At 40.0% G+C, this 144,179-nt stretch overlaps 9 protein-coding genes and 1 long non-coding RNA gene across 11 annotated transcripts in view; 5 read left to right on the top strand and 5 right to left on the bottom strand.

Annotated features, from left to right (window-relative positions):
- Positions 1–8,599: 8,599 nt before the first annotated feature.
- On the bottom strand, positions 8,600–10,658 carry LOC112178077. The gene is made up of 4 exons (XM_024316288.1): positions 10,432–10,658; positions 10,196–10,314; positions 9,579–10,130; positions 8,600–9,351 (listed from the first exon to the last, which is right to left on the bottom strand). Exons 1-4 carry the CDS (start codon positions 10,656–10,658, stop codon positions 8,600–8,602), a joined length of 1,650 nt encoding a protein of 549 aa, XP_024172056.1.
- Positions 10,659–26,474: 15,816 nt separating this feature from the next.
- On the bottom strand, positions 26,475–32,436 carry LOC112176481 (protein CROWDED NUCLEI 3). 2 transcript variants are annotated; one of them, XM_024314420.2, is made up of 8 exons: positions 31,981–32,436; positions 31,653–31,862; positions 31,316–31,569; positions 30,905–31,175; positions 30,738–30,821; positions 28,125–30,109; positions 27,106–27,250; positions 26,475–26,992 (listed from the first exon to the last, which is right to left on the bottom strand). In XM_024314420.2, the coding sequence occupies exons 1-8, from the start codon at positions 32,239–32,241 to the stop codon at positions 26,747–26,749; spliced, it is 3,456 nt and encodes a 1,151-aa protein (XP_024170188.1). In that variant the 5' UTR covers positions 32,242–32,436; the 3' UTR covers positions 26,475–26,746. The 2 variants fall into 2 exon arrangements, 1 of the variants encoding a protein (XP_024170188.1); XR_002926956.2 differs by having other exon boundaries at positions 26,851–26,992; positions 27,106–27,245.
- A 9,959-nt stretch (positions 32,437–42,395) lies between these two features.
- Positions 42,396–43,607, top strand: LOC112178076 (F-box/kelch-repeat protein At3g06240). Its single transcript, XM_024316287.1, has one exon. The coding sequence runs from the start codon at positions 42,396–42,398 to the stop codon at positions 43,605–43,607; it is 1,212 nt and encodes a 403-aa protein (XP_024172055.1).
- A 2,476-nt stretch (positions 43,608–46,083) lies between these two features.
- LOC121050816 lies at positions 46,084–47,553 on the top strand. Its single transcript, XR_005804055.1, has 2 exons — positions 46,084–46,116; positions 46,300–47,553. It is a non-coding gene; the product is annotated as an uncharacterized LOC121050816 (long non-coding RNA).
- Positions 47,554–60,132: 12,579 nt separating this feature from the next.
- Positions 60,133–62,864, top strand: LOC112177039 (F-box/kelch-repeat protein At1g22040). Its single transcript, XM_024315205.2, has 2 exons — positions 60,133–60,353; positions 60,884–62,864. The coding sequence occupies exon 2, from the start codon at positions 60,944–60,946 to the stop codon at positions 62,372–62,374; it is 1,431 nt and encodes a 476-aa protein (XP_024170973.1). The 5' UTR covers positions 60,133–60,353; positions 60,884–60,943; the 3' UTR covers positions 62,375–62,864.
- Positions 62,865–75,487: 12,623 nt separating this feature from the next.
- Positions 75,488–79,259, bottom strand: LOC112180129 (aminotransferase ALD1, chloroplastic). The gene is made up of 10 exons (XM_024318632.2): positions 79,121–79,259; positions 78,950–78,975; positions 78,736–78,803; positions 78,203–78,319; positions 77,716–77,778; positions 77,370–77,474; positions 77,159–77,209; positions 76,320–76,640; positions 76,010–76,216; positions 75,488–75,913 (listed from the first exon to the last, which is right to left on the bottom strand). Exons 1-10 carry the CDS (start codon positions 79,180–79,182, stop codon positions 75,620–75,622), a joined length of 1,314 nt encoding a protein of 437 aa, XP_024174400.1. The 5' UTR covers positions 79,183–79,259; the 3' UTR covers positions 75,488–75,619.
- Positions 79,260–85,859: 6,600 nt separating this feature from the next.
- On the bottom strand, positions 85,860–109,718 carry LOC112178075. Its single transcript, XM_024316286.1, has 7 exons — positions 109,400–109,718; positions 108,782–109,306; positions 107,991–108,274; positions 107,559–107,933; positions 106,122–107,405; positions 87,635–87,763; positions 85,860–86,105 (listed from the first exon to the last, which is right to left on the bottom strand). Exons 1-7 carry the CDS (start codon positions 109,716–109,718, stop codon positions 85,860–85,862), a joined length of 3,162 nt encoding a protein of 1,053 aa, XP_024172054.1.
- A 10,468-nt stretch (positions 109,719–120,186) lies between these two features.
- LOC121048912 lies at positions 120,187–121,236 on the top strand. The gene is made up of 5 exons (XM_040511479.1): positions 120,187–120,212; positions 120,425–120,430; positions 120,574–120,668; positions 120,747–120,840; positions 120,926–121,236. Exons 3-5 carry the CDS (start codon positions 120,612–120,614, stop codon positions 121,234–121,236), a joined length of 462 nt encoding a protein of 153 aa, XP_040367413.1. The 5' UTR covers positions 120,187–120,212; positions 120,425–120,430; positions 120,574–120,611.
- Positions 121,237–136,014: 14,778 nt separating this feature from the next.
- Positions 136,015–143,778, top strand: LOC112175409 (protein RAE1). The gene is made up of 11 exons (XM_024313082.2): positions 136,015–136,194; positions 136,285–136,371; positions 136,621–136,698; positions 137,116–137,312; positions 137,654–137,795; positions 138,062–138,142; positions 140,946–141,074; positions 141,933–142,010; positions 142,347–142,418; positions 143,296–143,376; positions 143,474–143,778. The coding sequence occupies exons 1-11, from the start codon at positions 136,144–136,146 to the stop codon at positions 143,522–143,524; spliced, it is 1,047 nt and encodes a 348-aa protein (XP_024168850.1). The 5' UTR covers positions 136,015–136,143; the 3' UTR covers positions 143,525–143,778.
- Positions 143,779–144,052: 274 nt separating this feature from the next.
- Positions 144,053–144,179, bottom strand: part of LOC112176566 (BRASSINOSTEROID INSENSITIVE 1-associated receptor kinase 1) — a 6,784-nt gene continuing 6,657 nt past the window's right edge. The window contains exon 11 of the mRNA XM_024314562.2: positions 144,053–144,179. This exon is cut by the window's right edge and continues 557 nt beyond it. The gene's annotated coding sequence lies outside the window, so the exon portion shown is untranslated.

The following is a 144,179-nucleotide window of genomic DNA, read 5'->3' as shown; positions in this document are numbered from 1 at the left end:
AGTTAATATCTGTTGAGATTGGATTATCAAATTGGTCTATAATCGTTCTATTGCCAGTACCAAATTGGTTACCTACATTGTGTTTATTGAATATAGAGGTTATATTGCAAAGCTCTTACCAAATGATGTCATATAGCTGACCCTAAATAATAACGGCTTTATTATTATTACGTATTATTTGTGAGGGAGCTGATAATGCCATGATTTGGTGGATAGAAAAGGTTTAGTTAGATGGCCTATTTGTCTTCTGGTGGAAGCCTATTCATTCTGAATTTGAGTGATTAAAAGCTGAAGATATTAGTATTAGGTTATATATATTTCCTGAAGGCATATAGGTATGCATGATCTGGAGGATGAGCTGAAACTTAGTTTTAAGTCTTACTATTTGTTTCTTTGTGAGAGCAGAGCATATTTTATTCCCCGTGGAGCTTATCCAATCCCAACAGTTGATTGGAGATAATCCATCACCTATGAAGTTGCTACCTCTAACATACTCCCAGTCCCATAGGCTTACCATCAACAAGTCTTTTGCTTTTGAAACCGCTGGGAAGCTTCCATGGGTAATACCCTTTCTTGTAAACTTAATATATAAACAAAATTGATCACATAGTGCAGTCAAGTAGTTGTTAGTTTCTAGATTGCTTCATGACCTTCTCTATTGTATTAGCATCCATTTTGACACATTACATATGATTCTCCTCATTGGACTGCCATTTTATGCAATGCTTTTTCCGTCTCCTACATTACGATGCTTATTTTCTATATTTGCGTTTCAGGATAGAAGATTGTATAGATTGAGACAGGTTGTTTTTGACATTTGAGTGTATGGGGCAATTACTAGAAAGATTCTTTTGGGTGATAACTTATATCTTTTCCTCATGTTTTTGATTTTGTCTTCAGAAGTTCCTCTGCCCAGCTTAAAGAAAAAGAAGCATTGGTGCATTGACCTAATGCATGTACGGAAATATAGAGTACGAAAATCCTTAATAGTTGTTATGCACTATTATATGAGCATAACAATGCACTATTTTAATATGCTTGTTTGACTGATAGCAGATAATTAACTTTATGTATCCGCCATATCCAATCTTTTATCAATGATTAGGATTCTTATATGAAGAGAAATAGAACTATTAATCCAATGGAGTATAAACTATGTTTGATATTGTATCTTCTTGGTATTGTATTGTTATTAATGAAGACCTACAATGTGACTTCTTGGAGGGTCTTGGTCTCTAGGCATCACTCAAAGGTCATAAATTGATAAGCTTTTGGTTGGGAGTTGGGACTTGTGAGTGATTAGGTTTCTTTTAATCTCTTATACATAAATTGTAGTCTAAGTAGTCATGGATAGGTGCCAACTTCTTTTGGAATTCCGCAGAAACTGCCCTACAACACAACTTTCTTTGGTATTTATTTTACCCTACTTACTGATCTTCAAATATACTAAAATTTTGACATGTTTCTGTTCTGTTAGTTAGCAAATGATCTGGAAAGTTTCATCTTATTCCAAAGCAAAGTGAATTTAATTTTGGTGATTCTTCCAAATTTGGTCTGCATTTGGGAAAGTTCCAGCATTTTGAATGTATCCTCTGATTTTCTGTTGAGATTTGAAATCTTATTTGAATCATTTAACTTCTGGTTTTTATGTATATTGAATTATGCAGTTCAGATGGTTGTTTCAAAACTAATTTCATGTCAATTGGACTTACAATGAATTTTTTGTGAATTTTCCAAGTTGACCATGCTGCTGAGATTTTTTTTTTTTTTTTTTTTATGACTCCTGCAGTTCAGTCAGATTGTGTTCATCTTTTTCCTTGCTTTCCTAAATCCGAATTCCATGAAAATTCAGTATGTTCTACCTTAACATGTTTACTATGAGTCTGCAAAAGTTCAAGTTCATGGCTATACAAATGAACTTAATAAATTCCCAAAGCTAAATTGTTCATGCCTTAACATTTCAGTTCACTTATGTCTCCCTTTTGATGTGTGATGCAGATTGCTTTGACTCTTTCGTGTTGATTTTACTAGGAGAGGAGAGCTTGCAGATCACCATGTCAATTCCATATATATATATATATATATATATATATATATATATATATGGTAGATTGCTTTGGAGTAATATTACTCTAATTATTTATTTTTGGGTTATTAATTAGTCTAGTTTTTCTTGGTGTTTTCTTAAATAATGTTCTGAATTGGCTTCAAGCCTTTTGACTTTGATGATGTAACAAGCCTATTGTATTGTTCCAAAATGAATGATGTCCGTATGGTTAACAACCAACACAAGATTACAACATATGTTGTCTCAACATGAAAATGAACAACTAAATCGTACCAAAATCTGTTGTTTCTTGTTATATCAACCAATAGAAGTAACAAGTTATCTATATTTCAAATGTGCTTCAAACAACAAGAGTGAGTTTTTGACCTCAATCAAATTACACAAGAACATGATTACATATAGTTATATTATCTATCAGACAACATAAATACTTAAAACAGTGGTTGAAATACAAGACAAAAGACATAAAAATAAAATTCTTAAAACTATTTAGACGACAGATGAGGCATAATTTACCCAGTTTTAAGTGAATTTCAAACAACAATCAAATGTCTTTAAAAATGCATTCAGACAACAGATTGTTAAACAAGCCTTTATTTTGGTAACTTCAGACAACATATGAATGTGTTCTTATTAAATTTCAGACAACAACAGTTTTATTAAAACTGTAGTTTGTAGTTTATTTAAACAACATTAATGTAACGCCCCAAGCTGCACCTCACCAGCTTAAGCACGTCACAGCGCCGCGAGTCTCTAAAACATGAACCGAACGCTCGATTAATGTCCTAGAGAACCGCTAGGCATTTTTGCTTGAAAACTTTTTGTAAAACACAGCTGAAGCTACAAATATTTTTGAGGTGAAAAACTTGAGTTGCTCAAATCTATTTAGTTCGTTCGGAACTTGGGTAAAAGCTAGCATGAGGTACGAACCCCGATGAAAAGAAATCAGCTAAGTTTGACTCGAGGCTAGGTATCAACAAGTTCTGAAATGCGAAGATTGTGAAGTAGAACTTAGAACGGAAACCAAGCAATGATTTACCGAACTTGTTCCGCACACCCAGCTCTGTCCGCTACTGTCCCGTCACTAGTGCACAGTACCTACATCCATACTGTAGTAGGGCTGAGCTTTCGTCCTCGCTGCTCAACAGGGACTCTAACTCGACTAGGTTTGAAAATCAACAAATAAGTATTTGAAGCGCTCCAGTATGAAAACTTGCTTAAACCAAATATTTAAAAGAACGACAAACTTTATAAGAATGTTTTTTGACTCGAAAATCGATGCATGATACCAAATTGAATACGCGCGCTAAATCTTACCAGATGGCCGATCTCATAGACCCACTACACGACCTTACCTCAATTTACTTTATCACCAGGTAAGCGTAGCGAGAGCGTCCGCTACCTAGCTATGCACACGTACCGGGCCCGTCCCTACGATCGGAATACCCGGACGACCGGCGTAACTAACCCTCCGGAGGTTTTAGGGATCGAACCCAAGGAAGTCAGAGCCACCCTTCGCTCTCAAGCCATCACATTTCTCACATGGTTTGGTTAGTATGCATTGCATTTGAACATAACCAAACCATACCAACTAAATAAAAATATATAAGAAAATCACCAACCGAGGAGAGTCATGAATCCCTACCTAGATTCCGATGTTTTCTCTCACGTACTCCGAAAGTTGCGAACCTTCTGTTCCTCGGGTAACTAGAGTCCTAGATTCCGACATTTCAATAGTTAATATCTTTTGAACAATTATACAAAATCTCGACGATTAATATATCGTCCAAACCAACTTTTCCTAGTTTGACCAGGAGTTGACCAATATTCTTAGCTTGACCAACCTTGACCAGTTTGACCACATTTGACCAATCGATAGAGGTTCGATAATTACCCAAATTGTCGAACATTCACTTGAAGTTACGATATCGACCAGACATACATTGAGTGCACCCGATTTACTAAGGCCACCCAATATATATTTGGGGATGTGACCAGTTACACATTTTTAGCCCAATATTTGCCCAACCACTCCACCTTCATCTGTTTGTGCCCACTTACCTAATTCGACAGTGTCAAGACTCATCTAGGCTCCGGAAAAAAATGTTAATACGGTAGTGCCACTACACTAAAACCGCACGACTCGTCAGTTACCCATCTCGATCAAACGTCAAACCGATTCAAATCTCTTCCTCCCTCCATACCTGATTCTCTCTCTCTCTGCCTCACTCCCTCTTTCTCTCTCTCTCTCTGTCACCTGGATTCTCACCGTTTTACGGTGACGACTCTCCAAGGTCCGGCAGTTGAGTTTCTAGTTTTTTCGGCTTGGAAGATATCGAAACAGGTAAAATGATCAATTTCGACTCCGTTTTCAGGTTTTTTCATGTTTTCTGAGGAAGCTATTACAAATTCTTCTGTTTAAAGTAGTTTGAAGTTTCATTTTGGTGACGACTTTGCATATATGTGAAATTTCTCGAACGACTTTGCATATATGTGAAATCGGTGAAATATAGGGTTTCTGGTTCATAATTGAGAAAATCTAATACGAACGTTGTTTGTCGATTCTAAACAGTTATTTTAGATAAAATGAGGTTTGATTGAAAGCCTATTGTGGAGTAGACCAAAAAGTTGTTACATTAGTGCCCCCCAATAGATTTCGTAATGGGGGCCGATGATCACTGCTTTATTCATTGGCGGAATGAAATCTGCTATTCCAAAGTAAATTTAGTGTCAAATTGTAGTAGTCGATTATTGAATCAAATTGTGTTGTTTATGTCAGTTTAGTGGGGGGCAGTAGACAGTTTATTGACCATCATAATGTGGGATTTTGAACATCAATTATTGTTTTGAATGTGAATAACTTCTATAAACTGTGAAACATAGGATGCAGTGTAATGTTTGGTGCAAAATGTGAGGTTTCTGGCAGTCTAGTGGGGGACAGTAAATATATTATTGACCCTCATACTGTGGGTTTTAGACATTAACTGTTATTTAGAGTGTGAATAACTTGTATAGTCCGTGAAACATAGGAAGCGGTGTAAAGATTGATAGTCTACTGGGGGGCAGTAGACACATTAGTGCCACCCAATAATGTCTTTCTTAGGAGACAGTCATCATCTCTTGTTGATTATAAAATGATCATTTTGGTTTTCTTTGTGATATAGTGCAATACACTGTGAATCCTTGAAACTGGTCCTAGTTTTGATGGTTTAGTGGGGGGCAGTAGATACATTACTACCCCTCAATAATGTCTTCATACGATCAGAACCCTTCTATTAGCTATTTTAGAATGATCATTGTGGTTTTGTTTTTGGTGTAGAATGGGTAGACAAAAATTCACCTTGATGAGTGACTCAGAAGAAGATGACCGGAGTTCACAGAGTTCAGATAACTGTACTGAGACCACGTTTAACCAACCACTGCAAAAAAAATTTGTCGAAATCAGAAAGAGGAAGCGACAACAGGCAGCACAAATTTCTGATGAAGAATCTACTGAAGAAGAAGTCAATGAAGATTCAGGATGATCGACTGAAGATGAATCAGAATCAGAAGGTGAACAGACAACGAAGAGGTTTGTAATCAAAACAAGACAACAACAAAAATGGAAACCACTTCAAGAGGAAGTGGATTCAGAAGAAGAAAAACCAAAGAGGAAGAAAGCCAAGAAGCAAAAGAAAAGGGCAGTGAAAAAAGAGCAGATAAAAGAGACCCAGATAGCAAAGATTGAGTGGAAGCAACAGAAGTGCACGCTCAGTGCATTCTGGAGGATGGTCAACGCACACAAAGATAGAATACCAGACAAAACAAAAGAGATTTTGATGGGTACCGACTTTGGTGAAATGATTGAACCGTTCTGGCAGGACAAGATAACTGAGATCCAGCTGCACAAACATGAAGCGGACCTGGAGATACTCATGAGGCACTTCGACCGCACTGACAACAAGTGGAAGTTTGGGGATGTTGTTATGGAAATAACGGAGGAGGATGTCACGGCTTTATTTCACCTCCCGGCTGAAGGAGAAGTGTTCAATGTGAACAGGAGGGTGGTAAGGGAAGAGATGGAAGACTCTCCAATATTTGGCAGCCCTTTAAAGATGCAGGCTATCCTCAGAACAAAGGTGGAATCGACACTGGTAACTGAGTTGACAAAGCCGGCAGAAGAGAAAGATGCCAGGAAGATAGCCGTGCTAATGATCACATATCTATTCAGCACATTCTTCTTCACCTGAAACCGGTGCTCAGATCACATGGGATATGGTCGCCGTATGTGAACAGATTGAGACCATAAACATGTACAACTGGCCAAGATTAATTCTGAACTTCTTGATGGAAGAGTTACAAAAGTATAGGAGGAACAGTCCATCTGTTTTGAATGGATGCCTTCTTCTCATCTATTACTGGTTCCTTGAGAAGACCAAGGCAAAGACCTAGATTCCTGGAAAGCAGAATGAGACTCCACGATTCATCCGATGGTCAATAAAGGAAATATTTAGCCTGGAGCAGATGTACATGAACGAGAACTTAGCCGTGGTAAGCAAATTACAAAAACATTATATATATCTTATTTTCAATGTTTACTACACAATACTTACTTGTTAAATGTAACAGGATCTGATAAAAGCTGGACCATGGCCTGCAAAAATTAGACTGGAAGACCTCGAGCTAGGTGATGAGGTGCAGGACACACCAAGCTTTGACAACTGGGTGAGTGGCACAACTGAGCTTGTCTGCTGCCAGTAATTGGGGGTAATAGATACATTATTGGGACCCAGTAATGTGTTGACCCAGTAATAGGCCAGTAATAGATACCTTAAACAAAGCCTATGAAGTGAATAACTGATGTTTGTTGGTTAAATTTTAAATCATTGACTTGTTTACATGTAGATATGTGCTTTTATGGTAGTCTACTGGGGGGCAATAATATTATTACTGGCCCCCAGTGAACACATTATTGGGGACCAATAACTTGATGTTTTTGGTTATATTTTTGGCAGGTACCCCTGGCAAGCCAAGCGGAAGAGCAACAAAATGAAAGGCTGACGGGGAATATCAAGGAACTAATTAGGGAGATGGAGGAAGCCATTGGTGAGACAAAGCCCACAAAAGAAATGGAGGTAAAGCTAGCAAGGCTTGCCAAAGCAAATGAGGACTTGACTGCACAGAACAAGGATCTATGGGGCAAGCTGAAGGTTGCCGACGAGAGAATTAGAGAGTTGGAAATTGAAAAGCGGGCAAAAAATAACCTCATCAGGGCGTTGTACATACGGCTTGAAAAGGAGAAAGGAGAGGTCCCCCCACCACAAACCCAACTTGAGATAGTTCCTTTCACGCCGAAAGTGGTCCCCCAAGATGAAGTTGAGGATGAAAATCCAAACTTTGGACCAAGCGTCGGAGAGGAAACCCATTATGCAGCCAGTGCGGGAAAGTCGACAGACACAGTGACGTCAGCGTTTCCTATTGCACAGCAAGTACCTGAAGAAGATAATGAAAGCCGTTTTCCACAGGGGCAACAAGAACATGGGAATGAAGAGGAAGATGAACAGCTCGATAACATCATAAGGAATATTGCTGAGAAAGAAGTGATGGAATTACTTGGAAAGGAAAAAAAGAAGGAAGGGACCCATGCCGAACAGGAACAACAGAAGAAAACTCCAGAGATACATTCTATAGTGAAGAACATAAAGACATACCGGAGGGCTGCCAAGAAGGCTAGAGAGGAGGAGTGGGAGTACGACACTCCGGAAGAGGCAAAAATGACAAAGTGAGCTGCACCTAAGAAAGCAGGAATCATGCCGCAAACCCATGGAAAATTTCACAACAAGATTAAGCTTAAGGGAGTCAAATGCGATAAGCAAACATGGAAAACACTGGACCTAGCAGTGGCAAGGCACTATCGAGACTTCTTAAACGTTGCTCAGAAAGACACGTAAGTACACAGCATGGTTTAAAATTGGTGTAACAATTTAATTTCCGTTTTTCATACTGATAAAATCTGCGTTGGATTCAAATGTTTCTGTTTGAATAGGACTGAGTACTGGATCAGCAGTGATCTTCTACGCCGGATCACCAAGCACGACCTAAGAGTAATAAACCAAGAAGGGGACATCAAAACTGACGTAAGTCTTTCAATGAGTGGCTCCATTCAATGATCTACTGCCCCCCAGTAAAATCATCAATTCATGCAATTTTCCTTTCTCTTGTTACTTATACAGTTTTGATGGAAAGTCCACGTACCCAATTTTGCAGGTGATCACCGTTTATATTGACTTGCTGAAGTCTGATGCAGAAAAGCAAAATGCGCAAGTGGGATTCCTCGCAGTAGACGCAGCGGTAAGTAGCCTAAACCAAATGTATTGAGTTATGTGTTTATTGGAAAGCAACATTAAGTAAAATGCTAAATTATGGAGTACTCTTTGTGTTTACTGGGGTGCAGCAAATATTCTACTGGACGAAGATTGTTTATGGAGTACTCTTTATGGAGTACTCTTTGTGTTTACTGGGGGCAGTAGATTGTTTATTGCCCAGTAAAAACTACATGTCTAAATAAACACCACCAACTGCAGAAAGAAAAGGGTCAATAATATCAGCACCACCAACTGCTCTAAGCAACCGCAAATTGAAACTGTATTCCTTCTGTGTAGATGAATATGCAACCTTAAAAAATTTCTGCTTTACATCTTCTATCAATTTCACGATCCATATTACTCCAGTAAACCTGCATAAACATTCTGCCTCTTCCCTCCTTTTACCCGCCATCTCCATTTGTTTAATTCTTGTCTGGTCCAGCATACAATAGACCGGCATCAAATGCTCAATTGCAATCCAAGAGTAAAATGATTCATCAATCCCATTAGCCATAATTCCATATCGGCAGCTAGTATAAAATGCACGGCACCAATTTTCCACAGGCAATTCAGAAAGAAAAGGGTCAATAATATCGGCACCACCAACTGCTCTAAGCAACCGCAAATTGAAACTGTATTCCTTCTGTGTAGATGAATATGCAACCTTAAAAAACTTCTGCTTTACATCTTCTATCAATTTTGAATTACCTTTACCCCTATATTTACTGGCAAGGTTCGCCACCAAGTGCTTGTAACAAAACAGATGAGGATTACCAGCAAATACCTTATCGAAAGCGCTCAACAATCCAACACCCCGATCACTAATAAATGTGATAACTCTTCCTTGAGGTTCAAGCAGACTCTTCAAATGCTTGAAAAATAATGTCCAGTTTGCATCTGTCTCAGAATCACAAAAACATATGGCTAGAGGGTAGAAACCTGCATAAACCAGATCACAGTAAAATCAGTCTACTGGGGGCCAATAATGTTGTTATTGAACGGCAGGAAACTATCATAACGTCACACAGCAATGTAAAAATGATTTCAATCACAATGAAAAAAACTAAACCAAGAAATATTAAGCACACAGATGAAACTATAACAAAAGCCAATATTACTGGGGGCCAAGAATAAATTTATGGGGGGGCAATAAACAATACAGTTACCTTGATTCCCATTCCTTCTAGTTGCAGACAAAATCTGCCCCTTGTAAATGCTTTTACCAAACGTTCCATCAACATACAATACAGGCAAACAGAATTTGAAGCCTTCTACACAACCTCCATAAGCTACGAAAAGCCTCTGAAAACGATTTGAAGATGGTTCAACCTCCAACACAAAAGAAGAGCTGGGGTTACTCTGCAAAACAGCTTCCTTATACCAAGATAACTTGCTGAACGTGTCTGCATCGGAACCATAAATCGCTTCCTTGGCCCGATGCTTTACTTTCAAGGCAACCTTGTAGGAATTATCAAACCCATATGTTGATTTGAACTTGCTCATAATCTCCCTTGGCTTCAATGAAAGATTAAAGCTAACTTCAGCAGCAATGCAAGTCTTGACAACCTTAGATCCCAAAAGCTTGTGTTTTTGAGTCCTAACTACACCCTTGCAAGTGTGAGTATTATTCAACTCTGTGATATAAAGGCAACCATTGGCAGATGATGAAAAAGCACGAAGATGCCAATCACAACCTTCAGTTCCAACATTTGCACAGACTGCATGAATACGGTCCAAATCATTTCTCAGGAATACAAACTCGAAACCAACTGCAATTGCATACTTCCTGAGCTTCTCACGGAGCTCAGTGTGAGAAGCTCAGTAGCACCATGAAACTTATCCCCGACATGATGAATATAAGAAATCCACTCATCAGACAAATACGTCTTGTGAACTTCAGTCCTAAATGCATCACCCAAATAATCATCTTCATCAATAACTTACGAACCACTATCCACCGAACAATTTCTCCTAAAACCTCCCCCAATCTTTACAACTGAAATATTGACACACTCTAACCTATGTATTCTAGCAGAACAAAACAGCATCTGGAAATCACGATCGTTACGAAGAAAACAAACTTCACAACCTGGAACTGAATACTGAAGCTCAATAATATCAGTTGGGGAAAACTGGAATGTACGGAAAATGTCTTCATACAACTCAGAGTAGCTCATGCATTGATTCAAAGGAATCATATAACCTTTGCTAGAGTAAAGGCACCTAGCAACTAGAGGATCAGCCATAGACCTGCGAAGAAAATACAGGTAAACGAATCTATTATTAAACCTAAAACACATATTACTGCCCCCCAATAAACTGAGTACTGCCCCCCCCCCCCCCCAATAATTTAATCAAACCTACCAAAACGAAATAGAAGCAGTACCAAATTACTTTTAAAATAATGAAAAGGATAACTAAACAACAATTACAACGACTTAATAACACATAAAAACATTACTGCCCCCCAATACACACACTACTAGTCCCCAATAATATAGTCAAAACAGCCAAAAAAAATTTGTAAGATGTAATAAATTGCAATGCATTCAAATAAAGCATCAGTAAGCAACAATTATAGATACTAAAATATCGTCGAACAACATTATTGGCCCCCACTAGAAATATTACTGCCTCCCAAGAATATAATCAGAACTACCGCAACACTTCGGAAACAGCTCAAACCCAAAATGCAAACATGAATTCACCAAAAGAAACACGAAAAAATTAATACAGAAACTCAAAACTAACACAATGCACTGAAAAACACCTGGAAGTTCAAATCAAAATTACAAAAACAATTCAAAACCAAAACAAACACCTGGAAGCTCTGATTCAGAAAAATCAGTTCGAAAATAAGACAACAATTTGTACAAAAAATTCCTAAAATCAAACATATTAAACAGAGCTAAAAGCCAAACGGATTAGATAGAGCTAAAGAAACAAAAGCAAACCGCAGTGGAGGAACACAAAGAGTATCTGGATCACGATCCATGTGAAAATCGCAGCAGAATTTCTCTCTCTATGAATCGCAAAACTTCTACCGCCAGCTATAAATACAAATCGCAAAAGCTTCACACACCGAAATCGCCGGAAAACTTCACAAACCGGAACCAGGGAGCTTCTCTCTCCTGTCTATATAAATCGCACAGCTCCTCTCTCTCTCTAAAATGAAAGAGCTCCACTCTCAAAAACTAGGGGGCTTCTCTCTCTACAAATACAGCCGAACCTCTCTCTCTAAAATCGGAGAGCTTCGCTCCCTAAATCACGTTTCTGTTATGATTTGAAAGCGTTTCAGTTATAGAGGGGAAAAAGCGTCAGGAAAATTGAATAAAACAGGCACGTGTTGAAAAGGTTGGGTAATTGGGGTTTAAAAATAAAAACTGATGACTAAGTCGGCAATCTCTTAGAGTGTTTGGGTAAATGGGGTTAAATGTCCCAGAAATTGGGGAAATGATCATTTCCCCATAAAATTTTCTTTTCTCTCTACTTATTATCACTTTAACACTCAACTTTATTTCTAACTCAAATTTCGTCGGATAACAATTCTAATAGAATTACGGTGTATTTCCAAATTTTCATACAAGATATACTCATAATTACGAAAGACACCCAAGCTTCATAACTTGACCATTTTTCGATTATTCCACAACCAATTTATAAGACGGCCACAATTCAAACATACAACACAATACCCATTCAACAAGGCAACCACTTTCAAGTCAAAATATATTCCAGCTTGCTAACTACAACGACTTAACAAACTAAACACACAACCCAGACAACCCGAGCTCCGCCACAACTCCACAATCCATTGCACACACAAACAATCGATTCCAAAGTTTCAATACCAGCAACAGATTCCAATTTACCCAACAAGGACCAAACTTCCACTCAAGAAGTCGAGTTATACCTTCGGAAGTCGACTGCAACCGAGCCCAACGCACTGCCGGGACCGGGAAAATGATGAGCTGATGATCCCTCATGCTACAACCCAGAAAGCTTCACAATATCTCGTCTAGAGCTGCAACCGAAGCCGAAACCCAGACCAGAAATGCTGGAAAAGTCGCCGATGCTGAAGAACACGGTAGAACCGAGATGAACCCAGAAACCAAAATTGTCAAAACATCATCCATTTTGAAAACTAATTACATAGGCATGTATACCATGACGAGGAGATGAAGTTTCATACCAATTACAGCCCAGATGGTGGCTGGAATCCCCAGAAATTGCAGAACTCGCCGGAGAAGTCTTGGAGCTTCCAATCGTCGATTCTCCGTTCACAGTCGATGCATGGATGATCAGAGGCTACAGGGAGGTAGGCGACGCATAGACGAAGACGTGGGTGGTAGCGCACCGACGTGGGGTGGCCAGACGTGGAAGTTCCGGTCGGTCTCTCTCTCGGGTCGTGCTGTGTCCGGGTCAGAGAGCACCGAGCTCTCTCTCTCTCAATCAATCTGGATCTTCCATCTGATCCAACACTATATATAGGATCGGTCCAACTAACAGTGAACGGCCATGATCAAGAGGTGGGTGGATGGATGGCCAAGATTGCACCGCGGAAATTTCTTTTCATTTAAATGAATTTCCATAATTTCCAAACTTCGGAAATTCATTATAAACACTTCGGGTGTCTGAAAAATCTCCCGAAAATTTCCACGAACTCGTCATGTCGTATACTTTATTATCCAACTCTTAAATCGCGGATTTCACTTTATGAAATTTTCTGAAAAATTTCTTGAACACCTTAACGTTTATCGAGATCGTTAAATAATTTACCGTACGATCCCCACTAGGCTGGACACATTTTTCCAGGGCTCACAATTAATGTGTCGCTTTATGTGATCAATAACAACAGAAAGTCTAAAATCCTTCAATGTTGGGTTGTTCAGACAACAGAGCCTTGCGAAACTTTTGTTGTGTGAATGAGGACAGACGACGGAGGATATCTGCCGTCTGATGCTGTAAGAGAAGGCAGCTGAATACACAACAGATAATTTGCATATCAGAAGACAGATATCATCTGTCGTCTGAAGCTATTATTGGCATAGTGTACTCTTAATCTAATTGAAATCAATTCCAACAAATCCAAGAAATCATCATCTGCTAAATCTCTATGATGAAAATTACAGATTCATTTGAGGCAATGAACCCTCCAATTATCTACAAAGAATTGAATATCAAACTAGAATTGAGACAATGAAATCAAACAACCCTAAATTGAAGATTTTCCCCAAATGTAACTGCAAAGCCATTATTAATTGGGGAAAAAATGCAAATAGGTCCTGATGTTAGTTTCATTAGTAACTTTGGTATCTCAAGTTTAAAAATATCACATTAGTACCTGATGTTCTTACCCACCATAAGTAAGTGGAATCCATTTGGCTGTTACGGAGTTATCCCAAATTCAAATTTGTAAGGATACTTTAGTCCATTCCTATGGTGTCTCTAACCCTATCCGTTTCCCTAATTTGGACAACCCTGACAGTCAATATCCCAAACTGAAGCCTCCAATTTTGCAGGTTCTCTAGCTTAATAACCAATGATCAAAACACATTCAGTGGTGTTACCTTATGGTCTAAAAATGGCCCAAAGAACACCAAACCGCCGCGGCACAACAATGAACAAACGGTGGCTGAGAAACCAAGAAAATCTTAAATCTTAAAACATGAACAAAAATTCAGAACCAAAAGCACAGACTTGTTGAACATGATGAGTTGATCAATTTCAATACCTTACTCGTCCCCATTGATGGCCGGAGCAGCTGGAAAAACCAGAAAACCACACTACGGAAGCTTCTCTCTTTTAATTCTCTCTCTTGCTTCGTTTTTGAAACAATCCGAGACCACAGGGAAGTCGAGGATATTGACTGTCAAAGTTCTCCAAATTGGGAAAACGGATAGGGTTAGAGACACCATAGGAATAGACCAAAGTATTCTTACAAATTTGAATTTGGGATAACGCCGTAACGACCAAATGGATTCCAAGTACTTATGTTGGGTCGGGGCAAGAACATCAGCTACTAATGTGATATTTTTTAAACTATTTGAGATACTAAAGTTACTAATGAAACAAACGTTAGGACCTATTTGCATTTTTTTCCCAATTTATGATTTTTTTTAGAATTAATTAATTAATTAATGGTGGCTTTGCGATTACATTTGTTGCAAATCTTTAATTTAGGGTTGTTTGATTTCATTGTCTGATTGTCTCAATTTTTATTTGAACGAGTGAACGAACAAATATTTGCAATTGAATGACTGAAAAAAAGTTACCCACCGAATAAATTAGGGTAATTTTTATCGTTCATTCAATTGCATTTTTTTTTTTAATCAAAGAAACAACTCAAATAGTACAACTAGTCTTTCGTGAGTCGAACTCACAACCTCTCACTTACGAAGGGGAGACTATGCAAATTTTTGTTTGTTCATTCGTATGCTCATTCAAATAAAAAAACAAATTCATTTACTACTTGTAAATTTTATTTTTTGTTTAATTAATTCACTCGAAAGTTCATTTGCTTGGAGGATGAGGGTGGGAAGTGAGAAGTTGAGGATGATGATTTTATCCATATCATATAGGGAGTATAAGAAAATGATCAAAAAAGAAAAATAACAACAAAAGCTTAAAGATAAGCTAGATGAAAGAAAAAAAGAAGATGAAGATGAGATGTTAAAAATAGAGTGATTACAAATTTATTAAGCGATGATTAAAACATTTTCACTCACCATATGGTTATTTTTTATGATTTTAGAAAATAATGTTAAAAACAAACTTAAAGACCTAATCTTGGTCATTTTTCAAAATTTCTCTATTTTTTAAACTTGAGATACCAAAGTTACGAATGAAACTCTTCTTTAAAAAAAAAATTATGAATGAAGCAAAAGTAAAGTACTATTTGCATTTTTCCCCTTAATCCAATAGGAAACTGACTAGATCTATAAGAAAAAACTAACAAGAACTAACGTAAATACTGATGAATCTTCGAAGCTCACCTTAGCGAATAATCTCTATTCCATGAAGAGTAGCCTCTTGAGTCACTCGAACTTGATCAGCTTATGAGATTTCATCGTCAAATCAAATGCCCAGATCTTTCCAGAGACTTCCATCCCTCCATTCGACCAGCAACTCATAATCACTGTAGTTTAATTTTTTCATCCGCCTCCGTTAAACTTTTGTGAACCCCTGTATAGACTTGGTGGCATTCACTGTCCCGCTGACCTTTTGATACTCAAATCCTTCTATTATCTCCAGCATCTCTCCCTCCGGCAAGTGTTTGATCCAAAGACAAATCTTGGCGGATTAAGATTGGCAGACAACTGGAAAGCTTCACGGTTCGCCAGCATAGACTGGAGGGGATCCGGATGATCCCGACATGTAGCCTTCACCGGCCTCTTCAACAAAGGCTGGCAAACTGTTCCTTCCTCGCTTCCTTCAACTGCTTCATTGAGGTTAGGAAACAGATGTTTTTTTATTGAAGAAAATGGAGAATTGGGGGAAATCGACCATCGCCTCCTGAGGTCGCAAAAATCATTCCGGATAAAAAAAAAATTTTAAAAAAAAAAACAGTCATGTTAAAGCTTTGATCTTGAAATTCAAATCTTAGATAAAATATCAGTTTGTGATCGTTGTAGAAGCATGCGAAACAGTTGGAACCACCCCGACGCACTTTTATATATTACTACTTAGGAGTGTAGTAACTCACTTCACTACGCTTGCATGCAACTCTCTCTCTCTCTCTCTCTCTCTCTCTCTCTCTCTCTCTCTCTCTCTCTCTCTCTCTCTCTCTCTCTCTCTCAATACTGCAATTCTTTCTCCATCTTCTTAATTCTTCAATTCTCTCCTCGTTCTCTCAATTTTCAATTTTCCAGTAACCCAAAAAACCCTAATTTTCTATTTGCTATTTGCTTGTTGATTGATCGATCTACAATTTTCTGGGTGAAATTACTTGTTCAATACCAAACTGAATTGGGAAAGAACCCAATTGTGAATTAAATCCATTGTTGATCTTGTGCCACGATGAAGATGTTCGGCAAAAGTAGCAGAGGTTTCGTCAGAATTGGCCCATCAAAATTAAAAATGAAACCCATTATTAAGGGGTTGTTGTTGAACAAAGCGGCTTAGATCCTTGTTCTTCAGAGAAAGCAAAAAGTAGTGGTGGGCAAATCAACAAGATGACAAGAAAAACAGAGAAACAAGCCCCTACGGTTGTCTGTGAATCCAAGCAAAATCAGTTGGTGGTTAAGAAGGCTTTTGTATGTTAGTATTTCTCATACATAAATTATTTTCACCACTTTAAGGACTCATTTTACCACTTGAAGACTCATGTGGCAACTAAGAAAATTTACCACTGAGGACTTATGTTACCAGTTTGAGGACTAATTTTACTATTTTGAGTACTTTAAGGTAGTTATATGCATATCATACGTTAACACATAGTACAATTTCCCGTAAGCGCTTCAAGGGAGTCTCCTCAGGTGACATTGAGGAAACCAAAAGGGTTGGACTTGGAGACCCTTCTACTTCTACATCTAGTATCAGTCATTGTGGTTGTGACAACAAAGCACTAATAGAAACTAAGTTTGGAGTACTTGATCCAGTAAAACAGGCTCTCACTAAGTACAGGAAAAGCCACTATCAAGAGTTTATGAGTAAATATCTCAACAACAAAAGCAGAAATAAGCCCAAATCAGTCTTCAACAACAAAAAGAAAAGGCTGATGAGGTTGAACAAGAGAAGCAAAAGAGGCAAGAAAGGGAAAGACAACGACAAGCTCAGCTTGCGCTTAATAGTATGAAACCAACTCTTGATTTGGAGCCAAGTTGGTGCACCATTCTTAGCCAACTTCAAACCTTACCTGGATTTGATGCTGCCTCCTGGGGTGGTGGTCTTCTCAACTACACCCCTTATTACCGTCACCATTGAACAACATAGAGGATCTTTTCCCAACTAACCAACAACATATATTGATGCCACTGAACATTTTTTGAACCAATTAATTGGTTAATCCAATACATTAGTTGTAAATCAATTTTTCCAAAAAAAAAAAAAAAAACTCTTTAATGAAATCATATCAACTTTGCATTGGTTTTTCTCTCCTCACTGGTTACACAAATCAAATTCTTCGAAGAAATAATCAATACATGAATGAAAACATTCAAAGGATGTGTGTAAGGGGAAAAAGAAGTTGTAGATCATAGTGGACAACTTTTCTTCTTTTCCCTTTTTCCTTACAGATTCATATGGTAAAAGATGCTACTAGCTTTGCAATCCTAACTCAATCCATACGTAGTAATGTAGCTATAAACTGCAAAAAAAAAAAAGGGGGCCGTGACCACTTACCCAATTTCAGCTTAAAAATTGTCCACTTACTCCACTAAGAGTTTTTTAACCCCATTTACCAACTCTAACATCTATTGACAGTTTTGCCCCTATTAATTAAATTGAAACTCATCTCTCAGACCCTCTCTCCTCCCAGACTCTCTCTCTCTCTCTCTCTCTCTCTCTCTCTCTCTCTCTCTCTCTCTCTCTCTCTCTCTCTCTCTCTCTCTCTCTCTCTCTCTCTCTCTCCGATCTCCGATCTCCGATCTCCGATCTCCACCTCCAGTTTCTCTCTATCTCTCTACCTCCGGCCGACTGCCAGACTCTCTCTCTCTCCTCTCAGAAAAGCCTCCTCCAGGTCGTCCGGCCACCTCCAGACGTCTCACAGGCGCAGTCAATCCGGACTAGTCCGAAATCCGTCGGGTAATCCTTGGCCAGATTGTTCTTGTCGATCCAGTCCCATCCCTCCGCCGACACACTTGATTTCAAACGGCATAGTTTTGGGGACGAGGATCTAGGGTCGTGTTGGGCTCTAGGGTTGGGGGATTCTGGTGGGGTTTGAAAATGGAAGAGAGAGAGATGGAGACGGAGATGTTGATGGAGATGATGATGAAGAAGAAGGAGAATGATGACGTGGCAGTCAAAGGAGTAGTCATAGTGGTTCTGTTTTTTTTTTTTATTGGTAAATTTGGCAGAAGGCTTATAAGGAAAGAAGAAAGAAAATGAAAAAAAGTTTTATTAAGTAGTTATACATGTCTATTGCGGGGCATTAATATGATTATTGAGAGGCAATAATATGAATATTGGAGGGCAATAATATGCATATAAATTGATCAATTGTGCCTGTGGTGTATTCATTTTGGTTTTGGGAGTTTATACAATTCACTGGACGGCAATAATATGATTATTGGAGGCAATAATATGAGTATTAGGGGGCAATAATATGAGTATTATGGGGCAATAATATGATTACTGGGGGGGGGGTAATAATATGGTTACTGGGTATTATTATGGGGCAATAAATTCAGACGCTGGAATCCGGTGACCAATCACCGGAGTCCGGTCACCGGTCGCCGGAGTCGGGTCACCGGAGTCAAGCAAGGTCTCCAATGACTTCTTTCTCTAAGTGACAAAGAAGGAGAGGGCAAAATTGTCCCAAAAATAAATCCAAATGAATTAAAAAATACTTAATTGGGTATTAGGGAAATAATCTCTTTAGAGTGTTTGGGTAAGTGGGCAATTTTTTAGCTAAAATTGGGTAAATGATCATTTCCCAAAAAAAAAAACAAAAAAACAAAATCTCCTATGAATTTTCAGCATTGACTCTCCGTTAACTTTGTCGCATCTTCTTAAGACATTGCTTACAAGATTCCAACTCAACTTCTTAAGGAAACCCTGCAAATTCCTAGCATCTGTAGTGGGCCAATGGCACTTACTTGGAGATGAAAAACTTGATGCATTTTTGTGCAGGAGAGATTCTGGTTCATCGATTTTGACAGGGGAAGAAAACCTGCTGCTCCCTATGCATATGCGATAGGAAACTCGGAACACGCAGTGGACTGGTCAGTGAGTGAACAATATTGAATTTAACATATGGAAAGTTATTAACAAAATTATGCACAAGTTGTTAGGTGTGGGATCAGAACTTGCTAATATGTTCAAAGATCATTGCTTGAAACAGCTTCTTTAAAAAGAAATAAGTAAAAGGTAAATGACAAATTAAATGCAGAAGCATTAGGCATGCCTAATAGCAAATGAAATCAATGCTACCCTATTCTCTTTTTTCTCTGTCTTTCTCCTTCTATTTTCCTCTAAAGAGAAGCTCCTACAAGGCATGGACATAATAAACTTTTTCAGAGCTTTTCACTTTGACATATATGGGTCAAGTCATCAATAACATAAAAATGAGATATACTTAGGCCTAAGAGCATCAATGCTTCTGACATATGTGTGCATATGGACTTAAAACACACTAAGAAATTGATAAATACACCCGTACAACTCTGCAGGAAGCATGAATCAGTAGAGAATAGTTATTCAGGATCATCTTAATTTTTAAATTCTGAAAGAAAAATTGCAAAATCTCAGATCCTGCTTAGTAATGATTCAGGAGCAGAAGTTCTGTCAGCTTCACATTGATTAGCAAGAAACCTAAAAACAAAAAGATTCTTTTGTGGCAAAATAAATTAAGAGGAGAACGAATATAAAGGCAAACCAATGCACAGAAATTGTACTTTAAAACAACTAAGATCAAGACAGTAGAACAAACGAAAAATAACAAAAGAACAGTGGATTGACTCGACATCAATGCAGGAATTGGTAAACTCCCTCGCAAAATCGTCACAATATGGTTTCATTCACTTAAGCTTTCTAACCTGATCAAATAATAGCCAAGACAACTGCAATCAACAGTGAACATGTGTATCAAAAATACCTTTCAATAAGTGATATATAGTTTCCCCAAGTTTCACAGGAACACTTACTTCCGTCCTCTATATGCTTTTTCAAAAGTGGCCAAGGGGGGAACTGGTCAGTCAACTTTAAGGTTCAGATAAATCTAACTGCCTCAATCTATTGGTTCGTTTCAACATACCGAATAAAATTTTCCATTTGCAAGACAAAATTGTAAGGTTCATTTATGCTGACAAATCAACTCAAGAAGCTCTTTCACAACATAATAAGCAAAGGTGAATTCATACACAGTTAGCAAATGTTCATTGTGAGACTGCAACAATCAATTCAACAATTACTTATTCTTCATTCACTTATGAAAGCCAACATCTTGGTCAACATCAGCAAAATGACACACTATCTGCTACCAATAGTGTCAACATCTTGATCAACATCAGCAAAATGACACTATCTGCTACCAATAGTGTCCCTCAGTCCCTCTGCCATCAATTAGCTACTGATCTAAATTCACCCTCAGACATATCATATATGAAGCCCTCCACCTTCAGTACTTTGGCTAATGCTCCATCTTCACCTATATCATAAAGTCAACGACATGGTCAACACCTGCAGACCAATGCATTAGCTAGCTTGTAACTGGCACATTCTCATGCCACTACTCAAATGCATACCTATCACACTCAGATAGACCTCACAATGATTTCTCTACATATCATACTCTCTGCTTCCACATCTATTTCCGAAAGTCAACTCCTCAGTCAACACCAGACTTGCATCAGCAATTCCTCTTTGATTAACTTCACACCATATCAGTCAAACTGCATTTTGGGTGAATCATTACAGTCCTTCTCTTTTAAGACCAGGTAAAATTTATATCTAATTATCTGAGGAGCCACTTCATTCAGTTGCTCCTGATTTTACTTCAATTGCTCTAATATGATGCATTGATGCTGTGATTTACAGAGAAATGATGTAGAAGATGAAGATGAAACAATACACCAAGAAGTACAAAACAATATTCAGGCTATAACTGAAGCAAATGAAATGACATTTAAAGGCATAGAGGAGCAACAAATTGCTATGAAGAAACCCAAAAGGAGTGCTTTCGAGGGCATGATAACCTGCTAAAAACATAAGCTACATGATCACTACTAGAAACTTTTGCATGGTATGATCTGGGTATGAGTTTCTCCACAATTTAAGTATTGTTTGTTTCAATTGTCACATTGTTGAAAGGAGAATACAAGATTGCCATGTAGTATATAATGGTTTACAGAAGGTGAGAAGGCATAATTGGGATAAAATCCTGGTGTCTACAGAATATAACTATGCAACAGGAAGAAAAATGTATATCTGACTTGGAGTTTAGGAGGCGGTTTCTCACCACTTTTAGTGTTAATCGAGGAAGACCGACATCCTTGTAAATGAGTTAAATGCAAATGGATTTTTGGTTTGTGTGAATTAGAATTTGCCTACAAAACACTGATCCTTTCTCAAAACACTCAGGAATATATTCGCAAAGAAAAGATCAGTTACTTCACAACCGAATCACCTATATCCTCTTACCTACAAAATCACTTGTCTGTAAATATATTAAGCAGAGAATCTCGCACACAACAATATATTAAGCAGAGACAGCTCTACTCATAGAGAGGGAATCTCAAACCAAACCGGTTAACAACCTATATAATCAGTAATCCAATCAAAACTATATCTTCCAAGCCAACACTACAATTTCTACACTCTAACATGACAAACATGTTAAAATGTCACCAGTCTTGGGTAATCTGATAAGAATTGTATCACATTGGATGCATGGCCAATCTGATGACACTAGGGAACCAAACAAGGTAATAAAGAAGCAACCAAGCTAATATCTAACACCTTCTCTCAGCTAAAAAATCAGAAGAAGATAAGATACCAAGCTAATATGTAACACCAACCAAGGTAACAAATCAGAAAAAGATAAGATACACAAATGCATATATGGACATTATATCTTCAGCATATATCAGAAAACACATTCAGAATTCATAAGACAATCTAATCCAGTTCTTCCCCAACTCTTATTTTAAATTTCATGGTTGCATAAGAATTGGGATCAATACACCAAAACTGGAGGAAGATCTAAAACTACTCAGTAATCCCAAATTCCCAATACTAATCATTAACAGCAGAAAGAAAATTGGCTCACTAAATACCTCCGTGTGTATTCCTTTGGTTGCATCTCAGCTGCCAGCTTCTATTTTGGACAAGGGGAGATGCACATTATAGGATTAATCAAGTCATAGTGTCTGCACAGAGATAAATTCCATAGTTTCGGTTCCAGAAACTTCATGAAAGTGTGAATACAACAGCCAACACTAGAATAACAGCACCCAACATATACACCTACTTAACTGTTTAAGCACCGGTGCTCATTAATTAGGTTCCCTAAGACGAGATAAACAAAAGGAATACTGACTCATACCCAATCCATCATAAAGTCACAATTTTTATCTGTGGTGGAGATGAATATCAATGTTGGTGCTCCAAAATTCCTTTATTTGCATATAGATATTGGTGCCTAACAGAATCCAAGAAATTTAGAGGTCAAACAAGCACCCAACAATACTTGCTATGATATTCTCAGACTCTCTCAAAAACAAAAACAAAGACAGCTCAAGTTGTAGCAGAATCCATTTAACAATGATTGAAAACAAATTTAGGATTCATTTTTTCAATAACATATGTCCTGGATCCCGATCAGACAGAGTCCATTTTTTTTTTCTTCACTATAAACTTCCTTTGATACTTTCCACAGTCAAAGAGTTTAGACACCATTCATTTAGTATTCCTTGACAACGAAGAAAAATCACCGACTTACATCTAGTGCAATAAGATGAGAAATCCAACCGAGGTCAACAAGCAAGCAGGGTAAGTAACAAATCAAAAATTACTCCTGAACATGGACATTGAGAAGAAAAGCTGTACTTGCTTGGTTTATGGTCAACAGCACGAAGATGGATGCACTTTACCATCCATGCCACATAATAAGGGCATGTAGATACCTAAAGGCGATCAACAACTCATTTTAGATAATCCTTGTGTTTCTAGACTCCTTTAAATTGACAAGATAGTCTATGTAGACATTAGTTTTTACAAAACAGGTGACTGAATCATTGTACAAGATCAGATCTGATCTGTTTCTATGGTCATGCCCTTGAAAACACAAATTTAATAAGTATAATGGTCTATAATGAAGAACCATTTCTTCAAGTTCCTACCGCAATCAGAATGCTTGTGGTACTCACTTTCTTTCTATTGCAAAACTGAATGACATTTCTCTGCATTCGACTATGCATGAAAACAACCTTCTATACATTGGGCACAGAACTTTGGTATTGTAAAATCAGGTTACTCACTATGAGCCCCATATCTGCGTGCAAATTCTTCCCCTCCTGTAAGCCTCTCCACAACATCGAAAGGAAGGCCAATCATCTCGAATGTTTTTTCCCACAATTGAAAGTGTCAACATCATGAGCTTCTTCGGAAGGATTTGTTGGATTGCAATCTTGAGAAACGAAAGCACAAACAGGACAGTCATATGGTTTCAACAATTGACAGAACTCTAGAACCTGAGGATCAGTGGCTGCAAAGAGAGCACTCCTTGAGCCTGCATTGCAATAAATCATCACAAGGCCGGTTTTCACAATCCCTCATCCCCTATTTTAGTACCTTGTTATCTAAACTCTCACCCAATAGGAGTTCTGTTCATAATTTTGGTGAGATGAGTTTATTCTTTGAGTCATGACATCATCACTCGTTACTGCTGTTGATTACCCTAGGCCAGTAGAAGACTGCTTGTTAACTTCGCAATAATTAAGATCAAAGAATGCTTGCATCTGGTGGTCTTCAGACTTACATATAATATATATATATATATATACAGATCCTATCCAGAGCGAGGCATCGCTTTGAAATTTCAGAGCGAGGTTAGGGTTTAGGGTCACTTTTCGGTCTCATATCCACATCTCAACCGTTCAGTTTTTAGGTACTACTGTATAGATCATCTCTGCAAAATTTCAACGAAATTGATGGTCTTTAAGGTATCTAACTCGCTTAAACCAATGGACAAACTGAATCTGTCCAACCTGAACCGTACTAGCTTTAAGGCAGTTATCAATGCCTTAACGACCATCAATTTCGTTGAAATTTTGCAGAGATAATCTATACAGTAGTACCTAAAAACTGAACGGTTGAGATGTGGATATGAGACCGAAAAGTGACCCTAAACCCTAACCTCGCTTTGAAATTTCAGAGCGAGGTTAGGGTTTAGGGTCACTTTTCGGTCTCATATCCACATCTCAACCGTTCAGTTTTTAGGTACTACTGTATAGATCATCTCTGCAAAATTTCAACGAAATTGATGGTGTTTCAGGTATCTAACTCGCTTAAACTAATGGACGAACTGAATCTGTCCAACCTGAACCGTACTAGCTTTAAGGCAGTTATCAATGCCTTAACGACCATCAATTTGACTGACAGATTCAGTTCGTCCATTGGTTTAAGCGAGTTAGATACCTTAAAGACCATCAATTTCGTTGAAATTTTGCAGAGATGATCTATACATTAGTACCTAAAAACTGAACGGTTGAGATGTGGATATGCGACCGAAAAGTGACCCTAAACCCTAACCTCGCTCTGAAATTATATCAGATCCTATCCAGAGCGAGGCATCGCTTTGAAATTTCAGAGCGAGGTTAGGGTTTAGGGTCACTTTTCGGTCGCATATCCACATCTCAACCGTTCAGTTTCTAGGTACTAATGCATAGATCATCTCTGCAAAATTTCAGCCAAATTGATGGTCTTTAAGGTATCTAACTCGCTTAATCCAATGGACGAACTGAATCTGTCCAACCTGAACCGTACTAGCTTTAAGGCAGTTATCAATGCCTTAAAGACCATCAATTTCGTTGAAATTTTGCAGAGATGATCTATACATTAGTACCTAAAAACTGAACGGTTGAGATGTGGATATGCGACCGAAAAGTGACCCTAAACCCTAACCTCGCTCTAAAATTTCAAAGCGATGCCTCGCTCTGGACAGGATCTGTATATATATATATATATATATATATATATATATATATATTATATGTCATATTTCTGTATACACATAGCAAAAAGAATCACCTTCATGTGGGGTATCAAACAATAGCCATCTTGAACGATTCTGGGAAGATCGTCAGCAATTTATTGGATATCAAACAACAGGAGACTCAATTGATAAAACTACAGAGCATCGCATTGGAATTGCAACAGGTCATATGTAGAGAAGTACATAAATCTTTTGATCTTGGTCTTGGACTTAGTTTAAAGGATACAGAATGTGATGTGTGAATTTCTGTGCGCGCGCGTGTAGCAGATTTGAAACTGAAATCTCTAAGGTAATTCTAACTAGACCGTCAATCAAAAAGCCTATAGTTACCAAGAATTAAATCCTACTTCAAAGTAACAAGATGGGGGAACACATCAAGATGCTACATTTGTCTGGACTACTCCAGGAGAAACACATGTTAGACAGATACCAGCTTCAATTCAGTAGGCAGAACAATTACGTGATTGATACCAAGGCAAGCCATTTAAGTTACTGATATAAGCGGCATAAGTGCAAGGGTGACGAGAATCCCACAAATGGACACCCTCATTATTGGCACCGAAATTGGCTAACTTGTCAGAGACCTAGTTTCCTTACCGAAAGATTTGGGAAACAAGGAGATGCATTTTGGCTAGGAGGACACGACAATTACCCCATTGAGTAGCCGAGAGCCAATGAACTGATGAAAAAGAGGACGAGAGATATTTAACCGCGCTCACTCGATAATAAACTTCTACTAATTAATACCTTCATGAACTCAATTGAAGTTTATAATTTTAATTTAAGGTTGCAAGTTGCAACTAGGTGTCTAGGTCTAGTTTGCATACACACAGATTACATTTCTTTGCATGGTAAAGTGACCACCAAAAGATCACTCTATCCAGAGACAGTTGAGTGCAGGTTATTGCAGTTTGTTGATACAACACAAATGGCTACAAACTATGAACAAACTAAATAACATTATCCATTCCTGAAGATCATGGAACTGACAAAGGAATTCACATTAAGAATTTGACTTGGAGGAGCCTCTACCAATACTGAAAATAGTTATGGAGCCAGATAATTCACTTGTGAGTGCTTTTCAATCAGCTTCTGCTTGATGCAGTAAACGATTTCAATGGACCCTGCCACCCTGCAATAGGTTTAACCAAAAACTGCAGACAAGATAACTTTCGACTGAAACAGATCATCTGAAAACTTGATTCTGTAACCTTACTTCATTAGGAAACAAGGAGCTGTTTTATACACTTCTACAATCGGACTGCTCAATTATCAATTTGCAGGAGCTACAGCTGGTAATGGGATTACAAGGCAAATAAGGAGAAAAGAAAAGGAAAAAAAAAAAAAAAACTAAGAGAGCCTACTAACTGAAGCTAACTCAATACAGGGCTAAAGATGCTGAAGCTAAGTCATTGCCATTACAAAGATGTGTTCAATAATTGTTCAAGTTAAATTGACTCATCATGTGCTGAAGAAGGTCCAGATCTTCTTCCCTATTGACGCTTGACCAGGATGATCCTCATCATCATAGTCATCGCCGCTCTCATCGCCTGTGCTGTTGTCACTCTCACCGCCTGTGCTGTTGCCACCACTAGATTCTGTGCCATTCACTTCCGTACTCAACTCTGTCTCTTCAACCAACTTCGTTGCATCAGCATCAGCATCAGCATTGCCATTAACAGTGTCTTGTGGTTCTGGTGTTGCAAACTGTACCACAACAAAGAGAAGTTACAACAACTTCATAAGAAAGGTTCAGAAATTTCAGCTACAAACCATCACAAATTTTAAGAAACAAAAACTAAAAAATTGGGGGACATTACCCTCACAACTCTCTCCTCTGTTGACTCCACAGTTTTTAATGTTGTGACCTGTATCAGGTCTACACCAACAGATTCAGGATTTGATTCTTCCTTCCTTGTACTTTTCAGGTGAGGCGCTGCTGATGTTCCTGCCAATGTGCCTGCACTGAACAACATTCATACAAAACTTTACAATACTTAAACATACATGGAAATCATATTATACTTTAATCTGTCGACCAGGTCACATGTAAAACACCAGAACGTGAATATAGTTCCATAGTTATCAACAACAAACATGGATCAACATATCATCTTGATGATGTCTGTGTTAAAATTGTATCAAATGATAGGAAAGAACAATCAATTTTTTCTGCATACCAATAACTCAGTGAAACCCAAGTGATTGATTGCTCTTGGACCATCATTTGAGAAAAGAAACAGTGAACAAGGCACTTCAAGGCTCACTGAAGTTAAGCCAGTATGACCAGTTATGCAACTGGTAGGAGCTTGGAATAAATTATTCTGGGTCGAAATGTTCATTTCATATGTCATCCATAACCAGAACAATTCCTTGTAAGGGTCAAACAACAGTTCTTTCAAAAGAAGAAAAGTATGTTGCAGAGCCAACTAAAATGCTATAGGACTAAGTACAGGTTTAACTTATCAAGTTTCAACTCAATTTGAGCATTTAAAAGGGGACCAACAATCTATATTAACATAATAGATATACAAAGAGTTCAGAATACGTTTAATTTATGGAATTGACAACGTTTTGGGAATCCCAATAGTACGAAAAACCTTAAGTAATTGGAAACAAACCCAAAAATGGATGTAGCATAGCAAAGACTCACAATACATCTACTTAGACACATAAAATGCTGGTCTTGGAACTTGACACCAGTTGAATTACCAAATCCTCAGTCCAAGTGGGTCAAAATATTATCATCACGCCAAACTGCAAACACTATTTTGAAATTTACTTCCATATTAGCTGCCATTGCGCCATATGATTTCATACAGAACATTAAGGAACTTACGTCTTGCGGTGTCTGAGATTATATCGCTGTTCTCCAGGGGTTTGCACTGCTGAAGCAACGGGTTGGCGCCTCTTCCTACGCCCACCAGCTGTGACACTACCAGAACGTCCTTCGCTATCACAATCATCTTGCTCGCTTTCTATCCTGGAGCTCTGAGGGCGGGCTCGTTTCCGACCAATGCTCGTAAAACTGGAATCACCTTCATTTATGTAACTACTCTCATTAAGCAAACTTGCATTTGATGCTTCTGGAGTTTCTCCTAAAAATTTCTTTGCGTCTTCAACAACTTCCTTCACTGAGTGTGTTCTAGACAATCTAGACTTGCGTCCCCTAGCTGGTTTTCTTCGGCCACTTTTCAGCTCTGATTGCTCAGAATCTTCTGGAATGTCTTGCTCCTGGCTGTCAACGAAACTGTGATCGTCAATTGATGGAGCATACCCATCATCCACCTTCTTAGAGTTGTTATCATTTACGACTGCTTGAGCATTGGCCGAGTCATTACATCTCCTAACAGATGGCTGTGGCTCTTCATGACTGCTAGCACCTCTTGCTTCCTCATCAGCAAGCAAGTTGGGTTCCTTTCCTTTCTGCATAGCCGATAGTGGTGGTAACTCGGTAGATACAACATGTATTTTATTTGATGTTACTTTGGAAACTACTAACTTGCATTTCTGTTGCAGTTTTTTCCCCCATCCTGACTCTTTATGTTCAGAATCAGGAACAGCGTCAGCATGGTACATCCCAGGTACTTGGAGATCAGAGAGAACAAATTCCCTTGTTATTTCTCCACAGTCCTTGCAACTCTTAACCTTCTCAACAAAGGCAAGAAAGCGACCTCTTTCCTCAATCAGCTGTTCCCTCTGGCACTTGATCTTCTTGCTAAGCATGTCAAGCTGATCTATGTCTTCTCGCATTTCAAGTTGGTTCGCTTCCAGCTCCTTTTTCTGCAGTGCAAGTGCTTCCCTTTCCTTTTCATTCGTATTCCTTTCAGATAATAGCTCTTCTCCTTGCTTATCAGCAACTCCCTTCAAGAAATTAATATTAGTATGTTCTCTATCCTTCTCCTCCTCAAATGCTCTCTCCCTTTCCTGCAGTTGTTTTACCATCTTATCCTGCCTATTCTGCATATCAATCTCAAGATCTCTTCTCCGTGACTCAAAATCTTGGACCATTTGAGCATGCTCAGATTGGGCCTTTTCAGATAAGGCTATCTGCTCATTACTCATCTTAGCTGCAAATGATTCTTTCTCCTGCTTGAGATTTTCCATCTCCCTCTGTCTGTAATCTTGCACTGCTTGTCTCTCTACTTTCAACCTCTCTGCTTCAATACATTGTAATCTTTCCAATTTTTCTTTCTCTTCAACAACTTTTCTAAGCTCTACATCAACTTTAGCTCTTCTTTCATCCAAATCTTCCCACTCTTTTTCAAACTTTTCCCTCTCCTGCTTCAGATCTTCAGCTTCCTTCAAAAGTAACTCATTCTGAAGTCTATAATTGTTTATCTCCTGTTGCAGTTCTGACTGCAAACGTACGTGGTCCGACCTCTCTTTCTCGGTAATTCCCTGCTTCTCTCTGCCTTCACGAATTTGCTGCTCCAGTTGAGCATTTTCGTCTTTTATTTTCTGAATTTCATCTTTAAGATTCTGAAGGTGCTCTATATCAGTAAGTATTTGCTGCCTTTCCAGCTCTAACTTTTTCTCATCAGCTTTGAAGGTCTTCTCTTTCTCCTTCAGATTTTTCAAATTTGTTTCAACTTCCTTATTTTTCTCCTTCAGCCTCTCTGATTTCTCATCCAACGCTTTCTCTTGCTTCTTCAACATTTCTTCCTTATGACTGATTTCAAGTTCCTTTTGTTCCACCGCTTCTATCTTGCTACTCTGTTCCTTCTCAAAAGAGTTCCTCCTTTCCTCAATTCCCAACTCAAAAGCCTGCATTTTTCTATCAAGAATGACCCTGTGCTGGTCAAGATGCTCTTGAATCTCCACCTGTAAAAAACCATAGATAAGCAACAATGTCAGACTTATGGTAAACCCAATTGGATGGCAGTGAAGATTCAAGCATTTTAAACTCCCTCACAATAACTCAATCATAGACACCCCAAACTCTTACATAGAGTCTTTCATAACTGTTAGCAAATGGATGATCATAATTCACAGGACATAGTAGCTACATATGTTAGAGATGTGCTATACATCCTAAATACAAAAAGCAAGTTCCAAATAAGATCTAACCAGCTTACAACTAAAGAAGGGATAAGTCCCGCATATGCCAGCAAATCTTTTCAACAAGACCATGCTGAGATGCTAAAAGGAAAGATAGCTTCAATTTGCATATATAAGCACAGATCCCAGAAGATAAATAAAAAAGGCACTACAGAATTTGGCAGGAGGTTGATTTGAATAAAAAGGCACTATAATTTAGATTGGATTGAATACAAAGGTTCCAAACAAATAGTCAAAGGTAAATATTGTTGTACCAAATTGCCAAATCACTAGCTCAGTTAGGCAACATATGAATTACAACCTAAGAATACCTTAACAAAATGTATCACTTTGGAAAACAGAGTACAGCTAGTCATCAATAACTATCCGGAATTTGGAAGTTGGGACTCACATTTTCCCTTGAATTTAGTTTTTCCTCCAATGCATTTAATTCTTTCTCCTTCGTCTCTAAGATGTATGAAGCTGAATCAACCTCCTGCAATAAAAACAGAAATGAGCAAAACTGCGATTGAACTTGCTAGAAAAATAAAATAGCTCTTGTAGACAAGAGACACACACCTTTTCCTTTGAGACTAGGTCAGCTTGGCGTTTATTCACATCATCTTCCTTCTCTTTCAAAAGAGAGTTTGAAGACTCAATCTTCCTTTCAGCCTCATAAAGGTCTTTCTCTTTTTGCTTAAGAATCATATCGTTTTCATTTGTTTTTTCCTCTTTCTCATTCAAAATTTTACGAAGATTGCTTAGCCTCTCTTCCCCTTCTTTTAACTTCTTCTCCCACTCGTTCAAGTCTTCTCTTTGTCTGTAAAAAGTTGTCTTGTGTGCCTCTCTCCTAATAATAACAACAACATCCACAAGTCAGATTTAACAAACTAGAAGACTATCTCACATTCATTGCGAAAATAGAACAGCTACATATGATAGTAATGTGCATATCCTAAATGTGAAGTATTCATGGGGTATAGAGCATACTCTGTACTTAATGACGCTTGCTCCCTCCGAAGCACACTCTCACGTGTCTCCACCTCTTGCAACCTCCTCTCCACCTCTAGACTCTTTTTGTTGGCCTCAGCAAGCTTGGTTTCAGCAGCAAGAAACTTCTCATCTGTCACTAGAGATTTATCTTCAACACTAACAATCAACGCATTCGCATCAGCCACCTTCGCCTCAGATGCATGCTTTATCCGGGTATACTCCTCATGCATTTGACGCAATGACTTTTCGAGCTGCAATGATCAAATGCATCAATATTCACACACATTTCCAGAATATTTAACTACCAATTAATAACAGAGACAGATAAGCATACCTCAGCTGCAGACCTCTTTTCCTCCACCAATATCTTCCTCAAATTCTCCTCTCGCCTTTCGACTTCCGAAATTGCAATCAGATGAGCCCTCTGCTCCCGGTGTAGAATCTCATGGGTTTCAGCCAATGCTTGGCTCAACTCCTCATGCTCCAATGCCCATTCTTTCTTCTCAATGAGGAGAAGCCCCATGCTATGTTGGTAATCATGAAGCTTCACAACAACAACAACAAACCCTTGATAAGATACCTCACAATGCAAATTAACCTACTCAAATTCTAGGGTTCTGCAGAAACCAGTAATCAAATTTTGAAAAAGGTGGTGGCTTTACCTCAGACTCAAGCCTAGCGACCTTATTGGCGAGTTCTTGGCGGTCCCGGCGCTCCATGGCCGCCTCATCGAGCAGCCCAACCTCCTTAAACCGCCTCCAATCGGCATTGTCCAAATCCGGCAACGTTTTGGCCCCACCGCCGCCGCTTCTGATTTCGCTCAGAGAACCAAGTGGCGGCGGAGGACCGTCGACGTACGCCACGGCCTTGCCCTTGTCGGTGGTCCTCGGCGTCGCCGGCGCCTTCCTCAGCGGCGTGAACATCTGGGAACCGCTAATGCCGAAACCCTAACTGCGTTCCCGAAAATGTCGAGGACTGGGTGTTCAATTTGAGGAGAAGTGAGAGTGGGAAATGGCAAAAGATTGAACTTTCTGATCGGAAACCCTAACTCCGATGAGTATTGCGAGTTTTCTCGGTGGTGTCTCTGAGACGGTTTTTTTTTGGGTTTTTTTTTTGGTTGGGGTTTATTTTCGGGTTTTGGGGGTTTATGTAGTTAATCGAGCGTGACGGTGACGCGAGGCAGTGAAACGGTGCGCTTTGAAACTACGCGACTATTGGAGGAGAGAGGAGTCAGAGGACGCTAAAATCTTCAGTAATTTAAAAAATAATAATAATTACTTTACATTTTAGATTTTATTGTCCCTTTTTATTGCAAAAGAAGATAAATAGAATAAAATTCAGTCCTCCCCCTCCTCCTCCAATAGAACCAACCCTCCCTATATCCACGTTTTGCCAATAGTATAATAGGAATAGCATGAACCTCAGAAGCTTAGGCAACGTTGCTTGGGAAGATTGATAATCATGCATCGAGTTTTTTTGTGTGCGAAATTATCTTAGTTTGAGTTATCTTTAAAATTATAATTGAATTGATGAAATCGATCCAAGTATGCTTAAACGACATGTTTAGATGGCACAGGTCTAAAGCACGCTCAAGAGCATTGATCGTGGCTTTTTCACTTACGTTTGAACTCCAACCCTCCTAATTTATAATATGGTTTCTAAGAATCAAAAACATAACCCAAAAAGGGAGACATTTAAGGGACAAATTGGTTGCCAGTTGGAAAAGGTGAAAGGCAATTTCTATAACATCTGCTCTGTAAGATCTTGAGAGCCAATATCCAATATGGAGGCAATTAGTTTGCTTTTCTCTATTGTTCGTCTTGTCGCAACCTTTACCCCGTCTACATCCTTTGGTTTTAATCTTAGTTCAAATAAATCATTTGTATCCTTATACCTCTAATTGCATCATACTAGAAATTGTGTCTACACTTTGCCGCGGGTTTTGGAGCTAACACAAAGTTATTTAAGGACTAAATTTAAAAGTCTAGAAAATATAGTTGACATGATCATTACATTAACAAAAGATAAGTCTATTTTATAACAACAGATGAAGTAGATCATGTCCTAGTAACATCACCACCAGTACAGATGTTGTGGTACAGTGTTCAAAAAAATAGGTTGTCATAGTTTAAGGCTAACTTAGTTACAAATTACTGCTCCAATAGTTGGAAAAAACATAGTTGATGATGTTCATTAGTTGGTGTATATCCTCAAAAAGTGTAAGCCCATTTATAGCTAGTCATGGAGGATGTCCAAAAAGTTGCTTCTTCCGGTCTTGTTTTTACAAAAAGTGGTTTGGCACTTCAGTCATTTTTCTCCTTGTTGATGATCTCCATTGATAATGTTGGTGGTTCAGTGTTAGTTTCCCTATCATTGTGAAAGAAGGGAAGCATAGTTAAATGTTTAAAATAGTGAATCTTATCAAACTTAAAGAACAAAACTGCAATTATGTCTGATTGGTTGCATAAGAGTGAAGTACTAAGGCATTTAGCACCAAAGTCATGAAGGATTTGCACAAAGTAACAAAAATGTACACAAACATTTGGTTAAATTGTAGGAAGAACCCCTAATGTTTTTTCATAATTCTACCTATGCACATTTAGATTACATCTTATCTATTTAGTTTAAAGTAGTTATGATGAATATTCAGCAATAAGTTCCGATAGAGTGTCATGCATAGGCAAACCACACACACACATGTTAACTCACTACCACAAATTGAGAAATAGAAGCATTCATCAAAACAATGATCCTAAAGTTTGAAGAAACAGATTGTGAATAGTCCTGACATATCAAACTGAATGAAACAGTTAACCCAAACTGGAGAAACCAACAATTCTTTCTTTCTAGAGCAAACATCAAAACAGATGATGATCATCACCAACCAATCCACTACAACTAAATATTGATACTTTAAACCAGATTCCTTTTAATTTTCTTTACCATTTTGGTAGTGATAGAATTCAGTACTCCTACTACTAAGTCAGCTGGTTGGTTAATTATTTTACAACTGCTTTCCTACTGTTCTTACAGTAAGGATAGTTCTCACTTCAAAGTTCAAATTGAATAGCTTTCAAAAAATAACTGCACTATGATGTTATAAATAATATAACCCATATATATATATATATATATATATATATATGTCAAAGGGTGTACCCAACTAAACCCAAAAATATGATGAGAAAAACACAAAAAGTTTAATCTGTAGAGGTTTACCTGAGAAGTTTTTTCTCTGAGTCGGTGTTGAACAATTCTCTTCTGCTTCTGTTAGGGACTCTTTTTTTTGTCAGGAAGTGGATGGGGGACTCTTTTGGAACTGTTTCTTGCGTTACATAGGGGTTCTTGTTTATCAGGTCCTTACAGCTTGTTCCAAATTAATAGTTGCTTGACTTGTTTTCCCATCAGTTTCAATGTGGCTTCATTGTTTGGTCCTAGATTACAAGATAGACTCTATAACTGCATATATAAATATAGTCAAAGAATTGAAAAGGATATAGCAGGAAGTTTAAAAGCTGAAGTGAGGCTGGAAATTTATTTTGAGATGTTGCTTCATTATTTAGTTCAGCAATGTGTAGTAATAGATCAGTAAATAAGTGCAGTAAAAATAGTTTCTTTTTAGAGGTAGTTTATATGATATTATGCAAAATTTGAATAGCATTGAAGAATGATGAGATTACCATGGAAGAGCAGGCACTTGCATGCCATGTTCCAGACAAATTCTTATATCGCTGTTTTCTTTGATTTTCAATGAAAAGTTTTCTTAGATCTATATGATTTCAGCCTCCTTAGGAACAACCATATTAAAACAAATTGTAACAACACTGGAGCAACTATGACCATAAACCCTAAATCTAAAATACTTGACTCAATTATACTCTCTGATTACTATGTATTTTGCAAAAACATGCAAAATATTGACAGACGCAATTTGAGAAACAGTAGCTCATCTTGAAGCAAAATGAAAGTATACCTAAAAATAAAGTGACTAATCTATTGCTTAGAGTCTTTGTTTGTACCTGCAAGATGAACATCATAAATAATTAATGAATGGATAACTATTAAAAAGTGTTAATATTCTCTTAAGCCGCTAGGTAAAGCAAAGATATCAGTACATACATGAGTATACTGGAGTAAATATTTTGCAGAAATAGAAATACTAATGCAAGCTAAGATAACAAACATGTACCGTGAAATTTCTGTCTTATGTCTTTCTCCTTAAGTTTGTAAGTCCAAATTATGGACATATATGTTTAGAAAACATTTTGTAAATTTTTAGCATTACATGAAGTAATTTACTTAGTAGTAATTAAGTTCAGTTATTCCCACTACCTCATTTTTACAGACCACAATTCATAAAGCTCACTGTCAAACAGATTTGGATCTCTTTACTATCGAATAAAAGATTCGTGGATTTGTTAATTGTAACATGCTCATAGGTTTGGAGAATAGAATCAAAAATTCAAAAGTAACTTTCTTTCTACTTTTCTAGTAATGAAGCTCAGTTGTTCCACTGGCTTTATCCCTACAGACCAAAACTCATCAACTTTAATATCAAAAACCTAGAATTTTTGTCATTGTAAAATATATACTCACCATTCTGAGCATGACAATAAAAGGGAACCTGGAATATCAAAAACCTGGATTATCCCTACAGACCAAAACTCATCAACTTCAATATCAAAAACCTAGAATTTTTGGCATTCTAAAATATATACTCACCATTCTGAGCATGACAATAAAAGGAAACCTTGCTTATCCCCACAGACCAAAACTCATCAACTTCAATATCAAAAACCTAGAATTTTGGTCTTGGAGTGAAACGAGCATTCTAAAATATATACTCACCATTTTGATCAGCTATTCTCATTATTAACGATATGGAATTTTCGTCATTATGCACTCCTTTTAAGAAGAAAAAGTTGCCTCTTTTTTACCTATGAACCACCATGTAAAAGGAATTGTTGATATCAAATGGCTGAAGCTTCTTATTGTGGTTTAAGAAGTAATTCCCCTTCTATCTTTGATATACTGAAGTTCCTTAACCTGTATCAGAAGACAGTAAATTGTATATTACCGGGGGAAGGGGGGGGGGGGTGTGTAAAAAAAAAAGTGCACTAAGCAGCACTACAAACTCAAGAACAGCAAATATCAGAAGAAAATTTACAAATGAGTTATAGACCTATTCTAATAGTACCATAAGCCAAAATGAAGAAAAAATGAAAATAATTTTCAAACCAAGACCATTTAATGAAAACCTATTAAAGTCGTATAATAAGGCAGTTAGGCTTAATCTTATGAAACTTCAGCCATGCTTATGCAATCTGTAATCATAAGAGTAATTAATAACACAATTTAATGAAAATCTGTGAAAGATAGAAAGGCAGTAGGGCTTAATCATATGAAATTTTAGCCATCCTTAAGCAATATGCTAAATAATTCTCTAGCCTTATAAACGTAGATAGCAGTAAGGCTTAATCCTATAAAATTTCAGCCAAGCAAGCCACTTTCAGTCGATAAGAAATGAAATAAGGGCAGATATTTTACACATATATAGATAGACATATATGATGAAAGATTACCTTGTTCCTGAGCTTGAAATCAAGAAACTCAGACACAGCTGTTGCTTTCTCTGCATCAGTGGCTTGCTCCATGACTACACAATTGAATTACCAAAAGAAAAATTAAGACAAAAAGATTTAAGGGGAATAGTTGAAGACACCAGTTTAACAAAACTACAACATATTGTTACTGCAAGTAAGGTAGTTCTTTTGTAATTACTACAACAGAGACTACATATTTAGAATGAACAATCTCTCTATCTACAATTACTGAAAAACATGAAGAGATTTCAATTTAAGGCTTCAAAGAGAGAGCAGGGAAGCAAAAACCGATCACCCATTGTACACAGAAATAGGTATTTAAAGATCCTGAATTTACAGCAGAATGATCCAATTCAGATTGAATTGATGCTTGGGTTTCGAAAAAGTTTTGCTTCTACCAAATGAATATCTTAAGCAGAATTCTCTTCGGCAGGGCATGCTGAATTGAATTCTTCTGATACAACAGCAAACAATTATGCTCCACAGATGATACTAGCAGTCAAAAATGTGAATTCCTATCAACATTCTGGGTCAGTAGGGCATCAACCAAAGATCTAAATACTAATGATTCTAATAGAAGGTTTTGAATAAAACAGTCATGTTTTCATGTCATGCTAGGAATGTCTTCAGGACTACTGTACTTGCTAGCTTTACAATTTTTCTCGTCTAGCAGTTGAGTTGGTAGCTCTTCCTCTTCTTGGACTTCATCAACGTCTTTGAGGTTCAAGAAGCTCGACTTGTTGGTTGAAGAAAGGAGTTGTGTCCAGATCCTATCAGTAATCACAACCTAGTTATGGCTCTTAGTAATATGATGTGTATCAAAAGTTAAAAAAGATCAATATGTGAGTCTTAACTTCAAACTCTGAGAGCGCACAACATTTCTAATGAGATACATACTAAGACGATGCAGTTAAAGTAGAAGCTTCCACCATTCAAGAGTGACAATAAACAAACTTGTAAGAGAAATGATAACTACCAAGCCTGTGAACCCTACCATTAATTGCTCCATAAACGGCACCTTGAGCAAGTAGTGTGCAGTATACATTTAACCTAGAAAATAATTGCATCTATTGACTAGCTTCTTAGGTGGAATAATACCTATTCTTAATTCTTTTCTTGTGTTATTTTACAAGTATTCCCATCCACCTAGCTAATGTGTACCTTAGAATGAAATTATGTAATGAAGAGAAAGCATGCATCAATGTTTCTAGCTGCATATCTAAATGGAGATGATCATCACTTTTCTAAGTGGCTCGAACAAAGAGGTGGTCTTTTCTAGTGTATTTTTTCTGCAGTAATCTGTTAAACTATTTAAAAGGTGGTCTCATCAAAATCGACATAGAAGTGCGCTGAACAGAAAGCAAAAAACTGAAAACAAACAAATGGTACCACAAACTTTTAGGAAATATTGCAATCCTAAGAGAATCCCTTTCCGTGACCTCATTAAGTAGATTAAGCAATAGAATGAGAGAGTAATATATGTGTACTGTGTACGCGCTACATACTCTGATATTATCCAACGAGTCAAAATGTAAACTTTTAAGAGCTCCTGTTGCAAAAGTTTCATTTTTCAATTTCATTTCATTAGCATCAACAGTATAGAGCTAACTCCAAATTGGTAAAACAGAAAGTAAAGAATCCAGAAGGCTACATGCAGAGCTTAATGATGAGATGATGCTGAATGCAAATATTGAATAGGAGATTTACTCACCCACTCAAGAAAAAGAGGGGAAAGTTACAATTACAGTATTTGAAAAGAAAAATTACAACACATTGTAAGAAGGATTAAACAAAGAAGCACCCACAAGGAAGTAAAGAACCAGATTAACCAGTCAACAAAATGAAGCCAAATATAGAGTGTAGCTTATACTTGTAGACATCTTGAATAGATGAAACCATTTGCATAACCTTTATAGATCCATTGTACTGCTGCTGTTGCTAAGAAAATGGCAAAATCACTGACCTAGAGAGGGAAATAAAGGAAAACATACACTAGATACAATTTTCCTTCAAGCCACATTTACAAGGAAAGGATCATGGCAAAATCAGGTTCATGATGCAGGGACAATTACCATAAGAATGAGACCGTAAACTATAGTCCAACATCAATAGAAACACAAACATTACTGTGCAAAGAATGAAACAAAACATATCAATAGAATTATTTTCATATTAAATTGTTTTATCCTTAGTGAATCAAGATCAAAAAAAGTTGACACAAACAATCAAAAGCTGGATAAAATTCAACCAGTAAGCATGATAAAGAAACAGAAATTGATAATTACCTCTGCTGCCACTTTCCTTGACTCTACCGGATCTGCTTTATTCCCAGCTAGAGCCATGAAGATACTTGATACTTGGATTGCCTTGTCATAAGAGAATGATATGAGTAGATAGAATTAGCCATATTGTAACACACAAATTAGCTTAAAGAAGTTAGAATACAGAGTGCAAGAAGAAAAGTTCCGGTTATTTCATTCAATATAGAGAAGAAAAGAACCAAGTGACAAGAATAGATCAGTTTATAGCTCTTTCCATAAGCAACTAGCAAGCTGATCATACTAACATGATGGTATTCTAGGTACTCAAGGGGGAAGCAATACCTTGTTATACTTAAATATCGTGTCAATTCCTCTGTTAGTAACCCCACAGATGCAGCAGAAAAAGAGATGCCTACACTGTGCTAAATCGATATTGGAAGGACATTAAGGACATTTGGAGGTTTTTGTGTCGTTCTTTGACGCCTTTGTAATAGACTGCTTGCAAAGCACATGTCCAGATGACATCAACATAGGTGGATTTTCTTCGGTTGCTTGTTCCTTAGAGGCTGGACAAATAAAAATAGAATGGAACCGAAACTCACGGTCTATCTCCACTGGCACAAGCAACTGCTTCATAGTCTGCCATTCATTTCTCTTCCCTACCATTACATTCATAAACTTGAGAAGAGGTGGCCAACAGCTATAGTCATGCTCAATGGGCTCTCGTAAGACTGGCCAAGAATATTGCTGAATTACCTGGTTAGCTCCCCAGTCACTTTATCCCAGATGGCCTTGGATAATAGGTGACAGTATGGTGACTTATCAAGCTTTCTAGTCCATAGAAGACATATCATGCGCTTCTTATTTCACTGATTAAGAAGCACATAAAGTTATTATCATTCCAAATTGAACTTGTTTATGAAATGGTTTCAAAGAAGGACTGCCAAGGAACTTGCTGAACTATCACTGCCATGTTTCTAGTGGTGGTGATCCTAGACGTAGCAGATAGCCAGCTCATGAAGGTGTCAAGGGATATGAATTCAATGGGGTGACCAAGTGCGGGATTGGTATCCCCTTCACATGCAACGATCCTGCCCTCAACCTTGATGGGTTGAACTTGGTTGATCAACTCCATTGGGGACTTCTTGCTTGTATCCTATTAACAAGGGAGACATAAAGAACTTCATTGCTGCATGCTTCATGCATGTGTTTTCAGTCTTCTACCACTGATAGGAGCATAAAATGCGATGAATTTATAGTTTAACCCTTTACACTTTTGCTTGGTTATTTCGTTAAAAAGATCAAACTGACTTTGTTATTTTCTTAGGAGGTATGTGGAGCAACCGTGGAGAAATAGGAGCTGAATTGAGGCAAGTTAAGGCTCGGATGTATAATAGTGATGCAAAAGATGAAAGACGACCATTTATGTGGTCAGAAACAAGAAGGAAAGCTTGTGGAAAAATTCATGCAAAACAGTTGCTGAGAAGCAAAATATGAAAACTGGAATCTACCTTTATTTTATTCAGTTTTTGGGCCCCATTTTGAAGACATTTCGAGTGTACTTTGGTAGAAAGTCTTGGCTACATTTGAAAACCAGATGTTTTACTACAATAGCCAAAGCAGTGGTCAGAAGAATGAAAGATGAAGTCAAAAACGTTGCACAAAGTAGGCATCTCGAGCAGTTCTCCTCCTTCAGTCTTATTTGCGAAGGAGTTGTAGGCCTGAGGCGTCTTTTGGAGACTCTATTGGGAAGTCTTTTGGAAGGTTATTGTTTGGACTTAAATAAATGATGTCATAGGGCATTGTAGGCCTGAGAACCGTTCAGAAAGATTACTACAAAGTAGTTCTACAAGCTCATAAATTTGACCAGAAAATAAGGAAAATCTGGAAATTTTTGAAAAACTTTATTTGGAAGACTTTTCAAGACTGTTTTTGGGCAACCAGTTGAGGGAATTTTTTAGAAGGTTTTTGCTTTTGAAGGTCAACATCAAGACTTTTACTTGCCTAAAAATCACGTTCAAAGCTGAGATGGAACCTATTTAAAAGAGGGGCAAAAAAGGCAATCCTAAAGTTACCCTTTGTATCTCTTGGCAGATTGTTTTGAAACTTCTTGGGGATTCTTTGCTAATTTGTACATATTTTCTATGAGCTGTGAAAGATCTAGAAGTCAAAGAATTCGGCCCAAGAAGAGGAATTCAAATTGGAGAACTAAAAACTTAACCTACCTTCAAGAGTACCCTTGAACTTGTAACTCCTATATAAAGGGCCTCCTTCCACGTTTTTCTTCACCATATACACACCATACACACACCATATGCTGCCCTAAATTAGAAACCACGCCTCCATACTCTCCCCTCGTCATAGCTCACGAAATCCCTACTCCAAGGAGAAGTCGTAGCCTCCATCTTCCATCATCCTGTTGTGCTCCTGCTTTTAAGACTCCTCAAGCTTTCTTGGAGAATATTCAAAGTAAGATCGTGATATCAACTACCCTCTACGGTTTATTCCTTATGTACTTTTCGATATCAATATGTATATGTCTTTGGATTTCCAAACTATGAGCGAGTAATTTTCTTTGTTGAGAACTAGAATGAAATCCAAGTTATGTGATTGATTTTAGCTTTTGAATATCTTTTTCAATTACAAGGTTTTGTGAATGCTTTGTTTGGTTTTGTTTTATAAAATATTTTATATTTTTATGTCTTAGATTGATCACCTAAAATATGAGCATGAAATTGGAGTAGTTTTAAGGTGCAGTGCGTTCACAATCTTAAAACACTGAAGTAGTAAAGCCTACATGTTAGGTGAAATTAAACAAATAGAATGTATGCTAGGATGGCAAAGTGCTTAATGTGTTTATGTGTACTTAATGAGTTAATTTGATAGGGTAGCATTCTACACCTTGATTGCATATAAGCAAGCTTGAGTTTCTATATTTTCACCCAAAAAAGAAAAAACAAGTTTGAGTTTCTTTACAGAAAAGAAAAGAAATGGTACCGAATGTTGAACCGGCCCAAAGAGAAACATATCAATATCCAAGCCCAAACCCGAATCATCATCTTGGTTCTTTAAACCTCGAATGCAGGACCTAAAACTCATTTCAACACTCTTTCGAGTCTTGGAGGTCTTTCCCACCACAGCCGTCTCCATCTCGCTAACTTTTATCATCAACAGTTGTTTCTCTGGGTGTTTCGATTGAAGGTCTACTTGGCAATGTTGACGAAGGAGGAGCAGCTTGATGTCGGCCTCCCCGAACATGTTGTGCTCAACATTCTCTGTCGGTTGCCATTCAAGTCCTTGATCCGCTTCACTTGTGTCTCTAAACGCTGGCGTTCTCTTATCATTTCTGACCCCCAATTTGCCAACTCCCATTTCCGACTAGCAGCATCTCAGCTCCGTCGAAATGTCCTCATTGCCATCCACCCTTACCCTATCTTGATTTCAGAAGGTACACTCGGAACAACCCCTACTATGTTACCCTCTCCATTTCAGTCCTTAGACGATAACTTTTCGGTCAAAAATCTCACCTTCCCATCCGAGCCGAATAGCGACATTGTATTTATGGGCTCCTGCAATGGTTTGGTAGTTTTAGGCAAGCTCTATCTCTATGATGAGGAACTTCTAGGCAAACTGTATTCTGATTTTTCTGACATGTTGGTAATCTGGAACGCATCCACTGGATTCGTCCGCAAAATACCTAGTCCAAATTGTCAGATTGGGATGATATCATTTTATGGTTTTGGTCAAGTGTTGCCCTCCGACGACTATAAACTTGTTCTGATACTCGATGCTGGTGGTCTTATGGAAGTACATGTGTTTTCAGTCGGAGCCAACTGTTGGAAAGTTGTTAAAGCTCCTGACTTGTTGCCATCCCCCATCTGGTCTACAGCATTGGGGACTTATTCAAATGGAGCAATTCATTGGGCCAGTTTTCGCAATCCTGAGACTTTCCAGCGACCTGTCTATGCTTTTGATTTGGCAAATGAGCAGTTTCGGGAAATGCCATTGCCTGTTCTTAGCCACAGCGAAGATGACATGGAGAGGATTCGAATAACAACTCCGGTTCTCGTAGGAGGATGTCTTTGTGTGATGTTTCAGGATATTGATGAGTATAGTGAATTTTGGGCGATGAAAGAGTATGGGGTGCCTGCATCTTGGGTTAAACTCTTTCGGTTAAATGTACGTGATTTACCAGATATGCTTGCTCCATTCTTTAGGCGCTATTACTGGAATCCTATTTTCATTGCAGAAGACGGTACATTTTTGTTCCAAATGAATAAGAAGGAGGAGTTGGTCAGGATTAAATGCTATAAAGAAGAGAAGCCAGTCTGCACCGGCCAGTACAGTCGTGAGGAGGTGCCGGGGTGCAGGTGTGCAATTGATGCCATTTTGTATGATGAAACTCTTGTTTGGATACCTGAATGATTATGGTGATGCATGTGGCTTGAGACCCAAAGGCCTGAAAAACTTAGAAGCAAGAACATAAATGAAGAGGGATTGCTACGTGCATTCTATTGCTGGTTTTATTTTGGGTTTTAACTATCGTAATTTGGGTTACATTCTATTGCTGGTTTCTGTTGTAAGTTTTGGAATATGAATTCTCCACCTTTGGTGTTTAATGAGTATGGATCCTTCTACTTTATTTCACCCAACGAGCTCTGTGTTTTGATGTATATAATTGAGGAGCCAGAAACTATGAAGTATGGACTACTGCTGCTATTGCTGCTGCATGATGGAACTTGTTTTTATGATTGTTTACCTCTACAGTCCAGAAATTCTTGCTTCCCCATGTGGGATATATAGCATAATGGATTATTTTATTTTTTTAATTTTTTTATGGGCATTGTTGTTTGAGAACATGAGTGTACTAGTCACAGTATTGCTGGCTGCAATGTTGGTGGAAATTATATTGTCACAAACTTGCAACAAAAACTTAAGTTTTAGCTGCTTTTGCAGCCAAGTTAAAGCCTCACATCTGAAAATAGAACAAAATTGGCAAGAGCCGGCAACAAAGTTTCACTAGCAGTAGATATGGCTTTTACTGAGGCTGGTCCTGAACTCTAGGAGTTTTGATGCAAAAATTTAATTAAAAAACAAGACACTTGGTTGCTCTAATAAAGAGAAAATGAAAAAGAAAAAGAAAATCGTAGGAACAGAAAAAATGGCGATTTCAGTTCGTCTATTGGTTTAAATGAGTTAGATATCTTAAAAATCATCAATTTGGCTGAAACTTTGCAGAGATAATCTATACATTAGTAACTAAGAACTGAACGGTCGAGATGTGGATATAAGACCGAAAAGTGACTCTAAACTCTAACTTCACACGTTAATTTCATAGCAAGAAAATGCAACAAAGATTTACAACTCTTGCAATCCTGAAGGCTAAAGTGGCAAATATCTGCTTTGAGATTTATTGTAATCATACGGAGCTTTAGGCAAGAGTAATGAGGACAAATAAGGTATTCTGAGATCGCATAGCAGTACAGTCACACTGTCTTCTGAGCCAAGAACCATTCCCAAAAGCATAAAAGAGAGAGACCATTAAGGAGTCTTTTTAAAAATGACAGAGATATACTTGCTGCCACCAAGACCAACCTTGCAGCCACTAGAGAGTGGATTAACATAAGCCAATTCAAACAAGCAGACTTGAATATGAGAATGAACTTGCTGTACTTTTTTTGTTGACCAATTAACATGAGAAGAGCAGTACCAGGCCCACAGAAAATCACATCATATATCAGAAGCAGATATTAGAAGCAAAGATTAGGCAAAATACCAAGTGTGACAATTCCTCTGAGGCATAGATTAAAGATATATATTAATTTATTTGCAAAAGCGCGGCAAGAAAGAACAATTACGTGAATTGATACTAAGGCAGGCCATTTAAGTTACTGATATAAGCAGCATAAGTGCAAAGGTGGCAAAAATTCCACCAATGGACACCCTCATTATCAGCACCGAAATTGGCCAACTTGTCAGAGACTTTGTTTCCTTACCGAAAGACTTGGGAAACAAGGAGATGGATTTTGGCTACGAGGACACGAAAATTACCCCATTGAGTAGCGAAGAGACCAAGAGAACAAGAAATATTTTACCTCACTCACTGGATCCTAAACTTGTACTTAATATATACCTTCATGAACTCGATTGAAGTTTATAATTTTAATTTAATGTTGCAAGCTAGTTGCAACTAGGTGTCTAGGTCTAGTTTGCATATACACAGACTACATTTCTTTGCATGGTAAAGTGAGCACCAAAAGATCAAACTATTCAGAGACAGTTGAGTGCAGGTTATTGCAGTTTAATTTGTTGAGATTGACATACCTATCATAAAGTATATAACCATATATATGTGTGTGTGTATGTGCGTATATGCAGCAGCTACAAACTATATAACATTATCCATGCATGAAGATCACGGAACTTACAAGGGAATTCACATTAACAATTCGACTTGGAGGAGCCAGATGATTCACTTGTAAGTGCTTTTCAATCAGCTTCTGCTTGATGCAACTGCAGTAAACGATTTCAATGAACCCTGGCACCCTGCAAATTAATAGGTTTAACCAAAAACTAAAAACAAGATCACACTTGTAACTTGTTACATTATAAATATATCCATGTGCAATATACAATGATCTTAAAAAAGTAGAACCTCTCAAATACTTAAATCAATTGATAAAGAGTAACTTAAGAATCGGAGATGAATTGTATCATTGTGTCAATTCATGATTACTATATATATATACCTCAGAAGCACCAAGTAGAAAAGAAAAGAAAATGTACCGAATGTTGGACCGGCCCAAGGAGAAAAATATCAATATCCAAGCCCAAACCCGAATCATCATCTTGGTTCTTTAAACCCGAATGCAGGACCTGAAATTCGCGTCTTCGAGTCTTTGAGCTCTTTCGCACCACAGCCGTCTCCATCTCGGTAAGCTTCCTTCGCTTTTCTTATTCAGCAGTAATTTTGATTCATTCATTGTTGAAGAAACCGTAAAAGAGAATTTCATCTTGTTTTTACCATGAACACACATCTCCATGTGACAGTGAAACCCAACTTTGTCTGTGTTAATTGTTTTTCAATTTCAATTGTTTTTCCATTTCCGACTAGCAGCATATCAGCTCCGTCGAAATGTCCTCTCGGCTATTTCAACACGTACACTCGGAACACCCCCTACTATGTTACCCTCTCGATTTCAGTCCTTAGGCAATAACTTTCCGGTCAAAAATCTCACCTTCCCATCCGAGCCGAATAGCGACATTAAATTAATGGGCTCCTGCAATGGTTTGGTAGTTTTAGGCAAGTTTGATCTCCATGAGGTTACCTCTAGGCAAACTGTATTCTGATTTTTTTAAAATGTTGGTAATCTGGAACCCATCCACTGGATTCGTCCGCAAAATACCTAGTCCAAGTTTTCAGATTGGGATGATAGAATTGACAGATGCAAGGAAAGAGACGCACATATACGAGGCATATTATGGTTTTGGTCAAGTGTTGCCCTCCGACGACTATAAACTTGTTGTGATGCCCAATGCTGGTTGTCTTATGCAAGTATACGTGTTCTCAGTCAGAGCCAACTGTTGGAAAGTTGTTAAAGCTCCTGACCTGTTGCGATCGCCCGTCTGGTCTACAGCATTGGGGACTTATTCAAATGGAGCAATTCATTGGGCCAGTTTTCGCAATCCTGAGACTTTCAAGTGACCTGTCTATGCTTTTGATTTGGCAAATGAGCAGTTTCGGGAAATGCCATTGCCTGTTCTTAGCCACAGCGAAGATGACATGAACAGGATTCGAATTACAACTCCGGTTCTAGTAGGAGGATGTCTTTGTGTGATGTTTCAGGATATTAATGAGTATAGTGAATTTTGGGCGATGAAAGAGTATGGGGTGCCTGCATCTTGGGTTAAACTCTTTCGTTTAAATGTACGTGATTTACCAGATATGCTTGCTCCATTCTTTAGGCGCTATTTCTGGAATCCTATTTTCGTTGCAGAAGACGGTACATTTTTGTTCCAAATGAATAAGGAGGAGTTGGTCAGGATTAAATGCTATAAAGAAGAGAAGCTAGTCTGCACCGGCCGGTACAGTCTTGAGGAGGTGCCGGGGTGTGGGTGTACAATTGATGCCATTTTGTATGATGAAACTCTTGTTTCGGTACCTGAATGATTATGGTGATTCATGTGGCTTGAGACCCAACGGCCTGAAAAACTTAGAAGCAAGAACATAAATGAAGAGGGATTGCTGGTTTTATTTTGGGTTTTAACTATCGTAATTTGGGTTGCATTGTATTGCTGGTTTTCTAAGTATTGTAATATGAATTCTCCACCTTTGGTGTTTAATGAGCATGGATCCTTCTACTTTATTTCACCCAATGAGCTCTGTGTTTTGATGTATATAATTGAGGAGCCAGAAACTATGAAGTATGGACTATTGCTGCTATTACTGCTGCATGATGGAATTTGTTTTATGATTGTTTACCTCTACAGTCTTGAAATTCTTGCTTATTGCCCCATGTGACATCAACTTGTTGGTTGATGTCTTCCTTCAAATTCAAATTGGGTTGATTGTGATGAAACTGTGGGAATTTAACTAAGAAATTACAGTGTTTTAAGGACTAATTTCTGTTTGGTGGCATAGGAAACAGAGAAATTTGTTGTCAATTTAGGTGTGTAGAGGAATTGGGCTTGTTATGAACTGTTAGTGTCTGATTTATCTTATTTGCATATAGATATTGGTGCCTAACAGAAATCCAAGAAATTTAGAGAGGTCAAACAAGCACTCAACAATACTTGCTATGATATTTTCAGACTCTTTCCAAGACAAAAACAGAGACAGCTCAAGTTATAGCAGATTCCATTTAACAACAATTGAAAATTTAGGATATATGTTTTTTTAATAACTAATGTCCTTGATCGCGATCAGACAGAGTCCACTATTCTTTTCTTCACTATAAACTTCCTTTTACACTTTCCTCAGTCAAAGAGTTTAGACATCAGTAATTTTTTATTCCTTGACAACTAAGAAAAAACAGACTTACAACTAGTGGAATAAAATGAGAAATCCAAACGAGATCAACAAGCGAGTAGGGTAAAATAAAATATTACTCCTGAACATGGACATTGAAAAGAAAAACTGTGCTTACTTGGTTTGTAGTCACCGGTACGGGATGCATGCACCTTACTATCCATGCCACATAATAGGGGAATGTAGATGCCTAAAGGCGATCAACAACATCACATTTTAGATAATCCTTCTGTTTCTAGACTTTTATAAATTGACAAGTCAGTCTCCGTAAATATTAGGTGAGTGAATCAATGTACTAGATCAGATCTCATCTGTTTCTCTGGTCATGCCCATAAAAACACAAATTTAATAAGAATAATGGTCTACAAAGAAGAACCATCTCTTCAAGTGCCTACTGTTGTGCGGAAGCGTAACAAACACAATATTAATATGAAACTAGATGAGTGGCCAAACAACAAAAAAGAAAACAAACACAAGAATTTATAGTGGTTCACTCAATCAATGTGATTGAGCTACGTCCACTTTCGGAGCCAGCACAAAATTCCACTATAATCAATTGGAGAGAATACAATTAGAGTTTTAGAATAAACTCTCTGCCCAAAACCCTAAATACAATTAGGTTAATTGTCTAATCTCTCACACCCAAAAAAAAAATCCCTGCGGCAGCAATACCTTGCTATATATTCCCTAATTAATAGGGATGCATGTATAACCTAATTAACCTAGGCAGCCCGTGGGCCCTTCACATTTGATTTTGTCAACCAATCAAATTAAAGCCAATATTCAATAATCTCCACCTTAGCTTTACTTGATGTAAATTCTCCAAAATAGAACTTCATAACCAATCACCGCTCCGACATCCCCGTAGGGAATTTCAAATTCTACAAATACCAATCAAGTTCAAGCAATGCTTGAACTTGCTCAATGGAACCGACTTTGTCAACATATCAGCAGGATTATCTGCAGTTCCAATTTTGAGGAGTTGAACATCACCGTCCTCCACCATCTGACGAATCTTGTGAAATTTGACATTGATATGTTTAGTACGAGCATGAGTAACTTGGTTCTCTGCTAAATGAATAGCACTTTGACTGTCACAAAAAATATCCACATATTCTTGAATAATTCCCAAGTCCTCAAGTAAACTACGAAGCCAAACTGCTTCTTTTGCACCCTCTGTTACTGCCATATATTCAGCTTCTGTAGTCGACAAAGCAATTGTAGATTGCAAATTCGACTTCCAACTCACCGGTCCACTAGCAAGAGTAAACACATAAGCTGTAGTAGATCGGCACTTATCCAAATCACCTGCGAAATCAGAGTTCACATATCCAACAACACATTGACTCGTCTTATCCTGCAACCAATCCAACATCCACAGTACCAAGAATATACCGTAGAATCCACTTCACTGCTTGCCAATGACCTTTACCTGGGTTATGCATATATCTGCTCACCACACTTAAGGCCTGTGAAATATCCGGTCTATTACACACCATACAATACATCAAGCTACCAACAGCACTAGCATAAGGAACTTTAGCCATATATTTCATATCATCATCTGTGCTAGGAGACATAGTAATTTTAAGCTTAAAGTGAGAGGCAAGAGGTGTACTTACAGGTTTAGATTTATCATTCATGCCAAACCGATGCAGTACCTTCTTCAAATATTGCTTCTATGACAAACAAACTTTGCCTCTTGATTTATCTCTTTCAATTTCCATGCCCAAAATCTTTTTAGCTTCTCCCAAGTCCTTCATCTCAAATTCACCACTCAATTGTGATTTTAATTTATTTATCTCCACCTTGCTCTTAGATGCAATTAACATATCATCAACATATAAGAGCAAATAAATGAAGGTCCCATCCTGTAGCTTGCGAAAATAAACACATGAATCATAAAGACTCCAAGTGTACTTTTGACCAAACATAAATTTATCAAACTGCTTGTACCACTGCCTTGGAGATTGTTTCAAACCATACAATGATTTATGCAGTTTGCAGACCCAATTTTCTTTACCAGCAATTTTAAATCCTTCTGGCTGAGTCATATATCTCTTCTTTTAATTCACCATGTAAGAAAGCAGTTTTTACATCAAGTTGTGCTAACTCAAGATCAAATTGTGCAACCAAGGCCAATAAAATACGAATAGAAGAATGCTTAACAACAGGAGAAAATACCTCATTGTAGTCAATTCCTTCTTTTTGTGCGTAGCCTTTAGATACCAATCTAGCCTTATACCGTGAACCTTCCTTTTTAGCAAACACCCACTTGCAACCAATTGCTCTCTTCCCATGCGGTAACTGAACCAACTCCCATGTTTTATTCTTGTGAAGAGACTTCATCTCCCCACCCATAGCTTTTTCCCATTCTACACAATCTGCATGTATGACAGCTTCTTCATAAGTAGTAAGAATTTCTTCTTCAGTAACTGGAAGTGCATAAGTCACCATATCATTAAGCCAAGCTGGCTTTTGGGCATTCCTTTTTCCCTTTGTAGTTGCAATTGGTCCATCTTGCTGTGTAGGCTCTTGGGTTGGAGTCTCTACTTCAATACTCATGTCCTCAATATTTAAATCATCTGAATCAACATTAGGACTCACTGGATCAATTGGAGTTTCAACAATTTTTTTCTTTAACTCCACCTGCTGCAAACTCTCTGCGGTCATTCTCTGCTCATCAGAATTTTTCTGCTTGTTCTGATCAATCATAATAGCCTCATCAAAAGTCACATCTCTGCATACAACAACTTTCTTCACATCTAAACACCAAAGCTTAAATCCCTTAACACCCTCATTAAATCCCAAGAATATAGCTTTCTTGGCCCTTGAATCTAGCTTGCTTTCCCTGACATGAAAATAAGCAGGACAACCAAAAATATGTAAATAATGATAATCAGTAGCAGGTTTACCAGACCATACCTCCATGGGAGTTTTTCCCTCAAGTGCAGCAGTAGGTAACCTATTAATGAGATGGCTTGCATACACAACTGCCTCAGCCCAAAATTCTTTGCCTAATCCAGAATTAGACAACATACACCGATTTTTCTCCAATAAAGTCCGATTCATGTGCACTGCCACCCCCTTCTGTTGTGGTGTCTCTCTAACTGTGAAGTGTTTCACAATGCCCTCATCTTGACATAGTTTCAAGAATGGATCAGATTTGTATTCACCACCATTATCTGACCTGAGCCTCTTAATTTTTCGACCGGTCTGAGTCTCAATCATCTTCTTCCACTTCACAAATATATCTAAGACTTCATCTTTATGCTTCATGGTGTACACCCATACTCTTCTAGAGAAGTCATCAACAAAAGAGACATAATAATGCTTACCTCCCAAAGATGCAGTTTTTGTAGGTCCCCATACATCAGTGTGAACATAATCTAGAGTACCTTTAGTCTGATGAACTACTGTGCCAAATTTAACTCTAGTCTGTTTTCCCAAGACACAATGTTCACAAAATTCTAATTTTCCTGTCTTTGCACCTTTCAATAGACCTTGCTTCACTAATCCCTGCATTGCTTTCTCATCAGCATGTCCAAGACGCATATGCCATAATTTTGTATTGTCTGCATCATCATCTATAGTCTTAGTTATTGCTGTTTCACCTGTCACTAATCTCCCTTGTAGAAAATATAAATTTCTGAACCTTTCACCTCTCATCATCACAAGTGAACCAGAGACAACTTTAGCAACTCCACTTTTCAATGTAATTGTGTGCCCTTTTGATTCTAAAGTTCCCAAAGAGATAAGATTTTTCTTCAAATTTGGAACATACCGGACATTTGTTAATTCTCTGACTACTCCATCATGCATCTTGAGGCGAATTGTACCAATTCCTCTTGTTCTGCAAGGACTGTTGTCTCCCATCAAAACTATTCCACCATTCAACTCCTTGAAAGTAGAGAACCACTCCCTATTTGGGCACATATAATGTGAACAACCTGAATCCATAATCCACTTGTCAGAATAACCAACTGCAGATGAACTAGCCAAAGCAAACTCAATCTCTTCTTCTTCAAAATCTTCAAAAGCTGATGAACAACTCAAAGCAAAATCAAAGTCATCATCTTCATCATCTCTTACAATATTCACTTCAGAATCCTTCTTGTCTCTATTCTTCAACTTAGGACAATCTTTCTTCCAATGACCTTTGTTGCGACAAAAAGCACACTCATCTTTTGCAAGAAATTTACTTCTTGACTTGAAACGAGATTTACCTCTTTTTCCAGTAGGTTTTCTCTCATCAGATCTGCCCCTTACTACAAGTGCTTCACCTGAAACATTCTGAAGTTGCTTCTCTTTCTTTCTGCACTCATTATTTATCAATGAATTACACACATCATTCTTTCCATGCAACAAAGTTGTAATCAAATGCTCATACTCGTCAGGAAGAGAATTTAGCAAACACAATGCTTTATCCTCATTACTAATTTTCACATCCAAATTAGCCAAATCTGCAAGTATCTTATTGAAATCACTGATGTGTTCAGACACAGAAACACCCTGTCGATAATTAAATCGAAAAAGCCGCCTCTTCAGGTGAAACTGATTTTCAGCACTCTTGATCATATATTGGTCTTCTAATTTCTTCCACAACGCTTTTGCAGAAGTTTCTTTCATGACAAAGAATTTCTGATCTTTAGCAAGGCACATTCTGATAGAACCACAAGCCTACTTGTTAATTCTCGCCCACTCTACATCATCTATGTCTGCAGGTTTATCTTCCAGAGCTATATCCAATTCTTGTTGACACAAGACATCCATCATCTCACACTGCCACATGCCAAAATTGTTGGTGCCATTAAACTTTTCAACTTCAAATTTGGCATTACCAATTGATAGCCTGGAAGTCGACCAACGCGAAGAACCTGAAGACTCAGTCCCTTTCTTTTTCTCGTCAACCATGATTTCTAATCAATGAATCAACTCCCAATTCAGAACCAGAGCTCTGATGCCAATTTGTTGTGCAGAAGCGTAACAAACACAATATTGATATGGAACTAGATGAGTGGCCAAACAACAAAAAAGAAAACAAACACAAGAATTTATAGTGGTTCACTCAATCAATGTGATTGAGCTACGTCCACTTTCGGAGCCGGCGAGAAATTCCACTATAATCAATTGGAGAGAATACAATTAGAGTTTTAGAATAAACTCTCTGCCCAAAACCCTAAATACAATTAGGTTAATTGTCTAATCTCTCACACCCAAAAAAAAAATCCCTGCGGCAGCAATACCTTGCTATATATTCCCTAATTAATAGGGATGCATGTATAACCTAATTAACCTAGGCAGCCCGTGGGCCCTTCACATTTGATTTTGTCAACCAATCAAATTAAAGCCAATATTCAATACCTACCGGAATCAGAATTCTTGTGGTACTCACCTTCTTTCCATTGAAAAACTGAATGACATTTCTCTGCATTCGACTCTGCATGAAAACAGTCTTCTATGCATTAGGCACAGACCTTTGGTATCATAAAATAAGGTTACTCACTATGAGCCCCATATCTACACGCAAATTCTTCCCCTTCCATAAGCCTCTCCAAAACATGGGAAGGAAGGCCAATCATCTCAAAAGTTTTTTCCCACACTTTGAATGTGTCAACATCATGAGCTTCTTCAGAAGGATTTGTTGGATTGCAATCTTGAGAAATGAAAGCACAAACAGGAAAGTCATATGGTTTCAACAATTGACAGTACTCTGGAACCTGAGCATCAGTGGCTGCAAAGAGTGCACTCCTTGAGCCTGCATTGCGATAAATCATCACAAGGCCGGTTTTCACAATCCCTCATACCCCGCTCTATTTTAGTACCTCATTATCTTAATTTTGGTGAGAAATAAACTCATGAGTCATGACATCATCACTCGTTACTGCTGTTGATTACTCTAGGCCAGTAGAAGGCCGCTTGTACCTTATACTCCGCAATAATTAAGATCAAAGAATGAAAGAATGCTTGCTTCTGGTGGTCTTCAGATTTACATATAATATATATGCCGTGACCACTTACCCAATTTCAGCATGAACATTGCCCACTTACTCCAAGAGTTTTTTAACCCCATTTACCCAATCTAACCTATAGTGACAGTTTTGCCCCCAATTAAACTCTTTCCTCTCAGACTCTCTCTCTCACTCTCTCTCTATCTCTCTGTGCCATGGCTGCTCCGGCGGCTTCGAGCCACCACCTCCATCAAGTCTCCACCGCCATCAGAGACGATCTCAACCGTCATGGGTCCCCCAAGCCAGCCCCAAGATTGGAGCACTGCATCCGGATTCGAACTCAACCTCCGAGCGCCCCCGTCACCTGAACCAGACTCTCTCTCTCTCTCTCTGCCATGGCTGCTCCGGCGCCCCACCTTTGGCTTCGGGCCAACAACTTGATCGATCCACCTCCGGCGTCGCTGTCACCCAAACCACAGATCCAATGATCCAAGGCCCATTGCAACAACTCAGCCCCACCGCCGATCCGACTCCGATCCCAGCCCGAGTCGACTCCTCTCTAACGTCACCGTCACCTTAAAACACGCCCCGACCACTCCTGCATCGGCCTCACACTCCGGTGGGTGCCCAGAGAAATTTTTTTTTTTTCGGTATCCTGAGATTTATTTTTATTTTTTTTGTATCTGTCATGTAGTCATTTTGGTTCACTTGAGGGTAATAATATGATTATTGAGGCAATAATATGATTATTAGGAGGCAATAATATGAGTATTAGGGGGCAATAATATGATTACTTGGGGGCAATAATATGATCAATTGTGCCTGTAGTGTATTCATTTTGGTTTTGGGAGTTTATACAATTCACTGGACGGGAATAATATGATTATTGGAGGCAATAATATGATTTTTGGGAGGCAATAATATGAGTATTGGGGGGCAATAATATAGTTATTGGGTATTATTAGGGGGAAATAAATTCAGACATTGGAATCCCGACACCAGTCCGGTAGCCGGATTCCCGATTTCGGTGACCGGTCGCCGGATTTCGGTCATCGGTTGCCAGATTCCTGTCACCGGTCGCCGGATTCCCATCACTGGAGTCGGCGGTCGGCCATTGGTCACCGAAGTCCGGCAAGGTGAAGGATGACTTCTCCCTCTAAGTGAGAAAGAAGGAGAGGGCAAAAAAGTCTAAAAAATAAATAAAAAAGAATTAATTGGGTATTAGGGATATAATCCCTTAGAGTGTTTTAGCGAAGCAAGTGGGCAATTTTAAAACTGAAATTGGGTAAATGATCATTTCTCCAAATATATATATATATATATATATATATATATATATGGGAGAATTCCACAAATGGTCACTCAACTATATATGACTCATTCGACACTTTGGTCACTGAAGTTTCAAATATATCACTTTGGTCACTCAACTATTACATTGTCAATCACTTAAGTCACCCAAAAAGTATTTTTTATAATTTTTTTTAATGAAAAAAATTAACAAAGTGACTTAAGTGATTGACGATGTAATAGTTGAGTGACCAAAGTGATATATTTGAAACTTCAGTGACTAAAGTGTCGAATGAGTCATAGTTGAGTGACCATTTGTGAAAATTTTCATATATATATATATATATATGTATGTATATTATATGCATAGCAAAAAGAATGACCTTCTTGAGCACTAGAGATAAAATAGGGTATCAAACGATAGCCGTCTTGAACGATTCTGGGACGATCGCTAGCAATTTATTGGATATCAAACAACAGGAGACTCAATTGATAAAACTACAGAGCATCACATTGGAATTGCAACAGGTCATATGTAGAGAAGTACATAAATCTTTTGATCTTAGTCTTGGACGCAGTTTAAAGGATACAGAATGTGATGTGTGAATTTCTGTGCGCGCGCGTGTAGAAGATTTGAAACTGAAATTTCTAAGGTAATTCTAACTAGATTGTCAATCAAAAAGCCTATAGTTACCAAGAAATTAAATCCTACTTCAAAGTAATAAGATGGGGGAACACATCAAGATGCTACATTTGTCTGGACAACTCCAGGAGAAACACATGTTAGACAGATACCAGCTTCAGCAGGCAGCCGCTTATGTAAGACACTACTAAATATAATGTGCAACCAACAATGCATCAAACAACATGTACAGCACCAAGTGACTAAATAAAACAGATATATAATAACACGGATTAATTAAATAATTTTCAGATCACAAGAACCTGCTTTATAGTTCTACAGACCCAGAAACAACGTTCATGTCGTCGATCTGTGTCAACGAACCCAACCTAATGCATCTAAACAATGGAAAGATCACTCTTAGATTTACATGATGACATTCTTATGAAGTAAACCTAGAAAATGTTATCTAATAATTTAACTTCTACTTTTTTCTTTATAAAAAGACGGAAAGCAAGACCTCTCCCAAGAGCAAAAGAAAATGCAACAAAGATTTACAACTCTTGCAATCCTGAAGGCTAAAGTGGCAAATATCTGCTTTGAGATTTATTGTGATCATACGGAGCTTTAGGCAAGAGTAATGAGGACAAATAAGGTATCCTGAGATCACAAGCATAGCAGTATAGTCACACTGTTCTGAGCAAAGAACCATTCTCAAAAGCATAAAAGAGAGAGACCATTAAGGAGTCTTTTTAAAAATGACAAAAATATACTTGCTGCCACCAAGACCAACCTTGCAGCCACTAGAGAGTGGATTAACATAAACCAATTCAAACAAGCAGACGTGAATATGAGAATGAACTCTCCGTACAATTTTTGTTCACTAATTAACATAAGAAGGAGGATGTCCATAATGATCAATAAACTGCAAATCAACATAAAGTTGAATAAAGGAAAGAGGAGTACCAGGCCCATAGAAAATCACATCATATATCAGAAGCAGATATTAGAAGCAAAGATTAAGCAAAATACCACGTGTGACAATTCCTCTGAGGCATAGATTAAAGATATATATTAATTCCTTTGCAAAAGCCCGGCAAGAAATAAGAACAATTACGTGAATTGATACTAAGGCAGGCCATTTAAGTTACTGATACAAGCAGCATAAGTGCAAAGGTAACAAAAATTCCACCAATGTCATTATCAGCACCGAAATTGGCTAACTTGTCACTTTGTCAGAGACTTTGTTTCCTTGCCGAAAGACTTGGGAAACAAGGAGATGCATTTTGACTACGAGGACACGAAAATTACCCCATTGAGTTGCCAAGAGACCAAGAAATATTTTACCTCACTCACTGGATCCTAAACTTGTACTTAATACCTTCATGAACTCAATTGAAGTTTATAATTTTAATTTAAGGTTGCAAGCTAGTTGCAACTAGGTGTCTAGGTCTAGTTTGCATATACACAGACTACATTTCTTTGCATGGTAAAGTGAGCACCAAAAGATCAAACTATTCAGAGACAGTTGAGTGCAGGTTATTGCAGTTTAATTTGTTGAGATTGACATACCTATCATAAAGTATATAACCATATATATGTGTGTATATATGTGCGTATATGCAGCAGCTACAAACTATATAACATTATCCATGCATGAAGATCATGGAACTTACAAGGGAATTCACATTAACAATTCGACTTGGAGGAGCCAGATGATTCGCTTGTAAGTGCTTTTCAATCAGCTTCTGCTTGATGCAACTGCAGTAAACGATTTCAATGAACCCTGGCACCCTGCAAATTAATAGGTTTAACCAAAAACTAAAAACAAGATCACACTTGTTACATTATATATAAATATATATATATATATATATATATATATGTATCCATGTGCAATATACAATGATCTTAAAAAAGTAGAACCTCTCAAATACATTTTATATCAATTGATAAAGAGTAACTTAAGAATTGGAGATGAATTGTATCATTGTATCAATTCGTGATTACCATATATATATATATACACCTCAGAAGCACCAAGTAGAAAAGAATATTGTTGGACCGGCCCAAAGAGAAAAATATCAATATCCAAGCCCAAACCGGAATCATTATCTTGGTTCTTTAAACCTCGAATGCAGGACCTAAAATTCATTTCAACACTATTCGAGTCTTTGAGGTCTTTCTCACCACAGCCGTCTCCATCTCGGTAAGCTTCCTTCGCTTATCATATTCTGCAGTAATTTTGATTCATTCATTGTTGAAGAAACCGTAAAAGAGAATTTCATCTTGTTTTTACCATGAACACACATCTCCATGTTACAGTGAAACCACCTGAGAGAACCAACTTTGTCTGGGTTAATTGTTTTTCAATTTCAGTAATTTAGAAGAAACCCTAAACTTTTTATCATCAACAGTTGTTTCTCTGGGTGTTTCGATTGAAGGTCTACTCGGCAATGTTGACGAAGGAGGAGCAGCTTGATAATGATGTCCACCTCCCTGAACATGTTGTGCTCAACATTCTCTGCCGGCTGCCATTCAAGTCCTTGATCCGCTTCACTTGTGTCTCCAAACGCTGGCGTTCTCTCATCATTTCTGACCCCCAATTTGGCAACTCCCATTTCCGACTAGCAGCATCTCAGCTCCGTTGAAATGTCCTCATCTCCATCCACCCTCACCCTATCTTGATATCAAAAGTTACACTCGGAACACCCCATACTAGGTCGCCCTCTCGATTTCACTCCTTAGACGATAACTTTTCGGTCAAAAATCTCACCTTCCCATCCGAGCCGAATAGCGACATTGTATTTATGGGCTCCTGCAATGGTTTGGTAGTTTTAGGCAAGTTCCATCTCCATGTTTTGGTACCTTCAGGCAAACTTTATTCTGATTATTTTGAAAGGTTGGTAATCTGGAACCCATCCACTGGATTCTTCCGCAACATACCTTGTCCAAGTTTTCAGATTAGGATGATAAAATTGACAGATGAAAAGAAAAAAGGGCACATGAACTGTGTTTATTATGGTTTTGGTCAAGTATCGGCCTCTGACGACTACAAATTTGTAGTGATACCAAACTTTGGTGTGTAGATGAGGAGCCACAAACTATGAAGTATGAACTATTACTGCTATTGCTGCTGTTGGAATGTAGCATAATGATTTTTTTTTTTTTTTTCTCTATGGGCATTGTTGTTTGAGAACATGAGTGTACTTGTCACAATATTGCTGGCTGCAATGTTGGTGGAAATTATTATTATTATTTTTTTTCGATACAGGTGGAAATTATTTTGGTACAAACTTGCAATAAAACTTCAGTTTTAGCTGCTGCTTTTGCAGCCAAGCTAAAGCCTCACATCTAAAGATAGAACAAAATTGGCAAGAGCCGGCAGCAAAGTTTCACTAGCAGTAGATGTGGCTTATACTCAAGGCAAGTCCTGAACTTTTAAGAGTTTTGGTGCGAAAATTTAATTAAAAAACAAGACACTTGGTTGCGCAAATAAAGAGAAAATGTAAAAGAAAAAGAAAATCGTAGAAACAGAAAACTGGCGATTTCAGACTACAATAGACCCAAGGTTTGGAAATTCAATTGCATTACCAAATAAATTGTCACACACTTTAGTTAATAATATTATTATTTTTTTGTTTTTTATATGTGTATCTATTGTACATTATGTAGTATTTGATGGGAGGACTCTTGGAATCAGAGGCTTGGTGCCGCTGCACCACTAAAGTTGCCTCAAGGCCGGCCCTTCTTTATATAGAGCAACACCAATCTTTATGAATTAGAACTCAAAGTTGGCAAGTGAATGCAGAGACAACAAGCATTGATTCAATAGATTAGCAACAGTGACCGAATCCAATTCTACTTTTACTTCTCAATAACCGCGATCATATGATAAACAAGAGTGTGAAACTTTTCGAGTCAAAACAATTAACGAGATTGATTTTCTTTTGGTCAGAGTATTAATAATTATCAAAAAAAAAAAAAAAAAAAAAAAAAAAAAAGGTTTTCGATAAATTGGAAAGATCCCACCGTGTCATAGTAGTCCTTTTGTGGGGGCGAGTTTAGTGGACTTTTCAAGTCTACCGAGTACCGACGGAGGAGGTCGGCATTGCGTTACAGGGAAGGGAATCGGATGCGGTAGGTAGCGCACGCGAACAAAAAAAACAAAAATCTTGAAATTAATGAAAATGAAGCAAGTTAAAGTGTGAGAGGAGACAAAAATTAAGGACGATTTGCCCGAAAAGTGAGCTGCTCTTCTTCCATTTCATCCATCGCAGGTGAACGAACCTTCTCGATCTGCCCTTCTTCCTTTTTGATGTCTTTTTACAAATTCAAATTGGGTTGATTGTGATGAAACTGTGGGAATTTAGCTAAGAAATTACAGTGTTTTGAGGACTAATTTTTGTGTTTGGTGGCATAACTAAGAAAACAATCAAGTATGTGAATTTGTTTGCCAATTTAGGTGTGCAGAGGAATTGGGTTTCTTGTATTTGGCTGTGGAAGCTCTGGATTCATTTCATTTTTAATCTCTATGATTGTTAGCTACTTGAGTTCGTAACCGTTTTTTTTTTTTGGATAACCCCGGTTTAGTTGATGTCTTATAATATGTTATGAACTGTTATTGTCTGATTTATCTTTATGCATTTGGGTACCCACCACAGCTGTGAATGTTTTGTGTGGTTCATAATTTTGGGTTTGGTCAAGTTCTTGAATTTTAGGGAGGAATTTTTGGTTTTTGTGGTCGATTTGGTTTACTGATGTTTGAAATCCGATAATCAATTTCTCATTTGCCTTCCTTGTTTCTCAGTCTGTTTGTTGATATGAGGGTACAACTGTGATTGAAGGGGATAGTTAGAGGAAGCTATCCATGGGGGCTATATTGAGTTTGAACAATTGTAGGACTAGGGAGAGTGGACCTCATGGGGTTTCACAGAGTGAAACACGCAAGAGGCAGAGGTTGTCTTCATGCCTTTATGAGGAAAACCCGAGATTGATTCCCAGTCTTCCTGACGAGATATCTATTCAGATTCTTGCCAGAATACCTAGGATCCACTATTTGAAATTGAAGATGGTGTCACGTACATGGAAAACCACCGTTATGACCGCCGAAATTTTCAATTTGAGAAAAGAACTAGGAACAACAGAGGAATGGCTCTATGTATTAACAAAGGTTGAAAGTGATAAGCTCATATGGTATGCTCTGGACCCTCTGGCAGCAAAATGGCAAAGGTTGCCACCAATGCCTAGTGTTTGTCCTGAAGATGAATCTAGGAGGGCTTTAACTGCTCGTAGAATGTGGAAAATGGTAGGTTCAAGTATCAGACTTGCGGATGTCATCATGGGCTGGCTTGGTCGGAAGGATGCACTGGATCGAATGCCTTTTTGTGGTTGTGCCGTTGGTGCTGTTGATGGCTGCCTCTATGTCCTAGGTGGATTTTCAAGGGCTACAGCCCTATCATGTGCCTGGCGGTATAATCCAGTTATAAACTCTTGGAGTGAATCAACTCCAATGTCAATGGGTAGAGCGTATTGTAAGACAGGCATTTTAAACAATAAACTTTATGTTGTTGGAGGGGTTACTAGAGGACGTGGTGGATTGGCCCCTCTTCAATCAGCTGAAGTATTTGATCCAAAAACAGGTATATGGTCCCAAATACCAAGCATGCCCTTTGCCAAAGCTCAGGTGTTACCAACTGCATTTTTGGCTGATCTGCTCAAGCCTATTGCTACCGGGATGACTTCATACAAGGGGAGATTGTTTGTTCCACAAAGTTTATACTGCTGGCCGTTTTTTGTTGATGTTGGAGGTGAGGTTTATGATCCAGAGGTGAATTCATGGGGTGATATGCCAACTGGCATGGGGGAGGGTTGGCCTGCAAGGCAAGCAGGGACGAAAATGAGTGTCACAGTCGATGGTGAATTGTATGCACTGGATCCATCTAGTTCTCTTGACAATGCCAAGATCAAGTTATATGATTACCAAGATGATGCTTGGAATGTTGTTGCAGAAGATGTTCCAATTCGGGACTTTACTGAATCAGAGTCTCCCTATTTACTTGCTGGTTTCCTTGGGAAGCTTCATGTGATCACGAAGGATGCCAATAACAATGTTGCAGTTCTGCAGGCTTATGTGCCGAACCGTCATGCTTCCACCTCAGCAGCTTCATCCTCATCACCAGATGATGCCTCTGAAATTTCTGAACCACAAGCAGAGTCAGAAGTAGATCTTTGGAAGGTAATTGCCACAAGGGGTGCACGGACTGCTGAACTGGTTAGCTGTCTCGTCCTTGATCTGTGAAGATTTTCACTTTACTTAAGCTATAGCGTACAGATCCTACAGTTAAAAAAGTGTTGGTTGGTGTGATTGCTTTTTGGTACCCTAAATTATTAGCTGTGCATTGTGATAGCCGTTTACTGTATGTAATTACTCACCTTTACTCACCTTTGTGATAGAGGAGAAGCAAAATCATAAGGTTCAGGATATATTATGAGACTAAGTTATTCTCCGTCTCCAAAATCATAACATTCAGGATATATTATGAGACCAAGGTTTCAGCTCAAGCTGCTAGCTGGGTGGTGTATCTTCCTTTTTCCACGTCTCCTTTTTATTATTTTGTATTTGATTTCCCCACATCTATAGTTAACTCGATTATGTATGGCTTGCATAAATACATGTTATTTCTTTTACGTTTGGTGGATCATCTATACATTTCTACTGAGATTGGATGCTGGTGAGGAGGTATCAGTTGAGTACAGTAAACATTATGAAGTTATGTCAGTTTCTTGTCTCTTAGAATTGTCTTTTATTTGAGCATCTACTGAGTTTTGAAGTAAATGGTTTGCATTCTCTTAGTATCCAAATCCCCAATAGGCTTTATATCATGAACGCACAACAATTCTAAAGGAAGCAAAGCAAGTTCCAGTTTTGTTAATCCCTATACATAATCAGTGATCTTATTTACTTTTTTAACTCTAGCATGCAAAATTGTTAAGACACTATTCTCGGTTCAAGAATTGCATCTGTCTTGAAGCTCGACCATCTCCTACTGCAGCGTTGTAACTCAACCTAGTTAGCAAAATATGTGCTACCTACATCATACATAGTTGACTACTCATAGGCATCCACAAAGATATATAGATACATACATTTGTACAAGTTATAATGTAATGCACTTCATGCATATACAGCTTAGGTACACTGTTTGACACAACTATTGCCCAGGTTTTGAACTTCAACCATTTGACGGAAAGTAATTATGACTTGTAATCCTTCAGGAAAATGAAATTGAACGGTTTAAATCACTAGACTACATCACAAAAGAGGCTCAACAATGAGCAAATTTGTTTATGACTACATCTTTACTAGAGAGCGATCGTCTATTTCATCCATATAAGCCAAATTTGTGTTTGGAAATGATGATCCATGAAGATATGGCCTCCGCATTGTTGGTAAGCAAATTTGGTGAGTTGGGTGTGTTTTTTTTTTTTTTTTTTTTTTTTCCTGCAAAAACAAATTTGTTGATTTTAGCATGGTCCTTTTTTGAACTTCTGCTCTGACTGCAATCTTGTTCACTAAACTGCAGCAACATTAGATCCTACTAAAATTAAAATTTGCATCGAAATCAATTGTATAAATGTAGACGAGCACATCAGTGTGAGGGATAGAGACCAAAACAAAGTTCGGTGTGTAGGAAGAAGAGAAATCTAAATCTCTATAAAGGGCAAAGCCTTCTGGTGTTGCTTATTCCTGATTTGTTTTCATAACAAGCACTGGGAACTCAAATTGTTTTTGCCAAAATTTGATTAGGGAACAGGCCCCGGCAGAATCCTACCACGAGACTCGGTACTCCCTAGGCGAGTGGACAATCACGGTTTCTTGCAAGAACCAATAGGCGTCTGTGGGTTGACCGGGTGGACCGGCATATAACCCTTCGATGCCTAAGTTTGTATCTAGTAAGATGCTGACAATTAGGGAGTGAGATAGTGGTGACTTACTTGATATGGTAGTAGGGGCGTCTTATGTAGCCTGTTTTAGGATTGGAGTCATGTTCTCTTTCGGTGTGGGAGAATGTGTGCTTTTGAAAGTGGCGAATGTGCTTTGTGTTCGGTGGTTGGTGCCATCAAAGAATGTATTAGGTCTTGCACCTCTACTGGGCGGTTTTTTTTTCCCTTTTTTTTTTTTTTTTTTTTTTTTTTTCCGGTTTGGAAGTTGTCTTGGTTTTGGTGTACGGGGGTGGAGGAAAAGTGGTGTTGATGTCCTGACTAATGTTCATGCACTTTTGGCAGTGCTATGGCACGAATAAAAAGTGTGAGGCCGGAGGCTGAATCCGGTGTGGGGCCGTCTGAAACTATCCAAGGCAGGGGTGGCCCTCGGGGCCATGGAGCCGAGGAGGAAGTTGGGCAAGAAGTTTCCCTAGAGTCTTCGGGGGTCGAGGGGTCTACCTCGTTAGGCTACCTGAGTGAGGAGTTGGTACTAGTGACTGATCAGCGAGGTAGGATTAAGCTGGGTTTTGGGGATGATGTTGTTGGCATAGATCAACCAGGCACGAGTAGATTAACGAGCTGAGGCGTAATTGACATATTTCTGATACTGTTTATTTGCGACCCATTGAAGATACTGAGTGCGCCAGTCATCCTCCCAGCGGTTAAACCTTGTTTTACCCGTATCAACTTAGTTGCGGTTTGTGTTTTCCTCTCTCCCAGCAGTTGCAATACCTGTTGTACTCGCTGAACATAGTCGTAGGGCAACTGATTCTCAACGCCTTTAGGATCTTGACCAGGGTAATCCTACTTTAGAAGATGTGTGGACTGAAATGTCCGACCTATAATGATTTCAATGCCATGTATAAGCTTTCATACTCGACGAAGTATGGAGGTTGTGTTACGCTGAGGCCTCAGAAGTATGACTCTATTATTGAAGGTCTCGTCACCAATATCAGCCCCTTGTGGGTGAAAAAGCCTTGCTTTGTGGGTGGTTTTTGGCAACTTCCCAACTAGGGATTTCAGCTGCCGCGCGCCTCCAATCCATTACTGAATTTTGCAATTGAAGTTCTTGCTTTGGAGATTTTTGTCGTGCCGAGTGTATTAATTCTTTCTTTGATATATAGGCGAGCAACCTTATGCCCTTAGTGACCTTGAGAGGAAGCGTATTCTTAGGGTGAAGTGTAAATTCCCTGCCCGTACGAGGGGGGTCTATAGGTTGTACTGATTACCGGTATACGTTAAATGGCGTTTAGCGAGGGTTCCTAGTGAGGATTGATCATCTTTTCAAATGTTTAGTGTTGTTGTGATTGACTGACGTATTTCTTTGCTGTAGATAACACGGTTGGCGAAGGTAGCAGTACTAGCACGACGCTATATGCCAAGGTCCCCACTGAGGTTATATTGGTCGAGTTGGAGCGTGAGGCAGAAGCGGCTTGCCGAGCTGACGTTGATCTAGAGACTCAGCAGGTTGTTGATGAGGATTTCCTATTGGATTTTTCCATGGAAATGCCGCTCTATACTGAGGTTCCCGAGGGGGTTGGTGAGCTGCTTGGACTCGACAATGCTGAAGGAGAGGGTGCCCAGGTGGTTGTGGGTAGTGGGGAGGAAGAAGTCCCCCTAGTGTCGGTTCCCGAACACCAACTTGTCATTAAGGAGAGAGAGGTCATTCTGAGAGCAGAAGTGCCAATGGTGGACTTGGATGGGTCGAGTGTTGGGGATGCAGGGGAGGTCGTGGCTCTTGATGTTGTGTCAGAGGAAGGGCCTCACCAGAATGTGCCGGTGTCTAATAGTTCAGGCAAGGCCGAGGTGGTGAGTCGGTCGGCTTCCATTGTGGGCATTGTTAGAGCTGCTGATTAGGGCTGTGTGGCGCCGTAGGATGGCCGAGTTGTCACCTCTAAATGTGTTGGTCCCCAAGCTGGGTCCCTAGCTCCCCAAGTGTGCACTACTCGTGCTCGAAGTGCCGAGCTTGTGCGAAGTATGAGGTAGGGTGTTCGCGGGTTGGTCACCCTACCATTGGCTTGTCTTTAAATTCGCGTCCCAAGAAGAAAACTCGAAAGTGGTGATGAGGGTAGGAAGTCTAAATCTCACTCTAGTGGGCCTCGACACTCCCGGGCTGAGGTGGCGAGTAATCTAACTCGTGCTCTGGGGAGATTGGGGTCAGTGAAAATTACATGCCCGCCATGGTGGCCAACCAGCGCTGTATTCACCATGATGGAGGTCGGATCCATCTAGGAGATCTTGTCACCAACATCGAGGGTGCTTGGGAGGGTTTAATGCGGGTTGGTATTTTATTGCTCATTTTGTGTCATAGTTCACGTTCTTACTATGACTCCCTTGCTTTGGTATGCAGGCTGTGCATCGGGTTTATGCCTCCTTAGATGGTTTGGTTTATCACCATGCTTTAGAGATTGCTCGCCTGGAGGCTACCTTAGAGGGCGAGAGAGTTCAGGTTGATAGGATGCAACAAACTTTAAATGCCTAGCCTGAGCGGTTAGGCGAACTGCAACGGGCTATTGATGAAGGTGTTGAGAGAAGGCTCCAATACGAGCGAGATTTGTATGCGACCCAGGAGTCCAGGCGTGAACTAGAGGACAACTTGGTTCAGGAGCAAGGTCTGAAAGAGGATGCCGAGGCCTTACTGGGGCTCGTCGGCTCAAAGATTATCGCACTTCAAGCTAAGGAATGAGGAGCTGGAATGTGCCGTGCGGCAGGTGGACGAGCTGAGACTGGAATTAGACTGCCTTGCGACTCGAAATGCGGAGTAGGAAGTTGTGGTCGAGCAGCGAGATGCAGATTTAGCTTCACTAGACCCTTTGGCAAATGAGTTGGAGGTCGAGGTGCGTCGGCTCCAGGTCTTTGACCAACAACATTTGAGAATGGTGCTGAGACTGATCGCTTCAGGGCTAAGTTGGAAGAAACAAAGTTGTGATTGGCTAACTCGGAAGGCAGGAGGGAGCACTTGGTGAATGAGTGTATTCAGTTGGACAAGGCGCACACCCTGACTAGAGACGCGTTGCAGAAAGCTAGGAGGGAAGGTGCGGATCGGTGCGCAAGTACATTTGAACGAGGTCCCGCCTTTGTTGCGAAGATAAAGCAAGCCTTCGATCAAGATTGTACTCATTGGACCAAAATGGCCATTGCTCGGGGTTGGGTGGACAAAGAGAGGATGACTCGGGATCCACTGGCCGATCGTGCTGTTGAGAACGAGGCGAAGACTCGTGAGGAGGCCACAGATCACCAAGCCATCCACGATGTGAATCCCTCTCCTCCTTGTGGGACTGCTCAGACCAGGATGGCTGAAGGTGATGGGAATAGGCGTGTCGAGACTGAGCCGAATGAAGGTGGTGAACCTGGTACCGAGCCATAAAGGGTTTTCTTTTGGAGCTGTTTTGATCCTTGTTTTGGATTCTTCTTATTTCTCTTGTAATGTAGAGGGTTCTCTCTCTCTCTCTCTCTCTATCTATCTCTCTCTCTCTCTCTCTCTCTCTCTCTCTCTCTCTATATCTCGTTTTTTATTTTTTATGATTATCTGAAACGATATTGCTTGACTTTAACTGGGAGATTTTGAGGCAATTGTGTTTTTCTTGTAACTGCTGCTCCGTTTAAGTCGCTTCTGGTGCACCTTGAATGTAATCAACTTTTTGGAAAACACATGCTGTTTTATGGAAATAAATGTCGTTCTTTTTAGCCAATAGGTGACGAACAGGTTGGTGAAATTTTCCCTTTAAATAAGGGGCTTGGAGTTGGAGGAGGGGCATGCCAGAGAGATGCCTCTGAATGTGTTTTTCTTCCTTATATTCCTTTTGCTTCTGAAATCTGAATTTTTGGTGATGGGCGATGATAGCAACATGTTGAGTTTGATGGCGAAATCTCAAGCCTAGATTGAGTCTGATGACGAAATCTCAGGCACGCTCATCTTTAGTATCCCACTGGAGTTGGGCTCATGTCGTTTTTGGGTTGAAGTTCTTGAGGCGCGCTGCAAAAGTTGGTGCCGAAGAGAGCCCAATTGCGAGCATGGTTCCCCAGCACCGCCGCGTTGACATGTAGGTGCCTGGTGATTACAGCGGAGGCGACACCGCACGTTATCTTCCTCGTAGGCAATGTGTGTGTCTTTGCCCTCTGTGGTGGTGTTAAGGCAAATTGGTACTAACCTTCCTGCCCCTCGATGCCTCGCAGGCGATGGTTGGGTCGAATCTTCTCCTAGTTGGTTTAGTGGCATACTACTTAATGCCTTGGCATATGCCTTGTGTGGTGACTATTCACGTCCTTTATCGTTTGTCCTTATGTAATAGGAGATTTATAAAATCGCTTGACAGTTTAAACGTTGTATTCACAATTTTGTGATAGGAGATTTAGCTGGTGATATGGAATGATGTACTATAATTCATAAAGATAATGAAATCAAAATTATGACTTTCATAAATTTTTGGCTGTTTGTACGTTTTCGTTTAGCCTGTGAATTTTTAAGCGCTGTGTGGGCAATGGCTCGTTGTTGAGCTTTGCTAAGATGTCGAGCTGGTATAGGGTAGCTATGTCAGCTGGATCGTCTAGAGTCCACTTATGTCCAATGATAGCTGTAAATAAACTACTTTTATTGCTAATCACGGTGTGGCTCGTTTGCTAGTTTGGCTTGATCAAGTTCGTTTTAGCATTAATGCATGTGTGTGTATGCGTCGCGTTACCGGGGTGGTGTGTGCCATATCAGTTTTAGCGAATTTTGATTATCATGAAGTCGAGGAAGGCTGTTGGCCAAGTGGATTTAATGGCAATTGGTATCCGTTGTTGGGGTTGCAATGCCGATAACGATCGAGGCTGTGTTAGGAGTAATAAATGTATTAAACGACAATTCATTAGTAGCTGCCGAGGGCAGGGAAATTACAAAAGAAAACATGAATGTGCTTATGCCTCAGTGGGAGGAATGTGGGGAGCGGCGAGGCCGAGGTCGGTAGTCCTAGGTGTTTACTTGGGGAAATATCGGAGGTGTTGTACATTACATGGGTGACCAAACCTGGCGGTGTCATCCCCACAGAGATAGAATGTGGCTGGACCAGTAGCTTCCACTATCTCGTACGGTCCTTCCCATGTGGGCTTCAATCTTGTTGGTGGTGGGTGGCATGACCTCTTTGGTGACCCAGTCGCCAACTTTCAGAGATCGTGGGATAACCCGTGCGTTATAGTGCTGAGCGATACACATTTTGTTGTTGATGTTGCGGAGATGGCTGCGCTCTCGGCTTTCTTCAAAGTGGTCACTGTTCAGTTTTAAGCCTTCAACATTTATGCTCGGGTCGAAACACGCAACTCGGTCACTGGGTACCTCCCTATCCACTAGGATCACCGCTTCAGTGCCGAAGGCCATGCAGTATGGGAATTTTCCGTTGGCATTTATGGGCGTCATCCTGATAACCCAGAGCACTTCTGTCAACCTGGAGGCCTACAAACCCTTGGTGTCATCAAGCATCTTCTTCAGTTTCTGTTTTATGATCTTGTTAACTGCCTTGACCTGACCGTTGGTTTGTGGGTGAGCCTGTGATGCGTAAAGTATCTTGGTGTCGTATTGGCCAACAAATGCCTTAAGCTGGTCGTTGTCAAGTTAGGCTTCATTATAGGTGATTATGGTTTTCGGGATGCCGAAGCTGGTGAAAATATTTTTCCACAAGAAACTGATGACCTTGCCCACCGTGATTGTTGCTAGTGCGTCTGCCTCGACCCACTTGGAATTAAAGTCCACTGCCACAATGGCGAATTTCAGTTGTCTTGGAGCTGTGGGGAATTTATTGATGAAGTCCAAACCTCATTGGCAATAGACCCATGGAGCTTTGATTATGGACACTGGCACCGAGGGTGCTAGAGGGAATTGGCTAACTGGTGGCACTTTAGGCAGGATTGTACTATTCTCTCAGCGTCCTTGTTGAGTATAGGCCAATAGTATCCCGTGCGCAAAGCCTTGTATGCCAGGTTCTTGGCGCCCGCGTGGTTTCCGCAAACGTCCCTATGGAGGGATTGAATTACCCTAGCGCCCTCCTCTTCGGTGATACATTTCAAGTTAGGAAAGGACTGCCCTCTCCTGTACAGTTTGCCCTCTCAGAGTGTGTAGACCGCTGCTCGCCTTTTGAGCTTTATGGTTGCTGTCTTGTCTGTGGGTAGTGTGCTGTTTGATAGGTACGTGATAAAGGGGTCCATTCATGATGGCGGCAGGCGCTGCTTTGTAACGAAATATCTCAGAGAAAGTCTTGTCAATGCTTGCCTTATTGAGTATTTCGATATGCAGGGATCCTGTACTTGTCCCATCGGGGGATGTGGCGAGTCGTGCAATGGTGTTTGCCTTGGCATTTGGTGCCCTTGGTATTTGACTAATTTTGTAGTGGGTGAAGCTATGTTGGTGGAGTGCTGAGACGAGGTTTTGGTAGTGAGTAAGGCATGGGTCCTTAGCTTGAAAACAACCGCCTACCTGATTGACGACCAGCTGTGAATCGCTGAAAATGTTCAAGCTCTTGGCGCCCAGCTCCCGGGCGAGCTGAAGGCCAGCTACGAGTGCCTCATACTCTGCCATGTTATTTGAGGCTTTGAATTTGAATCGCAGGGTGTACTCGTAGTCATGGCCCTCGGGATCTTTGAGCAGGATGCCGGCGCCACTTGTCTTGTTGTTGGTTGAATCGTCAACATATAGTTCCCATGCCCCTGTTGTGGCCATTGGTTGTACGGTAGGTTCCGTTTCCTCGGTGTCCTCTCTTGGAATGAACTCGACGATGAAATCCGCCGCTGTCTGGCCCTTGATAGCCATCCGAGGGATGAACTCGATGTCGAACTGCCCGAGCTCGATTGCCCACTTTGTCAACCTTCCTGAGGTTTCAGGCTTCTATAAGACTTGCTTGAGCAGTTGCTTCGTCAAGACATGTATGGTGTGTGCCTGAAAATATTGCCGTAGGCGTTTGATGGAAGTTAAGAGGGCTAAGGCTAACTTTACTATCTCTGGATATCGAGTCTCAGCATCGGTGAAGCCTTTGCCCGTGTAATACACCAGTGGCTCCTTACTGTTCTTGCGTCGTACCAACGCTGAGCTCACCGCCGAGTTGGATACGGCTAGGTATATGTATAATATTTCCCCCGGGATGGGCTTGGAAAGGATGGAGACAGAGGCAAAATACTCGCGTATACCGTTGAAAGCTCTCTCTTGCTCTTCCCCCCAAGTTATGTTGTCCGTGTGCTGGGATTTCAGGAGTTTGAAAAAAAGAGCGCATTTATCTGTCAAGTGTGAGACAAACCTAGCGAGTGCTGTGATTTTTCCTGTCAGAGATTGCACCTCGTTCCTCGTTTTGGGGGTGGTCATGTTGAGGATGGCCTGTACTTTTTCTGGGTTGGCCTCAATACCCCTCTCGCTGACTATGAATCCCAAGGATTTACCACCTGTTACAGCGAAAACACACTTGTATGGGTTGAGTCCCATCTCGTGGTAGAGCATGACATCGAAAATGTTATCCAGGTAATCGATGTGCTCCTCGATGGTACAGCTTTTAACCAACATGTCGTCTATATATACTTCTACTACCTTTCCAATGTGGGTGGCAAACATGGTGTTAACCATTCTCTGGTATGTGGCGCCAACGTTTTTCAAGCAGAATGGCATGACCTTGTAGCAGTACAATCCTTTATCTATAATGAATGATGTATGTTCCATGTCCTCGAGGTGCATTTGTATTTGGTTGTACCCGAAAAATGCGTCCATGAAGCTGAGTAATTTGTGCCCAGCTTTGGAGTCTACTAGTTGGTCGATCCGGGTAGGGGGAAGCTATCCTTTGGGCATGCCTTGTTGAGGTTTGTATAGTCGACGCACATATGCCATTTTCATTGGGTTTCTTCACCATCACCATGTTCGAAAGCCATGTCGGGTAAGAGACCTTGTGTATGAATTGTATGTCTCGGAGCTTCTGTACTTTCGCCTATATTACTTTGTACTTTTCTTCTGTAAATGCCCTACTCTTTTGTCTTACTAGCTTCGCAGTACTGGAGACGTTGAGCTGGTCGGTGATTACCGAGGGTGATATGCCATGCATGTTGGCGTACGGCCAAGCAAATACATGCTGTCCAGATTTCAGGAATTGGGTGAGCGCCACCTGGAACTTGGGGCTTGTGTTTTAACCAATTCGTACTGTTCTTTCGGGGTGGCTATCGGATATGGAAACACTCTGCTGAGTCTGGCATGGGTTGCCTTGCCTTGTGCTTTTCCTCTTTTTGCCTGCCCCTCGTGTCATTGTTAGGACAAGGTCCGATCAGGTCCTTCCAGGGTCGTCTGGTTTGTCAGAGGGTGAGGGCAAATCTTTGGTCGAGAGGACCTCGACGCCGATCCTACCCCGAGCAACCATGAATGAGTTGCATTGCTGTGTTATTTCCTTATCGCCTCATATAGTGAGTATTCACTCCCCCTCCCCCCCCGAGCGAGATTGGGATCTTCATCATCAACATATGAACTGCTACAAAGCATTAAAGTCCCCATATGGCATCCCGGTCGAGTATGACATTGTACTAGGAAGGATAGTCCACGATGATAAAGTGGGTTATCATGTTGGACACTATGATGCCTTCTCCCAAGGTTATTCTAAGGTAGTCAAAACCTAATGGTTGTGTAACATCTCCTGAGAAGCTAATCAGTAGTTCGTGGTTGGGATGGAGCTTCTTCGAGTCTCGCCTCAAGCTATTGTAGCAATTGGCAAAAACATTACATTGACGGCAAACCTTGAATCCACAAGGAATCTGTGACATCTATAGCGGTTAATGGTCATGGTGATTAAGAAAAGGTCATTGTGGTGTTAACGAATGGTGTCTTCTGTTATGTTAAAATTTACCGAGTCCCAGGTGACTTGGGAAGTGTTGCAATTGTGTTGGATGCCCATGAACTCGTGCGAGGTACATTGCTGTTTGGTCTGCCGAAGGCCCTTGGGCTAGGGTACCCCGCCCTGAATGGTCATGATTTGGCCATAATCCCATGGCTGGGGTTTGATACCGTGTGAGTTGCCCTTTTTGGATCAGGTGTTCTATGGTTTTTTTTTTAAGGTGTAACAGATGTCCACAGTATGCCCTGGTTCTTTGTGGTAGCCGTAATATCTTCCGTTATCCCGGCCTTAGGCTTCGGTGATTTGCACTTCGGAGGTGGTGGAATAATATCTTTGTGTTGACGTCAAATGTCCTCGTAAGAGGCTGTCAGGGTGGTAAAAACCTCGTATTTGGGAAGCTGTTCCTTGTGGTATGGAGTGTCATGGTGGCCTGAGCTTTCCGATGAGTGATGCCCCTGTTTATCTGGGCTTTTGCCAAATTGCTTCTCTCGCGAATCCCTGTAGGCCTTATCTTTCGGCCAGCTACTCCTTTGGCCCTGGGGTCTATCTCGAGCCCAATCCTTACCCAGGCGTTGCCCCTCAGTTCCTCGATGTGTTGTTGAATGTCGAGGTGTCATGGATTGATCTAGTCTGGCGCCGGAGCTGCTACTACCAAATGTTTTGTATTCCGCCTTTGCGTATACTGTGGCGTAGTCGTTCAAGTCTTCATAGGATTCTGGGGGTTGCTAGGTGATTTGGAATCAGAAGTGTCCTGGCCTCAATGCTTCCGGGAATGCTACCTCTACCATATTCCTGTATAGGTTGTGGCAGGAAGAGGTGGTCCACAGCCATCTCGTTACAAAATCCCTGAGACTCTTGTTTTCCCTCTGCTTTATTTTTAGCAGCTGACTTGTGAAGTGGTATGCACTAGTTTGTAATATGAATCTTTTGACGAACTTGTCCTGTAATTCCTTGAAGCTGTCCATCGAGTTTAGTGGAAGGTTGAGGAACCAGTGGAGGGCCTAATCGATTAATGTTTCCTCGAACGCGTGGCATGCCATGACGTCTGTGTAACTTGTCCCGTGCAAGATTGATTGGAAAATCTCAAGGTGATTGTAAGGATCCTTGGAGTCGTTGTATTTGTCTATTTTGAAGGGTTTGGATTCTGATGGCCTCTTCTCTGCTTGGATTCGTTGTGTGAATGGTCTAGGCTTCTGTTCGAATCTTGCCGTGATGGGCTGCCAATTTCGTATGCTCTTGGCCAACTCTACTCGGGCTTGTAAGGCAATGATTGTTTGGTTCATCTTTATGAGCAGGCGAGTGTTCAGGTCAGGAATTGAATTGGGGTTTGCCGAGGGTCCCTCGGTGAATGAAACAGTGTTGACGGGTGTCAGCGTCGGTGGGGCACCGCTCAGGGTGTTATTCTAGAGTGGTATGTTCAAATAGATGATGTTCAGAGTGCCGCTCGCCGAGGCGAAGGTTGTCGTGGTCCCAGCCACTGCAGTTGATATTGACGAAGTGTAGCCACCTTCGGGTGCTGGTGCACTTGCGGATGGATTGATGGGACCGGGGGAGATGAATGTGTGCGGCGTGCGCATCCCAACTATCGTCGCCTAAAGTGTCTCCCCTGCTGCCCTCTCCATTGCCTCGTTGCTTGCGATCAGTCTTTCCAATGTGTCCCGTAACATACGATTCTGGGTTTCCATTTCCCTTGCTTGTGTCTGAGGGGCCAGTGTTGCCGCATGCTCTCTTGCCAGCTGTGCTCAAGCCTCTAGGAGATCTTGTTTTGCCAATGGCAATACTGTCTCGGCATCAGTGGTAACACTGGATCTTCCTTCGTTAGTAATCGCAGGGGTCTCGAATTCGAGCACCCTGGCTTTCTCTCTGCTCTGATCCTAGGGATTCAGGGCGTTGGTGGTAGCCATGCTAGAGAGTTGTGTTATTTCCCGAGCAAGGGTTCGGAGCATCTCCTTGTAGCGCCAATTGTTTCTGCAAAAATTTGATCAAGGAACAGGCCCCCGCAGAATCCTACAATGAGACTCGATACTCCCTGGGCGAGTGGATGATCACGGTTTCCTGTAAGAACCAACGGGCCTTAGTGGGTAGATCGGGTGGACCGGCCTATAATCCTCTTATGCCTAAGTCAGTATCTAGTAAGATGTTGACAATTAGGGGAGTGAGATAGTAGTGACTTACTTGATATGGAGGTGGGGGGGTCTTATGTAGCCTGTTTTGGGATTGGAATTCTGTTCTCTTTCGGTGTGGGAGAATGTGTGCTTTCGAAAGTGGCGAATGTGTTTTGCGAATTTTGGGAAATGGGGACAGGAGTGGAGGAGTGGGCCTGTGCCCTGTGCGTTTGGCTTTTGGCGACATGCCGAGGCGGCTCGGCCTCCCATTTTGGGTGTTCGGATCCTCCCCTTTTGGGGGTTAGTGAGCCTTATCTCCCGGTATTTACAGTTGGGAGCAAGGTGGTATGAACACAAACAATTTTCAATCAAGGATAGAACCCAAGAAAATCCAAGCTTGGCAAAACGCAAGCACCCAAACACAAAATGAATCCCAGACAATACAAGGTGAAAATTTTAGCAGAGCCCTTCCAAGTGGTTTAGTGACTTAACACACAATAAATATATAAGTTTATGTTTATTACAAGATAATGATATTGGAATGGCAAACTGCTATCTTATTTAGCCATGTCAAATGTGGAAAGATATGATGGAAACAAGAAAAATGACACATCACCATCATGCTTCCTATTGAAATAGGGTTCTGAGCCTACGCGAGGCCTCTCGGATACACTCTCTGTGGCCAAAAGAACTAATTCTGAGACACCCTTCACCAGCTGGACCAAATCCAGAACCTGGAACTGTAAGGATGTGTGTTTTTTCAAGAATCTCAGTAAATACATCCCAAGAACTTGAGCCAGGAAAATGCACCCAAATGTAGGGAGCATTTGCACCACCATATACTTGATAACCAAGAGAAGCAAATGTCTCGACCAATATCTTTGCATTCTCCATGTAGTAGTCAACCATAGAATGCACAGCCTGAAGCAGAATTTTCAATGTCGTTAGAAAGCAGTTAAAAGTAGTAAGGCCATGACTTTCTCAAAGTTTATTTTTCCAGTGAAAATAGACCTTTACCTGGAAACCTACTGGAGAAAGACATGCCAATCCACCAGCTTGAGCAATATTAGATGCTCCATTAAAGCAAGTGCACACAATACGATTGAAGTCATATATAACAGGAAAACCATTGGAGTATAAGAGCTCCTCAGGGACAACCGTCCAACCTAGACGGATGCCAGTGAACCCAGCAAATTTGGAGAATGATGAAATTTCAATGGCAACCTGAAAAAAAAAAATATAATAATAATTATATAAAAGATTGAGCTGGGTCATTTCATCTGTGAAAATTAAAAAAGAAAAGAAAGAGGAAATTGCAATTGTTTACCTCTCTGGCACCAGGAATTTCGTATATTGACCGAGGACTATCGTCTCTGATATAAGATGAATAGGCAGAGTCATATATGATAATTGATCCATTCTGCCTTGCAAACTCTACAAGTTGCTCTAATTGCTTCCTTGTTGCTGCATAACCAGTTGGATTGTTTGGAGAGCAAAAGAATATAATATCTGCTCTTGAAGTAGTTGATAAGTTCGGAAAAAAATTATTGTGAGGACTGCAGTTCATGTATTCAATGCTCCTATACCTCCCAGCTTCATCTTTGATCTCACCTGCCTGACCTATTATGACACTTGAGTCTATATAAGCCTGCAGAATTGGGAAAACAAGAATCTAGTGAGGAATTGGATATGAAGCTAAGAGAATCTCTAATGAATTGGACAAAACATAACAGCTATGGTAATTTCTTTAACATCACTTTCCATACAATTCAGCAGTATTCTAATTTCTAAATAAGAAATGCACATGCTACCCTGCTTAATTAATTGGATTTCAACAAATCTATGAACCCTTCAAAATTTCCCAGAGAGTTATTGGTTGAGTTTCTAATTGGGAAACGTCATTTATCATATTTTGGCTTTGAAAGTTACACATGAAAGTTAGTTCTTTCAAAATATATAAGAAATACTCTATTTCAATTGTACTTATATGTCATGCGTAGTAATATATAACAGGGAAAGCCAAACCGAATATGAACCAGCAAAGTCCTATGTAGCATCCTAATCAGAATTGAAGAACATTGGATAGCACTTCTATACAACAGGTACTAGTAATAAACAGTAGAAACAAATAGAAAACATTGATAGTATCATAAGCATTAAAATTACTGGAAAGGATGGATCTTGCACAGCTATCGTCACATTTGAACCCAGAAGCAGCTGTAAAGATACAAAAGGAAATCATAAAGATGGATTACTGTTTTTAGCATTGTGTCATTTTCAGAAAAATAAAATCTAAAAAGATTTTAAAAGAATAAAAAAAATAGAACTTTAAGTTGACAATATATAAGCATCCACCAAAACTTTAGCAGTAAACTACCTGAAGGCGAGTAATATCACACTGAGCGCCATCTGATACAAAAATTTCCGTGTCTTTTACTGGTAGATCTTTATAGAATGCTTTTGCAATTGCCTTCCGCAATGCCTATGTTTTGACATAAAAATCATGTAATAAAGAATGCAAGTAATGGAGAAAATCACATAGTTCCTAGGTAAACCATCTCACTTACGATGACAATAGATGAATGGGCCAATAATTACTTAAGTAAGAGGTAGAGTATTTTGGACATGAAGAAACAAAAAGAAAAGTGAAGAACAAAGTTCACCATCGATATACAGGTGAAAATATTTATATTAAACACCAAATGATAAATACTAAAGGGTACCTTGTTGCCTTGCTCAGGTCCATACCCTGAATAACCATCAGCAGTTGAAAGAGCATGTGCATACTGGAAATAATACAAAATTAGACATTCAAGTCCTTTTATGGTTTACAGTAGAAAGAGATTAGTAATAGGCAGGAGAAATAAATAGACATTAATCATAGAGTCAGATATACAACAGTAGCTTGCTCCCACTTTTCTCAAAAGTTTAAGATTCTCGATCTGAGCTAATGATATTTTCTTCTCTATCAGATAGACATTAATGCAGATAGTAGTTGCAAGTGCAAAAGCCTTGGTTTTAGAAAGAGAAGTTTATCCGCTGTAAAATGGATCATGAACTAAGCCTCAGTGATCAGTTTCACATGGAACTAGTATTTCTTCTTAATTGTTGTAGCTAGGACTTGTTCGTAAACTTAAGACAACATCCAAACTAGAATACTAGAAATGTATGCTTTATGCCTTAATAGTAAATTCAGGCAGAATTACTCACATTAGCCATGGTTGAGGTTATGATTTCTGGTAGCGGTTCTGTTGTATCACCAATTCCAAGGCTTATCAATTTGGCATCTGGGTACTTCTCAATATGTTGGAGCTCAAGCTTTGAAATCTGATAAATGCCACAAGAATGATGAGCCTTGATGGTACTTAAATACCCAAATATTGCGGGTGATTAAGCGGGAATTCAAAATCATATCTAAGCCAAGTAAAGCAAATGTAGATGGCTTGAGGGTATAAACCAATACTAAAATTGAGCTGGAACTCTAGACAGTTTCATATTTCAAAGGTCTGATTTTCACTCACCAAAAAAAAAACATTTTAATGCTTTGATGAAGCACACATAATAAGATGAAACATAAAAGAAAGTTTAACATCAAACCGAGCTTAACAAAGTTAAAGATTTAGGGAATCTATCAGATAGTTATAGTCATGCAAAATAACAAAAACTGAAATTTAATACTAGCTAGCTGCACCCATAGAAAGATCAGAGCTAAAACAGGAATCAATGAATGAACATAGAGTCACCTCAGGAAACAAATAACCATTCCGCAATTTCTCCATGTTTACACTGCGAGGTACCTTTGTACGGAAACCTGATTATAAAATTGAAGATACTTATGATAAAAGCAAATATTAAAAGAAATTATATGTATGTGTGTGTATGGGGGATGGGTGTTTGTCTGTGTTTGTTGCTTATGTAGATGGTTACAGAAACATGAAAGGGCAGTACAAAGCATACCAAGTCGCTCCTTTTTGGCCCTCACGCTGTGGAAAAATCAAAACAAATATAGATTATATGACAAATGCCATGAACATGATTATATGTTGTGCAGATAAGTGACAAAACTCAAAAGAGGCTGATCGAGCTAGTACTGATTTTAGTTGATAGTTTTGAAAGCCATTGTAGTACCTGGCATGAATTACAGGCTGCCATATGGTTTCATGGGGCCGAAGAGTAGGAAGCTTAAACATTTTCGGTTTGGATTATTGAGATTCTTTCCCTAGAGATAAACTTGTCTAGATCTTCCTTTGATTTGAGATGATCGATAGTAACAATACTGGTTCACAACCACACACACACACACATATATATAGCATCCATAGTACGTACAATGCGCATTTAGTTATAAAATAGTCTATCAACAACTCAACCTTGATCAAATAAAGTATACGTCAAGCCCAACCTTGATCCATATTAAATGTCAAGGACCAATGCAGATTCATGCAGTAGTCAGTCCTGCTAAGCAATAGTATGTGAGATCAATTAATTGGTTCATACTACGTACATGTCAATATCCAACATTTATTTTCTTGATAGTACTTATTAGACTAGTACTATATCCTTTATTTATTTTTTTCAATTATTAAGCATCTCCAACATGACATTTCTATTTTCCACACCACCTAATTTTCCTTTTTCAACATTTTCTTTAGTGACCATATTGACTTTTGCAACTGTCCAATGCATGGAAAGTACGTACATTGAAGTTATTTTCCTTGATGATTTTTTAGTCAGTGTGTCTTTCACCCTTATCAATGTCATTGTGGAAATTCCGTTTTCCCTTCGATTAGTCTTCCCTTAGAGGAGAAAGAACTAGTAAAATCTTATGATTTACGATAACATGCAAGAGGGTAATTAATAAAAAAAATTCAGTCATAAATATTTTTATTGATATGAACATACATGTTTGTGTTGCTCGATAACAGCACACTCCCAACTCCAGACTCCATGCTCTTATTTGAATCTTCTAAAATCTGTGTTTGTGCAGAACGTTGATCAACGACATGGAAAAGGATATATTTGCAGTTAAGAGTTGAAAGCTAGGCTGTATATGTATACGGTCAGTCAAATACAGCTAAAGCCTGGCCTGCTGCCATCCACTCATTTATATATATATATATATATATATATATATATATATATCAAAGTACTGTTACTAAGAAAAACTCTCTCCGCTGTATATATTTTGCATTGGAAATTTGGGATAACTAGACAGCTTAATTGATAACTTGAGAATCATGATCATATGTTTATAACATTGCGGATACACTCAATATAAACTAGATAGACAATATATTAATCAATTTGGCCTGGGTACTCAAGGAAGACAATAAAGCATCTGTACGTTTTACTACCCCTAGCCTTTTGAATGAAGTCCCCCAATGAAAACTCAGTCATGATTTTCATCAAACATCTGGTCGATCAGTGGCCGGCCCAAAAGTATCACGCATGCCATAAATTAACAGTACGTAAACTTCTCATCAACTTCTTCAATCAGAGTCCAAAAAAGGATATAATAAATATATACATACCCAACACGTGTTTACTGATAATGCATGCATGTTCATACTCAATGCCATGCATGAACCTGCCTGAAGCATTCCAGGAAATTGTAAACCAACAACTAATCTACATGCCAGAAAATGTCCAATATTGACTAAAAGGAAAACGCTAAAGAATATTTGGTTGGTCTCTGCAGAAGCCCCCAACAATTTTTCTCTTTTCTATATTTAATATCTGGGAAGATGCAAGTGGAAACAGATTGAAAAAGACCTCGTATGAAAGGGTTGAACTGTTGATGTCAACGGACAATACGAATAAATATTGAGAGTAGACGCAACTGGTGTCAACGACTCAAAAACAAAAACGCACATAAAGAAATTTATTATGGTTTGACTAAAGCAAAAGTCTTGATTAAACCCTTTTTAATCTCACTTTGAGAAGATGGACTACTATTTTACTTGAGTGGTCTGAAGTATCGATACGTTAATATACCGAAAGAATACCTTGAGTTTTTACAGAATCTCAAGTTCAATCAAAGAGTCAAAATTCCACGGTTTGGACCATGATCTTCTAGTTCTAGGGACTTAAAAAATGCCGAGTGACACAGCATTTCAACAAGTCAAATGTTAACAATGGTGATGGTGCTGAAGACAAAAGCTAAACACCAAACAAGGAAACTTTGGGTAAGTTAATCAATGAATCTGTTCAAATTCACATCATTCATAGACAAGAATAGCGGTCAATATCACTATTGTAACAATTACAAATAGATCACACTAGTACGTCTCTTAAGAAATCAACATAGTTAATTATAGGTAAAGATTCGAATTAGAGATACCTAAGGAAGGTATTTATCCCATAATAAAGTACGGTTAGACATAAAGCATTCAACTCTATGAACAAGATCACCTACAAAAGTGTATAGATGTCTATTATATATTAAATAGCATCTATACAATTTCGTAGACATTTATATTTTATATTTTTTCCACAGAGATACCATCCTTTTTATAAATAGAAGTAATTGATATTACATCTCCTCATGACTAATTGGACATATTATTAGGTATGAAAAGATACATCAAGTTGTTCGAACGAGATTTTCAATACTATGTCATTTTGCAAAGTGTTCGATGATATCACTTGCCAAAAAGAAATTATATAAGTGAATTGACAATGTACTGAAAATTTGAATATATATTGCCATGTTATAAGAAATTACCGGCCTGCAAAGCTTGTGAAAAAGTTTTGCCATTCACATACTAAAAATCAAGTAACAACTTTTTACTTACCTTGATGAGATATTAGGCTTCTGGGTACCCACAAAACATACCCGTTACAAGTAATCAAGATTTCAATTTAACTTCTTTTTAAGCTTCAAATAATATTAAACTTTGTTTAAAAAAAATTTAAAAATTTAAAAAAAGAAAAAGGAGGGAGTATGGAGGAGTTGGTACAACTACAAAGTTTCAAATAGGATGGGGGAGGGTTTTGGGAAGAAAGGAGGAAATGAAGTAGAAACATTCACCTAATCGTTAAATCTCTTTCATCTTCCTTTATTCAAGCCTTCACATCCACCATATCAACCATCAATTGATCATCTACTTGTTGGGTGACATTTTCACTTTGTGCAATTTTTACTTAATCATGTTTTGTGCAATTTTTATTGAAAATTTGAACATTGCCATGTTATAAGAAACCGGCCTGCAAAGGTTGTGCAAAAGTTTTGCCATTCACATACTAAAATCAAGTGAACAACTTTTTACTTACCTTGATGAGATATTAGGCTTATGGGTATTGTATTAGAATTGTGAGTATCTAAACATACCCGTTACAAGTAATCAAGATTTAGATTTAACTTCTTTTTAAGCTTCAAATAATATTAAACTTTGTTAAAAAATTATAAAAATAAATAAAAAGGAAGGAGGAGGGAGTATGGAGTCTAGTGGATGAGTTGGTACAACTACAAAGTTTCAAATAGGATGGGGGAGGGTTTTGGGAAGAAATGAGGAAATGAAGTAGAAACATTCACCTAATTATTAAATCTCTTTCATCTTCCTTTATTCAAGCCTTCACATCCACCATATCAACCGTCAATTGATCATCTACTTGTTGGGCGAAATTTTCACTTTGTGCAATTTTTCAATTTTTACTCGATCATATTTGTACAATTTTTATTGAGTAAAAATTATACAAAGTGAAAATGTCGCCAACGCTACCTTAACATCATATCAATACTCACCAACCAAGAAGATTTAATCATCAATCCACCACTTAACCATCAAGGAGAAAATCAAGATAGCTGCCACCTTGTTGCCATCTTTGAGAGACCATCTCAAAGCTGAGCAAGCCTTATCTTATGCTTCCTTTTTATACTTTGTTCATTTGATATATTAAATAGAGATCATGCGTAGTTGTTTGATTATTTGATTACGAGTTAGTTTCACTGTCAAGGCTAATTCCTAGCCAAACTTGTTTGTAAAGATATAACTTGATGATTTTATGTTATGATCGATTTACTTAGCACGTATATATGTAAGGGCCATTCTTAGTAATGGATCCTTTTTTTTATTTATTTTGCCATTTTAATAGATCACTTATGGGACACACTTTCCTATCACATATCGACATCTCAATCGTTCAATTCTAGGTCTCTATGAGTAGATCACGTCGGTAAATTTTCATTCAAATTCATAATCTTTAATATACCGAACTAGTTGAAATCAATAGACGAACCAACTCTGTCCAACCGATACCGTTTATGTTCATAGTGGTAAATCACGATTATAAACGCCTTAATGATTTTCAATGTGGTTCTAAATTTGTAGGAGTACTCATATAGACCTAAAAATCTAACGATTGATTTATCAATATGTGATAAAAAAAAAAGTAGGTTCCACAGGTAATCTCTTAAAATGATTAAAAAAGAATTTCTTAGAAACATATATTAGTTTAATAGTAGAATATTCATGTTTTAAATTTAATTATCACTTTAAGTATGTTGGTGTTTTCTATAACATGGTGTTTAGAGCTTGATAATCTTCTTTAATATCTAAAGCATTTTTTTTTTTTTTTTTGAGAATTAATATCTAAAGCATGTTGCAATTGAAGTTGTTACTTACAATCACTATAGCTAGACTAATGCGTTAGCTAGCAGGGTATGATCATCTCCAAGTTTTATGCATCTCCAATATGTAATGAATACTCTAGTTGCATAAATTTAGATGGTTCGTTCTACATATATACCGTAGTCAGATTTGTTAATAACCTAAATGAACATGTCCTTTATCATACCCTAGCAGGACGCAAGAAGAAAACTAAAAATTGATTATGATTATCTTGAGCATCATGGAAGCTAAGGCTGAATACCCAGGCACCAATGCCTTTCACATTCATTAAATCATTTTATTTAGTGAACTTACATTTGTTGCCTAGATATATAGTTATCACATGAAAAACAATCAAACAATTGAACCACTACACATTGTGAATTTTATCGTTGTTATATGAGTTTTGTGAAAAAGATCAGTCCTTTAACGTACTCTAGTTGATCATTTATGTTTTGTATTGATTTTGGTTGTTTTGTGCTTACTAGGCTTGAAAAGCAAATTCTATTTTCATCATGAGTAAAACCCACCACTAGGGTCAAAACTTTCTTGCACCGGACAAAATGATACCTAACTTTCAAAACTGATCAAAATGATACCTAAATTTTTGAAAGTGATCAAAATGATACCTAAAATTTTAAAAACAAATCAATTTGATACTTCAGTTTAATTTTTTGTAACTTTTTGTTAAAATTGATCACGTGTGGTGCAGTATTTTGTGGGGTTATAATAATATTTTACACAAAAAACTATTTTTCAATTATTTTTTATTTTATTTTGTTAATTCTCTTCTTCTTCTTCTTCTATCGATCTCTGCCTCTCACTCTTCCCATTTTTCTTTGTTTCTTTAGAAGTTGAGAAACATCCGAACTTTATTTATTTCTACGATCGATGGTAGAATTGAAATTGAATGGAAGATTTTTTTTTTTTAAATTCTATAGAAGAAGAAGATTGGGTTATAGATGATTGATGGCCCTCTGACCACAAATCTCTTCAATTTTTGTGCTTGATTTTGCATTTGATTTAACAAAGAAGTTAAAAAAAAGGGCTAAATACTGACTACTACCATATAGTTTGGGTCTAAAATCAATTCAGTCCCTAAACTTCTAATTTCATCAAGAACACCTATGCACTTTCAATTTTGATTTAATAGGTCCAATTCGTTAGTCTTCGGTCAATTGAGTCATTTAACTTGTTGACGTGGCTCATGTATGGCCTATATTATATGATGTGGTGTTGAGGTGGCCTGCATAGTTAATTTTGGAGTTAGTCCCACTATTAGAAATCTATTAAATAAATAGTTTTTCAACAAATAATCCAATTATAACTTGAACTCATAACAGAATATTAATGAATTGGATCTATTAGTTCAAAATTGAAAGTACATGGGTGTTTTTGATGAAATTAGAAGTCCAGGGACTGAATTGATTTTGAACCTAAACCGCAAGATAGTAACCAGTATTTAGACCTAAAAAAAATAAACTGAGGTATCAAATTGATTTGTTTTTAAAACTTTAGGTATCATTTTGATCACTTTTGAAAGTTGGGTATCAAGTTGATTTGTTTTTAACAATTTAGGTATCATTTCGATCACTTTTAAAAATTTAGGTATCATTTTGATCACTTTTGAAAGTTATGTATCATTTTGTCCGATGCAAGAAAGTTTTGACCCTAGTGGTGGGTTTTACTCTTTCATCATTGTTGTCTACGTTTTATGGAAAAGATCAATTCTTCTATTCTAGTTTTTTTTTTTTAAAGCAAAGAAAGTCATGCCAATTTTATAATTTAACAAGCAGTACAAAAATAACAGGCCACTTTAGATCGTCAAAAATAACCGTTTTACAGAGTACCAAAACATTTAGTACCAAAGCATAATAAACCCCAACACCTCCTGTACACCCACATTTTAAACAATAAGCACTTTTATTAAAACAAAAAAACTAGTCCTCTGAAGTAGAGTAAATGAGTTAACAGAGTAACAAGTTTTCTTACGACCTAAAAAAAATAAAAATTAAGCAACACTAGGGGTCTTAGAGACCCAACTCTTCCCAGCCCACAACAAATGGGCAATCCGTCTCAAATGTAGCCCTAGCCCTTTGAGCCCAATGTAAGGAGCCCAAAGAGTAGGGTAGAAAATCCAACCAAATTTGGCTCAGAAGCAAAACGCCCAAAACATACTAGTTCCCATCTCTGTCGAGCACCATCTCACTTCTCCAGAAGCTGTCATCTCAGCCGCTGTAGCGCACACCTCCTCCACCTCAAGCAACTTCACCAGCACAGTTGTCGGCATAGTTATTCAAGTCATCATCGCCTGCAACTTGATCATCACACACCACTGTGCAAGAGTATCCAATCAATTCATCCCCAAGATCTAAAAATAAACCTAGTACAACAAATGATGCACAACCACCATCCCAATCTCCAATCCACTCCCATAACTGAGGCGATTTCAGGCCACCACCGCTATCATCAGAGGAACCAAGGTCATCCTCCCCCCGACTATCCTTCAACACAATCGAATCTAGTCAATACCCATCAATGCGCTGCACAACACCCTAGAGCCACCACCTCACCTCTACAAAATATCCTGATCTCGACACCAAGGCCAACTGACAGGATCCACCTAGGATTTCACTCTGAAATTCGAAGTGGGCCTATAAGAGATGTTCTACAGAAATTTGGCAGAATTTTCCCTAAAAGTACTTATATAATTTGTCACCCACAACTCCAAGTTCAATGAGTCTACATGCTCTCCTCAAAGATTCATCTCCCGCCAAGAACTATAAAAGAAATCTTAAACACAAATCTTCAATATCAACTTATTATTACAACTGAATTCGGCCATCAAAGCAATCTAAATAAAAAAAAGTAAAGTACAAGTAGGTTAAACATATAACCTACAACAATGATGGAAGTGGTAAACTCTATGCCTCAACTCCTACGCACCTTCAACCTCAACTACTCTACAGACTGGGCAACGTACCAAAAGGCCTAGGAAGAAATATTTAGAAAAACTGTAAAAGTGAGTGGACGGAAATATAAATGATTTCAATGAAATAAAATAAAACTTTATATTTCCCAATTTTATTTTCTTATAAAAGAAAAGCATGCAGTAATGTTTCATGAAAATACTTTTAACCATCCTCTGGTATCGATATCTCAAAAACATACTGTATGTAAATCATCTCATTTAAAATATGAGCATCTCAAAAACCGTTTTATATCCTCACGTGATAAAATGAGCGATGACTAGAGTGTATTGCCAACTAGTCATCTTAAGCCAATTGGAGGATACTATCGACCAGATGACGCATCGGAGAGTACTGCCGATCCGAATACTAGGAGAGGAGACGATAACTAGAGGGTACTGCCAATCAGATGACACATCGAAGGGTAATACTGAAGAGATATATATTTGGAGGGTACTGCTGGCCAGAATATTGTCTAAAGGTATCGCTGACCAGACTATTATCTGGAGGGTACTGCCGACCTGGTAATGCATGCATGCAATAACATAAGTACCCTCCTCTAATTCATAAATGCATCAATCTACACTAATGCAAAATATGCAGCAGATGAGCAATAGCCTCTCAAAACTAATGATTTCTTTCCATGAGTTCGACATTATAAGTTTGTTGGTAGTATGAAATTAGTGGGCCTCTCGAAATTTATATTTGTAGCTGAACAGTCTTGACATTAGCACTGAGCTTTACTAATATCAAGAATGCTTAGTTGCAAATATCAGCTAAAGCTTATCTCAGTAAGTTTTGGTCAAAGGGTTGACTTTTTATTTGTTGAGTTTCTCCTAAAATTTCATTGACTAAAATTGTAGAGCGAGTTGATACGAGTTTGTGGGCATGTGGAACGCGGAAATCGGAGTTCGTATGAGAAAGTTATGGTCGAAGGAAAAAATTCCCTTTTTCGGAAATTTTCCCATTTTTTTGGCATAATTTTTCATATTTCTAGTTTTGGTAATTTTCCCCCCTTTTTCTCTCTCGGCCGAAACCTTAACTCTCTCTATTTTTTGACTGACCTGAACCGAACCCGAACGACCTGACCTGGCCATATCTTCGCCGTTCGGCGACGCCACTTTCACAGACCTGTTTGTGTCCTCCTCGTAGTCCTCCCCACTGGCATCCTTTCCGTCAATTCTCGCTGGAAACTGGAGATCGAAGTCGACATTTTGGTAGCAGCAGACTCGGTCGGATTTTCCTATTCCGGCGGTGGGTGGGCTTGAAACTTACCACGTTTTGGAGCTCTCCTCCTCTAGATCACAACCATGTCAGCCTTAAAGCCCGATTCAAAGTGTGGTGGCCGGAATCACTAGTTCAACCTCAACGGTTGAGATTTTTCGAGCCTATTCTAGCTCTATCTAGGCCGAATCGGCCTTAACTCTAAGTATGAAAGTTGTTCCTTTCTTTATTATCTTCATTTTGACAGGTTGGATTGACCTAATTTGGAGATTGATCCGACGGCACATGGAGCCCAGGTGCAGCCACTGGCGGTGGCCCGTGGCAGTGCATTCGGCTATGTTTGGGGCAGTTTCTTACTTCATTATCATCTACTCGTCTATATGAGCATTTTGATATATGATTTGTAACTTTTGGAGACCGTTTGAATTGTTAGGTTTTTTAGTAATTTCAGTTTTCTCGGTTTGTGATCCGTGAGGATCCGACCGTTGGATCGTCATATAATTTTGGTAAATTGATCCTAGAAGGGTTCTGGAGACCTTGGAAGGTCTCTGAGGAAGTTTCGTCTTGTTGGACGTAGTCTTTGGTTTTTAGTTTGCGGGTTTCGAACTTTAAATGCTTGTGTACGTTGTATCATATTAAGTGTGACTTGTTGTGACTAGGTATGAACGGAGTTACTTTATTATTCAGAATTTGTTTGATAAATTGTGAAATCAGATTCAAAAATAAATATTTGTTTTAAATGAAGTTAAAAATGAAATTTTATTATAAAAATGATTTTTCACAGGTTTTACAAATGGTGAACTATAGTTGGTATTAGTAACATTCCTGAGTGGATGACTACGTGTATACATATTTACGTGAGATATATTGGTGCAGTTGTGTAGTGAGGTAGAATTAATATGTTTTGTGATATCGATCATGCTATTGTTGGAATTGATGTTCTAAAGAAATAAATGTGTGATGCCCTGGAAATTCGTATTTATTTTCCAAGGATTTTTCAGAATTTAATTTGTGGTTATTGGAGGTTTCGTGGCTCAGGGATGGAGCGGAAGTGTTTTGGACGAATTTCTATTCAAAAAGTGTGGATTTAGGGGGGGAGGGTTCAAGGTTGACTTTTGACACATTGAGATTCTCCAAGAACTTCCTTCACTAAAGTTGTAGAGCGCGTCGATACGAGTTCGTTTACATGTGGAACGCGTCAATCGGAGTTTGTATGAGGAAGTTATGGCTATCAGAAGAAGTTTCCATTTTAGTATAAATATGGAATTTCAAAAATTATTTTCATAATTCCATTTCCATTTCCGGAAATCACTTTTCTCTCTCGGTCGACACCTTCACTATCGAGATTTTCTGTCTGACCCGACTCGGAAACCAGCGAACCGACCCGGCTTTTCCTGCGATATCCGGCGGTCTCCGGCCGTGAAAACTTCCAGATCAGCTCGCCTCAGTCGTCTGCTCCTCCCTCTAGTGTCCTCTAGCAGCGATTCTCCTTCACGGCAGTGCTGCAAGGAGGCAAAGTTTGAGGATTTCAGACCCGACCGGAAATCCTTGTTCCGGTGTTGGCACAGCTTCAAGTTTCCTTCTATGGGTTCGTGGAAGCTTTCTAGATCGATCTATGGTGTTTGTTTGGATCAATTTACGTGGAAATCAGTTCAACTCGGATTGACAAAAAATTCAAAGCTTGTGAGGTAGTTTTCGACCATTTATGCTTGTTTTCTGACTTCGAGATAGTTATGAAAATTCACAAGCATGTTTAGATGAACATTTTTTATGTTGGGAGTTTCGGGAAATAATGTGTTTTGGCCGGCGGCGGTGCGCCACCGCCTGTGGGGGCGTTCCAGCGGTGTTCTGGCCATCTAGGGGATGTATATATGTTCTACTCATTGATACAAGCGTTTCGATATATAATATGCAAATTTTGGAGTTCGAATGGATTTGTTATGATTTTTACCGTTTCATATCGGTGAATTTATTCGATCCGTGAGGATCTGAGCGTTCGATTGACTTGTGGTTTGGACATATCGATCGTAGAAGTATTCCGAAGGCATTGGGTGGTCTCGGATGTGGTTTCGCCTCAATTGGCTTCACTTTGGGAATTTTGGTTCGATTTAGGGTTTCGAACGTTATTCATTGTGTTTCAGTGACTGAATCAAGGCTGTACTTCCTTAGGTGTTTGACAGAGGGCGTTCTGTAAGCAGTCTAGTAGTGTGAAGACGTAGCGGGAGTTTCGAGGTGAGAAATCTCACAAGGTTCATGAATACCCTTATTGCTTTGAGAGTTACTTAGTAACTGCAATTCTGCAAACTATAGTTGGTATTAGTAGGCATTCCTGAGCGGATGACTATGTATATATATATTTACGTGAAATATATATGTTTTGGTGGATTTGTAGATCTATGGAAACAATATGCATGAATGATGTGTTTTATTGTTTGTGATGTGACTTTTCGGAAAACAAATGGTGGGAAATGGTATTTCTATTGTTTTGAAAAGTGTTTGAGGATTTGAGAGTCACAGGTTGTGATTTCTTCGTTTGATTTGATTTAACGTTTTGATCCGACGACCGGTGGTCTGAGGATGTGAGAGTCACAGGTTGTGATTTCTCCTTTTGATTTGATTTAACGTTTTGATCCGACGACCGGTGGTCTGAGGATGTGAGAGTCACATGTTGTGATTTCTCCTTTTGATTTGATTTAACATTTGGGGTCCAGTGCGACTCGTTTAATGTTTTGATCTATCAGTCAGGTTAGCCTAAGGATCTGAGGTTGCAGGTTGCATCCTCATGGCAATGTTATATCGTAAGATTGAACCTTGGTTAGGTGACAGGTTACGATTCAGTTAGAACTCTAGTCTGTCTGTCATCGTACCTCATGGATCTAAGTAGGTTACTTACGACTCATGGGTACATATTTTGTCAAGGTTGGACTAAAGAATCATATTCGATTTGTTAGGTTAACAATTGAAACGATTTGTTGTTTTGTCCAGGTTGGACAGATTTGATTGTTTTGTCCAGGTTGGACGGATTTGTTGTTTTGTCCAAGTTGGACCGAATTGTTGTTTTATCTAGCTAGGTTGGATCGATTTATCATATTTGAATTGTTAGGTTAACCATTTATATGATTTTGTCACGGTGTAACTTGCGTTGTTTTCTTTTGGGAAAAGAGTATTGTTTTGGGAAACATGGTATGTTTTCCTTAGTTTCGAGTTGAAAGGTTTTCCTCGTTTTTGGCTTGCGTTGTGTGGTGGGTTGTTTTGAGTTACTCATACGGGCTTGCAAAAGTTTACCGGGTTTGTTGTGTGGCAACCCGGTACACTATTCAAACGATGTAGGGGTTAATCTTGCAGGTTAGGATAATCGGAGCTGAAGCTGAGGTAGCGCCTTTGCAACTTTCCGGTAGGAAGCCATTTTTGTAACTTTATCATTGATAAGGACTTCTTTTGTAATAAACTGTGAGGAGTATTTACGTTATATATTGTTGTTGACAATTTAATTCGTAAGCATTGTAATATAATTCGTATCATAGTACATGTAATTTTAGATATATCATATGCTATATGGATAATAATTGATTTATTAGACTTGAACTATTTAGATTGATTTTGGATTTGGGTCTGTATTTGGGACCCGGGTCGCATTCAAATTCTGATCTTAGATCCGAGACAGCTGCTCGTATTGATCTGGTATTGGTTCTGGTGATATTGGTTCTGGTTCTTAGGACTTTGTTTGCTAATTTTCGAGTTTCTGACACCCTCGGTTACTTTCGAACTCCTGGTAAGTGAATCACCTCTCCTAGGTGATCGTCTCATCGGTTACGGCTACGGTTACTATTATATTTCCACTGCTCTCGTGACATATGCAGTGCAACGATGTCGTCCGACATCAAGTCACATGGTTACTTTTCTTTTTAGATGCATCTATGCATTTTGCTATCTTTTATTGTTTTCCTACTTTATAGATGCGTTTGTGCATCTTGTTATGCTTTATTGTTTTTTCATTCGATACTTTTGCATCGCTCCATGTACGTACTTCTCAGTTTCATCTAATATAGTTTGTCATCTTGCCCTTAAAAAAAAAAAAAAAAAAAAAAACTAGATATATTGTACCCAATTAGTATCATATGCATAATCTATTATATGTTAATCTGGCCACTATATATATCTATAACATAGACACTATTGATTAAATATATCATACTTATTATATGCAATTGTATATAATAACTCAAATAGACACTAATAAGATATATCATATTGCTATCATCTTTTCAACTATTATACAATAGTTACCTAGCTATAATAGTTAGCACGTGATATTTTTGCTATATATGTTAGTGCTATATTTATGTGATTGGCATTTCCTAAGCGCAACAACCAAGAGTCATGTTTTCATGTAATAATTTTCTACTCTTGGATCCTTAGAAGAATGAAGTGCTTTCGGCTTCATGCACAATTCTCATCAATTAGGTATGTTTTGCATACATGTGCATGTCAGTCAAGTGTTTATGACTGAACTTGTCTTTAAATCCTATTGTAGGATGCGAACATCTTCTTAATACTACTATGCTAATTGTGCGAATTTTTAGAACTTTTTATCCAAAAAATAAATTGTTTCTTAAATTCATTTTTGGGCTTTTCTTTTCAAACGTCTGATTTTAGTCCATGGATATAAACTTGTTTTAAAAACCCTTTTTGTCACGCCCCGAATTTTAAATACAGAAATTCAAATCCGAAACACGAAACATAACAAGCAAAAGAAAACACAAAGAAAATTCTTCATTTAAATTAAGTGATAAAACAAATCGAGCTCACCAACATCAAATAAGGACTCGTTCTTTAGAGTCACATACTAATGTATAAAGAGTTTACAAATTAGACTGATCGACAATTCAATAAGTAAACACACTCACTACAAAGTGGAAGAATAAAACTAACGTACACTTCAACATCTAAGCTACAACAGCAACCAACCCTCAGCTTCGATGACTGTTACTCCGACCTACACAATAAACCCTACACTGTGGAATAGTGCACCGGGTTGAAACGACAAACCGGTAAGCTTTTGCAAGCTCGTGTGAGTAAACTTAAATAACCACAAAAATGTCTTTCCAGCTCAAGAACAATAAATCAACACAATGATTAATTCTAACAACAAATCCTTTTCTTTTTCTTTTTAAGGAACACACATGTCACACCCGTGACAAATCAAATCATACTAAGTGAAAACTGATAATCCCTGCATAGAATTTTAGTTCAGGAAATCAGCAAAAGTATACAACCAAAACCATAGTAATCCCTGCGTATAGTTTAGTTCAGGAGATTACACTTAAAATCGATAATTAGAATGAAAAGGACAATCAATAAAAAAGTCAAAACAACTCGCACTAAAGTCGATGATCACCCATCAACTCCAAATAAATCATCTCACAACATGACTCATTTTCAAAACTCGACATCCTTACCCCTTAAGGTAACATACAACACTAAAGTGATAAAAAATCATATTATCTTGACTCACCCATAATATGAAAATCAAGTCCCTCTTGGACAATAAAAGAAAGAACCCAACCGAACTCTCTTTTAAAAACACGTGTACTCATGGGCCTCAAGTAACCCAACACGTCACTCCCATGCAATACAATGGCAAACAGACTAGAGCTCTAACTAATCGTAACCACCAACCCGGCCAAAGGTGTGGTTCCTGATATAATTGCCTCAGTCACCACTGTGACACCAAATCCATAGATCTGAAAATATTTATAAAGTCCCACACAACTCAACACAACATACTCTTTAACACAATCACATCAATCAATCACATGATATATTGCATTCCTGAAAAGAGTAAATGCACAATTAATAATGCGAATAATTCTCAAATCATATGCATATCACAATGTCACGCCATAAACATATATATATATATATATATATATTCTCAAATTACATGATATATATATATATACACACACGTAGTCATTCACGCAAGAATGACCACTAATACGAACTATAGTTCATACGTATTAAAACCAAGGAATTTGTTTTATACTTAATTATTTTTTTTACCTGTGAGCCGTAGCCCTATATATGAATAGTAGTCGATCGAGTTCATATCATTTCAAACAAATCTTTATTTTCGAAAACGATTTACAATTATCAATCAATTTTGACTATTAAATAACTCGGTTCGTACATGAACTACGTGAGATTTACTCACCTCTAAATTCTGCTGCATCTTCTCTTACAGCAGATAATATATCGAATACGCTCCTTCAATCATCTAAGTACAATACGATCTTAACTTAGTACGCAAATCGAAAACAATTATATTTCGAACACCCATTTGCCCTAAAATCTCGAAAGTAATGCTAGTTGAGGAAAAACTTCACCCGAGACCACCCGAGGTCTCCGGAATACTTAAACGATCAATATAACAAAATTGCAAGTTGATCGGACAGCCAGATCCCCATGGATCGAAAACTGATCTAACCGAAAACACTAAAACGCTAAATTTCATAACTTAATCATGCGATCTCCAAAAATTATGCATTATATATTGATACGATCGTATCGATCTGTAGATTAAAAAGAGGAATAGAAACTGTTCTTGGCCTGCCTGGAACCTGCCAGAAAACACCACCATAGTGGCGGCGCCGCCGCAGGCCCAAAGTCAGAATTGGCCAAACTTCCTAAACAAAAGATCTTCATCTCTACTCGAAATTACAACTTTCCCAACTATATCAAAGTCAAATTATAAGCCAATTGATCAAATTTTACCTTAGAACAAATCGGGCCGATTGAAACCCTAGATCTTCAAATCTTCAATTTGTCCTCCACGCGTGAAATCGTTGCAAGCTATCGTGGGAGAATCCTTCCCCAACCTCTGGGCAACAAAACCCCTCAAGAGTCATCGGCTATGGTGGCTGGAGGAGGGAGAACTAAGGGAGGCGATCACGGCCCCGTCGCAGTGGTTTCCCGTCCTTGCAGCTCCTCTTACAGCTCGTCTCGTGCTCAAAGGCTACCACAGACCTCTAGAGGAGGATGAGGAAAAGAGAACCCACCTTGTCACACTGCCAACGGTAGCCGGACGGCGGAGAACAAAGCTGGCGAAGGGAGGAGGCCGACGCGGGCTAGGTGTGAGAGAGAGAGAGAGAGAGAGAGAGAGAGAGAGAGAGAGAGAGAGAGAGAGAGAGAGAGAGAGAGAGAGAGAGAGAGAGAGAATTCCAGTTTTGGAAACTTACAATTTTCTGATTTTTCTAGAAATTTTTCCTATTTAACCAATATGGAAACTTTTTCTGAAACTCATATCTTCTTCATATGAACTCGGATTCTCGCGTTCTATATTTGCACGAACTTGTATCGACGCGCTCTATGAATTTCGTGAAGGAAGTTTTCTCATAATCCAAACGTAAAAAAGTCAACTCTTGAGACGAAGCATTCCGAGCGAATAATTGTTCAAAATACTTTCTGCTCCACTCTTGAACCACGAAATCGTGTTATCGAACACTTTAATAGTTCCTGAAACATTTAGGACTTAATAACAAATTTTCTGGGTCTTACACTTTCCACAGCAGAAACCCTAGCATATCCTAGTTCAGTCATTCTCTTATAAATAAGGGTTTTTCACATTGTTACGGTTGCACACCATAATAGAGGATATATCAATGCTACATTTATAAATAGTTTTCTGATCTTTCATCCTCAGAAAGTATTGTGCCAAAATCATTATTGAGAATTCTTCATGAGCTATTCCTTGTTTCGCTCTTAAAGGATTATCAAATCTCAAACTTTTTTCTATCAAAATTTTTTTTGGTTCTATAATTCATGTGTGTTGGTAGTTCATGAATGATTTGTGCCTTAGAGAAAATGGCTATAAATTGAGGGCAATTGCTGATTTGCCTATCAAATTGATCACTGTCAATCCACTATTCATTCAAAATTAGCAATTGCCTCAAGTTATACAATGCACAAGGCAGTTAACATGCCAATCCAGTATTCACATTTAATAATTTAAAATATCATTAACTTAAATAAGATTGAATTTATTCATTGATTTACGAATGCAATTAATTGTAAAATATTAATATAACAATTTGGTAAGACAAACTATAAGTGCATATTTCTCAAAAAAATTGTCGCCAAATGAAAATAACTCTGGAAAAAAAAATTAAAAATTATGTTTCTGTTATTGGAAAAAGCTAATCAAATAATAAATTTTGTGTTTTAGGGAATCGAAATTTGGGAGAGAATTCTCTGTGCTTTCATTGATAATAGGGGCATATTTATATAGAGGATTACAAGCATAAAGATAGAGTTGTACATGGAAACATAATTGTATATTGATTGGATATCTACTAAGATTCTCCGAGATTATCTCTAATACAAACTCTATTACAACTAGAGCAAGTAACCTAGAGTTTGGGTCAGACACATATTCTGGATTTACTTTAACAATCCCCCTTGTGTCTCCCAAACATGGTGCTCCTCTCATTGCCTCATTAAAAACCTAGCTGAGTAACAAAAACCTTGTAGGACAAAAATAACCTCGGTCGAAAGGGAAAAAGATCACACACACCCTTCAAGTTTCGAGATCAACATGTAGACATCTTCCCCAGATGTCTGCATCTCCTCCTGATAACTACGATCATGGGAGTTTGGATAACTTTCGCAAACCAATGCCTGTAACATGTTTCTCGAACGTGGATTTGGGCAATGACTTAGTAAACAAGTCTACCACATTATCCTCAGATCGAACCTGGTTCACCTTGATCTTGAGGAGCTTCTGTTGTTGCTGATTATGCTTGGTGTTTTCGCTTTTGATGTAGCCTTGCTTCGTTTGTTCAAAAAAAAGCAACATTATCTTCATAAATACTCGTAGGCTCATCTATGGTAGATTTTAAACCAACATTGCTTTGAACATGCGTAATTATGGATCCAATCCATATTCATTCACGAACCACTTCGTGAAAAACAATAATCTCTGCATGGTTCGAGGATATAGTGACAATGGTATGTTCCGTAGACTTTCAAGATATCACAGTCTTGCCCATGGTGAACACATAACCAATTTGGGAATGACATTTGTGTAGGTCAGAGAGATACCCACCATGAGCAAAACCTTCCAAAACACTAATGTTGTTTTGGGCTGGGGTTAAAGGACGCAGGCCAGTGTTGGCGGCGTTCCTGGTGTGTGATGGGTCTGAATCCATCATCTCTTTATAGGGATAGAATAAGCTCATATCAGTCGTACATCTCAAGTATCGAAATATATTTTTTACACCAATCCAATGGCATCGTGTTGGCGTAGAACTATACCTAGCTAACAAGTTTACTGCAAATGTGTGATGCCTCAGAAATTCGTAATTATTTTCCGAGGAATTTCCGGAATCTAATTTATGGTTGTTGGACGGCTTAGTGGCTCGTGGATGGAGCGGAAGTGTTTCGGACGAATTTCTATTCGGAAAGTATGACTTTAGGGGGGTTGCAAAGGTTGACTTTTTATTCATTGGGATTCTCCCGAAACTTCCTTCACGAAAGTTGTAGAGCGCGTTGATACGAGTTCGTGGATATGTGGAACGCGAGAATCGGAGTTCATATGAGAAAGTTATGGCCATTGGAAGAAATTTCCATTTTGGTATAAATAGAAGTTTCCCGAAGGAGAAACTTACTATTTTCATTTGTTTCCTTTTTCGGAAACCAGCTCCTTCCTCTCTCTTCTCTCTCGGCTGCTACCTTCAGTATCGAAATTATCCGGCTGACCCGACCCGAACCCGGACGATCCGACCGGACTTTTCCGGCGAACTGCGGCGGTCTCCGGCTACGAAACTTTCCAGATAGGATCGTCTCCTCCGTCTGGTCGTCTATGTGGTGTCCTCTAGCACCGATTCTTGGTGGTGGCGGCGGTAGAAGGCGGTGCAGGTTGGCGTTTTCGGACCCGGTCAGAAATCCTTGTTCCGACGTCGGCGAGGCTTCAAGTCTTCTTGGTTGAGCTCAGAGCAGCCTCGTTGATCGATCCTTGGTGGTTGTTTGGATTGATTCACGTGAAACTTCGATCAACTCGGATTGGATTACTGTTCACGTCTTGTGAGGTAGTTTTCAACCCCTTATGCTTGTTTTCTGACTTCGAGCTAGTTATGAGAATTCACAAGCATGCTTAGATGAAGAACTTTGATGTTGGGAGTTTTGTGAAATAATGTGTTTTTGGCCGCCGGCGGTGCACCACCGTCTGTGGTGGCGTTCCGGCGGTGTTCCCGCCACTTAAAGAACTGTTTTTGTTATTATATATGTTCTACTCGTTGATACGAGCGTTTCGATATATAATATGCAAGTTTTGGAGTTCGTTTGAAATTGTTATGATTTTTGCAGTTTCATACCGATCGATTTACGCTATCCGTGAGGATTTGAGCGTCCGATCGACTTGTGGTTTGGTCACATCAATCGTGGACGTATTCCGGAGACTTTGGGAGGTCTCGGATGTGGTTTTGCCTCGATTGGCGCCACTTTGGGGATTTTAGTTCAAAACAAGGGTTTCGAACTTAAATCATTTGTGAATCGTTACTAATTTGAGATCATTGGTGATTAGGTGCTTCTAAAGGTGAATTGGACGAGTTGTTGGTGATAATGTTAGTTCGGTTCTGTATTGAAGACGCAGCGGGATTCTGAGGTGAGTAATCTCACGAAGTTCATTCACGAACGGGAATACCCTTATCGTTTTGAGAGTTAATTAGTTAACTGCAAACTATAGATGGTATTAGTGACATTTCTGAGTAGATGACTATGTGTGTATGTATATATATATATATATATATATATTATGGGATGTATATACATACGTATTCATGTATTAGTATATATATGTTTGGGTGGTTTGTGGATTTGTGAAACAATATGCATGAAATGATGCTTTTTATTATTTTGGGTTGTGGCTTTTGAAAAACAATTGGTGGGAAATGGTATTTCTATTGTTTTGAAATGGTCTGAGGATTTGAGAGTCACAGGTTGTGATTTCTCCTTTTGATTCGATTTAACGTTTTGATCTGAGGGTTAGGTTGGCCTAAGGATTCGGGGTTGCAGGTTGCATCCTCATGGCAATATTATATCGTAAGATTGAACCTTGGCCAGGTGACAGGTTACAATTCAGTTAGAGCTCTAGTCTGTTTGCCATCGTACTTTAGAGATCTGAGTAGGTTACTTAGGACTCCTGGGTACATACTTTGTCCAGGTTGGACCGATTTGTGTTTTGTCCAGGTTGGACCGATTTGTGTTTTGTCCAGGTTGGACCGATTTGTTGTTTTGTCCAGGTTGGACCGATTTGTTGTTTTGTCCAAGTTGGACCGATTTGTTGTTTTGTCCAGGTTGGACCGATTTGTTGTTTTGTCCAGATTGGACCGATTTGGTGTGTTTTGTCCAGGTTGGACCCAATTGTTATTTCATCCAGGTTGGATCGATTTATCATATTTGAATTGTTAGGTTAATGATTTATATGATTTTGTCACGGTGTGACTTTCGTTGTTCCTTTTGGGAAAAGAGTATTGTTTTAGGAAGCATGGTATGTTTTCTTTATTCGCGAGTTGAAAGGTTTTCCTCGTTTTTGGCGTGAGTTGTGCATGTGTGTTTTGAGTTACTCATACGGGCTTGCAAAAGCTTACCGGATTTGTTGTGTGACAACCCGGTACACTATTCAAATGGTGTAGGAGTTAATCCTGCAGGTTAGGATAATCGGGGCTGAAGCTGAGGTAGCGCCTTTGCAGCTTTACGGTAGGAAGCCATTTTTGTAACTTTACCTTTGATAAGGACTTCCGTTGTATAGTTACTCTAAGCAGCCTTTACGTTTTATTTTGTTGTTGACAATTTAATTCGTAAGCTTGTGTAATATATAACTCTATGGAGCGAGTGTATATTAACTTTGAGGGTTCAGGGCATCAATATCCTTGTAAGTTAAAGGGAAAAAGATTTCAGGTATTTTGTATTGATGACTGATCGTTCACGCATGTATAATTATGGGATTATATATATCGATTTTCATGTGTGTAAAATCAGGGGCGTGACAAAATGAGATGTCTAGTCTTGTGCATTGAGCTAAATACTATAATGCACATATTGTACTCAAGTAGGGAACTTTTGTCTCTAGTGCATTTTCATCATCATCCTTCGAACGAAGAGGATCCTTTTCAGGATCAAGACTACGGACGATCATGGGGGTGCTTGAAGGCTTGACTTTGTGAAAAATGCCTAAGCATATAGCAACACGATGCTCAAGTTCCAAGGTAAGACATAATCGTGTTCTCCCATGATCCTTCATCTCAAACTTGGATTTCAAGTGTTCAGCGGTTTCCTTTAACTCTTTAAGGGCTTCCAATGAAGATCATGTCTAACATGAACCGTGATAGAATCCAGAACTTGTCTTAGAAAAGCGTGGGCATATCTCTTCCCAATCAAGTAGTCATTTTAGTGAGCTTTTCGACCTCATTGTAAACGCGCTCCGTGGTCTTGAGCTACTTGACTTGGGTAAAGGAAGTTCACCATGAACCTTCATGTACATTCCGTATCTAGATCCCCATAGATATAAGTAGTGACCACATTTGCAAGCGGCATGTTCAGTTATTCGGAAATTACCAAACTGACAAGGTAATAAAGTGCAATGACATCCATTATGAGAGAATATGTCTCATCATAGTCGATTCCAGGGCATTTTGTGAGAAACCTTGTGCCATAAGGCGAGATTGCCATCTCCTTTTCTTATCACACTTTCTAACGAAGACCCATTAGTCCATAGGTTTTATGTTAGGAGGTGTTGGCATTATTGGCTCGAAAACCTTCCTCTTCGTTAGAGAATTCAACTTAACCTGGATCGCATCTTTCCATTTAGGCTAAATCTCTCTACGTTGGCATTCATTCATCAACGGAGCGTGGTTCAATATCATCTGACTCAACAAACTCATACGCTATGAAATGTGCGAATACATCATCAATCATGATGGAGTTTCTATTCCACATCTCATGTACACTAGCTAGTGTAATTTTCAAAGAGCTTTATATTCTCAAGAATAGGTTCTGACGTTGAGGCATTCCCCAACAATGACCATAATCCCAAAGATTCTCATGAGACAGATTTTGAGTGTCGATGATCAAAAGATTGAATTGTGCCAAAGTATCCTTCGAACCCAGGGGCCTCTCACACATCCTAGCTGGGGCTATGGTTTGTAACGCCAGAGTGTCACTCTCTACGGCATTGGCGCTATGCCTACCTCTATGTAGGGTGGAGCTAAGTCCTCTCGTAGGGACATCCATCCTTGCAGGCATATTTGCAGTAGATATGTACGATCTCGTCACTTTAGTGGGGTTCGAGATGAGACATAGTGGGGATAGACCACGACAATTCCTGTCGTTCCTACTAAACATCCATGTTCTTATCTCCCCCCAACGACTGGAAGACTGTCTTATCAAAGTGACAATCTGCAAAGCATACGATTAAGAGATCGTCTAGCAAGGGTATTAAGTGGCGGACGATTGTTGGAGTTTCAAATCCAACTTAGTTGCCCATTCATTTGTAAGAACCCATCATAGTGCGCTGTGGCGGCGCAATTGGCACATAAATAGCACACTCAAATATGCGTAAGTACCAAATACTGGTACCTAGTCACTAGTTGTAACGCAAAGATAGATTGAGTGGTGGTGGGTCGTAGACAAATTAGCATAGCTGCATGCGATATTGCATCACCCCAAGCAGATATAAGGAGATTGGTGCGCATTACCAAATTCTGAACTAGTATCGTAGTCATTTCCGTGAAATCATTTGGGTGTGTACATGGGAATATGATGTCCAACATCAGTCTCATTGCAATAACCATCAAAAGTCTTCGATATAAACTCTCTAACATTGTCAAATCCAATTGACTGGATAGGATGATCTGGGGAGTGAGCCCGTTGTCATATGATATGTGCTAGGAGTATAGTATAAGCAACATTACATGTGGACAATAGCACAACACGTGACCAGAGTGTTTGCGTGTCAACCAACATCATGAGATATTTAAATGTCCGCAAGTTGGCTGAACCAGTCTACATAATCCCCACAAACTCGATGTAAGAACGGAATGAGTATTTTTGTATCCTTTTCATAGGACAGTTTCGGTCCTAATTTCCCTAAGGAACAGGCTTTGTAAAACGAGCGAGAGGCCCTAGAAGCAACCAATGAGGATTTTGGTTGGGTCTGAGCATCCGAAACGTTATTGGAAGAAAAGTTGGTGATTGCAGCATCACCCAGGGTGCCATCACCATGATGGACGTCATCCATGGTATCATGGATATGGACTGTGCCATCCCTAGGCTGGTGTTGGATGGCGACAGTGGCGGTCACACTTAATCCAGGATTCAACTTTTGATTCTTGCTTCATTTCACTCGAAAGAATGGATGTCCGTGTGAAGTCATTAGTAGACGGATCATCATATCATGACTAGGATGACCTATCCTGTCGTGCCAAAGCCAATATGTGTCTAAATTCAAGAGATCTTATCGCATGACTTTATTGGATTCAATAGCTCGAATAGTGACATAGAGTTCACTAGGGAGACACATAAACTTCTCTAAGATTGTGCCTTTGTTCGCAATCGTTAGAGGTATTGCAAAAGAACTCATTTTTGTTCTCTACATGCGTTTCCGCATGGAATCCGTTGGCTTGAATAGTTCAATAGGGTTCGATTCGCCTTAGGAGCTTAGAGAATTTCTGTGACAGCAATCAAGGTGCCATTTGGCAAGTGGAATTTGGGTTATTTTATGTCCTTGAACAAAACCTGATGACCCAGCCATTGTAGTCACAAAGTAATATCCTCATAATCAAAATAGAGTCATAATGAAGAGAACTCGAAATTTTATTCATAATCCAATGAAGTACCTCATTGTTTCTTAACCATTAAGAGAATCGCTAATGCAAAACATAGGTAGTCATTTGACCAGGTGAGTAGAGAGATGTCGGTGGAGCAAAACTCGCTTAAGTACCACTTATCTCAATACCTTCCTAGACATCATACTCATTTTGGATAAGCCTATGTGAAGAAAAACTAAACCAATGACATTTACTACAAAATACATAGCAATTGTCTATTACATCTCTTGAAAAATAAAGACTTAAAAAAAATTGGCAATCTATTGATCCCAGCCAGATTTGAAGTCTTCAACCCTTCACTCTAGATCATCTTCTTGATCTTCTTATTCCACATAGTGAGCTTCTCATGCTTCACAATATGCTTTGTAGGTGGTGATAATATCTTCACGAACTTTACAAATGTGTGCCCAGTGACTAGATACTCCACATCGAGAACATACATCTCTGTGCTCAAACTCCATTGATTGAGGCGCTTTGAAAGCATCATTTGGATGGCTCTTAGTGTTGGTGGCTCTATCAACAGGGCCAGAGGCGTTGCCTCCCTCTCTCTTTCCACGTTGACCTCTTCGGTTCCGTGTTCGCCTATTTTGGCAGTTACCTTCCTCACTAAGGGGAGAATATGGACTAAAACGTCCAGAAATGTCCCTAGATTTAGGGTTTCGCTCTTGGTGCCTTCCCTTAGGGGGGCGACTATAATTGGACTTTGAAATATGCTCTGTTCTCACGGGTCTCGAATTATAGTTCTTCACAAGGATGTTGTCATGCTTTTCACTGACATTCATAGCTCCAATGAGCTCATGAAACCTTGTGATTCATCCTACAATAACATCAATTCAATAGTTCTTAGCAACCATCAATGCAGAGACGGGGAAGGTAGAAAGAGTTTTTTCAATCAACATCGCATCTGTGATCTATTTACCACATAATTCCATTAAGGATTTAATGCAAAGTTCTTCCGAGTTGTAGTCAAGAACTGACTTGAAATCACAGAAGCAGAGGCTATGCCATCTCACTTCTAGGTCCGGAAGTAGGGAGTCACAGATGTTGCCAAATCTTTCTTCGAGTGAGACCCATAGCCTTTTAAGGTCTTCTTCATTCATATACTCATACTGGAGCTAATCATCCATATGACGAGTCATTAGGATGATGGCTTTCGTCTTATTTGCCTCTAAGGCTGCTCTATTACTTCCAAAGCTTGAGCTTGCTCAACAGTTAGCACGTCCTGGCTAGGCTCGAGAATCATATCTAGGATTCCATCAGCCTTGAGATATTGGCGAACATCACGAACCCACTTGTGATATCCAGAGCTAGTTGTTCCCAATAGAGCGAAGTCCAGTTTGTTTAGGTTACTCATCCTGAAAGACAATAAGAAAAAAGGTTAGTTTCGGAGCGGAAAAAGTTACCATGAAAACAAAAGAAATTTTTGAGTGTAGTCGCTCCCAAGAAATTATAAATTTCTGAGCGTAATCGCTCCCAAGAAATTCGATTCCAAGAGGTATTGGATTAGATCGAAACAATGATGTGTTTGTGGTCGATCAAAACTTCTCAACAAACTCTAAGTTTGGAGGACTCTACAAGCTCCAAGCTTGGAGTGAGCACAAACCCCCATTGTTCGACTTTTGGTCTCCCCTATGAAGAAGAAAGAGGGGGGGGGGGGGGGGATAGAAGAAGGGAGGTTCCAAGTCCCCGAGAAAAATAAAATAAAATGAAATTACGAAAGCAAAAGGAATTGAATAAAAGAAAAATACCTTTTTTTTCTTTGACTTTGACCGTGTGCCTCTTCCTCATTTTTTTTCTTGTTCTTGTTCTTCTTGCCAACGTGGACTTCCTCTTTCTCTCATCTGCACGTGGGCCACTAGCCACCAACTTCCTCTTTGTTTTTTCTTGTTCTTCTTCTAGGCCCGCTCCCTCTCTTTCTTTTTTTGGGCCACTCACTTCTCCTCCCTTTTTTTTTTCTTTGCGCTGGGCTGGGCTGGAACTAAGGACTGGTGCAAGTGCACCAACTGGGAGGCTAACTGGTTCAGGAATTTGCAACACTTCTGCAGGCTAGTCCGACAACTTTCCGACTAGTTTTAGATGTTATTTTTCCGGTTCTCGGATTCTAAAGTCAGGGCATCAATGGTGACCAACTTTGATTGTGGCAGGCAGTCTGGAAGGTTGCGAACCGGGCAAGTATCTTTTCTTTTCTTCTGGAAGCCAGTTTGGTACTTTTCCGACCGGTTCCGATGACTCCGCCGCTAGTTCTGGGCTCCTGGGATTGGGGGCTTCAAGGTGTGCGGCGGTGGTTGCTCGGATTTAAGGGCTACGAAATTAGGGTTTCAGGATTAGTGCTTCGTGCTGATAACGTGTTTTAAGGAATTGATATTTGGAAGAGAATTTTCTGTGCTTTCATTAATAATAGGGGCATCTTAATATAGATAATTACAAGCATAGAGATAGAGTTGTACATGAAAACATAATCATACATTGATTGGATATCAAGCAAGATTCTCCGAGATTATCTCTAATACAAACCCTATTACAATTAGAGCAAGTAACCTAAAGTTTGGGTCAGACACATATTCTGGATTTACTTGAACATTTTGTAGAATTTAGCTAATTGTAAGTTGCACTGGCCCAACAAAAATCAATGGAGCCCATGAATTGGTTATGGTAATTGGGTGACCAAGAATTGGTCAGTTAATTGCCTGAGTTCATAGACTCCACCAATTGCCCAACTGATTTTGCACCGTTGCATTCCCTTTTTTCCCTCAACCAGCCAATGGGTCAGGCAATTACCCCATTGGTGTAATTGCCCTTAAGGTGATTGACAACCTAGGTGAGAGTTATGTTATCTCAAAATTGACACCGTTGCCACTAGATTGGTTCTAGTAGATGAGTTTTGTAAGATCTTTATGTATATTCATATTCATAGTCGATTGTTCACTGGCATAGTGCCCACAATTATTTACCTCTTTGAAGGATTTTACTGCATCAACAGATCTTGCGTTATGTGTGATGATTTTACTTTTGAATGGTTTGGAAAATTGAGTAAATCACAACATCTTCCAAGATATTGATATCCACAGTTTCGACTACGATTGAAATTATGCTTTTTTTTTTTTTTTTTATCTAAGTATTGAAATTATACTGCAATCCTATATTAGATTCAAACGAGCTTGCACTCCTAAAACCGATTCTTCAAGTTATTGGCACATTGACTCAATTTCATTAGTTTGAGAAATACATATGCATTTTGTAATTTCATGTGCATAACCAAATAGCTAATAATTAGATGGCTAATATAAAACAATTAGCAATTCAAAGATATATGCCTTATCAATCATATTTTTTTTTTTTTTTTTGAATCAAAGAGACTGATATTTCATTTAAATGGTCACAATAGAGGGTTACAATCCTTGGTAACTAAATCAAGAATACAACTTGGAGTAGTTCCCTGCCAAACCTTACGATGCCCATCCTCAAAGGCTAAGCTGGCAAGCCGGTGTGCGACTGCATTACAGACCCGGGGTGCAAAAGTGATTTGGACACCCTGCATGTCATTTACCTCCTGTTGAATGTCATGAACAAGGTTGCTCATATCAGATAGGTCTACCTCAGTACTAGCAATGTCTTGTACTGCCAATAAACAATCTGATTCCATGACTACTTGCTGGACCCCGAGTTGCTTCAGGAAGTGTAGACCTTCTCGAATAGCAAGGAGTTCAACTTGTTTAGCTGAATTCACATGCTGGACGTGCTGCATGAAGGCAGCGACAAAACTGCCATTAGAACTTCTTAAAACCCCACCAATTGCACCTTGTGAAGCTTGTGGTATAAAAGCACCGTCCACATTGAGCTTGAGGATGTTTGCAGGCTGCCATTTTGGCGCTGCATTCTGAACCCGTGGAGCAGGCAGTTTCCTAGCCTGCTGAAATTCTTCTAGCCAGGCGAAGCATTCAAGCATGATGTCATGTGAAGACTGAGCCCTGCCTTCCCACAATTTTTTGTTTCTATTTTTCCATAGACCCCAGATGATCATAAGAAGCTTTTCAAAAGCCTCAGATTTGAGGTTAAGAGCTTTCCCTAACATCCACTCTCTAAAATCCAAATTGGGCAGACTGGAGGCTGGCAGAAAGAAAGATGTACCTGACAGTATTTCAAGAGCAGCTGGACATCTGCAGAATAAATGAGCATTGCATTCCAACGTGTGGTTGCACAAAAGACATCGCATATCTCCATCATACCCTTTCTTCAAGAGTTGCTCCCTTGTAGGTAGAAGATTATTGCAAGCTCTCCACGCACATATTTGTACCTTCCCTGGAATTTTTGCTTTCCAAATACACTTCCAAAGCACTTGAAAAGGGTCACCAGTCGAAGATGATGCTAAAACATTGCCTAGGACCTGCTGCCTAGCTATCCAGTATGCACTCTTAACTGTGAAGATACCCCGTTTTTCAGGAGTCCAACACCACCTATCTGGGACATAATGGTGACTTAGTGGAATGGATAATATGCTTGCAGCCACAGGAGGACTAAACAAAGCATGAATTGCTGAATGGATCCAGGTTCTAGAGTATGGATCAATGAGATCTGCAACTGTTGCAAAGGCAGTGTTGACAGGTTGCTGAAGCAAGTATTTGGGGCAGTTTGGTATCCACTGATCAGTCCAAATGTTGACTTGAGTACCATCGCCAATTCTCCAAGAACTACCAGCTTTGAGCACAGGTCTACTTTCAAGTATACTTCTCTAGGAATACGATGGAGCATCCCCCAAATCAGCCTCCCAAAATGAGCAGTGTGGAAAGTACCGAGCTTTAAAGACTTGAGCTATAAGAGAGTTAGGTTTGGTGATAAGCCGCCATCCTTGTTTACCTAACATCGCCAAGTTATAGGCATATACATTCTTGAACCCCATTCCACCTTCATGCTTTGTTAAGCAAAGCTTTTCCCAACTCCTCCAATGAATTTTTCTCTTGCCCTCTCTGTCTCCCCAAAAGAAGGAAGCACATAACCTGTGGATGTCATCACACAAGCTCTTCGGCAGAAGATAACAATTCATGGCATATGAGGGCATAACTTGGGTGACTGCTTTGATAAGAATTTCCTTGCCGGCACTGCTAAGAATTTTAGACTTCCACTGAATAAGCTTTTTCGAAACTTTTTCCTTCAAGTATTTAAACCTTGCTATTTTAGACTTTCCTACTCTTAAAGGTAGCCCAAGATAGCGGTCATGCTCATCAACACACTTGACATTCAACACTGCAGCTAAATCTTTCTGCAATTGAGGGTGCAGATTATTACTAAAAACCACACTGCTTTTAGTAAAATTTACCTTTTGTCTAGAGGCTTGTTCATAAATATTAAGGATGCCCTTGACAGTTCTACATTCATGCAGAGTGGCCATTCCAAAGAGGAGGCTGTCATCTGCAAAGAAGAGATGATGTAACACAGGAGCCTGTGGACACATTTTCAGTCCTTGTATGGTACCACACTGAATTGCTTGAGAGATTAGAGCAAACAAGCCTTCAGCACATAGGATAAAGAGGTAGGGTGAGAGTGGATCCCCTTGCCTGATACCCCTTGTAGGATACACTCGTTTAGTAGCTTCACCATTGACTAAGATGGCATAACTCACAGAAGTCACACATCTCATAACCATTTTGATCCAACTAGAGGCAAACCCTAGCTTTGTGAGAATAGCTTGCAAATATGTCCATTCAAGGCGATCATAAGCCTTGCTTATGTCCAGTTTAAGAGAGAAGAAGCCAGCCTCTTGGGATTTAAGTTTATGCATGAAGTGAGCCACCTCAGCAGCCACTAAAGTGTTATCTGAAATAAGCCGACCAGGGACATATGCACTTTGGAGGGGAGAGATGATTTCAGGCAACCATCTTTTAAGTCTGTTCGCAACAACTTTGGAACAAATTCTGTAAATAACATTGCAGAGGGCAATAGACCTAAAATGAGCAGCTTCTGTAGGGTTTGTAATTTTTGGAATCAAACAAATGTGTGTAAAATTCGACTCCTCCCACAGTTCTCCCTGTTCCAAAAAATTCCTGATAGCAAGACAAACATCAAGGCCAACAATATGCCAATATTTCTAGTAGAAGAAAGGAGACATACCATCGGGTCCCGGACTTTTTGATGGATGCATTTGAAAGAGAGCAGTTTTAATTTCCTCATCGGAGTAGGGAAAGGTGAGCTCATCATTCATATATGGAGTAACTTTCATTGGTGTGGCTCGAAAAATTGTTGATATAGCATCGTCATTGACTGTCTCAGTGCGGAAAACTTGTTCATAGTACTCCAAAATCATATGTTGAATTGCAGCCGATTCTGTTTGCCATTCACCCGCTGCATTCATAAGGCCTTTGATCGTGTTTTTACTTGTTCTGTTAGAAGCTTTTCTATGAAAGTAAACAGAGTTTCTGTCGCCTTCTTTAAGCCATAAAGCCCTCGAACGCTGCCTCCAATATTTTTCTTGGAGGGAAAGCAATTGACTTTGTTTTATATGAAGTAGCCGCTGTTCTTCAAACTGGTCCGAGGAGAAAGGCTTTTTCATGATATCAAACAGTTTTTCTTGAACTGCTTTTAGTTCAGCTCTCTGTTCCTTTAATTCAACTTGGTGCCACTGCAGAAGTTGATTGCCTGCAGAAAGGATTTTTGTGAGGACATTTCCAGTTAAAGGCTGCGCCCAGTTCCTTTGGATGATGTCATGGCATTGCTCTTTGCCAAACTAGCCTTCTTCAAAACGAAACTTTCTAGGGCATCGCCTCAGTGGGCTGCTCTCCGCTTTGACTTCCACAAGAAGAGGATTATGATCAGAGTCTGATGGGGGCAATGTAATCACTCGACTTAGAGGGTAATGATCTCTCCACTGTGTTGATTGGAAGCCCCTATCCAATCTTTCTTTTGTGAACTTGTTGGACCATGTGAACCTGCAGCCTACAAATCCCATATCACTCAAACCTGCATCCTCCATTGTCATCTGGAACAGATCCATTGCAGCAGTTGATCTTGATATTCCACCAGATTTGTCAGCCCTACACCAATCCTCCATTGTCAGCCCTACACCAAACCTCATTAAAGTCCCCGGCCATCAGCCAAGGTAGAGAACAGTTTTCGCTAGCTAGGGTTTCAATGAGAGACCAAGTCTGGTTTCGATCTCTCCTAGATGCAAAACCATATATGCCAGTGAAACGCCACGAGACTTGTTCTCCTTCTTCAGATATATCCACATCAATATGATGGAATGAGGATGTTCGAATATCAGCTTTGAGATCGGAACTCCATAATAAGGCAAGGCCCTGACACTCTGCTTGCCTTGCAACGCAGATGTTGCCCGCAAATCCAAGTCGTGAAGTGAGTGTATCAATAAGTGGCTGCTGTGCTAGGGTTTCTGACAGAAAGATAAGAGAAGGTCTCTTTGCTTGTACCATATCTATCAAAGCTCTCTGAGTTTCATTATTCGTAATGCCACGACAGTTCCATACGAGAACGTTTCCTTGCCACATACTTCAGTGGCTTAGTGGCGGCGCACAGAGGTCGGCGGCGCTTAGGGTTGTTATGCAAAAAACAACTACCTTTAGATCTTGTTTTTGTTGTTCTTCTTCCTTGTCTACCCCTTATCAATCATATATAAGATATACAATAACGATATAGAGTATGTACATTAGTATGCATATATGTTCTGTATAAGAACGATATTAATATATAGTATGCTATATAGTTATTATAGTTATTATAGTAGGTAGCTATTGTGATATTCTATTGTCGTTATTATATGATACTATTATGTATCATATGCTATATAGTTATGCATATGTATAACATAATAGTTTAATAGCGATCACGTTGCTCTTAACATAGTATATCGTTATTATATACTATGTTGTTAACTTATAACATATATATTATAAGATATCCAATTATAATATCGTTAGGATGCAGCTATTGTCACCTTATTATTTTTTTTGTTTACTCTACTTGCTCATTCTAATCGGTTTAGTCTAAGCCCAAAGACTAGTACTGTCATGCCCCAAATTTCAATCACAAATAATAATACAATTAAATCAAATACAAATGTTACAGGCATGATGGTTCGGACATCAATACTAAAATTTTTCCTTTAATAAAGGCAACCAACGATGTCCTGAACCCACAATGTGAATACAGACTCATTCTTTAGAGTCACATATTACATTATACAAAGTTTACAAATTAAACTAAAACATCAATTAAGTAAGTGTTGCACACACTACACTCATTACACAGCGAAAGACTAACAAGTGTGTAACATAGCTAGGTAATAAACCTACCACTGCAACAACAAGGAAGTTCTACAGCTTCAACCACGCTCACCCTAACCTGCAGAATAAATTCCTACATCATGGAATAGTGCACCGGGTTGCAACAACAAACCCGGTAAGCTTTTGCAAGCTTATATGAGTATACTCGACAACCAAAAATAGAACACATGCGTAAGTTCTCTCAACCTAATAGTAAATAAGTGTATATCACAGCATCAACTATCAATTTCACATCATTCAATAGCATGCATCAACAAATCTAATCATGACAAAATCTATATGCTCAGACTTCAATTAAGCATTCAATTTCACAATCATAGTTCAAAACAAAACCACTTCAAGTAATGTTTGAAATCATATTAACGCTCAAAGGCAACTTACCAAATCATGCTATCCAAAATCATGGTAAGGCAACTCAAGGAACCAAGTCACTCAATAATAAGGAAAACAACTCACACTTTGATTCCTTCCAAAACGTAATAGAGAGAAGCAAGTCACACTTCGATTTCTTTCAAAAACGTGGTAAACAAAGACAACTTATACTTTGATTTCCTTTCAAAAACATAATAGAGAGAAGCAACTCACACTTTGATTTCTTTCAAAAAAAAGTGGTAAAAGAAGACAACCTACACTTTGATTTCCTTTCAAAAACGTAGTAAAGGAAGACAACTCACACTTTGATTCCTTTCAAAAATGTAGTAAAGGAAGACAACTCACACTTTGATTCCTTTCAAAATAGTACTTATGAGTTGAAAATAACCTCGCTTTGTTACCCCATGAGATATCCTGGCAGACAGACTAGAGCTCTAATTGAATCGTAATCATAACCCAGCCAAAGGCATGGTTACTTGATTTACTGCCCAAAGTCACTCTGCAGTGACCTTGAATCCTCAAGCCTCTGTCTCCCTCGGAATAAAACATTTAAAGAAGTCGCACAAGACTCAAAATATTACACAAATCTCAATACTTTTCAAAACAATAGAAAACATCATTTTCACAACATATTGTTTCCCGAAAAGTCATACCCCAAAATAATAATATGAACTCACAAACATTGTTTGCGTCACAACAAAACCACCAATACGTATATATTTCACGTAAATATATTTATATGTAGTCATTCACTCAGGAATGTCACTAATACCAACTATAGTTTGCAGTTAAATAAATAAATCCCAAAATGATATGGTAACTCTGTTCGTAAATGAACATTGTGTGTAGGGCTGCACACGGATTGGGTTGGATCGGTTTTTACTTTAGACCGTCTCTATATTAAAGTGAGCGGTTTAAGCATTTTGGACAACCGGTCATTAAAAAAAAAAAGCTTAACCCGATCCAATCCAATCCAATTACAGATGGTTTGGTTCGATCGGTTAGGCGGTTTTAACCTATATTATATTAACATGCTATTTATGAAAAAAAAAATTTCTAGTAAAATTCAATCTAAAGAATAAAAATTATATTAAATAAGAATAATCTAAATTTAAAATACAATAATCAAATCCAAAACTAATATTCAAAAACCAAAATCTAGAATAGATTCAAAATGATTGAATTATTTGATGGCTTAGGTATAAATACCAGCTTAATATGGTAGTATTAAAGGTTAGAGAATGAGAGATTGAGATATGTGATATGAGAGGATCAAATAAATCATTGCGATATGGTAGTATATATGGTAGTATATCATTTGAGAATAAAATTATAATTGAATATTTAGAATTTACTTACAACGACTAGACAAATATATATATATATATAACATTTTTTCTTATTATATTTCAAACATACCGGTCGGTTCGGGTTCCGTGGTTTAAGGAAAAGAGAAACCAAACCAACCCAATTCATAAATGGTTTGGTTTGGTATTGAACCGCCTTTCAATTTTTAAAGTTAAAAAACCTTAACCAAACCATATTTACCGGTCGGTTTTGATCGGTTTGGCTGGTTTGTACCGTGTTTTGCACACCCCTAATTGTGTGATTACTCACCTCTGAATCCCGCTCCGCATCACACACAAACCGAGATAAGCACTAATCGCAGCATTCCGCTCAACACACTTTTCAAGTACCTAATCACATCAAGGTCACATCTTAATACCACTTGTGGTCCGAAAACATCTAAGTACGAAACAAGCGATTAAAGTTCGAATCCCCCATTGGAACTAAAACCAAAAGTAACACCAATCGAGGCGAAACCTCATCTGAGACCACCCAAAGTCTCCGGCATACTTCTAGGATCAATATGTCCAAACGACAAGTCGATCCAACGGTTGGATCCTCACAGATCGAAAACCAAACGAATCGAAATTACAAAAAACCCTAGCATGATCAAACAATCTCCAAATGCTACAAATCATGTATCAAATTTATCATACCAGTAGGTGATAACAGAGCAAGGATCTGCTACAACACAAGCCAGACGCGCTGCCACTCCAACCTCCATTCCAGGCTAATCCAATCGTCCATAATGTAGAGTATAACACGAGAATCAACTTTAATACCTGAGACTTGAGCCAATTCTGCCAAGATCATTGCCGCAAGCTTCTCTGGTGCAAATCGAAGAACACCACCACTATGGATCGAAAGAGGACGAAGAGAGCTTCAAAACTTGACCAATTTCGTGCTCTTTACCTTCGCCGAAGGAGAGAGTTCCGACTGGGTCAGTCGCTGCTGATCTTTGCCACTTTGATTCGCTGCTGTGGATGAGAATTAGAGCAAGCCACCACCATAGGGAGGATGAAGAAGTGCTGGCAAGTTGATCTGGGTTGGGTTCACCGCCGGAGGTCGTTGGAAAAAAGAAAAGTCGGCCAGGTCAGTTTTCCAGATATGGGTCGGATCAGTTGGGTTTCTAGGATTCCAAGGGTATCGGCCTAGAGAGAAACACAAGGGAAAAGTTTCCCAATTTGGAAACTTTGTAATTATAAAAAAAGATTTGGAAAAACTCTATTTATACCAAAATTTCCAAAAATCGAAGTAACTTCCGTAGATCATAACTTCTTCACACAATCTCCGATTTACACATGTCGCATGTTTACGAACTCGTATCGACGGGATCTACAGCATTCGTGAAGGAAGTTTTTGAAGAAACTCAACGTATAAAAAGTCAACCCTTGAGCTCTCTAAAACGACTCGTTCTGATTAATTATTTGTCCAAAAATAATTCAACTCCACCCCCGAACCATGAAATCGTTCTAACAACCAACTTAATAATTTTTAAAAAATCTTCAAAAATTAATACAAATTTTCAGGGTATTACAGGTACCGACTCAGGGTTTAGGTCTACTTACGTTTACTTTGTTCACTCTACCATTTTCTTTGTTCACCTTATTTGCATCTCCACCGTTCAGTTTTTAGGTCTATATGAGTAGATCACTTCTCTACATTTTCAACCAAATTAATTGATAATCGTTAAGGCATTTATAACTGTGATTTAAAATTTTAAGCATAAAGAGTCAGGTTGGATAGATTTGGTTCATACATTGATTTAATCTAGTTCGATACCTTAACGGTTATCAATTTGGCTGAAAATTTACATAAGTGATCTATTCATGAAGCTTAAGAACTGAACGGTCGAGATGCCAATATGTGATTAAAAAGTTTGTCTCATAAGTGATCCGTTAAAATGGCAAAAAACAAGAGGTCCCAAACTAGAATTATTTGTGGTTTTTGAAGGGAGTGGAAAGGTTGACTGGGATTGGGATTATGGTGTTGATGACCATAGCATTCACTTTGGCCACTCCTTGGTTTAGAAGAAACAAGTTAAACTTGCCAAAGCTGCTAAAGAACCTCACAAGTTTCAAAGCCTTTTGGTATTCACACCATCTATTTGTGATTTTCTACACTTTCCTCATAATCCATGGCATTAAACTCTACCTCACTAAGAAATGGTACAACAAAGTTCCTCTCATTCATTTGCTCATCAATTCATGTTATTTTGAGTATGTACTTACTGTATATTATTTCACGTGAATGTGTGTGACTATATATAGGGTCCTTTTAGTGAGGGATTACCTTTTTTTGGCCATTTTAAGGGATCGCTTATGGGACACATTTTTCAGTCACATATCGAAATCTCTATCGTTCATTTTATAGGTCTATATGAGTAGATCACTTCTGAAAAATTTAAGTCAAATTAATGATTGTTAAGGCATTCATAATCATGGTTTACAATTCTAGATATGAACGGTTTATGTTAAAGTATCGAACTAGGTCAAATCACTGGACTAACCAAATATGTCCAACCTGAACCATTCATGTTTAGAATTGTAGTTAAATCACGATTATGAATGCCTTAACAATCATCAATTTAGCTAAAAATTTGCAGAAGTGATCTACATATTGGGATATAAAAACTGAATGGTCGAGATGCCGAAAAGTAATCAAAAAGTGATCCCTTATTAAAATGGCCAAGAAAATGAGATTCTAGTGTAAGGGCCATATATATAATTTTTTTTCTTTCTTTCTTTGCTTAAAATAAAGGGTTTTTGTCCATTTACCCCATTTCTAGAGATTTTTTTCCCCACTTGCCCTATTGAGTTTTTTTAATTCTCTCTTATCCAAAACACTCTAAGGAGGTCTTCCCTAATACCCCATTAAGATTTAATTTTTTTTTAATAGTATTTTACCCTCACCCCAGAGAGAGAGAGAATGGAGAAGAGAGAAACATAGGAGACTTCGCCGGAATCCGATCACCGACCCCCGCCCACAGGAATTTTCTGAAAACCTCTATTTCCCCTAATAAACGTCTATTGTCCCTAATAGTATATTACCTCCTAATAGACTTCTATTGTTCCCTAATAGAGGGGTAATAAACCTCTATTGCCCTCCAATAGACGTCTATTGCCCCTCAATAGAACTTTCGGTCGTTGGAATGAAAACTAATATTCTGAAAATTAGACAAATAAAACTTTGATTAAAGAAAAAAACCAAGAGATTATATCAATTCAAAACATCTATTGCCATTCAATATGCATTCAATTTTTTTTTCCTTTCCTTCTGTCTCATTACTTTTAAAAAAAAAATATGTGATTTCGCTAAAAATCATGTAGAAACATTCCCAATTAGGAATGAGCAAACGGGGGTGGGGGGCGGGGTACCCGCGGGTTTTCCCCGCATTTGTCAAGCGGGGGCGGGGGCGGGGGTGGGGGCACTTATTTCCCCCGCGGGGGTGCGGGGTTTCCCATTACCCATGCGGGGTCCCCGTTTATCTTTCTTTTTTTTTTTTTTTAATTGAGACCTATTATTTTTCAACTAACATATGGGGCATTTTTATAATTTTCTTATTCTAAAAAAAAAAACAGAAAACTTATACGGGGTATTTATCTTTCCCATCCAGAATACACCTTCAAAGCGATTCGGGAGGATCCGACCGTTGGATTATCGTATAATTTTGTGAGGATGATTCTAAAGGTGATCCGGAACGATCCAACCGTTGGATCTTTGTATAATTTTGTGAGGATGATCCTAAGGGCGATCCGTGAGGATCTGACCGTTGGATCATAGTATAATTGTGAAAAGACGATCCTCTAGGTGATCCTTGAGGATCCAACCGTTGGATGGTCGTATAATTTTGTAAGGATGATTCTAAGGGTGATCCGGGACGATCCAGCCGTTGGATCTTTGTATAATTTTGAGAGGATGATCCTAAGGGCGATCCATGAGGATCTGACCGTTGGATCATAGTATAATTGTGAAAAGACAATCCTCTAGGCGATCCTTGAGGATCCAACCGTTGGATCGTCGTATAATTTTGTGAGGATGATTCTAAGGGCGATCTGGGACCATCCAACCGTTGGATCTTCATATAGTTTTGAGAGGATGATCCGTGAGGATCTAACCGTTGGATCATCGTATAAATTGGTTAAGATGATCCTCTAAGCGATCCTTGAGGATCAAACCGTTGGATTGTCGTATAATTGTGATTTGTGATTTTGGCTGTTAGAGAAGACGCAGCCGGATTTTTGCCTAAAAAAAAAAAAGGAGAGAAGACGCAGCGGGATTTATAGAAATAACTCAAATAAGAGAGAAGACGCAGCGGGATTTTATTACTTTACATTTAATCGCCAGGTTGTGAAAATTGTTTTATAGAAATAAATATTTGTTTTAAACGTATTGCTTCCTCGTGACTAAACAAACCATTTCTTTCTTAAACACTGCCTCAAGCATTTGAAATACTCAACCGACCAAAACAATGATGAAAATAAAAAGAATAAAAAATTATTTTTTGTCAAAAAGAAAAGGAAAAAAAAACTGAAAAGATAGAAAATAGGAAAAAAAAAAAAAAGAAGACCAATGCGGGGGGCGGGGGCGGGGAATCCCCATCTAATAATATCCCCAGACGGGGAACGGGGGAGCGGGGGAATTTGGGCTTGGGGGCGGGGGCGGGAGCGGGGGGCGCGGGGGCGGGGGAATTCCCCGTTTGCTCATTCCTATTCCCAATGCAATAATCCAGTAATCCACTAACGCCTAGTCCACTACAAACAGCAATTCATTACAAATTAACCCAAAGTTCATCAGATGAAGAGCTCAATAACAAACCAAAATTCCTTACTGCTCAAATGAAACTCTGAAACTAGTAATCCACACACATTCCCAGATCATCATCAAAATTTCACAACTAAAACCCAAACAAAAGAAATTAAACATCTTCAACATTCAATCAAAGCTGGATTAAACCCAACTTGATTAAACCTCCGAGAAGCTCCTGCACTCGAAGCCGACGAGCCTGACTTGAAACCAGTGTTGGAGAAGGAAGGCTGGCTTCGACACCGGCAACGCCGGATCAGATCTCCCCTCAACACCCCACCGTTACTCCTGACCTCTTCCTCAGACGCCAACCTCTTATGCGGCAGGGCCACGACCTTCACGCTCGGCTTCACCGGAGATGGCTTCCTATACGACAACGGCAGGGAAGCTGATCGTAGAGGTCAGAGCTTGAATTTTTCTCGCCAGGTTCGGAATCCGGTAGGGAGAGAGAGAGAGAGAGAGAAGAGAATCGCATAGCAGTGTTGTAGTTTATTAATTAAGTTGAGGACATATTTGTCATTTCATTTTAAATAGTCTGGAATGAACCAAAAGTTTTGTAGACCAACAGATACCGTCTGCTTTTCTGTTAGATTGACTGCGTCAACCCACATAGGACAGGGAAGATGAAAGTGTAAAGTATGAAGTTACAACAGGGGCTTTTAGGGGAAAAGGGGAGAGGCAGCTGCATCGAGGAGGAGATAAGATTCCAAGACTAAATACCCTTCTCCGTCGTCCTTCATCTCTACAAAACACCAATCTGCAAAGGATATCTCATTTTATCGAGAAGATTGCGACCTGCAAAGAAAGCCAGTATTTTGAAAACCGAGTTTCAAATTATCGAAATAGGGCGAAATAAGGCAAATCCTTTTAAGTACTGGCTGCCGGAAGGAATGAGTAGACTCAGGTTTTGTGACTATCTCTGCTCCGATTTGTTGTTGTTAGTCGTTTTTTTTTTTTGTCGTTTAGTATATGGAGGAAATGTGAAATTGTAGGGAATAAGAAATTGCATCTGCCGATTTTGGGATTGAGCATGGAGTGGTTTGATTTCTGATATGGGAATCTGCATTCGATTAATTATGAAAATAGTATAGACATTATGCTTAATGATGAGATTCTGGGTTAGTCTCGATGTTAAGTGTTACATTACAAGTTCCTTGAATTGAGATTGTGGGTTATTTTGATATAACACCGTGTCGTATTAGATTCTACAATTTTCATATCAAATATAATAGTTTATGCCATGGATTTGATTCAAATTTGGTTGTGTTATGTTCAAATGCGTTTGTTTGATTTTGATGAAAGAATTTAGCTTTATGAAAACTTTGGTTATGTTAGTTGGCTTGGTGGTAGAATCAGTTTCATTGCATATGAGTGTGTTTTTGTATGATTCTGGTGGCTGTTTATCTGATGAACACTCTATTCTGGGTTTAATAGTGTTTTTGGTAGTCAGAAAAGTGTCAGTTTTATCTACAACTTATAATTATCTATGAGCTTTAAAAAAGTTTCAGAAGAAAAATTATCTTTCATACCAGTGTGTTTTGTTTAGTATGTTTCGTTTTAGTATATGTCTGTGTGTTGGTTTTGACCAGGCTGAATTTATAGGGCTGCTCCAACTGCGCTGTCGAAGAGACATGCTGATGGTTCATTGCCAATTGAAGATTTCAACATAGTACTTGAAAATCAGAGTGGGAAGAAAGTACAAATGGGATCGGAGACTGATCAGCGGTATGATTTAATCAGGGTTCAGTAATTTCTGTTCTCAAGTTAGATCCTTCTATGAGCAATTAAGGGGAAGCAATTCCATTTTGAGTTTGAAGTAAGATTTGAAATGTTGTTTGACAGGGCAATCATGATGAGCCTGATGTTAAATACCAATGCAAAGCAACTGATTAAAGCACAAAATTACAAAGATGCAATGGAAGTGCTCAGCATGGAGGAGGTTTGTTACTGGTGCCTTTTTTCAACTGATAGTTTCATTCATATGAAATTTGCAAGTTACTTGGCTTGTCCATGCTTGTTACAATAGCTTATGTCTCCTAAACTCTGTGGTTTGTATTTTCTTCCTTTTTTCCATTCTTGTAGGAGGCTTTCTCTCTACGATCCATCGGTTATTAAGGTGAGTGAGTTACTTTATTGAAGACATTGTATTACTATGAAGTACATGTGGCTGTGTAACTTTGACAGTTAAACTATATCAATCTGCCTTTCACTTTGTTAGATTGGTTTCAATATGAGTGTATAACATTCGCCATGTTTTGTTTGCTTTCAGCTGGTCGATAATCCTTCTATACTGCAAATCGATATGGTTTGGTGCTATTTCATGCTTAGAGACATCAACTGGCTCTCAGTGGCAAGAATTCGCCTTGAGAAAGCCAGAGAAGGTCTTGAACGAGCTCATGGAAAGGACTCTTCTTGTGTTAGACTCCTTCAGGCAGGTTGTTATCCAGAGCGTGCACTGTGACTACTTCTACTACATATCTGAATGTTTGTCTACACTACGCAGGTCTACTTACTTTGTTGATTCTCATTATAGATATTTGATACTGGAGCTGCTGGAAGGGGTGGCGGCGTATCACCGTGGTCAGGTTGATAAGTCAATGAAGGTGTGGACTTCTGTACAAGAGTTGTTCACCCAGGTAATTGGAAAGGAGAAGGGCCATGTCATGCACTGAATGGTTGCCTCTCGTAGATAGGATTATGGAGGTCCAAAATTATAAAATGTACTTAAATTTACAGTCAAGTCTTCTCTTCATACAAATGCAAAGTGCACGAATTTTGTTTAAAAAAAAAAGATGGATTTCCTTTTTCAAGTTTCCACAGAATTTATCAAGCACATTATGCTGGTATTCTATGTCTCCCACTTTTCTGAGTGAAACCATTAGTTTCAACAAAATCCAATTAACATGTATTTTTGGTTGTGGCCGGATTCCAGCTTCAGGTGCTGGATCAATCTCTTTCTCTTGTGATGATTATGGGCTTCAGAGAACGAGATACAAAAAGGGCACTGAGGATGAGCAATCAAGATGTTTCCATCAGCCCTGTATAGTCGTTAGTCATCCTAAGAGTTTCTTGACTTTGCAGGTTTGAAAAGGAGCTTGCTGCTGAAGCACTATGAGGAAATGACAGTGGAGAAGGCATTGGATTTGACAAATCCAGAGACCAATTCTTCCATACAGGTGACTTGAACATTTTTGTTTGAACACTATTTGAAGTTTATTTAGAGAATGAACACTATTAAATTTATTTACTTGCAGCAACATCTTGAATCGAGGAAAAGTAAACTACAGTGCCAAGCAGTAGATGCTTCAGTTGAAGCTTTTGTACGCATGGCCTTTGACAGATCATTAGGTACATAAAACAGATGTTATTATACTTGGTTTATGTTTGTGAGGCCAAATCGTGCTCACTCTGATGTTTACAACTTTGTGTTCAGCAGTCTTAGCTTTGCAGGGTGGAGGGACAATGGACCAAGCAATCTGTCCACTGCTCTCGGGACAGGCACCAAACCCCACAGATGCTGCTAACCAATCTGAGGCAATTCCTGCAGTCAATGCTAACAACAATAGTCAATCTGATGTTGCAATTGACGTTGCAAATTCTCTTGCATCAATGCTTGATAATCAAAATGGTCAAGTTGGAGGTCCTTCAACGTCTAGTATTGCATCAGAGCATGAACTTGCTGAAGAACTAGCACAAGGAGATGCTTTCACTGACTATGATATTGAAGTTAAGGTGAAGTCATAAGTGAGTACTTGGCTCTACTGAATTCAGCGAGAACAAAGTGAATATCACTCTGCCAATAAGAATTGCGACTTTAACAACCATGCATGTACATGTATAATAACAATAGGCCAAGGATCTAGTTATGGTGATGGTGTTCCAGATGATCAATGTCTTTGATGCGGCATTTTCCCGACTGTTCCATGACTAATATTGGTGCCATGTAGTTTATCTAACCCGCATTTCACCATTTCTAGAATTATAAAAAAGCATATTTGCTGCTTTTAAGTAAATGCGGTAGATGTGATATCCATCTCGAAATATAAGGGCAACAATGTTAGAGGACAATCAATGACTTGTGAAAGGTGCAAAAGAATACAAGATTACATAAGGTTGGCTATCATTAGCATTCACAAAATTTTCTGAATTTATAAAATGTTATTTTTCAGATTCATCATTGGAATGAGATTCACTGTCTATGACCATAACTATCTGCTTAATTTTAGATTCTTCATCCTCAACTTGGGTTTCCTTGTAATCCTTGAGAAGTACATTACAATTAATGGTCTGCCATACCGATCTCTCTGATTGGAATAATCTGTTGGTTGAAAGTAGCCATTAGATTTCACTAAATAGAGAGACAGAGGGGAAAGAGATAGAGGCTTACGGATGCTTGCAAAGTGTGGGGCATTTACTTGCAACTGCATACTTGCAGGTGGATCCGTGGATATCTCTGTAATTGAACTAATCATAGCTCTCAGCTCTAAGCATACAAATCTCACTTGCAAAATGCATATAGAGTAAGGAGAAGAGGGATGGGAACAGAAAAATGAAAACTAAATAAAGTTCATAGCTTCATATTTCAGTATCTCGAAGCTGTTTTGTAAGATCACAAGTGTACATACATGTGCATTTGCAAGCATAATTAGCTATAACGAGCCACGCTCAGGGTACCGCCAGGGGTACCAACGCCCACCTCATGAGTGACTGGCGTAAAGACAGCTAGCCAGGTTACCGCCTGAGCCCCGGATCAACCCCAAAGCACCGCCGACGCGCCGCCACGCGCCGTGTCAAGGTAGCATCAGAAGCTACTGAAACTGGGAACTAAAGCACATCAGTCCCACATCGAAAACAAGGAGAAGATCATCCTCTTCCTCACCTATAAAAGGTCCTCTCCTCTCTCCTCATTTAGGACGCATTCAATACTTACCTACTGTTACGTTGTCAACATAAATACATTGACTAACTTAGGCGTCGGAGAGTCGAAGACCGCCCAGCGCGGTCTCCCTCTGACGCCCATTGTATTTTACTTGACAGGTAACGGTAACCACCAACAGTAGAGGTATCGATCCGCCCGCCGGATCAGCGTTAACTAAAGTCCAGCTACCGCTAGACTTTTAGACATTAACATTGGCGCCGTCTGTGGGAATCCTTGAACAGAAGGTCATCCCATCACAATTACCATGACTAACGGTAGCGGGGGAAATATCGGGGAACAGGCAGACCAGTCCGCCGTTCCCCAACCAGCCCGCCCAGCGGTAAGCATCAACCGCGCACTATTCAACACCCCGGTCAACCCAGGCGGCGAAACAAATCCAAGCAGCAGCCGTCCCCCAGGTCAGGACCTCACCGCCTTGTATGAGCTGGCGCTGGCGGACCTCCACAAAGCAAACAGAGAGCGCGAGCAGGAACGCAAGGAGAAGGCGGAGGCCCAAAACCAAGTGGCCACGTTGATGACACGTTTTGACGAGCTAAGGCGAACACTGGACGCAAACGCCAACCCCGCACGAAGTGAGCAGTCACACGGCACCAGGCACAGCCGGCCTACCGCTGGTATGGGACCCATCGTGCAAATGCAAGTACCACTAAACCCACCTGAGCTGGCAGGAATGGGACCACCCCCTATCCCACAACTGCTGGAGCAGGAGGCGGAGTCATCGCTGCGCACCCACCACTCGAGGACAAGAACAAGGACTGAGGGTAATCTACCCATTCCCGGGCGGGGGTTCGCTCCGCGGAACGCCCAGGCGGGCCCCGCTGGCGACACAACCACCCAAATTTTGGAGAGGATGCAGCAGTTAGAACGGAGACTAATCCTGGCGGAGGCAGGCACCCCGGCGCCAGCCCCAAACCCACTCTTCGCATCCAGGCCAGGCCCGTTCACCGCTACAATTTTGCAAGCCGTCAGGCCAGCGTTTGCAAAGACCCCAAAAATGTCACATTATAGCGGTAAGACCGACCCCTTCGTCCACATGGACACGTTCAAGAAGGTCACCAACAACAAGGGATTTGATGACGCCACCCTGTGCCACTTGTTCAGCGAAACGCTGGATAGTGAGGCAATGAGTTGGTTTTTCGAGTGTCCGCCAGGGTCCATCGACTCATTCCACGCATTATCTCATGCCTTCCTCTCTCGATTCATCTTGTTGTCCGCCGGTCATCACAACACGAGCCAGTTGTTTGGCGTCAGGCAGGGAGGGGACGAATCATTGAAGGCATTCGTCACCAGATGGCGAGCGGCAGCATCTCAGTGCCGCGATCTCGACAAAACAATGGCTTCGGCGGCTTTCAAGCAGGGACTCCTCAAGGGACCATTCCTCTATCACCTCAACTACAATCATCCAAATGCGGCGTACGATCACCTTATGAGTGAGGCGGTCATTCATGCCCAGGCAGAGTTTATCACATACGGAGAAACCCCACCGCCACCAGCAGCACCAACAAAGTCATCTCAACCCTCCTCCAGCCATCAGGAGACCGCCAGCAAAGCCCCCACTGCACCGCCAGCCGACAAGAAGAGGGAGTGGCAGCAGGGCAGTTATCAAAGCAAGAGGCAGAAAGACAACCACTACAAGGGCAACCGCCCATCCCATGGGGACAATCGCAACAAGCAGACGGAGTCCTCTCAGCGGTATGCAGTATTCACCGTCCTCACAGCCTCGTACGAGGAAATTTACAATCAGTGTAAGGATCAGATACCACCGCCACCCTCGCCGAAATTCCCCAAAAGGGGTAAGCCAAGAAACACCGGCATGTGGTGCAAATACCACGAGGACAGCGGTCACAATACCAACAGTTGCAACGCTCTCAAAACAACCATTGAGACCCTATACCGTGACGGCAAGATGGATCAGTTCAAGGTGCGCCAATCGCCACCTGTGATTGCCAACATTGAGCCACTGGGCCGCATCAACACCATCGACGGCGGGGCTCCAATCACCAACATGTCTCACAGGGCAAGAAAGCGTTACGCACCCGCCAATCACCCAAAGGAAGTCTGTAACATCCGCTACGAGAGATCCACCAAACTCCCAAAGTCTGGTTGGAAGCCCATCACCTTCTCAGAGGAGGAGGAGCGCGGAGTACATCTACCCCATGACGACCCATTCCTGATCGATGCCATTCTCGACAGATGGTCAGTAGGAAGAATCTTGGTGGATAGCGGATCTGCTGTCAATGTCATATTCAGCGGTTGTTACAACAACCTTAAGCGGAACAAGAAACTACTACAAGACCATGAGCCATTGCTTAGCTTCTCCGGCGATATCACTCATCCGCTGGGTTCTGACTACATGCGGTTAACCATCGGCTCCAGTCCATGTATGGCGGAGGTACATACCGAATTTATAATTGTGGACTGTTTCAGTTCGTATAACGCCATCATAGGACGGCCGGCACTCAACAAGCTCAAATGCATCATCGCCGGATACATGCTTCTCATGAAGTTCCCCACACCCAACGGCACGGGCTGTGTCAGGGGAAGTCAGCAACTGGCACGAGAATGCTACTCTACCACCATTGCGCGGTCAACCCGCCGCCACGAAATCCTAACGGTAGGAAATCAGGCACCGCCACCAGATATCTTCGAGGATCCTAGGGATGAGGAGGAGAAATACGTGAGGAAGGAACCGGTCAATCCGGAAACATCGTTGAAGGTCATCAGCATCTCTGACGAGCACCCAGAGCGGACAGTCCGCATAGGAGCTCAGCTAGACCCAGAAGTGGCCGCAGAACTCACTCAATTCCTGCGGGACAACGCCGCCGTTTTCGCATGGTCATATGCGGACATGCCAGGTATCTCTCCCGAAATCATCACACACAAACTAACCATTAAGCCATCCTTCCATCCCATCAAGCAGAGGCGAAGGGCCTTCGACGAGGAGAAATACCGCGCCATAGGAGAAGAGGTCGCCAAACTCCAGGGCATTGGATTCATCCGCCAGGTAATCTATCCCCAATGGATCTCCAACCTGGTCATGGTCAAGAAGCCTAGCGGCAAGTGGCGGATGTGTGTCGACTTCAAAAATCTCAACAAGGCATGCCCAAAGGACAGTTTCCCTCTGCCACGCATTGACCAGCTGGTCGACGCGACCGCCGGGCATGAACTCCTCAGCATGATGGACGCCTTCTCCGGCTACAATCAGATCAAGATGCATCCCAGCGATCAGGAGTGTACCACCTTCACCACCGACAAAGGGCTGTACTGCTACAATGTCATGCCTTTCGGTCTGAAGAACGCCGGTGCAACTTATCAGCGGCTGATGAATGCTATGTTCGCTGAACATTTGGGCAAGATAATCGAGGTCTACGTGGACGACATGTTAGTCAAAAGTATAAAGGCCAGCGGACATGTGGCAAATCTCAAGATCATAGTTACCATCCTCCTGGCCTATGGCATGCGCCTCAACCCAGAAAAATGCTTCTTCGGCGTCACCGCCAGCAAATTTCTGGGTTATATTGTCAGTGAACGAGGAATCGAGGCTAACCCGGACAAGGTACAGGCCATACTCGACCTGGCGGACCCTGAATATAAGATACACGTCCAGTGCCTCCAGGGCAAGTTAACCGCCCTCTCTCGATTCATCTCCAGGCTCTCTGACAGGTGTGCCCCATTTTTCAAGCTCCTCAAAACGACTCACAAGAAAGTTATCAACTGGAACCCAGAGTGTCAGACGGCGTTTCAGGGCTTGAAGGATTACCTAGCGGCAGTCCCACTACTCTCTATCCCTGTGCAAGGAGAGACACTGTTCATATACCTAGCGGTATCGGTATCGGCGGTGAGTTGCGCCATCGTCCGGCGGGAGGGACAGGACGAGCTCCCAGTTTTCTACGCCGGCAGAGGCATGAACGGGGCAGAAACAAGGTATCCACCCTTAGAACAGCTAGCTCTTGCACTCATCGTTGCCGCCAGACGCCTCCGCCAGTATTTTCAAGCGCACACAATCCATGTGCTGACCAATCAACCACTGAGACAGGTGATGCAGAACCCTGAACATTCAGGGCGCCTCAGCAAGTGGGCCATCGAGCTCAGTGAATTTGACATAGACTACAAGCCAAGAACCGCCATGAGGGGTCAGGCGGTAGCGGACTTCATCGCCGAGCTCACTGAGCGTCAGCCCAGTCCCAGCACGGACAATGAGCCCGGGACGGAAATGGTCACCGCTAAGGAGCCAGCTCCCCTACAATCAGATTGGAACCTGCATGTGGACGGCTCCGCCAGCGCCAAGGCCAGCGGCGCCGGAGTCATCCTCACAGGCCCTGGGGGCTGAATGTGGAATACGCACTAAAATTCAACTTCAAAGCCTCCAACAATATGGCGGAATACGAAGCACTCATTGCCGGCCTACTCCTCGCCATCGATTCAGGGCTGACAGCGTCAACATCTTCAGTGATTCCCAGTTGGTCGTTAACCAGGTCAATGACAGCTTCCAGGCCAAGGACCAACAGTTAGCGGCATACTTGGGGTACGTTAAGACACTCCTCAAGAAATTCAAATTTCATAACATCACACAAATCCCCAGGGAAAGAACGCCAAGGCTGATTCACTGGCAAGGCTGGCAACCGCCCAGCCACATCAGAGTCCAGCGGACACAAGAGTGGAATGTCTTGACAAGCCAAGTATCACAAAAACCCTGGCGGAGATCTTCAACATTGAGGTCAATACCAGCTGGATGGACGAAGTCATTGAGTACAAGCGCAACGGCACATTGCCGGACGACAAAGTTAAGGCGCGACAACTCCAGCGGAGGGCAACCCGCTACAACATCCAGAACGGCAAGCTGTACCGCCAGGGATTCACCCATCCCAACCTCCGCTGCCTAACCCCAGAGGAGGGAAAGGTCGTTCTGGCAGCAATTCATAGCGGAGAATGCGGAAACCATTCAGGCGCCAGATCCTTAGCCAATCGCACAATGCGACAAGGCTATTTTTGGCCTACTCTCGGCGACGATGCCCGCCTGGTATCAAGATCATGCCACAAGTGCCAACAATTTGCTGACATCCCGCATGCACCGGCGGAACCACTATCGGTCATCGTCGCTCCATGGATCCACTCAACTTGGGGCCTGGATCTGATGGGAAAATTTCAAACCGCCAAGGGCCAGTTCAAGTACATCATAGTGGCTATCGACTACGACAGCAAGTGGATAGAGGCGGAACCACTAACAGCAATAACTACCGCCAAGGTAATTCACTTCCTCTGGAAGAACATCTACTGCCGTTACGGTGTCCCACACACGATAATCACCGACAATGGCACACAATTCAACAACAAGGAGCTCATCTCTTTCACCGCCAACTTGGGTACTAAGATGAGTTTTGCATCTGTCGCCCACCCCCAGACCAACGGTCAGGTCGAAGCAGCAAACAAGATAATCAAAAAGCTGCTGAAGAAAAAACTCGACAAAGCAAAGGGTCTATGGGCGGCGAAACTCCCGGAAGTTCTATGGGCCATCAGAACAACCCCAACTTCCGCAACTGGTGAAACTCCTTTTTGCATGATGTTCGGAACGGAGGCTGTCTTGCCTATTGAGGTCTCTCAACCTACCGCCAGAGTCGAGGGCTACCGCCCAGAGACCAACACTGACGGCATCAACCTGGACAAGGACCTCTTGGAGGAAAAGCGACACAAGGCCCACCTATGCAACCTGCAAAACAAGCAGCGGGTATCGCGTTTCTACAACGCCAGAGTCAAGGCCCGGAACCTCCAACTGGGGGACTGGGTAATGAAGGAAGTCATTCCACCACCAACAAGGCTTCGCCCAACTTGGGAAGGTCCATACAAAATTGTGGAAGTCGTTAGCCCAGGCACCTTCTACTTAATGGACAAGGATGGCGTCACAACGACCCACCCTTGGAATACCGAACACCTTCGGTATTATTACAAATAGTCATGCCGCTACCCAAGAGCATCTTGACTTAGCTAAATTTTTGTTCAATATTTAGCTAAGGGAAGCTACCCAACGGGTACTACCCCTCTTTGTAAACGCTGATCAGTCAGCTATCAATGAAACGAGGAATTATTCAAACCATTGTTACCAAGTCTAGCACTGAGGGCAACTGGCAACGCCAGGAATCGTCAGCGGACCACGTCCGCTACGTGGTGCACTTGGACCAATTTTAATTCCTTTAATGTTTCATTGCTTGGCAAAAGAAAAATCTCTACGTCAAAACTCTAGCGGTACAAACACATCATGACAAACGTCAAACTCTGAAATTTCATTTCAGGGCTGGGACTCCCCACCCAAAATAGTTCATTATTACAGTGTCAAAAAAAAAAAAAAAAAAAAAAAAAAAAAAAAAAAAACCTATGGAAGTCTCAGCTAGCTTCGGCGGTTGTCTTCGGCTTCTCCGGCTTCAACTGGCGGCGGCACGACCGACCGGCTCGCCTGATCGGACCCTCGAGCTGTCGGACTGGGAGTCTCCATTGTACCATCCGCCCGGGTGTGTGCCTCCAGAAATCCGGCACGTGACACCTCCGACGGGGTCTGCTGGGGAGTCTGCTGGGACCTTTCCGGCGGATGGGAGCCACTTTCCCCGCTGCCCGAATGAGTACCCGCCGCAGGGGCAGGCACGACTTCTGTCTCCGGCGGGACACCCTCGACCACCGGCACGTCGGGCTGTGACGCCTTTGCAAAGTCAATGGCGCCCTTCCGCGTCAACATGTCTATATTGGCCCGGGCCCCAGACTTCGCCGCTTCGGTCAATGTCTTTTTATACTCCGCCGACATCTTGAACGCTTCAACGGCGGCGGCCGCAGAAGAACTCTGTTCATTTTTCAGGCGGTTGACCTCCCCGTCCAGCCGCTGCATCTCACCCAGTCTGGCGGCAGACTCCCGCTGCACAATAATGAGCTTCTTATCTTTAGCGGCTATCCGCTCCTGCAGCAATGCGATCTCCTGCTCCAACTGGGAGACGCGTTCATTCCTCTCCAGGTCCCGCCTTATGGCCGCATTAAGCTTGCCGCGGGCGTCCGCATAGTCACACTCCGCCTTGACCAGCCCCCGCTCGGCCTCCGCCAATCTCTCCTTGGCCTCCGCCAACTCCCTCTGGAGACCCCCGATCTCTCCCCTGAGCTCTTCCTCAATCCGGGGCTGCTTAGACGCCGCCTCGAACATATCATGTAACCCCGCAGATATTTGACCAAACGCCGAGCTGAAGGGCGATTGGTCAATTGCCGTCGGGCGCGATATGCCCGCCAGACCCCCGAACCCCAGCCGCTCGCACAGATGGAAAGGAATGCCCGCTCCCCTTCTGTCATGAATGGCGCATACTCGGCAAAGGAGTCCAGATCACTGACGGCTGCTGCCTCTCCCTCCGCCACTGCAACCTTCGACGCAGCTTGTCGAGCCTTCTTTTGTTGGCGGACTCCGATCACCACCTCTTCTTCCTCTTCCTCGACGGGGGAGTCAGGCTGCCGGCGTTTTTTCTCCAGCGCCCGTTGTGTCCCAGCAGCGGTCCTCGTCACCCGCACCGGCGGCTCACCCCGGGACTCGGTGGCAGTCTCCGTCGGCTGCACCGTCTTCTTTTGAGGACCGCGCCGGGTGGTAGGCATCCGCTCCCGCGGCCTTGTACCAACAATCCCCCTCTCCCCGCCGCCCGCTTGGGTGTCCGCCTGCACTACCGGCAGGCCATCCTCGCCCAGATGGGAGTGGTGCGGCATCGGCAGCTCCACCGCAACCTCGGACTGGCTCAGCACCAGCGTCTCCGGGTTCACCACCGTCTGCTGGGCCGCCAGCCCTCGGCATACATAGCCTCAAGAAAATTCTCTATCTCGGCGCGATCCATTGCTTTTTCGAAAGCGTCGCGACTAGATTTGTTACCGGGCGGGGTTTCTGAAAAGAAAAACACAAACACCCGTCAGTCCGGATCACTTACAAAAAAAGAGGTGTGGCGGAAATGCTCTCACCAATAGAGCGAGTTAGCCCCAGGTCGACCAGCAATTCCCAACCGGTCAGAAGACGGAAGTCAAGCAAATTGCGGTTCCGCCAGCAGCCACGGATCCTCGCCACGCGACACTCCTCTTCGCGCGTCAAAATGTACCTTAGTCCCGCTGCACAAACACAATAATCATTAGCAAAAACCGCAGGTTTGCAAAAGTTTGAACCCGCCAGTTATTTTTAGCGGAAACCAGTTGCCAACCTCGGATGGGCTGGAATTCCGACTTAGTCTTAAACGTCGGCCCCTCCACATTCGACCTGGTGTGGTACTCCCAGCCATCTGTGGCGACGCAGAAGGTCCCCCGCCAGTAGGACATTGAGTCCCTTAGATTCTCAATCAACTTGGGCGCTCCCTGGCGGCGGCTCAGGTTCACGCACCCTCTGCAACCTCGGCGCTTCACATACACTAGCTCGTAGAAGTGAAGCACTTCCGCCACGGTAGGCCCCTCGCACCCCGACAAGCGCCACAAGGAGTTCATCGCCAACATCAACCGCCACATGTTGGGACAGATCTGCCCAAAGGCAAGGCCAAACTCGCACACAAGAATTTGGAGATTGGGCACTAGCGGGAATGTCACTCCTTGGCGGAATATGGCCTCGTGCACGGCAGCACATCCCGCTGGGAGCATCGAGGCCTTCTCATCCGCTGTCGGGGGGCGCAGCTTCACCGAGCCCGGCAACCGGAACGTCCGCTTCATCCGGTTAACAACGGCGGCATCCATCCGCCCACCTGCCTCGTCGACGGCGGTGCCATCTGAGAGGTACCACGCCGACTCGACATTTTGGCCCGGCGCTTCCCCTTCGCCAGCGGAGCCGCTAGCAGCACTATTGCTCGCCAAGCGCTCGTCGCGCCTAGCAACCTCACCCGCCCTAGAGCTCTCTGGACGCGAACCACGATCCATAGCTATTTCCCAGGGGATGGTCCGAAGTGGCTCAACTTCAAGCGGTTCTGGCAGTGAGGTTCCTGCATGGGCAGACGGACGCAACGAGTCAATAAAGGTCATATCCGCCACGCTGAACGACACGTCAGACCCAGAATCCTCACTGCTCGAAATATCTATGACGTTGGCCATCCCAAACCCTAAAACCCACATCAGTTAGCACAAATACAGATCTAACCTACTCTCACATCAGATATAGCCAAAGATGCCAAGAACAACTACCCACAAAAATACCAAAACAAAAACAACCGCACGCTCAACCCAGATTGGACCGTCTAGCAAAACCCAAAACCCCAACTTTCTATCAGACACCGTAACCTCCCTCAAATCTCTCCCTACACCCTCCGAGAATAACACAGAGGCAATATCATACCATTAACATAAATACCAAAACCCAGAAACCACCATTGCAGATTCAATGAAACAGGAAAAGGATCCGAAATACCAACCTCACGTCGAAGACTTTGGAGTGCAGCTCGTCTTCACTGACAGATTTCGTCCTCTCCAGTCCGACTACTCCACGCAAACCCGGGGATCTCCTTCGCAATTCGCAGACGAACAAGGCTCGAAGGAGGCAACTCAGATTTGAAGATTTTCCAGAAGTGTCGAAACTCGCTCAGTTCCCCCTTTTTATGTCAACATCAGGTAATCCTGAGCCGTCCGCTACAAAACGACATCACGTAACAACCGTACACGTGTCCCACGTCTCCACTAACTCCCTGGATTAGCCGAGGCGTCGCCTCGGTTACGAAATCCATCATTACTCACATTAATGACGAGAAGACGGCTAGGCTTAGCAGACAAACCTCCACACGCTAACCCTCTAGGAGTTGGCCACGTGTCAACCGTCGTCTTCTTCAGCTCCCAAGGGAAATCACCACTTAAGAAGAAACCCCAAGTGACGGAGTCTCCGCTGAGCGAAACCCCGCCAGCGGACCTTCACTTGCCATTCTCCAAGTGACGGAGTCTCCGCTGAGCGAAACCCCCAGCGACCTCACTGCCATCCAGGACGGAGTCGCGAGCGACCCCGCCAGCGGACCTTCACTTGCCATTCTCCAAGTGACGGAGTCTCCGCTGAGCGAAACCCTGCCATCGGACCTTCACTTGCCATTCTCCAAGTGACGGAGTCTCCGCTGAGCGAAACCCCGCCAGCGGACCTTCACTTGCTATTCTCCAAGTGACGGAGTCTCCGCTGAGCGAAACCCCGCCAGCGGACCTTCACTTGCTATTCTCCAAGTGACGGAGTCTCCGCTGAGCGAAACCCCGCCAGAGGATTTTCTCACTTGTCGTCTCAGGTGACAGTCCACTGAGCGACACCCCGCCAGCGGAACTTTTCTTGTCACCATCGAAGTCTCCACCGGAACTTCCTTCGTCATTCGGTAAACGGGGCGTCCTCCGCTACACAGCACACCGCTAGCGGACCCCCTTTCTCATCTGACAAGCTGCGTACTTTATTCAGCGCAACACCGCTCAATAAAATACCACCAAGCACGTCTACTTGACGCTGCTTCCTGCTACATCTAGCAGGGGGACTTCCGCCAGCGGCGGATCCCGAGGCCACGCCTCTCTGACAACGCCGCCACGCGGAGTTACGGTCAGAATGTCCCTACGGGACACGGGGACTAGTCAACAGTCTACGACAACCCTGATCAGGTACGTTGACCCCCGTCACCTGGGTGCTAAGATTGGGCTCGCAACCCAACACCCTCTGCTCCGTGCAGCGCTGCTCCGTGCAGCTCCCCCTCAACAAACAATAACAGCGACCATCCGGAGGTCCATCTTAGCCGGGGAGTGGGGACTCCCTGGGGGGCCTAGCAGGGGCCCACCCGAAAGGGCACAAAGCGTTTGCTCAGTAAATCCATGGCTGACAACGCACTGACGCTAATTATGCTTCTGCAAAGTCTAGCGGGAGAAACGCTTCAAACCGCCGATCAACTCCCCAACCAAGATTGCCCTCCTTGACTGGGGATTTGGGGGACTTGTACATACATGTGCATTTGCAAGCATAATTAGCTATAACGAGCCACGCTCAGGGTACCGCCAGGGTACCAACGCCCACCTCATGAGTGACTGGCGTAAAGACAGCTAGCCAGGTTACCGCCTGAGCCCCGGATCAACCCCAAAGCACCGCCGACGCGCCGCCACGCGCCGTGTCAAGGTAGCATCAGAAGCTACTGAAACTGGGAACTAAAGCACATCAGTCCCACATCGAAAACAAGGAGAAGATCATCCTCTTCCTCACCTATAAAAGGTCCTCTCCTCTCTCCTCATTTAGGACGCATTCAATACTTACCTACTGTTACTTTGTCAACATAAATACATTGACTAACTTAGGCATCGGAGAGTCGAAGACCGCCCAGCGCGGTCTCCCTCTGACGCCCATTGTATTTTACTTGACAGGTAACGGTAACCACCAACAGTAGAGGTATCGATCTGCCCGCCGGATCAGCGTTAACTAAAGTCCAGCTACCGCTAGACTTTTAGACATTAACAACAAGTGGTTCCGTTCGTATATTAATGAGCATGATACCTATATGAACAGAGCATGTTGATAATGAGAATGTGTCCATCTATATCAACGATAACAAGAAAATGCACATATATCAATCAATTCAGTTTTATTTCAATTATTCTGCATAAATCAGTTATCAAAGACAGTTTTTACAACTAAAGCAATTAGACCATGATCACAATGCGCTATCGGTTAATATTGACAGTCAAAACAATATTCAAAGTGGAAATACTATACAAACTAATTCCAAAGTCAAAAACTAAACATGGGTTTGTAACTTTCTGCAAGAAATTACAAACCTTAACATCAATAGCCACAACCACTTTCAGACATAATAAGCAAATTTGGGCAAAAAGGAATACCGATCAAAACACCAAGAAAGATTAACACTCCAAAGCAACCTTAGAGATCAAAACACCAAGAAAGACATCCTCTTCACCTAATCTTAATCCCACGGCACAGCCCCATCACCAAGATTAAATTCTCACTTGTTCAATTGCAGTATTCCAAGATCAACTTCTTCCAACGAAGAAGTTCACCCAAAACGTGCAAGCCCTCAAATACCAAACTTTGTCCCTCCCTCCCTCCTTCTCCTCACTCTGTTTCTTCTCAACAACTCTCTATTACTTCCCTCTCTTCTTCGTTCTCCCCCTCTCTCCCCTTTTATTTTTCTTCCTTTCCTCTAACCCCCGTCAACAACAAAACCAAATCGCTTGTTATCTCTTAACATAAAAACAATAAAAGCACAAATAAACATCATCCAATTAACCATAAGGGTAAAAAATACAAACAGTACCCAAACTATGGTCGACTCCGAATTTCTGTACCCAAGTTTCCAAAACTATCACTTTGGTACCTGACGTTCGGACCCCGACCCAACTTTAGTACCTAAAACACTATTGGCCGTTACGGAGTTAGTCAACTGTCAAACTTTGAGGGGTATTCTCGTCCTTTCACCAGATTTCTTCTTCTTCCTCAAACTCTCTTCATTTTCTTCTTCCTCCCAACTCTCCCATCATCTTAGGCACGGGTGGGCTGCGCAGGCGCGGGGCGCTGGGTGGGCTGTGCAAGCATGGGACGCGGGTACATATGTTGGGTCGGGCTAGATAACCTGGGTACCATTGTGATAGTTTTTGAAAATTTAGGTACAGAAATTCAGAGTCGGTCATAGGTTGGGTCCTATTTGTATTTGTTTCCCTGGAGGTAAAGACAGAGGGTCGGTTCTAGCCCTAAGAAAATGCCATGTGGCATGATAGTTAACGCCGTCCATGACGGCAGGTATGAGTGTTAGGTCGGGTGGGATATTTGGGGTACCATTATGATAGTTTCGGAAGCTTGGGTATAGAAATTCGGAGTGGCCCATAAGTTGGATACTGTTTGTAATTTTTTCTCTAACCATAATCCAACCATCTAAACTACATAAACTGGAAGTAATAACTATGAGTATCTCCACTTTTTGTTGGGAAGTTAGAGCCCACAAGTGATAAGAACCAAGAAGCTTCAATTTGCACAAAATCAAGAAGCTCATAAGTTAAAGCTAAACTTTATTCCCACTATCTCCAAAAGTGATCAAAGGAAAATATATTTGAATCCAATTGGGAAAAGATATCATTTTTAATTCAGTTCAAACCATCAAATATTCAAATAAAGAGGTGAACATCCGATGAATATAAACCGAACCGAAAAGATTAACGCTCCTCCTAGAAACTAATTAAGATAAATTTGAAACTGCTTCAACTGCAATTTGGGTTATAAACTGCTTCAAATGTACACATCAAGTAACGGCAAAGTGAAGGAAACGAAAGACCAGAAGAAGCAGAAAGAAATCACAGCAGGGCCGTAATGGGTTGATGCGGCGGAGCTCCGGGATCATCCAAGTCCTCGCTTCTCTGTGGCTTTGATGAATAAGCTGCGAAACCAGATAAATGTCGAGCCAAGGCTGTAACCCTCACATCCCAGATGCCAATATACCAGAAACCCCTTATCCTTTTACCATGACAGCACGGAATTTACAGTTAACAGTCAACAAAATTTTGCCAGTTTCTGTGGAGGAGAAGAGGCCACGTCAGTGGGGCCCCTTTGGTCTACAAATGTGTTGGTTCATTGCAGCCTCCTCCAGTTGTAAGGGTCTTAGGGAGCCACCTCCAAGCATTTGGCGTAAAGCTTGTATTTGAGTTGGTTGAAAAAACTCAAAAAGGTAGCTTCTAGACAGAACCAGAATCATCAACCGATTCACTGCAGACGTCCCAGTGCAGCTTCAATGTCGACGTTCATGGCCGCTTCCAATCCAAATCCAAACAAATCCTTCGAGGTCCGTTTCAATTCCCACTCCCGCCTTTTCCTTTTTCTCAACCCATTTCTCTCTAACCAAATCCTCCCTTCAATTTCATCTGATTAACAGGTCGCTCAGCCCCCAACCGACTCCGTTTCGAGTCTCAGCTTCAGCCCTAAGGCTAACTTTCTGGTCGCAACCTCCTGGGACAACCAGGTTCGTCTTCTCCTTCTTCTTTTCCTTTTCCCTCAAATGCTTAGCCTTGGATTCTGTTTTGGTTCAGAAATTTAATTGTTGAGACTCGATCGTCTATAGGAGTTGCGGTGGTTGTGTTTGTGTAATTCATGGAAACTGGAATGAGATGAGCGTACTGCATTTCGATTTGGTTTTTGTGTTTTCGATTTTGGTTGGCAGATAGAGTAATTTGGATTTTAGGAAATGACTGCTGATATGCCTTTGGTTTAGGTGCGATGTTGGGAGATACAACAGAGTGGAGGAAATGTTGCCAGTATGCCCAAGGCAGCTATATCGCACGATAATCCGGTAATATTTAGGATTCCATTTCGTTTGAGCCGACTTCTCGAGTCTGTTTGTTTGAGTTTTCTTGGTTTTTTTTATGATCAGTGGTAATTATTTTTTTTCTGTAGACATTAATGCCTGTGTCTCGATATTAAAAGAGTGTTATGTGTAACACATATAAAGAAAAAGGGAAGCAATTGTTATTATTGAAGGTGTGAGAAATGTGTACAAAATCTTAGGTTATAAGCAAGAAAGTGGAGTACTGCTATTATTTAGGAGATAGAATCCTAAGAAATTTATACATACAGTCACACGAGTGCGCATGTGGCTGTGAATGAGAACTCAAGATCAGGTCGGTTTGCACAATTATTCATTTGTGGAAAGGCTACCACGAGTATTTCTTACCTTTTTACCTTCTCTAATACATATCTGCAAATATAGGTTTTGTGCTCAACTTGGAAAGATGATGGGACAACTGTGTTCTCTGGAGGTTGTGATAAGCAAGTTAAGATGTGGCCTCTGATGTCTGGTGGCAACCAAACAATGACTGTTGCGATGCATGATGCGCCCATCAAGGAAATAGCTTGGATCCCTGAGATGAGCCTCTTGGTGACAGGAAGCTGGGACAAGACTTTGAAGTAAGTCAATCATAGTATTCATTCCCCATATTTTTTGAACATCAGAATATGCACTAGAACCCAGAACCTTATGTTATATTCTTGTGAAATTAGTTTGTGATAGGTTATGTGCAGTAGTGCAGTTAAGAATGTTGTGCACTGCCCTTGCCAGTCTATATCCCTTTTACTCCTAACTGTTCTTTTGTGTTGATTTATTTTCCTTTACAGTCTGACAGCTATGATTCTTGTAGCTGTTGATATGTTTTATTTCCACTTTCACTTTATTCATCATGTTAACAAAGGTTTTTACATGACATAAAGTTTTCCGTTTCTTATGTATGATAGTTACTGCCTTTCTTCAGGTATTGGGATACAAGGCAGCCAAATCCAGTGCATACCCAACTACTCCCAGAGAGGTGCTATGCATTATCAGTGAGACACCCTCTGATGGTGGTTGGAACTGCTGATCGAAATCTTATTGTTTATAACTTGCAGAGTCCACAGGTATCATTTTATTTTCAGTTTGTTTTAAGATAAATAATGTGACAAAAGTAAACTTCCAAAATTTCCAGAATTACCATTTATTTAGGCTATTAATTATTATTTATCTTGTGTAGTGGCGTAGTGCTTGAGGAATAAACCTTTAGTTTCCAATTGCAGTCAACCACTTTATTTAATAATAAATTGCAGTTTTGTTAGGTTTTCTTCTTTAGGATTCTCATATGTATTTAAGTTGTGGTTACCTTATAATTATTTCCAATTACTGACAGACTGAGTTCAAGAGAATCATTTCACCCCTAAAGTATCAGACAAGGTGTGTTGCGGCATTTCCTGATCAGCAAGGATTCTTGGTAAGTATCCTTGCAATTCTTTTTTTCTTTTTTTATCCTTCCCTTTTTGTTATGGCCTTTTAGTTTTCTATCTAGTTCTGTAGTTTCTCTGTCTGAGATTCTCCTTTTTAATGGCATTTTAGAACAACAAACTGAAATATGCTTTTCTTGCATGAATCCTTGTTTTGAACAGAAAACTTAATTTATTGTTATACTTATATTATATATAAATAGATTTATTCATGTGGTGCTTGCTAGAGGGAGGCATATGTCAACAGTCTTATTGAGGTGATTGGATACATATCTTTTGTATAGCCTTCAAAATTGGTACATTATTGGACAGCAGGAGCTTTTTAAATTTTGTGTGTGTGTAAATCTTGGTGCTCAGGCGGGTTGAGGGGATGGTTACAAACCCCCTTCTCTTCTTCTTTATTCATTTTCTTCTGTGTTATTCATTAGTCATAAATGTGAGGAAGTGATGTAAATATCTCTTCCTGCTCTGCTTCTTCTTGGCATTATTTGACATTGGGTACTTGCCGCTTAGATTTCAAGCAGTGTGCCAATTCAGAACCTTATCTTTTATACCACCTCTTTTTGGTAGTATTCCATAGCCATAATGCAGATAAGTGATCCAAATGTCTATTCCTCTGCTTTTACTTAGAATTATTTGACATTGGGTGCTGTTGAAAATATATACATCCCACATGGGAAAAATGGGACCTTGCCTATGGGTTTATAAGGGTTTGGGCCACTCCATCCATTGCCAATTGGTTTTGGATGTGAACCCCAGATTACTTTATCAGGTGCTTACTAACTTGGAATTATTTGACATTGGGTGCTTACTAATTAGATTTTGGACCAGTGGTCCAATTTTAAAACCTTGCCCTGAGACACAGACCAAAGCCAAAGAAACTTTTAATGTGTACATCATGTAATATTTGGAAAACCGGTTGGCATGGGCCAGCTTTTGTCCTTGAAATGCATATTTAAGTGAAGTTGGTATCATAATAAAGTTTATATGTGAAGCACATCATGTTTATGGGAACTGGGTTGCTTAGTAGAGATGCGTTAATGACTGACATGAAACTTCTGGGTTATTAAGTTTTGTTTTCCACTATGAGTGGAGAATAAGTACTACAATACCTTTACTTGTCATAAAGGTCTATCTCACGCCATTGCAATGATGGTTTTATGCTTCTATAGCCATCGAGTCTTGGGGACATAACAGGAACCTCCCATTAGAGATTACTCTAATCTTTGTTGTCGGTAGGTTTCAAATGACTTTCTGCTGGACGAGATGAGTTTTCATAAGAGAGGGGCAGTGAAAGAAGAAATAATATCTTTTCTCTTTGCCAAAAAAGAAGAAATTTTACCTTGCCAATGAGTTTCAAAACAATATTTGTCTCATTTTTTAGACTCATAATGCATATGATAATCTTTTGAATTATAATATGCTTATTTCATAGAAATAATATCCTTACAGATTTTCTTGCAAAGTATTATAGTAGTTTGTTTTACGTTTGGCATTGATTAGTCTGTAACATGAAGTAACTTTGAACAATCCATTTTAATGGTAAAGTACATAAATAAGCGTACAATTCTGTGATGGGTGCTGGATAATAACCATTGCTTCTTGAGGCGCTAGGTTCTTAGCATTGCTGTTTTCTGGATAGCATTGCTGTGCTCTGGATCCTGTCAGCACTCAGAGGTTTGGTGCCCTGCTGCTACTGGTCATTCCTGCAGTCCATGGATGCTATCCAATTTTTGTATTTACTAATCTGTTTTCTTTAGATGTTGCCACTCTTTTAAAAGAAGTCAACAGCCATTATAAAAGGCTTCGAGCCTTTGTGTTTTTTTTTTTTTTTTGGTGAGTTGAGGAAGCACAGATTTATGTTCAACAGTCACCTGGGGACTTTGATTTTGAGGGTTTGCGTTTTTACTGTTTTCCAGTGAAGCAAGCAAAAGTATATTTAGGAATCTTTTCTTTAGTAGAGTTCCTCAATTGAGATGGGGTTTCTGTAGTTCCACTGAATTTCAAGGATGGCTGTATAGTTTACTCCGCTATGTTATGAACCAGTTTTGAGTAATTTATTGGTTTCCCCTGCCTACTAAGATAATGAAAATAAATTATTCAACCATGATTATCAAGATAGTTCTTAGACCTCAATATAAACACATGTTCATACATACGGCACTATATATTTGTTTTTGAATCATATCTGTTGAGCTTGATAGTTTACTCTGCTATGTTGTCAACCAGTTAATGTAATTTGTTTCCCCTGCCTAGTTTTTAGGTAATGAAACCATGATTAGTCAAGATCGCTCTTAGACCTCAATATTAAGTATTAACACATTCATACAATGCCACTACATATTTGTTTTTGAATCATATCTATTGAGCTTGATAGTTTACACCACCTCAATATTAAGTATTAACACATATTCATACAATGCCACTACATATTTGTTTTTGAATCATATCTTTTGAGCTTGATAGTTTACACCACTATGTTGTGATTGTTGTCAACCAGTTTGAGTAATTTATTTGTTTCCCCTGCCTGTGTCTTAGATGATAAAAATAAATTATTCAACCATGATTAGTCAAGGTAGTTCTTAGATCTCAATATAAACACATGTTCATACATATGCCACTATATATATATATATATATATATATATATATATATATATATTTCTTGAATTATATCATTATTGAGCTTGATATGTAAAATTGGATACTGGCTCCTCGCTTTTTGCGTGATAAGTATCATCTTCCACAGTTATTAGTAAACTAATCATTATTCTAATGTTATTCTCTCACCAGGTTGGCTCTATTGAAGGGCGGGTTGGTGTACATCATCTGGATGAGGCACAACAAAGTAAAAACTTTACCTTCAAATGCCACAGAGAGGGCAACGAGATATACTCAGTCAATTCTCTGAACTTCCATCCTGTAAGATTGTCCATTTCCTTCCTTTTTCATTCTCCAGACTTTGGTGGGTGATTACTGAGGTCATTTTTTTTTTTGTCCTTTCTTTCTCTCTAATGTTATACAATAAAGACAAAAGGAAAAAGGGAGGCATAGAGAGAGGGCAGATGATGGAGGTGAAGGCGAGGAGAGAAATCCATTAGAATAGCTCATAAAAAAAAAAAAAATTATAAGTTTTTTATTATCTACAGGTTATCGTATGTATTCCTCTTGACCTAAAATAAGTCAAACAGAACAACGGAAAATTTGTGAAAAGTAGGACAGGAAAGCATCCACTGTGCTATTAAAATGGTAAATATTATAATCAAGGACACTCCAGGCACATGTGATGCAGTAGTCACAATTTGGTTAGAAAAATACCCTCTTTGCATGCTCAAGAAGAAGACCAGTCCTTTTTGTTCCAAAATGAAGTCTCCATGGTAGTCTAAGAGTCCATTTGTGTAAGTGATAATAATTACATATACCAAGAGTCATTCTAGTAATTGATGTTCAGTTTTATTAGGATGATAAGTAGAATTTCTTTTCAGTAGGGTCTCATGAAACATAACTCATAATGGCAACTATCAAATGCTTTAACGGACTTATGCCATCAAATAATTTGCGGACATAGTTGGTATTCAATGTTCAACCCACTTGAAAAATGTAATATTCATACAAATTATTCAATCAGGTGGTTGCTTCTACTAAATCTCCTGACACTATTTATGTCATTTAACATAATAGTTGCCTTTTTCTGTAAGACATCATTCTCTAGTGGATGGTTTTATTTTCTGTTCACTGTTATTCGTCATTTGAGAGCTTATTTTGTGTTCCTGATCGCAGGTGTATCACACATTTGCTACTGCTGGTTCTGATGGTTCTTTCAACTTTTGGGATAAGGACAGCAAACAGAGACTAAAGGTTTTATTCACATCTATTTACTGTTTAGTTGTTTTTGAATATATATATATATATATATATATATATATATATATATATCTCCATTTTAACACACGCCACTATTCTGAATTATCTCCTCCCACTCTCTTATATATGTATATATGTACACCCGACATGCACCACCATTCCTTCAGATTCTCTATAAGTTACTTAAGTTGCTGTTAAACTGGCACCCTATTGATCAGTTTGTCAATTCCTTGACTCTCTCCATCTTTGTTAAATTTGGTGTTTGACCGAACCTTCTATAATTTCTAGTTATATGCATATAGGTGTCTAACAAACTTTTTGGATTTTCAGGCCATGGCAAGGTGCAGTCAACCAATACCTTGCAGCACTTTCAACAACGATGGTTCCATATTTGCATACTCGGTAATTTTCTCCGCTTCTTGATACTGATACCAGGATCAACTATGTGTGTGTACACTTACATGCTCAATTAAAATAACAGAACTGGCACACCCCAAGGTATTGTGGTCCGTAGTGGTGTATTGTTTGTCACACTGCTGTTCAGTTAATAATAGATGAAGCATCGCACATTGGCTTTAATGAAAACGTATTATTTTTTTTTTTTTTATGAAGCCAAACTATATCATTTTGCCTTGGTTTTTGAAATAGAATGAAAAAGTCCAAGATCCCTCAACTATGAGAAAAGCATGGCTGCCCTCCTTTCCCCTCCCTACCAGCTCCACAGTCCAACTACATCATCTGTATCAGTAGCAGTTCTATGCTTCTAATTCTCCCACTGTCCAATAATTGCGATTTTTATTTTTATTTATTTTAGTTTTTATCTGTTGTCTGTATTTTCTGGAATCCCCCCCCGCCCCGCGCCCGGTCTCTGCTCAGTAAAGGATTTGTTTTTGTATTATTTATTAGGCTGATAAGGCCTGTACAGCTATGCCTTGATAGATCTGTAGACTTGACTTTCATGGGGTTTAGAAAAAGTAAGTCCATCCAGTTCCACTGATATTTCCCTCTGAGGTCTAGATATTAAAATGACTGTATACATGTTATTCAACTGGTCTAAAGTGGTAGATGAATTTTATTAAATTACATTTTCGGAACAGAGTATTTCCATTTAAACCTTAATATTTGAGAGCTATCAATTTCCTCGCTTTACGGCTTTGCCGGTTTTGTTTGTTTGTGCATGAAAATCTATAAACCACTCGTAAAACTTGGTAGCCCAATGCTTAAATAATAGTGTCCCCTAAATATGACATTCAAGCTATTTATCGCATGTGTTTATTAGGTTTGCTATGATTGGAGTAAGGGCGCAGAAAATCACAATCCGGCCACAGCAAAGAACTACATTTACCTCCATGTTCCACAGGTATTTTAAAAAAAAAAAAAAATTATGCTTGAACAGCTTTCTTAATGAAGACCTAAAGAAGTTGAAATGTTAAAAACTTTTATGCACTTGATTGCAGGAATCTGAGGTGAAAAGCAAGCCACGAATCTCAACTGGTGGAAGAAAGTGAAGCTGGTCCTGATTGTCTTGATCAGACATGCTATTGTATAAGCTAGTTTTGTATATAGGACATGATTTTGCGGCTATGCCTCAGATGGTAGATGTTTAGGTAGGAAGGTTTCTCTGGTCTTGTTTTGAAGTTTCATCTCCCTTCAGATTGTTTGCTACATACTAGATTGGCATGTTACTATAGCAAATAGCATTGAATAATGAATGCCCTGTAAAGTTGGGTCAATTTCTCTAATGCCATGTTTGGTCAATTTCTAATTCCATTTTAGAGCGTCTCATTCAATGTTTATACTGCAAAGAATGATACTGATTGAGAAGCACCATTCTGGAACACGTCCATTGATGTGAAACTCTGACGTTTCAACTTGTTAGGGCCGATAGTCACTGTCATGTAGCTATCCGCCAAATGACCTCCCATGAAATGCTAAACATTAACCCTAACAAATACATCGTAAGTTGCATGTCACGAACAAAAAACAACGAAATAATGATGGCAGTATACATACAATTGGGAATGGCGCGCCTCAAATTTACTTGCAACACAATTGTGCTGCGACCACGGAAATAATAATTTATTTATAGAGACAATCTCGACTAATTTTCAGGATACATAAATATGACAACAATGGTGCTTTTTTCATGGCCTTTCCTAGATC

This window comes from Rosa chinensis, chromosome 7 (genome assembly GCF_002994745.2).
Source record: "Rosa chinensis cultivar Old Blush chromosome 7, RchiOBHm-V2, whole genome shotgun sequence".
NCBI classification, from domain to species: domain Eukaryota; kingdom Viridiplantae; phylum Streptophyta; class Magnoliopsida; order Rosales; family Rosaceae; genus Rosa; species Rosa chinensis.
Note: the sequence above shows the minus strand (reverse complement) of the source record. Positions and strands in the feature narration are given on the sequence as shown.

Coding starts and splice junctions, on each gene's coding strand:
- LOC112180129 (XM_024318632.2), bottom strand. CDS start 79,182: ATGTTTAAGCTTCCTACTCTTCGGCCCCATGAAACCATATGGCAGCCT. Junction 77,475..77,715: donor GACCTGAGCAAGGCAACAAG/GTACCCTTTAGT, acceptor GTCAAAACATAG/GCATTGCGGAAGGCAATTGC. Junction 76,641..77,158: donor TGCAAGATCCATCCTTTCCA/GTAATTTTAATG, acceptor CCAATTCTGCAG/GCTTATATAGACTCAAGTGT.
- LOC112175409 (XM_024313082.2), top strand. CDS start 136,144: ATGTCGACGTTCATGGCCGCTTCCAATCCAAATCCAAACAAATCCTTC. Junction 136,372..136,620: donor CAACCTCCTGGGACAACCAG/GTTCGTCTTCTC, acceptor CCTTTGGTTTAG/GTGCGATGTTGGGAGATACA. Junction 142,419..143,295: donor GTTCCATATTTGCATACTCG/GTAATTTTCTCC, acceptor TGTGTTTATTAG/GTTTGCTATGATTGGAGTAA.
- LOC112178076 (XM_024316287.1), top strand. CDS start 42,396: ATGTTGACGAAGGAGGAGCAGCTTGATGTCGGCCTCCCCGAACATGTT.
- LOC112177039 (XM_024315205.2), top strand. CDS start 60,944: ATGGGGGCTATATTGAGTTTGAACAATTGTAGGACTAGGGAGAGTGGA.
- LOC112176481 (XM_024314420.2), bottom strand. CDS start 32,241: ATGTTCACGCCGCTGAGGAAGGCGCCGGCGACGCCGAGGACCACCGAC. Junction 30,822..30,904: donor ACCTAGTCTCAAAGGAAAAG/GTGTGTGTCTCT, acceptor TTTTTATTGCAG/GAGGTTGATTCAGCTTCATA. Junction 30,110..30,737: donor AACTAAATTCAAGGGAAAAT/GTGAGTCCCAAC, acceptor GGTTTTTTACAG/GTGGAGATTCAAGAGCATCT.
- LOC112178075 (XM_024316286.1), bottom strand. CDS start 109,718: ATGGAGGATTGGTGTAGGGCTGACAAATCTGGTGGAATATCAAGATCA. Junction 109,307..109,399: donor AAAGTTTCGTTTTGAAGAAG/GCTAGTTTGGCA, acceptor TCCTTTCTGCAG/GCAATCAACTTCTGCAGTGG. Junction 87,764..106,121: donor TTGAGGATGGGCATCGTAAG/GTTTGGCAGGGA, acceptor TTCGATCTCCAG/TTTCCAGCGAGAATTGACGG.
- LOC121048912 (XM_040511479.1), top strand. CDS start 120,612: ATGACAGTGGAGAAGGCATTGGATTTGACAAATCCAGAGACCAATTCT. Junction 120,669..120,746: donor AGACCAATTCTTCCATACAG/GTGACTTGAACA, acceptor ATTTACTTGCAG/CAACATCTTGAATCGAGGAA. Junction 120,841..120,925: donor GGCCTTTGACAGATCATTAG/GTACATAAAACA, acceptor CTTTGTGTTCAG/CAGTCTTAGCTTTGCAGGGT.
- LOC112178077 (XM_024316288.1), bottom strand. CDS start 10,658: ATGGCTGATCCTCTAGTTGCTAGGTGCCTTTACTCTAGCAAAGGTTAT. Junction 10,131..10,195: donor CTCCGTGAGAAGCTCAGGAA/GTATGCAATTGC, acceptor GTATTCATGCAG/TCTGTGCAAATGTTGGAACT. Junction 9,352..9,578: donor TAGAAGGAATGGGAATCAAG/GTAACTGTATTG, acceptor TGGTTTATGCAG/GTTTCTACCCTCTAGCCATA.